The sequence below is a fragment of the Ambystoma mexicanum genome, chromosome 7q (assembly GCF_040938575.1).
Source record: "Ambystoma mexicanum isolate Mex_15411 chromosome 7q, UKY_AmexF1_1, whole genome shotgun sequence".
Taxonomy (NCBI): domain Eukaryota; kingdom Metazoa; phylum Chordata; class Amphibia; order Caudata; family Ambystomatidae; genus Ambystoma; species Ambystoma mexicanum.
In genome coordinates this window covers 500,258,503-500,402,681 of record NC_090941.1, presented here as the reverse complement: position 1 = coordinate 500,402,681, position 144,179 = coordinate 500,258,503, and positions in this window count along the sequence as shown.

Sequence of the window (144,179 nt, the reverse complement as noted above, 5' to 3'; positions counted from 1 at the left end):
CATGGAGATCGTATGCCAAGGTCGTGGAGGTATCGGGAGAGGAAGGAGAAGACCCAAGGGCCGACCCCTGCACGATTTGCCCTGGGCACACACCGCACAGGTATTGACGTAGTCTCGTACGTCACGCTTCATCGTAGGCCACCAGCACCAACGTTTAAGGAGGTCTAAGGTGCGAAGTTGTCCTGGGTGACCGTTGATGGCAGCGTCGTGGGACCAGGTCAGCGCTTGATTCCGGGTAGAAGGAGTTTTCCCCCATGTACGAAAGGCAGCCCATCTTGCAGGACCGGGTCCCATTCCGCCAGTGACTGTGGGTACTGAGAGGCCCATTGGCGGATAGTTGACAACAAGGAGGGGGTCGGCGTGCATAAACAGACTACATGATTTTTTCCCAACAGGGTGTCCGGAAAAGAGGGAAGGGTCTCACCCCCAGGTGAACGGGACAGATCATCGGCTTTACCGTGTCCAACACTGGGCCTGTGTTTGACCACAAAATCATACGCGGCAAAGAAAAGATGCCACCTAACCTGGCGACTGTTTGCGCATTTCAAGGAAGCAAGGTCCTGGAGATTTTTATGATCAGAAAACACTATGGTTTGATATTTGGTACCTAGAAGGTGGTGTCTCCAGGCCTGTAGTGCATCCTTAATAGCCAGCAATTCCTTTTCTGTAACCGTGTAGTGTAGTTCGGTAGTCGTGAACTTGCGGGAGTGGAATGCTACTGGATGCAAACGGTTGGTGGTAGGACAGGACTGGGATAACACCGCACCTAATGCATAGGAAGAGGCATCTGCTTCGAGAATATATGGAAGGTCGGGGTCAGGGTGCTGTAATACCGGAGCAGTGGTGAATAGGGTTTTCAGTGTATCGAAAGCAGATTGCTGAGCCGTGGACCATACATAGGGGACAGAAGGGCTAGTGAGTGCAGTGAGTGGAGCCGCAACCGAAGAAAACCCTGATATGAATCTTCGATAAAAGTTCGCGAATCCTAAGAAGGACTGCAGCTGCTTGAGATTGGTCGGAATCGGCCATTCATTGATCGCCCGAACCTTGGTTTGATTCATAGATAGCCCCTTGGGCGTGATATGGAACCCCAGGAATTCGACTTGATCGGTATGGAACGAACATTTCTCGGGTTTGGCGTAAAGGGCATTGTTTTGTAGTCGCGACAACACTTCCCTGACATGTGTTATGTGTTCATCAAGGGAGGAGGAGAAAACCAGTATGTCGTCTAGGTAAACAACTACATAAGTGTTCAGGATATCGTTGAAAACGTCGTCCATGAAGTGCTGGAAGGTAGCCGGGGCATTACATAGACCAAAAGGCATGACAGTGTACTCGTATAGGCCTTGTCGTGAGCAGAAGGCCGTTTTCCATTCATCACCGTCACGCATGCGAATAAGATTGTATGCCCCGCGGAGGTCGAGTTTGGTGTATATCGTAGCATGGGTGAGTTTGTCCAGCAACAGAGTGATCAGAGGTATGGGGTAGCGATTCTTCACCGTGACGGCATTCAATCGCCTATAGTCGACACAGGGACGGAGGTCCCCTTCTTTCTTCGGAACGAAGAATATAGGGCTTGCAGCCGGAGAGGTCGATGGACGAATATGACCTAGCCGTAAAGCCTGTTGGATATACTCCTGCAAGGTCCGGTCTTCCACCTGAGTCAGGGAGTAGATACGACCCTTCGGAATAGATGCGCCAGGAATTAGGTCGATAGGACAGTCGTAAGGTCGATGCGGGGGTAGGCCCTCTGCAGACCTTTTGTCGAATACCGCCTGGAAATCGTGGTAAACCGCAGGTATCCCACCCGTGACAGCCCCTACTGTGTGTGTATCATGGTGGTCAGCGCTGTCCCCTATGGCCAAGGATATGACGCTACCCAGGATTCCCGCGGGACTGGGGAACTGAGGTGTTGCCAGTAGGCAGTAGTGTTGACATGTTTCGGATTCAAATGAAACCTGACCCATCCCCCAGTTGATGAGGGGATTGTGTAACCTTAGCCAAGGAATGCCCAAGATTACCCCAAACTGAGGGGTGGCAATGAGATCAAATGAGATCGTCTCTTTGTGGTTTTCCTGAATGATTAGCTCTAAGGGAGCTGTCTGTTGCCGGATCGGACCAGAGGCAAGAGAAGTACCATCCACCGCCTGGACCGGTTCGGGACTTTTCTTTGTGACCAAAGGCAGGTCCAGTGAACCGGCCAAGGCTATGTCGATGAAGCAGCCTGTAGCACCTGAGTCTATCACTATTGACACTGCGTGAGAACCAGTTCAGAAAGGCCATGGTTCAGAAAGGCCTGAACTATAATCGGTCGCACAGGACCGAAAGTAGGCTCAGAGGTATTCCGAATAGTACTTGCTCCCACCTCTGATCTTAGGGGCGAGCCTTCTGAAAACCCGGGTTTCTGTTTTTTGGGCGGCGAGGACACTCCTTCACGAAATGCCCGTTGAGACCACAGTAAAAACAGGCATTGTCCGTTCTCCTGCGCTCTCGTTCGACATGTGAGTTAGGCTGCGAATCCTGCCTATCTGCATGGGTTCGGGAGTAGCACTGGCCGTGGATGGGAGTGGGAACGAGGATGGACCTTAGCCCCGTCGCTCCGATCGTCTGGCATCGACTTGTAACGTTAAGTCCACCAAATCAGTATAAACTGTGGGAAGCGTAGGCACTACAGATAAGGCATCTTTCAGGACCCCAGACAAACCCCGGTAATACACCACAGCCTTTTTTATTTTCTGGCCAGGAGGTCTCAGCAGACAACTGATTGAACCTGGTGATGTACTCTATGAGGGATGACTGACCCTGCTTGAGATCAAGGAGCTCCATGTCTCTAGACTGTGCCTTGTGCCGGGTGTCGAATACTTTTGCCATCTCTTGGGTCAGTAACTCAAAATTGTACAACGCAGGGTGGTTGTTTTCCAGCAATGGATTGGCCCATGTGGCGGCTACCCCGGATAGATGGGAGAGAAGAAAGGCTGCTTTTGATATGGAATCGGGGAAAGCCTGAGGACGACACATGAAATGAAGTTTACAGTGATTGATGAAAGTGGGGTATTTCTTTGGGTCGCCCTGGTATCTTTCGGGAGCAGCCAAGGGAAAAGGGTTTTGGATCACCACAGGGGCGGCAGGGGAGGAAGGGGGTATGACAGGAGGAGGGTTTTGGGGAGGAATGGCTTCATCAAACTCAGCTTCTGCGGGTAAGGGATGGCGTGCACTTAGCACCGTGTCGAGGCGGTGGTGTAATGCGGTGGTGGCAGCGGTCATGTCAGCACGTAGGGTTGCAGTAGCGGTTGCCATATCGGCCCTGAGTGCTGTCACTGCCTGCATTAAAACCGTCACGGGGTCCCCGGCCGAGGTGTCCATAGCTGGACGACCAAGAGGCTTCACAGTCTGTCGTGATCTTGGCAATCCGCCTTGATGGTCGTGCAGCTATAAACTACCTCCGTCCCAAAGTACCGCTCGAGCAGAAAAAATAATATACTGCCCTAGCAATCTTTGAGGCCACAGGTGATGAGTGGCATCGTCAGATACCGGGAACACCGGAAGGACCCCTGAGTGCTGTAATGCAAAGGTTAGGATCAGGTACGCTTTGAACAAGAATGGCAGTGCAAGCAGACAAGGAAAAATGACAAAGCTTACCCTGGGGATGATAGAACCGGTGGGAAACCTGAATAGACAACAAGGGAAGACCAACAGCAGGCTGGGATGTGCTGCAGTTCCTCCAACTCACACCTGCAGCCAGAGCGTGACCAGAGAGCAAGTCAATCCAAGGACCAGGTGGTTATTAGCTCGCCAAGACAGAAGGGTAATCCAGAGCAATTCCAGGGCCAGAAAAAGGGGGGGTCAAGAGTTCCAAGGGTCCAGAAGCTACGACGAATCCAAAGGGAAATCCAAGACAAGTCCAAATAACGTTCCGTGGTCGAGTTCCAAACTGTAGCTAGAAGCAAAAGGGTAATGCCGAACAGGTCTCAGGTAGAACAGCTGTGAAGCGCTGAGTGTTTCCTCTCGGCTCCTTTTGAAGGGAAGCTAGATCACGTGACAGGGCACGTGACCGCACAGGAGCGTCACGTGAGGCCGGACGCCATCAGTGATTGGTGTTTGTCCAACGTGGAAGCCGGCGTCGGCTGCAGACGAAGAACCCGTGACTAGTCACGTGATCGTCTGAGCGAGACGCGATCGGGTTCTCCCGTGAGCGGGAGCTGGAGCCGACGACCCCGGAGCTGTCAGGCATGGATAAGACGCCAGGGCAAGCGCCAACACGGAAACGGGCGGAAGGAGGTGGTTCTGACCCCTCTGCCATCCCGCCTGCCGTGTCTTCCCTGTTGGTGTGGGTGGTGGGTATGGGAACGGATGGTGCCGGGTAAGTGTCGGGAGGAGGGCACGATTGAGGACGTGACAGTTCATCTTGCATGCTGTGATGCGCCCCAGCAGTGAGATCTCTTGGGTCTCCCATTGTTTCAAGTCGCCTTCCAGTTCTTTCAATAGCCGGGGGAAGTTGGCTTTGTATGTGTCTCTTGGGTTAGCCGGGATGTGGACCCCTAAGTAGGGGATGGCCTTCTTTACCCATGTCATCGGGCACATTGCAGTCAGTGGCGCCCGTTCTGCTGGGCTGAGGCCGATGCCCATAGCCGAGGATTTGTCGAAGTTTATAGTAAAGCCTGAGACCTCACCATAGGTGGTAAGTTCCAGTATTGCATGTTTCAGGGATGAGTGGGCCTCTGAGATCGTGAGCAGAACATCGTCCACATATAGGGCGATTTTGTGTTGCATGGGGCCACTCTGTAGCCCTTTGATTTGGTTGTTTCCCCTAATCCTTTGGGCAAAAGTCTCCATGGTGAGTGCGAAGAGCAAGGGTGACAGCGGGCAGCCCTGCCGGGTTCCGCATGACAGGGGGATCGGAGCAGAGCTGTGTCCGTTGATTCTCAGGCTAGTGCTTGGGCTATTATAGTTGGCTAGAACCATCGTTTGGAAAGTTGACCCGAAGCCGAAAGGCCTCTAGGGTGTGTTTCATAAATGTCCAATCTACCCGATCAAATGCCTTGGCTGCGTCCAAAGCCACTAAGACTAGTTTCTGGGAGTTCCGGGAGGCAAGGTCCACCAGGTTCAAGGTTCTCCGTATGTTGTCACCTGCTGACGGGTGAAGGATGAAGCCTGCTTGATCAGGGTGGATGATCTTCGGGAGGACGCGATTCAAGCGGTTTGCCAGAATTTTTTAATATATGTTTGCATCGATGTTTAAAAGTGCAATCGGTCTATAGGAGGTCAGACTCCTAGGATCCTTTCCTGGTTTGGGCAGGAGGATGGTGGTTGATTCCTGCATCGATGGGGTGACTGATCCTGTTTCCCTGAAGGAGTTGAACAGGGTCACCAGGTGGGGGGTCAGTTGTGGCCTGAATAGTTTATAGAACCTGGTTGAAAAGCCGTCTGGGCCTGGGGCTCGTGTTTTAAGCGATTTAATGGCCTCCTCAACCTCCTCCCCTGTAATGGGCTCCTCCAATTCGTCTCTCGCTGTATCGGAGAGACGGGGCACTGCTGCCTTCTGCAGATATTCCATCTGTTGCAGTAGGATCTGTGGGGTTGCCTTCATGATTTGGGTCAGGTAGTCTATTGCGAGCCGTTGCTTTTCGGGCTGTGAGTACCATGTGACCCCCTTGGAATCACACAGACCCGCGATCGTGTTGACGCGTCTCCGCTTAGCTAGTTTGGCCACCAGGAACCTGTTTGCCTTGTTGCCCTTCGCGTAGTATGATTGTTTGGCCTTCACCATCAGTAGGGCGGTTTGTTCCGCATGGTGAGCTTCTAGTTTTTTCCTCGCTGTGCGTATCATCCGTTGCGTTTTAGGGGACCAGCCTTTTTCCTTGTGGATTGCCTCGGCCTCTCTTAGCTCATCCTCTAGAGCTATCCGGGTCTGGCGTCTGTTCCGGTGGTAGGCCGCTCCTTGAGCAATCAGGGAACCCCTGATTACTGCCTTCATGGCATCCCAATTATTTGCTAGCAAAGTGTCTGAGGCTGGTTTTTCGTCAAAGAAATTTCTTATCCCCGTTGCGATCTTGTCTCTCGTAGCCATGTCATTGAGGATCGGGTCGTATAAAGACCATTTACGTGGGTTATTGTGGTTGGGGTTCTGAACCCGGAGTTCCAGGATCACTGGAGCGTGGTCAGATATGGCTCTCGTGCCGATGGAAACCTCGTTGACAGAGAGGAAGGTTTGCGGGGAGATCAGGAACAGGTCGATCCTTGAGAAGGTGCGGTGGACGAACGAGTAGAAGGAGTAGTCTATTTCGTCGGGGTGAAACACCCGCCATGAGTCTATTATCTCCAAGGACCTGAACAGCTGGAGGAGGCTGAGTGCCTGGGCGAAAACGCTTGGAGTCGGGGGGTGTGACCTGTCTTTAGTAGGGTTGGGAACCCCATTGAAATCCCCTCCGAGTATCGTTTGGCCCTCCACAAAACTAGCTAGCGTCGTGCCCAAGAAGTCATAGAAGTGTGAGTGTCCAGTGTTAGGGGCATACACCGAGATGAGGGTATATAGATCTCCCATTACGAGGCATTTGACTGCTGTATATCGGCCTTCCGGGCATATTTTCGTTTCCAGAATTTGCGGGTTCAAGTCTTTCCTAAAGAGGATCGCCGTGCCTCCCTTTTTGCTTGTTCCAGAGGCAAAGAATTGAAGCGGGAATAGCCGAGAGCGGAGCCGGATCACGTCCGCCGGCAGCAAGTGAGTCTCTTGGAGAATGGCTATCGCTGCGTCTTCGTCCTGGAGTTTTAATAGAATTGCCTTTCGCTTGTTAGGGGAGTTCAGTCCATTAACATTTAGGGAGAGGATCCGCAGAACGTGGTGGTCCAATGGTGTCCCATTCTCTATCTCTTGGGTTGGTGGGGGTCGGGAGCGGATGATTCAGCTGCCATGTTTGTCGTGAGATCTCATGATACCATCCTGCAGTTGAGGTTTTAACGCGGGACCCCAACGGGGGGCCGCAACTTTAACTGGCGGGTAGACCGACATTGTAAGTACGGGCGTACCCTTGGCCAACAGGGCCAACTGTCCCATCGCGTATTGAGTACTGTGGGTTTCCAAGGAACGAAAGATGGAAAGTATCCTTGGAGTGGGTATGAACCGTGGTTATGGCCCGCCGTCTCCGCCTTCAAAGCTCATCAGTCTAAGCGTAAGGTGGCAGATCTGTATTTAGGTAAGGTCAGAAGAGACCAGGCAAAGATGCTGTTGGAACCTAGGGGCGCGGGAGCGCCATTGTTCATCTCTTTCTGTTGCTCCGCTGAGTTGACGACCATGGCGTACGTTTAGGTTTTGGGGAGGGAAGCGGCCCAGAGTCCTCAGTTCCCTCCGGGTTTGGCGTGGAAGGTTTGTGGGGCGAGGTTGGATGCATGATTCTCTCTGCATCCTCCAAGTGACTAATCCGGCTTAGGGTGCCTTTATATGTGAATTGTAGAGCCGTTGGAAACAGCCATCTGTAGCGGACTCGCTGCTCCTGGAGGAACAATGCCAGGGGTCGGAGTGCTCTTCTTTTCTGAAGGGTGAATGGTGAGAGCTCCTGATAAATTTGAAGTGGAGTGCTCTGGACGGTGATCTCCTCCCTTTGGCGGCTAATCACCGAAATCGCCTCTTTGGTTGTGAAAAAGTGGACCCTGGTGATGACATCTGGCGGGGGGGTCTGAGTCTGCCCCTCGGCGCGGGCAGAGTCTGTGGGTCCGGTCTAGCAAGAGCTGAGATTTATCTAGGTCCGGGAGGAGGGCCTCGAAGAAGCGTCCCACGTAGTCCGCTAGCTTGTTGTCAGGAACAGATGTTGGGACGCCCCGAATACGACGGTTGTTGCGGCGCGCCCTATTTTCAAGGTCCTAATGTTTGAACTCCAGGATCTCGCATTTGTGATTCAGGGTTTCAATGGCTCTTTGCATTTCCCCTAGAGTGGTAGTATGATCCCGGGAGTGGTCTTCGATTTCTCCGAGCCTCTGTTCGACCTCTGTAACCCTTTGGTCTGTCTGTTCGACTTTAGTGGTGAGTTCTGAGAGGCATGAGCGAAACTCCGACTTAATGTCCGCCATGAAGGCTATCAGGTCCCCTTTGGTAGCGAGGGCTCCCCCGTCCTCCTGCGGTTTCTGTGGGGTAAGTTTAGGGGGATCTTACTTCTTGCTTTTATCTAATGCAGTAAGCATGTGGAAATATCTGCGCCCTTGCTAACCTTTGTTTGCCTGGACATGATGATCGTGTTGGGCGGTTGTTAGGGAGAATTCTCTGTTTAGGCTCAATTTCCTAACCTAGTGAGTCCCCCAGCAGCTTTGCTGGATTTTTGGGGTTTATTTTTTTCTCCTGCCAAGAGTGAGACTCTTTTACCATCACCCTTGGGCATGATTTGAGTGTGTTACTTTGAATCTAGATGTGTTTAATGGGCTATGGGGTCTTTTACCATAGTGACCCCCCAGTATAGACTCCATACCCTGGGACTGACTACTGTCTCCCAGGGCATGTAAAGTCACCATTGACTTTACTAGTCTTAAATTCTGAACAGAACCAGTACAAACCATCATATTGTGGACGTACTGACTGGGGAAATTCGATTGCCCCAGGGTCTGTTAGTCGAGGGGGCACGTCTCCGTCCCCCCTGATCGAGTTTTGGCTGGTGGCAGTGGATACTACTTTTTATATTCAACCGCAAATATTTTCCTATGGGATTTCCCATTGTTTTAGGCTACTATCTTTATTTAATTATTTACGGTAGCCTCGAACATACCGCCAATTTATTTAATTAATATTAATTCTCCGGTTGGTACTTTTTGCCAAAACTTGATTCTAAAATGGCGTTTGTGTTCTCTTCTGGGACTCCAACCCAAGTCAAGCCCTTTGTTCCACTTTTTGGCGGGCTTCTCCACAGAAGCCTTGCCCGTGCCAAGCACCCCGGCAACCGGGATACCATGTTTTACCACGACCGCGAAACAAAGGTACCACCTTTAACCGGAAAACTCTGCGGCTGGTTTCTTCCCTGGTAGTGCAACGACCTTCATCTTTCCTCCAAGTCGAGATCTTCTCTTCCCCTGGACGACGACGCAACTTGCACCCACTACCAGGAACAACTGCCACCGCTGGAGGATCTTTCCCACTTAAGGTACCGTGTCCCGCCTGGCTTCCCTTGCTACCGACTGTATGGGGTAGATTTAGCCCCCGGCTTTCGAACCTGGGTTAGCCTGGGACACTCTGGCTAAACTTTATTAAAGCCTCTCTAAACTCTTTTTGAACCCTCTGCAAGACTTTCTAAGCCTAGTGTAACTGTGTGATCTTGGGCGCATTTGTGCTCTGCTCTCTCTAAGAGTGTGCCCAGCCTTTGGTCTTTGGCTCACCAGTGACCTTTTGCTCTCTGCCTTGCTAACAGTGTTCCTGAATCTTAGAGTGGTGTACCTCTTCATATTCTGTCTTTTTCCCTCCCTTTCTCACAAACTTATTAGAGTGCAATCTAGTTAAGCGCTCACCTCTGTATTAAAATAAGTGGTGTTTTACTGTGATTCATCTGATAGGGAAAAAGGGGTGTATATATTACAAAAGTAACTGTGTTTAGAATATTTTACAATAAGAGTGCTGGAGTGTTTCAACTGTGTGTTTTTAAATAAATAATTATATACTTTGATACCAAAGCTCTGGTCAGTGTTTGCTTGTATTATTGTATCTGAGTGCCTAATGAGTATACTTTTCACACTGCCTAACTCTTCTTGAGGGAAGTCTGACTGCTCAGCCACAGCTACCAGGTAAATCTGGGTGGTACAGACTGCTACCAAGTGGGTTTACTGCCAACACCTGTAGTCTTAAATCTTTTGCAGTGGTCCCTAAGGGAACTGCACAGGTGTCTGCCTAACACTGGTGGCAGGGGTGGGATTTGTATTGAGTATACACTTTAGAGTGCTTTAGGATACCTTAGTACAACTAACCACAAAGCTTAGCACTGAGAAAGTAATCTTTCTAACATGTCAACTATGGAAACTTATAGCCAAGAGTCCCTTGCTACAAAAACTGCTGATTGTTTAAGAGTATTATGTAAGCATAAGAACCTCCTGACTAAAGGCAAGAAAATGGAATTAATAGAAAGGTTTTTAGCTAACCAAAGTCTGGATGATGGGTCTGAGGAACCTACCATGCCAGAAAATGTAGATAACAGTATAGAAATTGATATTGATCAAAATGTTGATAATCTTGAGGAAGAGTCAGAAGAGGAGGGTGAGGCTGCTGTGACTGTCCCCCCTAGGCCTCTGTCTGTTCAACCTGCTGTACCTACTGGGCCTTTGCCAAGTCCCACACTAAGTCCTCAATATCTCGAATTAGAGAAAATGAAACTTGAACTAGAGTTCAAGAGACTGAATACTCTGGCTGAACAGAGACATCAGGAAATGAATCAAGAACTAAGGCTAAGGGAAATGGAGCTCGAGCATGAGCTAGAAATGAAGAAATTATCTGTCGAAAATGCTTCTCTCTCTGGCTCCTCTAGAAGTTCCAGTCCTAAAAGACCCGGATGCCTAAAGAATTGGTTGGTATGTATGAGCCTAAGTTGGATGTGTTGGATTGGTTGTCTCTGTTTGAATATAATCATGGGCTCCAGAACATCACAGGAAATGACTTACTCACCTGGTTGTTCTCTAGGCTTCCCCCTGTTGCAACTGATGTGGTAATGGAGTTGGGGGAGGAGGATAGGCAAGAGTATGAATGTGTAAAACTAGCTCTGATAGCTAGGTTTGGGAAGACCCTTTCCCAGTATCTTAAGAGGTTTAGAACCCTCAAAAAGCATGATGGTACCCCTTGGGCTACCTGTGTGAGTGAAGGGTTGAAAAACTTAGAGGGATGGATTAAGGGTTACAAAGTGAACACTTATGAAGGTATGAAGAATCTTTTTATGTTGGAGTCAATTTATGATGCCAGCTCTCCTGAGCTCAGACAGCACTTGTCTGATTCAAAGGAATTAGATTCCCGTAAACTAGCTAAGGCTGCTGACTTGTGGGTTGCCAACAGGGCCACTCACAAGGATTCTGGGGTAACTCAGAAAAAGGATGAGGGGAAACAGCCTAAAAAGGACTCCAAAGAGAATTCTAATACTGCAAATTCCAAAGAGGGCCCCAAACAAAACCAGAAGGGTAAGCCACCAGGGAAACCACAGCAGAATAGTGTCTCCTCTGGTGCCAAACCAGAGGGAGGTCAGAACAAGCCTCCATTCCAGAAGGCATTTGGTAAATGTTTTGTTTGTGGCTCTACTGACTCTGTGAAAGGAGATCCCAGATGCAAGGGTAAACCTTCGGGATCCAACTTGCCTCCTTAGCCTTCGCTCCAGAAGAGGAAGTCCCAATGGCAAGTGGAAACTTTCTACTGCTGGCTGATGAACCCATTGGAGTCTCAGCCAGTGTTTCTTTAGTCTCTCTGGGGTTGTGGGAACAACAGAATTTAGATGTGTATAATCCTATCCCAGATAATACTAAAGAGTATTATAAAGACAGTGTCCAGGTGAATGGTCAGGAGACCCCTGCCATTAGAGACACTGGGGCCAGCATAACTGTGGTGGATGAATCATTTTTCAAGGCAGAGGTCTGGGGGGGCCTCTCTACCGGAACAAACTATATGGGGGAAAAAGCCTGATGGCATAAAAAAACCCCTCTGGGCAGGAGAAGAGGAACTTGGAGGACGCCGCCTTCTAGTTGACAAAGGGCCGGGAGCCAATGCAGGAAGAACCAAAGGCGAGAGGAGGCAGAGAACAACGCTAAGAAAGGGAAATAAAAACGTAAATATATCAGAGAGAGAGAGAGCAGTTTAACAGGGAAAACAAAAGCTGAGGTGGATAAGCGGTCCGAGCGGACGGCGCAAAAGCAAAAGGGCGGAGGAAAGAAAACGAAGAGAGGAACGAAGGGAAAACACCTAACGAAGAGAGGACAGCAAGAAGCGTTTCACCCGGAAGTCTAGCACGAAAGGGTTGCAACGCGCAGTCTTCCGGGTGAAACTGACAGAAAAAGGCTATTGGCTGCACAGCCCGCAGACTAGAATGTCACTGTGCAACGTGGGAGGAACGTGGCGGAAAGCTCAATGGCCGCCTAGGCGCCATTGAGTCCATACACGCCACGGTCTTCGGTGTGTGACACTCGGCGAGAGGATTGTGGGTGCTTGCAGGGCTTGGGGGATACCTAAAAGTAAAATAAAGGTAAAGCTGTTCAGCAGCAACATGCCTCTGCTGGAGGGTAGGCCTTTCTTGCTTTTCATTAGATTCTGCAAAACAGTTGTGCCCTTCTCACGGAAATGTGCAAATTAAATGACAGTGTTGGGAGTCAGTGGCAACAAAGTGGGTTGCGTGAGGCAGAGGGATATGTTGAGGGTACATGAGAGGGTCAAGCAATGAACCCCTATCACAAGTGTGCTGGGTTACGGTGCTTTTCCAAAAGTAATCCCCATAGGTATTTAATTGAGTAACCATACGCAAAGATGTAATATGAAACAATTTTAATACTGTAGCCAACACGTGTTTCAACCTGCCAAGGTCTTTCTCAAGGCTAAGGTAAGCAGTATCTAACAATAAAGTTTGCCAATAGTACATATCACCCGAATTGTGCATCCCAATAAAAAGATTCACAGTTTCAATATGTGACAGGAGACAAGTTCATGTTCCATTAATGGCCATTCATTTGAAAATGGTAGCAATGCACAGCAGTCCAAAAGCGAAATAATAATTTCCAATTAGTCCTTCACAAAGCATTCAAGAATAGCATATAAAGGTTTGCGGAGAAAAATCGATGAAAAGAAGGGGGAGAACCGAGAGAGAAGAGAAAGACATTAGATGAGTACATGCGATATGTTGGCCCGCTTGGGCCTGCTCACAAACAAACCATTGGTAACTTTCTGACCGGAAGGCCTAGGCTTAACCAATCGTAACAATTGCTTGAGTTTCATTCCATTGAGTACACACAGGCTGTCTCACCCTAAAAATAAAACACATGCAGCAGGGAGTTTGCACTATATAACCCATCAGCGCGGTTGATTCCATGTTCGAGTGTCCTACACATGCATTTTGTACATGAGAGGGCGCCCACACCCTTTGCCTCGTAGCTCCACTTCTGGGGCAGATTCCAACACAGGCTACATCAATGAACACAGACAATGTTCCTAACTTCCAGGTTGTCTAGCTCATCTTCCTGTGTGCTAACTGAGCACACATATATTTACTTATCAAAAATCTGACTATCCCTTTCATATAGGTGTGTGTCTGCATTTAATAGGCAAACATGAACACAGAATTCCTCTAAACCTTAAAGTGGAACGTCTGTTGCGATTATTTCACATGCACTGTTAAGCCCCTTTAAAGGAAATAATGAGAACTTCACCCGAAGGTGTGGAATCTCTCTTCCCTTTTTTCCCGTACAACCTTTCTCTTTTGCTTAATCTTTCCTTCTGCCCTGTTCCTTCCTTCTCTCCTCTTCATCATAGCACGTGCCCTGTTATGTGTGGGTCTAGTGTTTGTGCGAGAGAGCGTCATGACATCGTCATGACGCCTCTCTAATAAAAGGGGCTCTGCTGGCACGCACACGGCAGAGCAGCAGAACCCCAGGAAGCGGCAACTCGTGTCTGTGTGGCCTTATTGGTGTGGGGCCTCTGCCACGTGATCGTGGCCTGGGTGAGTTGGCCCGGCCTAGGTGCCCCCTGGCCGAGGCCACCAAGTGCTGGGTGCCCCCAGTGGAAGTGATCTGCCCGGTGATGCGGGCTGAGCAGGGTGATCCCGACCCTGTCCGTGGCCCGCACCGGTGACCGGAGGCGGGCCACCACATGTGCTCGCGTGTGGTCCACTACCCGCGTGCACACTCGTGGCTCCGCAGTGTCCCTTTTACTGTGACATGATCACCCCCTCACAAATGTCCTTTGTACGCCTCAGCATTCTTCTACTAGGTGAAGCAGCCTTATGCTTATCCTCTGGGGTATGCCTCCGTCCCTCTTCTCAGATGTCTTTTCTGGACTTCTTTCCCCTTGCTCATTGGACTTCTCTGTATACCCAATACCCCTATGTGGGTGTCTTGGCATGTCCTCTTCTTCCTCTTCCTGTCTGTCGGCTTCCGATGCGTTGTCCTCTCTTATGACAAATGTTTGAAGTGTGAGGCATTCCTCGTCAGTTCATGACCCACACTCCTTGCAGTCACCATTGACCCTTTGATTGCCACCACCTGAAAAGGGGACGCAGCATATTTTGAGTCTGTCTTCTTCTCTGTCCGTTCTCTTATCAACACTTCTTCTCCTGTGCTGAAATCCTTTGGCCTTGCTCCCCTTCTCTGATCAATATCTTCATTTGTTTGCGTTTGCTTAGCACATCCCTTTCTTTTATTTCTGCATCCTTGTCCTGCCTTCCCTGTTTCATCATAGGGTGTGTTTCTGTAATCGTTAACATTCTGCACAGGGCCTGCTGGATTGACTGGATAGATGTACCCTCAACGATTACTCTCTGGATTGTCTTCTTAATCGAGGACATGAATTTCTCAGCCGCCATCCGATTGGCTTGTGGCAACATTGACGTTATCTTCTGGTGAACAAACCCCATGTTCTGTTATGTTATGTTATGTTATGAACATGTGTAAAGCGCAACATACACCATCAAATGCATTAGGGCGCTAGGCAAAGAAAGTGAAAAAACAGCTACAACCAAAACAAGACACATCAAGAGGAGAAAACGAGAGTTTTTAGCCTGCGTCTGAAAGTAAGATGATCTTGTACCAAGCGTAAAGGAAGAGGAAGAAAATTCCACAACTGAGCTGCACAGACGGAAAAGGAACGGCCACCAACACGTGAGCGCCAGACACGAGGAACAGAGATGAAAAGTGTAGAAGCAGATCGCAGGGAGCGTGAGGGAACATACTGATCAAATATAGCCTGCAGATAGGCTTGACCACCCATGTAAAAAGCCCAGTGAACAATGCACAGGGCTTTAAAGTTTACCCTACTAACATGTGCCTTGCAAACTTTATAAATTCGTATCCATTGAATGGAGGCCCATTATCTGTCTTTATTGTGTGCAGTATACACCATTCACGAAGTACTTCGTCCATAACTCCTGCCACATGAGCAAAAGCTGTTTTACTATTGGAAATCCCAATAACTCATCCGTCATCACTAAGACATTTTCTCCTGACTCCATAGGTCCATACAAATCTACAGCAACGCTGTGCCACGGTTTCTCAGGGATCTCTTTATGTGATCCTCCCGCACTGATCCACCACCAGGGTCTGGATCCAAAGGCGATGGCCGTGCCCATGCCACCTGAGGGACTAGTAGGTGAGACACCCTTTGGTTTCTCACACATGGGAATTCCCTTCTCCTGGATTTCATCAAAAGTAGCAAGCCTTGGTTCCAGGGGGTTTTTCCCTTCCCCTGGATTCTTCCTTAATACTTGTAACAATTAGGTCAACAATGAGGTCTTTATTGGTTCATAATAATACTATTTGGATTCTTCACCACTATGTCCATGATTCTTGGTCTAACAATTCTTTGTGTCTTTCATGTTGTACAACAATCTCTTCTGTTAAAACTCCTTAGCCTTGTAGTTTTGTCTTCCAAAAGTTCCTTCTTTGATTTAACAAACACAGTCCTTTCTTGGAGCTTCCTTTAGATTTGCATCTGCCTGGTATACTCTGCTGCTATGACTTTTTATGCACTTGTGACTGCCTGGTTTACTCCCCTGTCAGGAATTCCAGTGGATTTGTAACGTCCTGGTTTATTCGCCTGCAAGGCCTTCTCACACTCATTGGTATACAATTCCTCTTTTAGTCCCACAATTGTTTGGTTCACTATATCTGGTTGTTTCAACATTTGCTCATGGTTTCCCCCAAAATCTACATTCCATGTTGTCATACATGGCTGCGGCTCATGTTTGCACTATCCCTTCTTGGTTTGCAAACAATCTTTTCAATGCCTCTGTGGATTTAAAGTTTGCAAATGGTGTTTGGCGCAGTCGCCGAAGCGCCCAGGGGTCTCCACTTTGCTTGGGTTGACTTATCGGCTCTGTGTGGTGTCTTCAGTTCCATTCACACTTAAATGGCAAAGCTTTGCCGCCTGTTTTCCACTCTGGACTGCTTCCACGTCATTCTGGTTCCTCTCGCGGCTTCCCGTTAGCATGCCTGCCTTCATTCAGGTCACGGTCAGTGAAGTATTGCTTTCTCCAACTGCCGGACACCCAGGAGTCTTCCCTCTGTTCCAGGCATGTCTGAGGCACCTCCTGCTCACACATTGTTTCTCTTCCTCCTTGCTGGCGGGCTCCTTAGCTCCGCCACATCAGTCTGTGCTCCCAAGGACCATGCGCCTCGCAGAAGGGTATGACTTTTTCCAAACAGCAGCAGTCTCTTGCAACTGGTTTTTCGATCTTTAAATGTCACACGCAAAGGTGCACTGTGAAAACAACTTGCATGCTCATTCAGCTTGAGGCTCTTAGCGCTCTGTATGGCTCCCTTCTTCCTTCTCGTCCCAGTACTTGGGTAATTGCAGGAGATGAAGTCCATTGATATTGAATAATGCAAATTACTTGACAAATTACTTGCAATCTTTCTAAACGATGAGCCAGTTCTACGTGGATGATAATTAGAACTGGAAAAGACAGTCTTGCAGCTTTTATCCTTTTGTCCAGCGATGGAGGTTTGGTTAAAAGGGCTTTGGGAAAAGGTTTCTCAATGTTTCATAAAAGGGGGTATAGAGGCAAGGCAAAAGGCCATTAGGGTATTGGGTATTAAGGGGTCTTCTTTATAGGCAAATGGGGGATGGCATGCCTCACCCAATTAAGCCATGACATCTCCCTGGAGGTTGTCTCCTCCCATGTGATCCTCCCTCATAAAGCCTCCCCCAGGGTCAGTATCAGGTAGCGGCTTCTGTCCCCTGACCAGATGGGAGGAGGTTACCATCAGGGAATCCGTGATGACTCCATTGATTCATTAAATTCCCTAGTCTCTTCAATAAAGCTGGGAAGTTTACCCAGATCATCTTCTTTGATAGCGGTGTGTAGTGTCATTCTGCATATGGTTTCTGCACCGTTCCCCAGTCCCACAGTGCATTGCACAACATTGTTGGCTTGGTAGTGTACATCTATAAGACCTAGTTCTTTGGCCGTCTTGTACCTGAGGAGGCAGCGTCCTCTGTTGGGGCTGCGCACTACATGAATGGTGGCGGTCGTCGATCGGATGCTAGTGTGCGTTGAAATTGGCCGATGGTTTGTAATGGTGTGCTTGCACCACATTGGAAAATCGTCACCATGGATCTGGACAGAATGTGTTTGTCTGCTGTCTGGAGGAATTCCTGTTCGCCCATGATGTTGACAGTGGCTCCTGTATCTATCAGGAAACAGTGCCTGCCGACACCTATGTCTATTGTTACCCTTGGAGCCTCTTCTGAACCCCTGATCCTCATACAGGAAACACACAAGAAAGCCCTTGCCAATTTCAACAATGCATAAAACAAATGAATAAAGCAAGCTGAAGAAAAAGATAAAGACAATAGGGAAAGTAAACCAATGGTTAATGAATAGTGCAAAATAAATTGAAACCCCTTTTTCAACAAAATATGCAATGATAAATAAACGAGAAAAAATAAAAATACTTGTGAGGGTAAAGACCCTCTCTCAATACTGGTATACCCTGCCTAAGTGATCAAATAAAACATCCATCCATCCACAATCATACAACACTCAAACTATAACAAAACCAAAGAAAAATAAAGTGATATCCAGCTAACAAAATTAAGCTGAAAAATGGTAATGAATACCAAAAGACACCATCCTGTTAAATACTGTGTGCCACTACTAATTTTACAACTACATGCAACAACTATGTAACAACAAAAAATGTATTTGATGAGATCATCACTGACAAGACATGCAGTAAATGACAACTCAAGTTTCGGCCTTGTGTCAAATAATTTATCGAAAAGAACCAGCCTTCTTCAGGGCAGGAGCATCAATATGGTAAGGTGAACATATTTGGTCCTCCGACATTGTGCAGATGCGGAAAGAAACATGTGCTGGCGTCGCAGGACAAACATGTGTGCTTCTCATCATGTGTCCTCCATAGTCATACAGAAATGTGAGCATCTCGTTTTGAACAACCTCTGGACAAGGATGTGCTGACACTCACGCCAAGGTAAATAAATACAGCAGCGTGCTGCAGAAACTAAATCAACAGAGAATACCTGGTCAATACACTGTTCCAGAAATACCGACTCTGCAAGGCCTGGCTCGCTGTGTTCAGATATCCCAAAGTTAACTACACTGCTTGCATGTACAGCACTGTGTTTTCACATGCCATCAGGCATGAAAACAACTCTAAAGAGCAGGATGCGCAGGAGACACCCACATTCCCACTGCAAACCGTACCATTACCGAACTGTCACAATAGCGTCACACCTGGGATTTGATCAAGCTTACCTCCATATTTTCTTGTGCAATAGACATAAATACTGCAAACATCCACTGTAAATGGCAAGTATATTATATGGAAATAAAACGGCACAATGTGTGTCAGCTTTTACAGTCGACTAGCTAGCTTGTCTGTTAATCTTGCGCTCTGTGTATTTTTCTTTGTTCAGAGTTTCGGTTTCTATTAATGCCTTTCCACCTCATTGAACGTGCATGCCTCGAGTGTATGAACTTTTTTATAAGTGACCCACGACATTGACAACAGGTATACATCCTCTGCTCGCTCATTTTACTGCCTTTGCTCAACGGATAGTGTTTTTTATACTGATAGTACTTTGTCATGTATTAATATAATCGTTTAACGCACTTTCTCAATCGCTGCATTTTCTCTATCACAGAAAATCAGCCTTTCTTAGTTTAGCATTTTACCATGGATTCCATGTGGCTGCGCGGCCTGGGGAAGCTTCACCTATGCTCACCTGACTCTCAATGTGCACCATCACCTTTGATGCAATAAGAAAGCACAGAGGCCCAAACATACACCACACTCATCCAAAACTCATTTCAGCTCTTTTTCTTCTTTCTATACTCTTGATTGCTTTGCAGTGGCTGATGCAATTTTACTCAGGGGTTTCATAGCAAGCAACTTCGTCTCCTTCTATTTACACACTACGTGTGCAAACTCAGACTGGCACTTGGACAGCCTCGGCGGTAAACATTATGTTTGCCAAGTAAAAGAAAAAGCTTCCTTCATGCAGAACGATCTGCAACACTCAGTGCGCCAGTAAAATAAGTTGACTCCAAATCTATATATGTTTTATGGAAAATGTATGTTGCGTCTCAATTTCAGATAATAATAACAATCAGGTGCGTTCATACAGCATACTGCAAAGGAAACGGTCGGTGACACAGTAAACAAGAAATACTTAGTGCATTACACAGGTCTCAAGGTTCTCAGATTTTGGTGTGTGACATTAAATGCACATGACTTGAAACGTAGGAAGTATTGTATAATACACACTTTCACGCTCTTCTATATAGCAAACAGAACTTAGCACTGCTCGATGTTTGTCTAAAGTGTGAGGATGGAGTTCTACACAAAAACGTTTACACATATGGCATTTTAAAGGAAAATATAGCACTTCTGTATTTATACTGCAAGGGCTCGGTGGCCAAACGGCTCAACATATGAGGAGACTTAATAGTCAGGTTTGGTGCCTGTCAGGGCGTCATCGTGAGTATGGTGAAAACTGTAAAAACGTGGTATTTAAAAAAAATCTCTGATTTGTATTCACAAATCACCTTCAGCTAGAGTTGGCATCAATTGTTAACAATCTGGGAATGGACCTCATTGTGAAATGGCAATTGCAGTAAAGAAGGGGTCGGTAATAGAATTAGCACTGCTCTTACTGCACTGTCAAAATCTGGCATTGGAGGTCATGTGGAGGAAAACCTCTAGCACTTGGCTGGAGGTTTTTTCTCCACTTTACCTCCAGAAAATGAAGGATTTACCAGAGATGGTAAATGCTCCAAATCACAAGCGCAGTCTGGCTTAAAACTGCCAATCCTCCACTTGTTATCTGGCGGAGAGCATGACTGGTGGCCCTTCTGTCGGAAACACCAGCCAAACCGTAATGAGATGCCAGGTCTTGTTGAAGAGGGGAAGGAGAAGGGGCATCACCCTCTCATTTTTACACTCACATTCAAACCCTATCGAAAACTATCAGACGTCATCAAGGAATAAAGGGGGTTACATTCAGTGAGCACAAACATTAAATGACACTTTTCTGCAGAGAACCCTCTGGTGACTTTGGGTCATCCCCTCGCCTCAATAGATACATTTTTGGGTAAAATTAGATTATTATAAGAGAGTTTCGGGATTTCCAGTTAATATGTCAAAGTCTAAAGTACTTAATCACTCAATGTTTTCTGATAAAGTTCACCAACTTCAGCGGAAAGCCCCATTACTATGGGCTTCTAAGCATATCTATCTGTTGGTTCGCCTGACCAATGACATTTACAAAATAGCAAGCATTCCTTTTTCCAGGCTTCTTTTGGATATTACCACAGACCTATATCGTTAGCATAATATCTTTGTGTCATGGATTGGTAGGGTAGAGTATTTTTCCCCAATCTTTTGTAAATGTTCCAGTTCTACTGTTACCCCTAGACTCCTCCTTCTATAAGACATTGAAGAAAGTGATCTTGCGATTCAAAGCTGAAACATGGAGAAAACTGATCAATAAAAGTGAGTTAAGGCTACTCGACTACTTATTGGCAGGGCTGTCAACTTAGAACTACATTTGTATAGTCCAGTAGGGAATCAGATAAATAATTTGTTTTAACTTTTTTTTAAATTTCTTTGCATTTATAAAGTGCAAAGAGCTGCCCTGAGGCATCATGGCGCTGTTACAGAAGGCTTGATCTTAACATATGTATGATGAAACATTCGGTTGCTATAGTAAAACAAGAATAAATGCTTTGAGTGCAGTGGTGAACATAACAGGTGGCGAGAGACCGAGTGGGTCTAAATGCAGAATGATAAGCTTTGCTGCAAGCATAACTATGCATGATGGTTTGAAACATTAGTGGACTAGAAAGGTTTTTAGGTTTTTGCGAAAGGTGGTGTATGATTTTTCATTCGTTAGTGAGGTGGGCAGGACATTCTCGTTCTTGGGTGCGAGGTGTTGGAAGCTAGACCTTCCAGCTTTGGTTCTTTTGAACGTAGGAACATTGATCTGGTTAGCGCGGTGGGCTCTGGTGGGTCCGGTAGAGGAGCTTATGGTGATTCTTTCCGAGAGATAGGGTGGGGCATCTAATGTGAGGCATCTGTGTGTGATGGCCATTGCTTTAAAGAGTATGCGTTCCTTTACCTGTAGCCAATGGGCATCTTTCCTAGCGTGAGATATATGTTCCCTTTTGGGAATGGTCAGTGCTGCCCGGAGCGCGTTGTTTTGCGTGATTTGGAGTTTTTTTAGATTGTTAGCCGAGGTGCCTACGAATGGGGCATTACAGTAGTCCAGTTTGGTACCTATTGTTGCTCTGGCGATGGATAGGCAGTTTTTGGTGGAGAGAAAAGGCTTGATTGCATTGATCACCTTGGCGGTGAGCGCTGAGGAGGATGCTATGGCGTTGACCAGGCGGGACATGGATAGTGAGGCATCTAGGTGAACACCTAGGGTTTTGACAGTCTTGAAGACTGTGATGATGGAATTGTTGATGTTGAAGGATTTATATTGTGGGGGAAGTTTATTGAGAGTTTCGCTGGTCCCTACTAAGAGGATCTCAGTTTTATCCCCGTTTAAGCAAAGGCCGTTGGCATCCATCCAAATTTGGATAGCTGAGTAAATTTTGGTTAGTGCTGTCACATCTTCTTCATAAATCCCAGTTAGTGGGAATAGTAATTGTGTGTCGTCTGTGTAGTTGGTGTACGCTATGTTGCGACAGTCAGGATCATTGAAGAGTGGAAGGGTAAATATATTGTACAGAATGGGAGCGGTGCAGGAGCCCTGAGGGACGCCGCAGTGGATGATAGTAGGGTATGCCGAGGCTGTGTCTGAGAAGACCTTCATGAGTCTTGCATTGAGAAATGAGGGTACCTAAGCAATGGCTTCTGGGGAGAAGTGCGCTTCATTCTTTAGGTGCATGCCTAGGATATCATGGTTGACAAGGTCAAAGGCGGCGGACAGATCCAGTAGAAGGAGTGCCGGTTTGCCTTTGTCCATGATTTCCCCAAGTTGTATTTTTAGGTCGAGTAGGGCTGACTCTGTCCCGTGAAATGGTCGGAAGCCTGACTGTCTTTTACCAAGGATATGGTTGGATTCAAGATATTCCTGGATTTGCGTGTAGGCAACTTTATCCAGGATCTTGAGCAGGAAAGGCACAGTGGTGATGGGCCTATAGTTATTAGCAACGTCTGGGTCGAGAGTAGGTTTTTTTAGAAGGGGGCATACCCATGCTTCTTTTAGACTGTCTGGCACTGTGTTGGTGTTGAAAGAGGCGTTAATGAAGGATTTGAGAAAGGGGGGCGAGTGTTTCAGTGCAGTCTTTAATCAGAGTGGCTGGACAGGGGTCTCCTTTGCAGTTGGATGGTTTAATCTTGTTCAATATCTCACTAACTTCCTGTTCTGTTACTTCCCTGAATTTGAAAGGAGTTATGGGGGCTTTGGTGGAAGAGGGCACTGGGCTGCAGGTGGGCAGGTGGTCAGTGTTGGTGGTTGATAGTATGTGCTGTGATAGGTTTTTGTGGTGCTCCTTGATTTTGGCTTGTAGGAGTTCAATTTTGTTCAATAGGGCAGATTATATGGAGTTGCACCAGGTTTGGTCTTTAACAATATCTTGTGATTTGGTAGCTGGTGTGGTGAGTTCTTTGAAAATGGCGAAGAGTTCTTTGGATGCGGAGCTTGCATTGGCAATTCTTTCATTGTAGGAAGCTGACTTGGCTGTGATTATGGCTTTTTTGTAATAAGAGGTGATTTTATTGTAGGAGGATAGGGTGGCTGGGGAGGGTGATTTTTGCCAGGTGTTCAGTGCATTTCTCTTCTGAGAGCGGAGCTCTTTAAGTTCCGATGAGAACCAAGTGTTTGAGTGTTTCACTGTTTTGGATTTTTTATTCTGTAAAGGGGCAATGGTGTCTATGGCAGTGCTTATGGTGCGCATATAGATATCTGCTAAAACTGACGGGTCGGAGGACTTAAGATCTGTTGTGAGGGTGCTGAAGTGTGGTAAGATCTTATCTTTGGTCAGATTTTTGGCGCATCTCGCCAGAGCAGAGGGGGTTGGGTTGGGCTTTTTGGTTTTAGATGCGGCGGGGATGAAGAAGTGAATGATGTGGTGGTCTGACCAGGGAGTCGGGGTGATGGAGCTAATGTCTATGTGACAGTTGTGGTCGGCTACCCAATCAAGGATACGGCTTTTGTTATGTGTGGGTGAGGTTATTTTTTGGTCAAAGCATAGTTCCTTAAGCGCTATTGAGAGAGTTTTGGCTGGCTTGTCCTTTTTGTCGTTGTATCCTAGGGTGAGGTCAGCTAAAAGGATGCTTTTGGAGGTGAGTTTTAGGTTTTCTGTTAGGCGATGTAGGTGGTTCTCATGGAATTCCGATAGTGGGCCAGGTAGCCGGTAGACTAGGTTGATGGTGATGGTGGAGTTGGGGGAGAGGGCGATTTTTATAGCAAGGGAGTCTATGGTATGACCCAAGTTAGAAGCGATTTGTCTGGCCTGTAGGTGATCTTTCAGGATGAGTGCTACCCCACCCCCTACTGAGGAGAGGCGGTCTTGCCTGATGATGGAGTAGCCCTGTGGGATGGCAAGGTTGAGGGCTGGCCCTGCGGCGCTGTGAAGCCAAGTCTCAGTGATGGCTAGGATGTCGATGTCCAAGTTAATGAGGAGTTTGTGAATTTCAGTGGCATGAGCAGCGATAGATGTAGCGTTGATAAGGGCACACTGTAGGTTGTGTGGGGGCTGGGATGATGAGGGGGTGGCATATTGTGGTGCAGGTGAGGCACCAGTGTTGCGGTGCGCCATGACTGGTGTGGGTAGAGATGGTTTGGCCGTGAAGGTGGACGTTTCAGTGGTTTGAATGGTGGTTTCAATGGAACAGGCGATCATGAAGAAGCTGCTCTGGGACATATAATGGCTAGAAAATGCTGTCAGCATTTCTAAGCACACGTCCCAAGCTGATCCTGGACATCTAGGGTAGAATAGGTATAAGGAGAGGGCTTTGTGTCTTTCTTTCACCCATTCAAACCTCAGTTTGTAGGTACATGGTTCGTTAACACCTAGAGTAAAGAGGATTTCAGATCACTACAAGTCATGTTCTTTGGTCCTGAGATTAAATCTTTCATCCATTGCAAATTCGATTCGGATAGATGAGAACGAAAATCGCATTATTTGCAGTTACGACAATGTCTGTTCCGCCATATCAGTGAGGCAACTCTCATGTCTGCCACAGACTTTGAAACATCTCCTGCATATATTGTGAGGGGTCAGTAAGGTGAGGCTCACAACTGAATTTAGATTTCTCAGAATTGAACATTTTATTGTGTACATAATTAATAAGTAAACCCTTACTAAACCTACTCTAAAAGGGAATTCCGTACCTATTCTACAATCTATGGGAAAACCTCCTAGCATTCACAAAACGTACCCTCACACTAAACAATACAAACATTCAAAACAACATGAAAACAACATAAATAAAAGGTTACCAAACACTCAGCATCTTGGATGACTTCTAGTGATCCTGGGCAGATCCTGCTCCCTCAGGAATGTCCCAAAGTCAATTTCTTTCAAGGAACAAAAAGTCTTAACAAAAGTCTTCAAAAGTTCAATTGAAACAAAAGTTCACACAAATAAAGTTCATTGGCAAAAGTCTCTTTTTTGCTTGGTGAAAAGATTCTCCTTTTACAGTTCCACAAAGAAAACAATAATACCAATGGGGTTTCCCGGATGACTTCCTTCCCAGGAAAGATAGATAAAGTTGAAGACAATTGTATCACTTCTACTTTGACAGCAACTTCTCTGCTTTCAATTTATGTGGCGTCTTTTTCATACAGTTTGTTAGAAAGCTTTAAGGTTTGCTCTCTTCTCAGCAACTTCCATTTTATTATAGCACTGTGAGATCAGACTCCCTTGCCCCACAGTTAGTTTCAGCTTCTACCTCTCATCTTTTATCCTTCTGACAAGAATATGCACAACCACAGCATTACTACTGCTGCTACAAATTCTGAGATTAGGCCACAGTTCTGCTGCTGCTACTACAACTTCTGAAATTAAGTGATTTTGCTGCTACAACTACAACTTCAAATATAGACAATTTAACAAGACTTCTTCGACCTCTACAGGCTGGCAAGGCACACTTCTTTCTATACCTTAAGAAAAAGACTTCCTACTTCTGGGGTTAACTTTCACTCGCTTAGATGGAAGCGCAAGTACAATTAAAGCTGGTTACAGTTACCGGCAAGGTAATTCTGCTGTTCAGGAGCACAGAGCTTCTCTTTCCGACTCCTAATTACAATAATTGCAGGCTGTTGTTGCTTCCCGACTTTGTTTCTTTTGCTGCTACCTCTGCAGGCACTCTTTGGATTCACACCTCTCTGCTGCACGTGTGTCTCTGATCCGGCCTCATTAAGGGAGAGAATCCTACTCTCCAGTTTCCCTCAGCGTGTTCCTGCACACAGGCCTTGGGAACAACTGCAACTTCAGCTCTGCATTCACAGCAATGAGGCACAACTGGAAAGAATGCCTATTGCCTCCAGCCCCTTCCAGTGCTGCCACAGCTATTCAGGGGTTTTGAGCACAGGGCAAACTCAGAGTCTCCAGGTGAAACCTGCCTCCTCTCTAATCTGGCGTCCCTGTTGTGGTCACACTTCCTTGTGAACTGCTGGCTAAGTGCTCCACTTCTTCTGCTCCTGCCCCAGGTTCTTTCTACTGCTCCTCCCTGCTGCAGCCTTTTATGCCCTTCAGATGGGCTAATTGGTTTCAGGCACAGGCCCTTAAGATTAATTACCTGACCTTGTTTAGAACCATTAGGCTTGCCTGCCTGACTTGGACTCCTGTCTGCCTCCTCATCCCTCCTCTTCTTCACAGTCCCTGAGGGATTCTCTGGGACTTGTAGTTTATCTTGGGGAAATTCGATTTCTCTAATTCTATACAAGGTTTTAAGATGGACTTTCTTCCCCAGATATTCTTAAGAGAAGAAGTATACGATGTAGCCCTTTGGGGGCCATAAGGGGAAGAAAAGGTCCTATTTTCACTTTTCTGTTGGAATACCTTGGTTATTGTGGGGTACATGGGAACGTACAGGTACACAAGATTGGTTTCTTTGGTTAAACACGAAGTGGAGTCACTCTCGCAGATTTTACATTTTCATCCTTAATAGAGGTTTGAGATGTATTAAAATGACAATAGGCTGGGATGGGGGCGCTGTTGCGCATATCGAACATGGCTGCCCAGGGGGAGAGCTCAGGCCCGACAGCAACCCTTCTTAAAATAAATCCTTTCAACGCCGTTCCAGACATACAAAAAAGGAAAAATTCTGTCGGAGGGCTAAAGGCATACCCCACCAAAAACCACGCAAATCTGTGGTGGGATTGGCGAGATATTGCCTCCGAAGCTTTAAGCGGCCGAGGGGCTTCTGCACGGCCACCCGGCAGCACCACGAGAACACCAGAAGCAAGGCGTGCTGGGGGGAGGGGCGCCACGTTTCCTGCGACTTCCTAAGGCCGTAAAAGTACGCTGAATGGCCGCCTCTTCCCGGAGCAGCATCAACACCACTTCTCGGGGCCTGTGGCGGGAGACGGGAGCCAGAGAGAATCGCCAGAGAGAATCGAGGGAGAGAACAATAGCCGGAGGCGGTGTGCCGCTCCCGCCGGGCGTGCGGCTGAACGTGCTGTGGCTGCCGCGGGAGACCTGTCCCGTGCCTGCATCTCCAGGCGGCGGCCGCGCACGGCTACGTGGTGAAGGGCGGGCTGGAGCTGGAGATACGCGGGGAGAGTGGACGTCACCCCCCCACACACCAAGTAAGTGCGGCGAGACCCGGGAGGGTGCCCCTGCCACCAGCAAAAAATTTAAAAAAAAGAATAATAAAAAAACGCCCGTGGAAATATACCGCCTGACAAACGACCCAGGGCAGGAGCCACTGTGGGGGGGGGACTAACACCATAAACTGCAGTTGGTATCCCCTGGAACCACAATAAGCTACACCTTGATAACCTCCCGCAGTATCAACAATTGGGTTAATGTAAGGCTTCAAGCCCGGAACAACTGCCCGCAATCCTAGCACGTCCTAAATATAACGGACACAAACAAACAGCCCCTGCAGGCGACACCCCAACTACCCTAAAAGCGCTACCAGGCACCTCAATAAGGCAATAATTCAAGCAGACTGGGGGATAAACCTGGGGGGGATCTGAGTGCTAAAGAAGCGGCAGTTTCACTCCTAGTGCATGTGCAAACATCCGGAGTGAGGGCGGGCGTAAAGGGAAATACCCCCCCATTTTCCCCTGTGCAACATCGCGTTGGTGGTGCTTCGTGGGAGAATACAATCCACCCTCAAATCGTAAGCCGCAACACATGGGCCACAGCGAGAAGAAGGGCACGGGAGGGAAAAAGGCCATCCCGATGGATACCTTCGCCAGTTTGCAGCCGCACGGATCGACCGGGGGGGCGCTGCAGGTGCCTGATAGACAGGAGGGAGATCCATTAGATCGACTGGCAACGATGATGCAGAATGGATTCATGGCGGTGAATGTAAAGTTGGATGATATAGTGGCGACAATCGGATCCCTGAAAGCACGAGTTGAGATAGAAAGTGCACGTATCACGGAAGCAGAGAACAGGATATGCACTAACGAGGATGCGATTTCACAACCTAACCGCGACATCGCCCAACTCAAAACAGAACTGCATAAAACTCAAAATAAGTGTGAAGACCTCGAATCGAGATCTCGGAGGAACAACATCCGGATTGTCGGAGTTTCGGAAACCTTTGGTAAGGGACCCATGGAAAGACAAGTGGAAAACCTGTTAAAAGACATCCTAGGAGCCGACTCCTTCTCAGAACACTTTCTAATCGAGAGGGCCCACCGTACCCTAGCACCACCTCCGAAGCCAGGAGCTCCTCCCTGCACCATAATCGCATGTCTCCTTAACTACAGGGACAGAGATACCATACTTCGATTATCTCGGGAGAAAGGAACTTTACACATGACCAAAACAGAATCCACATATACCCGGACTTCTCAGCCAATATACAAACACAAAGAAGGTTCTAAGAAGTGGTTAAAAACAGCTGTTAATGCGCAACATACCATATGCTCTCATCTTCCCAGTGAAAATGAGAATACAACACGGGGGAAGAGCTCACTTCTTCGAAAACCACGCAGAAGCTATGGCGTATGTGGAAGCTTCCATCCCATTGCCTCCTGGAAATCGAGTGGTCGACCGAAATGCGAGATCACAACCGGGAGATGAGAGACGTGACCCTACAGATTGAAAAAAACACGACACTTTCCCACCGTCACAAGAAAAAAGTTACATTAGCATGGACGGCCTGAACAAAGACTTATGGTTAATCGAGCCGTGAACCTCCACCTGGGGCTAGCCAGATGGCTACAACAGGCGACGCTCAGAAAAGTTCCACCAGGTTGCGGGAATTTCAAAAATGAAATACGCTCTAACATGCATTCCTAGCTCTGCTTCGGTGCTCCGTTCAACTTATAATTGGTGCAGCTGCACTTTTCAGATAAGGGTTTCGACCAGGCCTGCCTGGTTTCTGCCCCTTAATCAAGTTTCTGAAGGCATGATGTCCCTGAACGTCTCAACTTTTAAAATGATCTCATCATTACACACTTTGAGCTCCTCAGTTCTTCTTGTTCAAGCCACATTTTGGTTACATGCATTTTCATTAAAGGCATTTTTAGCCTGAATGATTTTCTGTCCATGTATAGAATATCTCATTGCCCATTCTGTGCTTTACCACCATATTATATCATGGTAATGCCATTTTCGACATTATAAACACAATGCCCTTTGAATACTAGTATATTGCAACATTATAAAAAAACATTTTTGCATAATTGTACACCACATAAGTCCCTTTGAATTTCTCTGGTTGGGTTTAAGTGGGGGGGGGTCTCTACTTCATTCAGCTGTTGATTCAATATATATATATATATATATATATATATATATATAGGTTGGGACCTCCATTACACCAGTGCAGATTTATTCCCACCAGGTCAACAGCACTGAATCTACAAAGGCTGCTCAGAGTTATGGCCCAGATCAAACCCGAGGCCCAGGCAGTGGGCGTATCCTTAGACGCTGAAAAAGTGTTTGATTTGGTGGCATGGATGTACCTGTTTATGGTGCTCGAGAAATTTGGACTAGGCCCATACTTTCTGAAATGCGTAAGGCTATTATATACCAACCCGGGAGCCAGGGTACTCACAAACCGCATCATGTCTGATTGGTTTGGACTGGGAAGGGGTACGAGACAGGGTTGCCTGTTCTCTCCCATACTGTTTGCCCTTACGATGGAACCGGTCGCAGCAGCTATTAGGGAGCACCAAGGACAGAGAGTTGTAAAGATGTCTGGCCTGATCCAGTCAATATCATTGTATATCCGAGAGCCGGACGTACACCTGGAGCCAGCAATGGAAACCATATACGAGTTTGCAGATTACTCGGGATATAGAACCAACTGTAACAAATGCTAAATCTTTCCCCTAACCCCTGCCACTAGGTACCAGAGCAACACACTAGGTTTACAGTGGTCTCCTACTAAAATAAGATACCTCGGTATTATTGTGTCGGGAGACAGGACATCCCTGTACTCTGATAACCATGCCTCATTATTAAATACGATCTCCACCAAACTCCGTCTATGGGCTAGGCTCCCCATTTCTCTTGCCGGCCGGGTTGCTATATTGAAAATGGTTATTTTACCAAAGCTTGTATATATTCACTAATATCCCGATGTGGCCTGGTAAACAGTTCTTCAATACTCTTAGATCCATGGTTGTAGAGTTTGTCTGGTGCGGGGGGGCGGCCAGAATGAAATGGGGGAAAATGGTGGAACCCTACAATAAAGGTGGCATTGCAGCCCCGGACTTCGAATTATATTGCCTGGTGACACAGGCCCAGTTTGTCAGACACTGGTACGATGACCAGGACACTGCACCACACATCTGTTTAGAGAAACACGCAGCACTCCCAACCGACTTGAGGACCGTCATCTTTAAAGACAAACACAAAGATGAATGCCCATTTGACCCAGTCAGTGCTACAGTACACACATGGTCCAAGATCTACCGTAGGCTTGGTTTGGAAACACCATATTATTCGGAGGCCCCGTTCTGGAACTTCCCCGGCATAGCACCCTCATACGATTTAGATGTACAGAAGACATGGGACCCGAAAGGAGAATTTAAAATCAGAGACATTTTTCCCAACGGTAGATTTATAACACTGGGAGAGTTCAAAACGGTGATGGGGAGGGACCAGTTGAAGATTCTACAATATCACAGAATGAGAATGGCCTTCAAGGCTAGATGGCCACTGTTCCCAGACGGGCCCCCACCACACCCATGCCTCATGGCCTTGTCCACACGGTCAGGAACTAGTGTTTCTGGACTTTACACAGCTATACAGGCCAACACTCCATCGGTAAACACAATAAAGGCCTCCTGGGAAACAGACCTAGGTATTACCATAACAGACGAATCCTGGGCGAGATACTGTGAACTGACTAAGAGGGTATCCATGAACGCAGGCCTCCGGTTGATTCAATTTTAGGTTTTACATAAGTTACATTACACCCCTCATAAAACTGCAAAATTTACACCAAATTGCCCCGGTAGGTGCCAAAAGTGCGGGACGTAACAAGCGGACTCATTTCACATGTATTGGAGTTGCCCACATATATACAGATTCTGGGGGGAGGTGGCGAGAATCCTGGAAGAGGTCAAACAGGTCCCGGCGAACCTCATGCCGCAGAAATACCTCTTCGGGGATATAGGTAAGAGCTCTGAGGTGACCAGAAGGCTCTTCAATATTACATGCGCAGTGGCCAGGAAGTGTATTCTGCAGAAGTGGAAGAGTGCACAGGCGCCACACGTAAATCACTTCCTCAAAGAGCTAATGTGCGTTTCATGATTCCTGCCCCTCATGTCCCCAGCCCTCCAAGATGTCAGGCTGGAGCCAGGCCACGATCACCTACATGGCCCTCAAGGGCCTCTCCATCCCTCCAAAGACCCACTTGGAGTCGGACTTGGGGCTTGTGGCATCAGACTCACTCACTTCCATAGGATAACATTGGGGATTGGACTTGTAGTGCTTTGATGGGGACAAGATGGATGCCCCCACATATTTTGGTTCCCAGAACTGCATGTGCAGTCTAGTCTTTTGGGTGTGGTTCAGCCCAGAGACACCTGGGATACCCAGAGACTATTTAAGCCACACCCAGGCTGAGAAACATGCTTTGTGTTTTCTGCACCTGCGCTCAGCTCCTCCAAGAACAAGAACACCGTTAGGAACAGCCTTACCTTGCGGCGCTTCTGCCCATCATTCATCGCTTCTTCTGTTCTGCGGGCATCTTCGGCGGTGTCATTCCCATCCCGGCACGCCGCTAAGAAAAGGGAAAATAACAGAAAAAAGACATTAGTAAGCATTCAGCAAATCTTTGCTTATTTTTAAAGACTGTATGAGCTTCAAACGCTTACCTGAATCCCAGCCGCTCTGGGGGAACTCTGTCTCCGGAACTTCTCATCCATCTGCAAGAGGGAAAAGACACTCCAGGTTAGCGTGGAAACATCTAGAGGCGCCGCATACCGCGCCTACTCACCGCATTTCTTCTTCATAACCGGCATCCATGCTGAAAACGTTGCAGCACCTAAAAGACACAGAAAAAGAACTCAGTTCAATACAAATACGAAAGGGTCGCATCGCGCTCTCACTCACCTTCAGCGCTACTCATCTCAGCAGCACCTCGCCATCCCCGGACGCCGGCCATCATCTAAAGACTCATTATACTTACCTGTCAGACTCTTGCCAGTGAAGTAACTAGGCAGCAACGAGCCTGCATCAATCAACGCGCCCCTCCGCTGAAAGCAGGACGGAGAGCACACTTTCCAAGAAAACAAGGTGATCTGTGGATCAAAGGGAAGGGTTGGACCCCGGGGAAGAAGGGGTTCAAGCACACAGAGACAATAGGGAATTAAACTCTACCAATCCTGTGTTTCAGGCCCAGTCTCCAGTCGAGTAGACTCCAGGGAAGGGTTTGAGGTCGTAAGAGGTCAGAACAGGCTGAGTGACGTCCCCGTGGATACCAGGTGAGCGTTACAGTATGTGAACGAATGTGAGGAGCAGTATGTAATGTCACTCCTGAATACTAGTAAACCGAAGGACATTTGGGCCCCGTTCAGAGCGTATCTTTGTGAATTGGGCTCGGCCAGTAGCAGCCCGACAGGGCCCAGAAATGCGTCAGATCTGTAAATACCGTTTATCATGTTATGAACCTGAACTGAACGTCTCTGTTGTAGATATATATGACATATCATGTTGCTGTAATGTTGTGTACCACAATCAATAAATAAAGTTTTTTTTTTTAAAAATGACAATAGGCCAATTCCTCCTCTATGTCTGGATCAACAGTATTTCTTTCAATGGAAAAATGCTGTGTCCGACCCTGTGCAATCTCCCTACTTCTCGGGGTCTCTCCACCACGATGATCCTCTAGCAGTGCACCACCTCCAGGATTGGGATCAGGAAGCGTCGGCCCTCTCCTGGCCACCTGGGAGGAGACTCTAGGTAGGGTTTTGGTAGGGGATCCGCAGGATTCTCCATAATATCATTTGTTCATACAGGGGTCTGCCAGGGGATCCTGGGGTTACATAATCTGCTGGGAGAAGCAGGAATGGGAGACACTCAGGTTTGACATAACGAAAAGCACTAAATGTGTTATCAGTAAAGACATCCAAAATACAATCATGTAAGGGTGGTACTACACAACAGCAAGATTACAGTGGATATCCGCTAGGGTTCCCTGTGTTGGAGGATGTTTGAAAAGATGGGTGACAAGCTGCAAATGTGGGTGCGATACCTAAAACTAAAACCTAATTGGAAATTTGTTTTGGGTGCAATAAAGCAACTTCTAAATTGGACAATTCCAGAAGATTGCACCTTTGTAATTCTGAGGTTAAGAGAGCGAGCCTAAAATGAATATCCAAATTAGAGAGTGAACTAATGCAGCACTACCTATTGGCAGCCATACTAACTATCACAGCTACTTGGGAGAAAAAGTGTCCCCCTGTGTATAGTATGTGGATTCAGAGACTCTCAGAATGGAACAGATGTCCTACAATTTATGTTCAGATTCCCCCAACTTAATTTACACCTGGAAACCACTGCTAGACTTTCAGGCACACACTGACGTAGAGGTACACGGCCCAGTAAGACTTAAAGCCCTAAACATATTGTATTAGCCTTTGAGTATCTTGGGCCAAATTGCTAGGGGTTATTTTGACCTTAACATGCTCTTCTGAGTTCGGCGAGCCATGTAGAGGTATGGTCAACCCCTGTCAGTAGCCACCTTGACAACCTCTATACGTGAAACAGAGGAAACCCAGGTGGCTATCAAGGATTCGCCAAAGAATCAGGGAGAAAACAACTCACAACATTTGGTGGGAGAAAAACCCAGTAAAGTGTTAAAGCCAGGAAGAAATGCAGGGAGTTTTCAAGGTAGATGGCAGGAACTAGACAGTTTCCAAATGGAACGGAGCAGGAAACAAATTGCTAGGAATGGAAGGACGAGGTACCAATATAGCAGGATACAGAGGCGAGAACGAGAGGAGGAGGGACCAGGACGAAGGCAGAGAGCGTGAAGGAAGGAAGCAAGTTTAAGGGCCTGAAACAGGGAAGGAAGGAAGCATCTAAGACGGAAGAGAGGCTTACCAACATTGTAACACAAATATCCCCTGATCCAGATGTGTTATATGCGCTGAAAGACGGATAGCATCAGAAGCAGCAACCACTAGACGACGTGAGGGCAGCGCCGTGACTAAGCGCGGAAGCACAGGATGTGGCAGGAACAGTCGTTGGGGCCACAATCTGCAGCGTTGACAAATGGAGCAACCTTTGACAGTTATTGCAGGGAGGAGAAAGGAGGGGAGGCGCATGTTTTTCTCAGAGATATTGGAGGTTGCCGGAAGGGGAGGTGTTCTGGGGGTGAAGGGTTATTTGCAAAATATTTTTGTATGTTTTTGTATGTTTTGGGAAACATTGTTTGTAAACAATAAATAACAAAGAGCCTCATCACAAGTCCGGTGGTAACCCTTAAAAGCGACGGTAACGGTAATAGCGCCACCAATACAGCTCTGCCAGATCGTGAGTCAGTGCAAATACTGCTGACTGTAAAAGCAGGCGCGCTATTACAGCAGGTGCAAGTACTGGCGCTATTACAGCCGCCCACACGAAGCGCAAATACAGCTGCATCACAAGTCCATCCTCGGCAGTATTAGCGCCGAAAACCAGCGCAAACACAGCACAGTTACCGCCAGCATGCAGCTGGAGGTAAATAGACACAGAAGGCAGAAACCAAGGCACAGGTGCAATCAATGCACTGCAAATGGCTATATAAGGCACACCCTACCCCAAACATTGCTTTCCACACCATGCTGCCATTAGCCAATGTGAGCTGGGACAAGCAGTTGTTCATGCTGTGTCTGGAAGCAGAGAGGCAGGAGGAGCAGGCCAGGGCACAGGGAGCACGGTTGGGGAGGAGGAGGAGAAGGAGAACAGCACAAGCAATAATGCACCCATCCCCAGAGACAGGCCCTCACCCTGGACCCTCACTGAAGTTGGTGACCCTGTACCGCCTCAACAGGGAGACCATTACTGAACTGCTTAGTACAATACATGAGTACATAGAGAGCAGGATAAACATCCGTACAGCTGTGTCCCCATTGCTCAAGCTAGTGTCAGTATTACAATTTCTAGGTACTGGCACCTTCCAGCACATGTTGCACGGTATGGCACAGCCCACATTCTGTGCAGTCCTTTCCCAGTTGCTGGATGTCCTCCTGTGGCATGGCCAACACCACATCGCGCTGTCCACCACTCCAGCCCTAGTCAATGCCACGAAGGCAACGTTCTATGCCGTAGCCCAATTGCCTAATGTGATTGCAGCCCTGGACTGCACTGTGTTGTGTTGGTGGCTCCCCAGGCCAGGAAGCAGTGTACCAAAATCACAAGCACTACCACTCCCTCAATGTGCAGGTGACCTGCAACTCCAACCTCATCATCACCCACTGCTGTGCCCGTTACTCAGGTTCCACCCACGACTCCATGGTTTTACGGAACAGCATACTGCCAGGATACATGGAGAAGCACAGGGGACAATGGACCGGGATAGTGGGTGAGTCAAACTGCCAAGCACCTATGCACTGTGAAGCACCTGACCAAATTGGGGGGCAGGGTTTGAATAATGACACAAAGCATGACATGACAAGGAAATGCAAAACCTGTGCCCGGCCAGCTCCCACACCAATGACAGGGTGCAGCCTAGGGAGCATGCACATGTTGAACACACCTAGATGGACATGCAGATAAACACATGAAGCAGCAATTCATAACACATACATGACTACAGGTACCACAATACATCATGTATAATCAAAAGCAATAACAAAGTTTTACATTGCAGCACACACCAGCAGTACTGCCAGTGCTGCACCTATTTACCCATGTACACCCACCCGCAATGCTGATCCACTGCCCCCAGAAGCGTAGGGAATGGTGATAGGCAACCCAGCAACCCACATGCACGTGAGAAAAACCCAGCCACAAGACAGCCACCAGGTACACACGTCACTGACCGATAGACACATCACAATACATCTGCTGTGACGTAACAGAGTGCATGTGATGCCAATACAATGCATGATACCAGTGACACAGCATACACATACATTGTACGGGCACATGCCATGGGGGGAAGCCTCATATGCATGCACATGATGACCATTGCCAAGATGCTGTGTAAGTCCACTTCCACACATATCACAGTGACTAATGTCTGTGCTTCTCCCCATGCAGGTGACTCTGGATACCCGCAGCTTCCTTGGCTAATGACCCCTGTGTGTGATCTACAACCACGCACACAGCAGGACCTGTGTCTGCATTGAGCGCACCTTTGGATTCCTGAAGGCATGTTTTTGCTACCTAGATCGTATAGGCGGAGCCCTTATGTGCGCTCCAGAGATAGTCAGAAAAATAGTGCTTTTGTGTGCCACGCTATACAACATCTGCATGAGGACGAATATACCCCTCCCCCTGACGTGGACATGTCACCCACAGAAGATGACGAAATGCCTGAGGCAGGGCCACAGCAGGCAACGTCAGCGATAACGTGAGGGATGGGAGACTGGCTTTCCAGGCATTGATTAACAACTTCTTTTACGTCATTTCACTTGCACAAGTCATGCACCACTGTATGACTGTCAGTTCTGCAAATCATCTCCACAATGACACAATCAGGAATGTCCTTGCATTGATGTAGTCCAACTGTTTTATTCTATGTGCCCTGACTATCCCCTCTCCCCCTCCCACCACCAACTCCCCAGCACACTATCCCCCCTGGCCTCTCCCACCACCAACTCCCTAGCACACTAGGCCCCCTCCCGCCTCCCACCACCAACTCCCCAGCACACTATCCCCCTCCCTCCACCAACTCCCCATTACACAACCCCTCCTCCCCCTTCCACCACCAACTCCCCAGCACACTATCCCCCCTACCCACTCCCACCACCCACTCCCCCTCAATGCCACTCATGGCAGCCAGTGTTCCAGTGTTGTTCACAATCTGGGCCTCCCCCCCACCCTGCCAGCCCCAGGTGATTTCAGGCACAGAAGGCGGTGCGAATCGCGGCATGCCCTGTTGTTACGCCTCCATGGGTGTCGTGGAGGTGGATGGAACGGAGCTGGCCTCAAGGTTCTGCTGAGATTACAGTTCATTGCCTTAACGGATGGCTTCCGCAAGGGCAGAGACACCCTCCGTCAGTTCACGTACAAATTCCGTCAGGGCAGACATGTTGGCATTCGTCTCGGGTCCTGTTGCGCACCATTTCCTGCACTACCTTGCAGATGGTCCCATGGATCCTATCCCTGATGACCTGCAGGTGTGCAGAGTGCGTGTGCTGGATCTGTTCCATCTGGCGCTGCCTGCGCTCCATCTCTTCCAGTCTCTGGAGGATGGTGTTGCTGGGTGGTGTGTGCTGGATGGGAGTGGGGCTGTGGAATGGCTCTGGGCTGAAATCCAGTGTACCATAGGATGGCGTGTCGATGTCCTGCTCCGGTGTCGGGTCACGCCGGCAGCGGTGAGGGGTCTCAGGGGCTTGTGTCTGTTCTCCGGGCTGTGACACTGGGCTGCTGTCCCCCTGTGACTGCACTGTGGCCCTGCCGGCAGGTGTGGCCTCTGTGCGGGACTCTGTATCTGTGGGAGTGGGTGCAGTGGTCCAGGAGGTGCTACTGGTGGCCTGCGGTGTTGCTGTGGCCCTGCGGTGGTACCTGTGGCCTTGGCCTTGCTGGGCAGTGGTGACTTGCGGAGGTCCGAGGCATAGCCGGTGTGCACCTCTGTGGGGTGGTGGTGGTGGTTGCCCTTGAGGGCCTGGGGGCACCACTTCTTGATGGCCCTGCCCCCTCGGCCTCCTCCGATGCCTCTGTTGATGCGTGACTGCCTGTAGGGGACATAGGATATTTCGTCAGGTATGGTTCAACCACATGCATTGGCATGGAAAACACATTTGCAATGGAACAGAGTGGGACCCCACACATTTTGATTGATAGGCATGGTTGGTCTGGATACATTGCTGCAACCATCGCACAACGCTGTGGGGATGGCAGGGTGTCCATGCTGGGGCTGATGATGGGTGCCACGCATGCATGTGGTCATTCATGGCCCCTCATCCCCTCCCCAGGTGGCACACACCTTGTGAGTATGGGTGTGGTGGCTTCGTCCATGGCACTGCCATGGCTCTATGGGGCACTGCTCAGTAGCCAGCAGTGTTGTGCTGTGGGGTACTGTGATTGGCTAGCTGCACCCATGTCGGTGTAGGGGGACATGTACTTCCATGTGGGTCATCTGCCATGCTAACATGGGGCAGGCCAACTGGGCCTGCAGCATGTTGATGTGACTGCTGTACAGTGTTGAGGTTACTCGCTTACTGTACCCTATTCGCTCTGGCACAGGGTGCACCAGCAGGGGTGTGGTGTGCATGGCACTTGGATTGGTCAAGTGTTTTGGCTTTTCCTTAGATGGCCAGAAAACAAGAGTCTTTCCCGTTCACAGCTGTCGGGGAAACTACCAATGTTGTTATGTCTTGCAGCATGTCGGAGAGTGTCTGATGTCAAGGCTCTAGAAATAGATATGAAGGTCTTCTATCCGGAGTGAGTAACTTTTACTATTACTAAAAGAACAAAAACAGAGTCGAGGATTATCTCGTATCCTTACTTCACAGAGAATAGGAAACTATGCGTAGCACAATGTATTAACGTTTATGAAGCAGCGACAGTGCAGCTTGAACCGCAAGGGTTGACCCAACTGCTTATAGCAGTCAGGAAGCCCTATCATGCTGTAGCAGCAGCGACGATTGCAAGGTGGGTGAGAGAAGTAATGCAATGGGCAGGAATAGACTTGTTAGTATTTAGCGTGCATTCTGCTAGGGGTGCGATGGCTTCTAGAGCTTTCGCAGCAGGTGTTTCACTTCAGGACATAATGAAGTCAGCGGATTGGTCCTCTGAATCGACTTTTAAGACATTCTATTTCAAGCCTGTATCAAACATAACAAATAGGGTAGTAGCAAGCTTTGAACAAGCAAAATGAGAGCCTCTTGCCTTGCCATAGAATAAAGATTGCCCACGCGTACAGCTCAGGAAGTCTTCATTCTATTAAAGACAAGGAGGCAAGCATTATATCCCACCCAGAATGGCAAAATCTTGACTGACTTGTGATGTATCTTGTGTTAACCTGTATCACATTCTTCTCCATTTCTCACAGGAGACGACCAGAAGACAGCCAGAAGGTGCTTGATAGATTGAGAATGGAAGTATGAGGTTACAAGTTGTCCTGTTGGACCAGAGAGTTCATTGCTTCTGAGGAGCACTTCATAGGTCCGATCATAAGGATCATTGGGTTTCTAAGGACAGTCGACGTTCAGGGTCAAGGACATTGATGGCAAAGAAAGAGGAATGGACCTGGGGCTATAGGCTCTTATACCCTACTCGAGCTTCTGATAGGTGGATGAGATGAGGTCAGAGCCCAGAGGATCATGGGGTTCCTAGTACTCTGGGATCTTGGATTGAATTTGGGTTTTGAACTTTAAACTTTCTGTTGATTTTGATTTTTCCCAGAAAACAGAGTAAAAACCATAAATGTTCAGTTTAAAAGTTCATATTTTGAAGTGCTGATATGGCAGCCATAAAGATAGTATAGCATAATGCTCTCCTGCTTGTCTTTAACAGAATGAAGACCTCCTGAGCTTTGAGCGTGGACAATCTTTATTAGGTGGTATTTTAAAAATAGGAGTTATTTAAAATACCAAATATTTTACTATTACCAACATACTCGGAATGTAGACATATGAGTGAGTTTATTTTTTTTCATTCACTTGCTTTGGAGAAAGTACAATTTAGGCAGGAGTAAAATAAAAAATATTGTAAAATATCAACCTTTTGGCATGAAATACCATCAGACTACCTGCACAATTGGGAGAGTTGGTCTGTGTGAAGTGTGGCCAATCATGCTTGCTGCTGTTATGTAGCAATGGTTCTATGTCATTGTCATGAAATAAATTACTTCACTGAAATTACTTCGTTGAAATTACTTCGAAATGTTACTTCGATTTTTTTATTGCCCCCCCCAAATCCCCTTCCCTACAATCCTACCCCAATCACCCGCCTTTTTTTTTAAAAAAAAAAACCTTATTTATAAACACATCTGTCCCTGCCGCCTCCATATCCAGTCTCCAGCTGAGATATCTTGGCAGGTGTGTATTTAGCCTCGATGCAAATAGGTCTGTATGTAATGGTCCCCACCTCTGCTGTAATTTGTCGAAGACTGAACTGTGTAGTCTCCAGTCGCTGGAGTCTGTTAGGAATCGGGAGTTCCAGTCTGCTACTGCATTCATCGCTCCTGGAAGATACTCTGCTTTGATGGAGAGCTTCTTTTCTAGGCAAATGTGCCAGAAATCCTTCGCTAGCTCTGCTGGCATCTTGGACTTCGTGCCCCCCTGTTTGTTGACATACCTCACGCCGATATATTGTCCATCCGTAGTAGGATGCAACATTGCGTGCTGTCCTTGGTAAATGCTTTGACGGTGAAGGAGCCTGCAAGAAGCTCCAAGCAATTGATATGGAGAGCTAGCTCTTCCTGAGACCATTTCCCCCCTGTCTGATTGTGGCCCCATCTGACTCCCCAGCCTGACCTGCTGGCATCTGATTCTATAATAAGCTCTGATACGTCTCCGAATATGGCTCGGGCCGTTCCATGCTTCCATATTGTGGAGCAACCAGAGAAGATCCGTCTTGCTGTCTTCATCCAGGGGTAATTGGTGAAGATATTTCCATCCCTTCTAAGTAATTTATCTTGAGCCTCTGAAGAGCTTGACAATGTAATGGGCCGGGGAAGATCACCTGGATAGAGGCTGCGAGTAGTCCAACTATCCTGGCTAGATTCCAAAGCAATATATTCGGTCTCCTGAGCGCTGTTCTCAGATCCTTCTTTATGGACCTTATCTTCGGCGCTGGGAGCTATAGCGTGGCCTTCCTCGTATCTATCGTAAAGCCCAGAAAATCCAACCTCTCGCACGGTGTCAGTGCCAACTTCTCTGTGCTGACCAGAAATCCTAGCCCTGACATCAAGGGTGTCGCCCATTGCACTTGCTTCTGCAACCTTTCCTTGTCTTCTGCCATAAGTAGGATGTCGTCCAGATAGAGGATCATTTGAATTCCCTGATCTCGTAAAGCTGTCGCAAGGGGCCTCATAAGCTTGGTAAAGGCCCATGGTGCTGTGGCCAGCCCGAATGGCAGGGTCTTGAATTGCATGTCTCGTTTCTCCATATGAATCGCAAGAAATGTCGGTACTGAGGTGCTATGGGCCCCGTCAGATATGCGTCTTTCAAATCTAGACCCGCTCGCCAATCGTTCTTTCTGAGTAAGTCTGCTAGCAGATGGATTCCCTCCATCTTGAAATGTCTGTAAACTAACCAGCTGTTTAGTTCCTTTAAATTTATGACTGGTCGTACCTTGCCTTTGCGGTGGACCAGAAACATGTTGCTCAAGAACCCTGGTGTGTGGTTGTGCTCTCTCTATGGCATGTTTGTGGACGAGCGCTTGGATCTCTGTATCTAATAACCTGCGCATGAGCGGCGGAGGGTTTAGCTGTACTGGGGTTTCCAAGAATTCTAGATGGAAACCCTGAGCGGTTTGCAGAACCCACGCATCTGATGATAGCTTGCGCCAATTGTGCATAAAAAGTAAAATTCTCCCTCCTACTGGGGGGTATCTTGATATGCGCTCTCTCACCTGTGGCATTGTTCTGATGTCTGAAGTATCCTCTGCCTCTGCAGCCCCTGAATCCTCTACCTCTTTTTGGAAAGAAGGTGTCTTTCTGATGAGATTCGCAGTATTGGGCTCTCGGGCCCTGGGGCCGTCTGTTTGAGTTGTACCGACCAGTCGAGCGGCCACTGTTTTGACTGACCCCTGCAAAAACCCTTCCAGGGAAGACCTTTCTTATTGATGCCTGCGCCTTCTCCAGGGCGGTATGGGTGCCCACAAATGTGTTAATTTCCTTCAGGAATGTGTCTCCAAAGAGCAAACTTTGTGCCCCCTCCCCCGCTCCATAGGAGGCCAGGTCTCTGAGTTTATTGTCTATTTTTAACAGCATTGACCTGCGTCTCTCAGCTGAAATTGCGCTATTCGCGTTCCCTAACATGCACACGGCCCGCTGGGCCGAGCGTGCCAAAATGAACAGGTCTACTGGCTCTCGCGTGTCCTTGGATCTCTCCGCCAGGTCCATGATTTTTGCAATGGGCCCTGTCAGGTCCAGGATCTTGCCCTGGCAAGATTTCCAGGCACGGTTCCTGCCGTCCTTACTGCCTTCTTTTTCTTTTTTTTTTATTTCACACAGGTACAGCATATAGTAAACCATTATCAAATTACACTTCTTGCATGTTATCAATATGTCTGCCATGAAAGTGAAAGCAATTCACAGTGGTATTACCCCGATGCGTCTTCTTCTTCGGACTTGTCGGCCAGGTATTGTTTAGATCTACCCCAGATATTCCTAGGCCGTTTAGAGGCATGCAACAGTTCTATGTACATTTCTTCATTATCATTCGCCCAAATCATGTCTTTGTCCCAGTCGCTCTTAGTGGGTGGGTGTTTGTTCTTCCACCTCAGGAGTATTGCCCTTTTTGCCAACAGTAAACTCGCATTAAGCAACTTCCGCCATGTAGGATTCATCTTGCCTGTGACTCCTAATAGGCACATCATTGAGGACCATTCAACCGGCTGGTCTGCCATTTCATCCAACACTGTACATATGTCTGCCCAGTATTCCCTGAGGTGAATGCATGACCAAAACATGTGGAGGGTATCGGCCTCCTCGCTTCCACATCTGGGACAAGTCCCTTCTGTTGTTGGGTATATGCATTTTAACTTAGCTGGAGTGTAATGTATCCTATGCATGATCTTATAGTGTATCAATTTGTACCGAGCATTGCATGATATATGCTTGGTCAGGCCACATAATTATATCCACTGTTCATCATTTATCGGGTGTCCCAGATCTAGTTCCCATCGCTCTTTGGCCCCATGAATGATCGGGGTCAGAGTGTTGATGATGAGTTTGTATAGTGTGGAGGCCGTTATTTTACCTTTCCCCGCAGTGAACATGCATCCTAGTCCCAGATGAATCATTGGCTCAGCTGGGAATTCTACCCATACCTTTGCAACAGCAGATCTCATTTGCATGTTTTGCATCTTGTGTTTAGGCGTGTCTCCTATCGTTGCTTTAACGTCTCCCAATCTCCCAATCAGGCAGTACGCGCTGTGACAAGGGGTGAGGTAGTGTTGAGCCTCGCCAATGTCAACTGCTGCAGCACCTCACACGGTGTATCTTCGGCATCTAGGCATGGATCGTAGCCACATTTTTACTGCTCATTCTTCATAGGTTTAGGCATATTCCCCTCGAATTTTGACCAAAACCGGGATCTAATAGCAACCTTACGAATCATACGGCCCAGATCTTCCCAGGAGCTCACATGACAAGAGTAATTCTGCCGTGTGCGCAACAGCACCCCCCGTCCTTACCTGCCTTCTTGACGAAGGTCAGCATTTTAGGGTCGAGTACCGTGGTATCGGATACCTTTCCGGTAAGTTCGGGCCTAGGGTTTCCCTTTCATAGAATTTTCCCTATTTTCTGCGACATGTACAGAGCAACTCTTGGTGACGGGGTCCACTCCGTGGACTTAGGGTGCCTAATAGTATTTGGCTCAAACATATTGGATATGTCATCTTCATCTGGGGTACTCTCCACTATGCAGGCTTTATTCTCGCGGGTTGATTTGCTCTGCAATTTTACGCTCTCTTTACCTCAACTTCTGTCATCCTCCTGCTCTTCTTCCTGATCGAACTCCTCTGAGGATGAAAGAGTTCCCCTATGTTTTGCATCCCTGGGGTAGGAGGTACGAGGCTGGGCACTGCTGATTTTAATAGAAAGGTGTTCTTAAGCCTGTTAAATGCATCAGCTGCCTCATGGGGCTTGTCTTTTTTCCCCATTGATGAGCAGCTGCAGGGTCGTGTGTTTCAAAATTGCTTTATAATTCCTTTTTTTAAAATATTCAATTGGCCTGTATTTTGCTGAAAACGCTGTGTAAATGCTCTATCTGCACTCGCGTGCGGTCCGGAGTTCACAACAGACTCCCGTTCGGATTTCGGAACGTTGGAGAACACAGAGCAGATCGCGCATGCGCACATAGTTAGCTAGTACGTCACCGGCTCTGAAAGGCGAGCGGGCAGCGTAGGGGAAAACATGATCTATGGTGATATGAAACGCTAACGAAACAATGACCAGAGCCCAATGCGAGAGAGATCGCTCGTGGCTCGTTCTTTGAAGAAGAAAGCCTGATATTTGTTTAGAAACTTGACGAAATACCAACGCAGGCTTTTTTTATATACTAATTACGATGCGTGTTCTTAACCTTACATTTTCGCTGCTTTAACATTACCATAGTGGGCGCTGGGCACATTCTCTAAGACAATAAACGTGTTGGACATCAATAATGGCAAAAGCCACCAAAGGGTACTTAGCTTGTTGGATAACAGCAAAAAAGAAGAGGAAGGGACCTAGAGCAGCAAGGATTTGTACCAGCAGGGGAGCTCTCATTGGGCAGCAGGACTGAGGCTCAGGACTACTATGCTGCTAGGTCTCATGGGGCTGTAGGTTGGACACCCTTTCATAGCATGTTTCTTTTTTTGTTATGGATTTGTTTTTATGCCTGTTTGGCACTTTCAAACTGTAAAAAAAATGAAAGATTTAAAAAGCTGTTGGAAGCAGTAATAAAGGAGATAAAGCATAATGCTCGCTTCTGGTCTTGTCATAGAATTCAGTACATGATATTTGCTCATGTTCTCCTCAAGTTGAGTTCTCAAGCTTAACAGTCAATACAAATTAAGAGGCCCTTAATAAGGCTGCATGTCATCAGTGAAAAAGAGTCCATTTTGCGTGATAGAAACAAAAAAGCCCATAGTAATACTAATACTAATAATAATCCCCCACCACTCCCAACAAACTCCCTTTCCCTAAACCAACAAGTATGGCGTGAGTACAGATCTCAGGGATCAAAAATAACGATCACATCACACTATCCTCTTGCAATACCCCCATTTCCATTTATAACACATTGACATTTTTAAGCAAGGCCGGCTTATAAAAGTGTTGTTCTTCATCTTTAACAAAATCATGAAAGGAAGCCAAACCTTCAGAAACTTTTGATATGTCCCAGCTGTCAATGCAAACACCTTTTCCATGGCCAGTACGCCCCAGATTTTAAAACACCACCAGGTCAGGACTGGTCCCTCTACTGTTTTCCTGCCCAGGTCCAGGGTCATTCTGGCCGGTGTCAGTAGGTGCATGATGAGGGTGGCAGTGGCCCCACTCGCGGCATACACCTCCTCTACTTCTGCCCCCAGCAAGATCACCAGTGGGGAGTCAGGTAATTGCACTCATGTGATCTCTTTTATATGACCCAGGATCTCTTTCCAATAGAATTTGGACTTAGGGATAACCACCACATGTGACATAGTTCTCCCATTTCCCCACACTGCCTCCAACATAGGGGGGACATTTTGCGTTTATCCCATCTTAGCGTTGGGGGGTCAGATACCACCTATAACAAATTTGATATTCTGATTCCTTAATAGTCGTGCATTTAGATGCCTTATGAGCCCTTCTCCAGATTTGACCCCATTCTTCCACCAAAATAGGAACACCAAAATCCCTTTCCCATCTAGACATATAGGGGAGCTTGTCTCCAGGTTGTGCCCTATCCAGTGATCTGTATAGCCTCGGGATTCCTTTAGCTGCCAGCCCCTCCCTCAAGGTTAATTTGAGTCCCAATGGTGTCCTTGTGCCTGCTTGTCGTACCTCCCTCTGAGATAGCCACGCCTGATCTGTATGTACCAATATCATTCTCCCTCTCCTATGTGAAATTTCTGCTTGCATTCTTCGAAAAGTAGTGGGTTCCCATTGTGAAAGAAGTCCCCCAACTTCAAGGTCGCCCGTCCTCCCCGGCCTTCCCAGAAAGCTGTGTTCCACCCTGGGGTAAAATCAGCATTGTAACCCATTGGACTATAAGGCCCTAAGCTCGGGGTTGCTTTTTTCCAGTTTAATGCCTGATCCTAACAACAAAGTGAAAGTTTAGTTGCCTTTGGTAGCTGGCCACCCGCTCCCCGAGCTCCATTTCTCATGGAATGTAGAGCCCCCAGTGGGATGTATGTAACTCCCTGTTCAATTTTGCACCAGCCCTTTTGTTTTTCGGGTCCTGACCACCTTAACATTGGCGCTATTTGAGCTGCTCATATGTACCGTTTCACATCTGGGACTCTCGATCCCCCCATCAATGGTGAACAGAGTAGGACTGCCCTATGAATCCTTGGTTTTTTCTTATGTTATGTTATGTTACTTTGCATTGTTAGGGAGAATTCTCATTTATGGCTAATTTCCCTTACCTAGAGAGTCCCTCAGCAGCTTTGCTGGATTTCTGGGGTTTATTTTTTTCCACCTGGTAAGAGTGTGAACCTTTTTCCGACTCTTACATGTGTTTTGCCATGTGTATTTCTACTGTTTGTGTGATCTTGGGCTCTGGAGCCTCACCACTCCATCAACCCAACTTTTTGTATGTGTTACACAGCACCTTCAGTGCAGTGACAAAGGGTTGTCTCTAAGACTTCGCACTGACTCGCTTTTTCTGAGGCTGACTACTGTCCCCCAGAAACAGGTAAAGTTGCCATTTACTTTATGTAGTCATTTAAACTGCAGACCCAGTACACCCCATCTTACATGGAGTATTGGAACGGGTTAATTCCTACTCCTTTTTGTCTGCGCCACTTGGAGATTTGTTTCGCTCCCTTAACCCTAAGACTTGGCTGGTGGCAGTGGAACCTACCCTATATTTTCTACCGCACTTACAGTATATAAACGTGGTACCGTTTTTCGGCTATTGTATTAGCCTCGAAACTAAACCCGGTTGACCAAATACTTTTTATTTTGGCTCCGGTCGGGTTTTATCGCCATTTCTTTTTGTTAAAGTCCTTCTTGTGTTTTACTTTTCGCCCCAAACCAGGCTTGCCTTCTTTGTTCACCGATCTTTGGCGGGCTTCTGTCCAGAAGCCCTCCTTTGGCGTCTGGGTGTCTAGGTGGGCTGAATGCGAGGGAGGGGTTTAGTCACCCCCTGCACAGCGTCTCCTTGGAGACCCAAGTCGCACTTTGTGTCAATTGGCTGAGGTGGTTGTCTGGGCCGGACAACCCCCCTGTTGAGTGATTGACAGCCAGGCTGTGTGAATGGGGGATTTTGGCATAAAAGGCAGGACTCTTGGGCTAGAAGTCAGAGTCACCACTGGAACTGCAAAGAACCGAAGAGCAGCGGAGAAGAAGATGGCTGCTGCAACTCCCGAGTCCCGGTGAAGCCCTGCTGCAGTCCTGAGCTATCTACCCTTCAACGACAGAGAAGATCCAGTCCGGAGTCTTCTTCCCTTGAGCCTGGTGGGATCAACCAGCTCACCTTCACAGCCAGAGGACCCTCTTCTTGGTCGAAATCGCTGCACACAGCTGTAGTGGTCCGGATAGCCATCTGAAGAGCCTCTCCTGTTTTAAAGGAGCGCTCCTTTTATTCACCGTTGCTTCGCTGCTGCTGCCCTTATCCCTGGGTAGTGCAGATAGCTCCAGACGTCCTCCTTCTTGTCCCCACGACTGAAGCTCCAGGAACCGCGAGTCTGCAGGAACTACCAGGAACAACTGCCATAGCACCAGCTTTTCTTCAAACGAATAAGGTACTGTGTCCAACTTCAAGGAATTGGGGTGAACCCTTTTTTCCTCACCAAAGGCTCATCCTGGTCTTCCTTCCCTTTTGTAACTTTTGCTTCCCGTTTGACAATATCCAAGTACTCCTGGGAATCTCGAATTGTGAACTGTTCTAACCTTGTGATCCTCGACAACAGGACCCCTGTTCCATTTGACACTGGCGCAGGCCTATTGACTTTTATCTACGTTTTAGAAAGTATCCTCTGATTCTATTTGCCTTGACAAAAGAATTGCCTATGATTTTTATCCCCTATTCTCTTGGGTTAATTCATGCGCTAAGTGTGTTTGACACCGGTAACATTTCTTCTCGCTGGTACGCCTTTCTTTCGTAAGACCGAACTATCATTACTGTCAAAAAGTGATTGCGTATTAACCCACAGTAACGTCTTTGTTCCACAACACTGGTCTGTAAAATCCCAATGTACTTACCTTGAATTGATCTGCACAAGTGGAATTGGTTGTGTGTAGTATATTTGGAGTGTGGTTTTAATTTAATAGAAGTGAAGTGTTTTGTGAAAAGATGGTTTAAAAATAAATGTACTTATACTTTTTAACCAGAAACCTTGAGTCAGTGTTTGCTTGAGTCACAGTAATTGTAGTCCTTTGTGTAATCTCTACTACTGGTCATTTGCTCTTGAGATAAGTCTGGCTGCTCAGCCATTGCTACCACTTTTTATGTGTAGTACAGGCTTGTACCAAAGGTGATATTGTACTACCACTTGTAGTCTTAATTGTTTGTAGTGGTCCCTAAGGGCACTGCACAGGATTCTGCCTAACATGCATTTATATAGCGCCTTATGTATCATTGGTATGATCTCAAAGCGCTGTTAGGTTGAACGCCCTCGGAAACCGTAGTTCAAGTCAGTTGAGAGAGAGATGGTCATAAGGTGCGTGGGTGCGCAGGATATGTGTGCAGCCGGTGTGGCAGTTGCGTGGTAGCTGCTTCATAGCGGTAGGTGTGGTGGTTGGGAGGTCAGGTATATGTGTTCATTCTGGGGGGTTGACACCCAGACTGATTTCTGGCAGCGTTAGGCCTGAGGAGAACGCTTAAGCTGGCTGTGTGTGCTCAGCTTGCTGTGTTTAATTAGGATGATGAGGAGTATGATGCGGGTGTTAGTATGAGAACAGCTATACCGAAAGTGTTATAGTATTGCTGTGTTCTATTTGAGTGGTGGTGTGTAGGAGAGAGTACGCGTGGTATTGAGATATAGTGGTTATGGTGGTGATATGGTGGTTCCATCCACTCATCCGCTCCATACATTTGATCCGCTCCATCCGCTCATCCACTCTTTCTGTTCCTTCCACTCCTTCCGTTCCATCCAACTCCATCTGTTCAATCCACTTCATCCGTTCCATCCACTCCATTCGTCCCATCCGCTCCATCCGTTCTGCCTACCCCATCCGTTCTATCTACTCCTTTCGTTCCATCTGCTCCTTCCGTACTGTTCATTCCTTCCATTCCATTCACTCCTTTCATTCCATCCAGTCCTTCTGTTCCAACTAGTCCGTCTGTTCTATCCATTTCACCCATTTCACCCGTTCCATCCACTCCATCCGCTCCATCCGTTCCATCCACTCGATCAGTTCCATCCACTCCATCTTTTCCATCATCTGTTCCATCCACTCCATTCGTTTGATCCACTCCATCCGTTCCATCCACTCCATCCGTTCCATCCACTCCATCCGTTTGATCCTTTCCATCCTTTCCATCCACTCCATATGTTCCATCCGCTCCGTTCAATTCACTCCATTCGTTCAATCCACTCTACGTGTTTCATCCATTCTATCTGTTTTATCTACTGTATCCATTCAATCCACTACGTCTATTCCATCCATTTTATCCATACCATTCATTTCACCCGTTCAGTCACTCCATCATTTATATCCACTTCAATGCCACATGAAGGAGATCATTTCTGCCTGTTGGATTTTAATCATCCGAACTGGTATCTCAATAGGGAGAGAGCTCACCACATACAGTAGTCGTGGAAATGTCGTCATTTTAACCGCCGCTATCCGGGCAAACCAAGAGATTTCCTGCATATTGCACTTATGGAGATCCTCCAACAGAGGGAGGGGGTATATTTGCTCCATAAAGACCCCTATATCCTCTCGCTAAGGTTATACCCAAATACTCTATACCCGTGTCTTCTCAGATCAGTGGATGGCCTTTACTCAGTTCCAATATTTCATTTGGGTCATCAGTTATATTAAGGGCTTTAGATTTGCTGCAATTAATAGTGAAGCCTGAGATGGCCTAAAATTCCGTAGTCTTTCCATCACTCTCGGTAATGTATGTTTCATATCTCTCAGGAATAATAGCACGTCATCTGCATATAACGCTATTTTGTGTGTCCTATCTGCACTCTCAACTCCCATGATGATCTGATCTTGTCTGATTATGGCCGCCAGTGGTTCCATGGCCATAGCGAACATTAATGGTGATAACGGGCATCCCTGGCATGTATCTCGCAGGATCTTGACCTGTGCCGTAAGTTGCCTATTAACCAGGAATCTCATTGAGGGTTAGCAAGTACCATCTGCGTGAATGTCAGGCCACATCCAAACGCTATCAGAATGCGCACTAGAAACCCCCAATCTAGACTATCAAAGGCTTGCTGCGTATCCAGGGCCGCTATAGAGAATGTCTGCCCTGTTCTAGTTCCCAAGTATATAATGTCTATCGCCCGTCTTATCTTATCTTGCGTGGGTCTCTCAATTATGAAACCAGCTTGATCCTCATGGATTATCCCCAGTAGGACTCTCACTAATCTCCCTGCTAGAACCGCGGCATAGATTTTAGCGTCACTATTAAGCAAGGAGATAGGGCGATAGTTGGCACAATCGGTCAGGTCTTTTCCTGGTTTAGGGATCAATGCTGTGATGGATTTACCCATATGGTCTGTGATCACTACTCCCTCTTCTCTAAATTCTGTTTAAAAGACGTGTCATAGGAGTTATTAGGTGGGGTCTAAAAGTTTTATAATATCCATTCCCGAAGCCATCGGGTCCGGGCGTTTTATTACCCAGTAGGGATGTTATGGCGTTGTTTACTTCCGATGCCGTGATGGGCCTCTTTAAGATTTCCCTATCTTCACTAGGCATCCGAGCCAATCCTAGCTTCTCAATATAGGTTGCTTGGATGTTCGAATCTATCTCTTCTTGCTTCAGCAAGCCTACATGAAAGGACTCCATAACCCTTAATTTGTCAGCGTCCGCAGTTTCTAGCATGCCCCGATCGTCTCGTAGTTGTGTGATATAATTACGAGTTCTCTGCTTACGTAGTTTGGCTGTTAAAAGGCGGTTAGCCTTGCCCCCTTGAACATAGTATGTTTGGTTAGTGTTCAACAAGGTTTGAGCTGCACCATCTGCCACATGTGGCTCCAACTGTGCCCTGACCTTCCACAATGCCTGTAGTGTTTTGTGCCATTGCTTAATTTATTGCTGTAGTTCAACTGCTTTAACCTCCCTTTCCAGGTCCTTCCATTGTGCTTCCTTCTCTCTTATATATGCCACAACCTCAGAGATAAACTCTCCCTGAACCACCACTTTACCTGATTCCCAAACTCCCAAATCATATGGCAGTCCACTTCCAAACTGTCATTCTCTTTAAAATAATCAGTGATTACTTTCTCCATATGTCTCTAAGGATCAGTTTGTTCAGTCTCCATTGCTTCCGGTTCTCAGTTTTACCCTTAAGCATCTCAATTTGTAATATCACCTGAGCGTGATCCGTAAGATACTTGACCCCAATTTCTATTGCCGTCAACTGGGGGATTAACGCTGCTGAGACTAGGACCATATCTATTCTCGAGTATCCCTTGTGCACTGCCGAGTAATGTGTGTAATCCCTTTCAGTACATGGAAAAAAACTCCAGGCTTCTATCACTTCCAAATCTCGAAAGAGTTTCCCCAAGGCCTGCGATTTCTATTGTCAGTAGATGTGGGGGGCAACGTTTTATCTAGTGTGGGGTCCATAACACAATTGAAGTCACCTTTGATAACCATTTGACCCTCACACCAAGACCCTATTTTCTGGAGCAAAGTAGCCAGAAAATGGTCTTGCCGTTCATTCGGAGCACAAACTGCAATTAATGTGTATGTCTGGTCCCCCAATGTGCCTTTAAGTACCAAAACCCTCCTCTCAGGGTTCCCATATAGAAACTGCTTCCAAAATGCCAGTGTGGCTATCAGGATCGCAACCCCCTTTGTTTTCGTCCCACTTGATGCAAAATATTGTTTAGGGAAGACTCGATGTGCCATCCTCCCTTCATCTCTGGAGAGGAGATGTGTCTGCTGAAGGAACACCACTGATGCCTGATGTTCTGACAACCGCCTCAGTATAGAGCACTGTTTCATCAGTGAATTTAAGCCCTACACATTCAGGGTCACTATATTCACTTCAGCCATTCTCAAAGGGTTGCAACGCTTCCATTGATATTGTTCTTCTGTTTCATTTCCAATCCCCAATATTATCTGAGCCATACAACAATCCCACAAGAACAGTAAGTAATTCAACCAAATCCCTCCTCCCCGAACACCCCTAACTTAATATACTTTTTCATTCTCCACCAGGTTTTAAAACTCATTCTGGTAGGTGAACCAAATCGGGGTCTCTATCCTCCCCCACGCCCTCCACCTCCTCCCCCCCCAGCAACCAATGAAACCCCACGTCATTCCTACCCGGAACCCATCTTTAACGCTTCCTCCTTCGACCCCCTAAATCGCTGTTATGACTAAGCAGACCCTTTACCCCACATTAAGCCCCATTCAGGTGCCATCATTAAGCCTTGAGCCCCTCCCTCTAGGATAAGGCCCCCCCCTGTCGCCATCCTTCCTTCTTAGCCGTGCACCCATGGTGTTTTTCGGTCTCTTGCTCCGGCGAGGGTTCCTTCAATCGTGAGGTATCGTCTTTGCCCATCAAATCCGCCATTTCTTCTTCCTTCATTACGTGGAATGTTTTGCCCTGGTATTCAAATCGAAGTCCACACGGGAATGTAACGTACCCGTTTATCTTGTAACCAACTTGTGACTACCCACAGCCGTTTACGTCTCATCAACGTTGCTTGTGCCATATCCCGTTAGAGGGTAATGGGGAAATCCTGGAATGTGATCGGTTCTAGCCATCGTGCAGCCCTCATGATCTGTTCTTTCGTCCGGAAGAAATGCACCCTTGTGAGGACATCCGGCACCAGATTTCTCTTTTGTTGATACTGATATTGCAGTATAGACTCTATGTGTTCTGTCCAGCACCACTTTATCGCCTGCGGAATCGCCTAACACCTGTTGGAATAGCGCTTGGACATAGTCATGGAGCTCGACATCCGGGACTGCTGTAGCCTTATGGTATTCCTCTGAGATCTGTTTTCACTGTCCTTTTGCCTAGCCACCACCCATTGCATTTGCTGTTCGAAAGAGTCCATTTGTTTGCCCAATTCCTCCTGTTCATAGCCTTGCTCACACAGTGTCGTCTCAGTCTCTTCCACCCTATTCTCTATTGCCAGCACTTGTTTGTTCAAGTCTGTGATGGACTTGGTGAAGTTGATTACACAATGCTTTATTTCATTCTTAATTTCAGCTAGCATTTCTTGCAGATACGACCGTCTCGTTTGGGGGTCCTCCCTTTCTAAACTCACCCTGGGACTCATAGGCGAATGGATTTGTGCTGCTGTCTGTTGCGGTGTCGTCACAGGCTCTTGATACTGCATCATGGCCTTGATATCTCCCAAAGGGGGGCCTTTTAGTTTGTTCAAGTCTCAACTTCACAGATCTACGCAACCTCCTTCAGAGAAGTCTCCACCACCCCTTCTTTTCTTGGCAGCTAGATCAGCACGTACCCCTTCTCGGCGAGGGAACCACTCCAGGTAGGACTTTCAGTTCTTATTTTCCTCCAGCTGGTTTGTGCCTGAGCCCCAAGTATCCGCCATCCAGCCTGGCTGGTTACACCCAAGATGGACTCCCTCACACGATGCACGTAACACCAGGAGTCTCTTTAGGGGGTTTTGCACAATTTTTTCGGGTCCCAAGTATCTGTCAGTCTTTCTCACCCTTGTGTATTGTTCTCTCCCTCTGGACTTCTCAGTCGCTGCACAGTCTCACTGTGTGTTTCTGCAGCAGTGCGCAGGCTCTTGCAGTGTCTCCAGGCTGCCTCCATTTTCTGCCGCTCCATCCGTGGGCTCCCTCACCCCCTTGCCTGTCAGGTTGCTCGATAGGGTTTTCGTGCCTGATGGTTCGTGCCTCAAGCTGCGTCCATCTCTTCCATGCACCATGGGGCAGTTCTGACACGGAACCCGGAGAGGGGATCATGCCTTTGCAATTCATCGCTGGCGACCACTCACCTCTTCAGGTGTCTCCAAGCTCAGCTGTATGGACCCAATGTCTCTGCGCATCCCCAGCTCAGCACTCCGGGAAGCATTTAATTTCTTTCTGTGTTCTCGCTTTTGCTACTGCAGGGTGGTTGCCCGTTTTAGCATCTCGTTGTTGGCGATGCTGATGGGGCAAGGCTCGCCATCGAGACAGCATAGCTGCGAGACACCGTTGTATGTGTGCCCGCCTTTTTGAGCGTGCACCACATGAACCTTTCGGTCGCTGCTACCTCAGGCGTCCTGATTCCGATACGATTCCGAACGCCGGAGGGTTGCTGCCAGGGGGTTCCAACCGTTATTTCATGGATCTGGTGGTCGAATGGTCACATCCAGGGGGTTTCTGGGCCCCAGAGAAGGCGCGGGTCAGAGCGCTCCCTGAAGAAGCATATGACTCGGTCCTCAGCTGGCCACACCACCCTCCGCACCCCCATTTTACCCCTTAACCCACAAATACATACATAATTTCAAACAAATGACCTAGTGGAAACAACGGGAGACAGTAGCAATACTGTGCAAACAATCATGTGCCTGATGGTGAAAGGAAAGAAGTTATTGTGAAATTATCCTAAGCATTAACTAATGGGTGACCATTATTTAAGCATTACTACCAGGGGCGGGGGGCCGTACCAGCTGATACTGGTCGTCTTGCCCAAGTTAATAGCAATGGCCTTTAAGGAGGGCAGCAGAACCATCCCCAGCTGGTATGGCATGGCTCCCCATGACCTAACACGGTTAACACTTGTGTTCCTGACTGGGCGTGGCTTGGAGCCGTGGTGCACAACATGGCTTTCTGAGAGCTCCCGGCCCGATCCCTACCACCTAGAGAATAACAGCAGTAAAAATGCGCGATTCAAGTTGAACGTTAAAGAAGAATGCAGCATGGAGCACAATGTGACGGAGTATAAGCTAGCATGGTATCCCCGTTTGGGCACACCAATCTGCGACAAGCTGCATCCGCTAGAGCAGCCAGAACGGTGGACGGGGCCCGACTCGCCGAAGCTCCACAACGGTGGGAGTCCACTAAATGGTGACGACCGCCTAATGCAGCCCGGTACAGTCACAGTTACTGCTTCCTTCGCCTCACAGGCAGCACCATCCCTCAGTCGCCAATCACCTCAATGGAGGAAGCAGACCAGCCCTGCAGCAAGTACTGCAAGGGAGAGGCATTCCCCATGCAGCCCGCACAGCCGCAAAGCAACAATAAGGCAGCGACGAGCCTACCGAAGTGAGCCGGTCCCGCAGACAGAAGCAGAACCCCAAAGGACAACAGCGGACCCCCACGGTTCACTGCACCCCTAACGGCACCGGCTCCTGCGCCGCTTCAGAGCCCCGGAGGCGGAGCGCCGACATAAGCAGTGGCAGAGACAGCCATCTTCCCTGGCGAGAGAGAAACAACCAGTAGCGCTTGGGTGGCGCTGATCGGGCTACCCAGATAGACCCATCGGGGGGGGGAGGCCCCCTGGGCGGAGGTGGCACTCCACGTAACATCGTTGGACCCCTGCACCTGTAACCCCCCTCAATACCCCAGGCCTCGGGCCATACAAAGTACGGCACGATGGAGGGCCTGTGGGGTTAGGCGCAGGGTGGGGGAAAAACAGCGGTAAACCACAAGGGGAGGGGCGGCCACAAGGGAATAACAAAGGGGCGGGGGGGTATAAGTAGTCCCCCCGAGAGAAGGGGAAAAGCACAACCCAGGCAAGGGGCTCACCTCATTCGGGTAAGCTCCTAGGGCCTGGAAAAGGGGGATAAGAAACATTTTTCTGTCCACAGCTGATCGAGCGGCCAAACTTGCGTTAGCCGTCAGAAGAAGCAACCTGGGAAGATCGCTGGAGGACTGCGTGACAAGTTGCTGAAGGTCTTCGCAGAGTGGGAGCAGAGCGGTTGTCGGGAGCCAAGAGCCGGAGGAATGCCGTGCCAGCATTGGAGGACACAGGGTCGCATCCAGGAGAAGAATCAGGCCGCGTCGGAAGGCCAGCAGAGGGACCGCCGAGGGATCTGCCAGCCGAACAGAAGAATCACTGGTGGAAGTCAGGCGAGCAGCAGAGCCGGCAGGAGCCAGAGGAGCAGCAGAGCCGCAGCGGAGACCCAGGGTGAAGAGCGGAACTCTCAACACCCGCAGCAGAAGGCAAGACGTGGCAGAGAAGGGCCAGGAGGAGCAGCGGGCCCAAAACATTTGTGCGGCCGGGACTAGGGAGTTCGCACAAGAAGCGCAGGAAGAGGAGCTGGTCCAAACCGGCGAGTGAAGCCCGCGAACATTAACTAAACAACAGGAAGGAGCGGCAAAGAGGGGGCGGGGCTTGTGCAGGCCATAAGGATTCTGAAGGGCCTGGCTGGGGAGGAACAACAGAATCTTAAAGGGACAGGTACTTTAAGCACAGCAGGCCCGGCTGGCAAGGAAGAAAATAATCTTAAAAGGACAGGCACGCAAATCCAGCAGGCCCGGCTGGTGAGGGGCAATAAGAGTTTGGTAAAAGGGACACCAACTTGTTTAACCAACGGTAACATAAAGAACAGGAACAGAGGAACAGAGCATACAGAAAACATGTTTTATCTGAAAAAGGGCAAAACAGAAGCAGATGAGAGCTGGAAAAACGTAGAAGAGGCAAAATACACCAAAAAGGAGGAATACAGACAAGAAGCATGAAAGAGCCAAGAGAGCACTGGAATTCAGTGAATGGGCCAGGAAAGCAGAGAAGGCGTATGGAGCCAAATGGGTCCTGGACATCATGCAAAAGGAGGAGAGGGCAAAGGAAATGTCGCCTTTGCTAATCGACGAGTCCAGCGACAGCGAAGCAGAGGATGCAGTACGACAAGGACAGAAGAGGGGGAGAGATGAGCCAAGAAGGACCCACGAGCACACGGAAGCACCCAGGAAGGAGAAAAGGAAGGAAAAAAATAAAGGTACTGTGAAAAGTGATAACAAAATTGGGAGAAAAATTGTTAATATGTTGAAAACCTGCATCACCGGTACAGGTGAGTCGCCCAGGACCAGTGACAGGAGGGGAAGAAAGCATAAACGTGCAGAGAGGAGCAGGGGGATTCTACAACGGGAATAGAAAGCAGTGACGATGAAGAAAGGGATCACCTGAAGGCATGGGTGAAATTAAAAGGTGTAGTAAGCAAGGAGAAGCAGTGGGGCTCTGGGCTAGAGGGAACAGGAAATGGCACAGGAGGGAAGGGGACAGAACAACCACTCCCAACGGGACCCAGTCCACAGGAGGTCCCGCCTGGACCCAGTCCCCAGGGGATTGCACACAGCCCGCCTGTGGCATCCGCAGGAACCACGGCAATACCGGTGGCAGGGAACCCCCTGCAGGGGGTGGAAACACCAGGTGTAGTGGCCACAGTCACAGCAGGCAAGGAAGGGGGACCAGCTATGACCAAGTATGGCAGGCCAACAATGGGAAAAGATGCACAGGGCCGGTCCATGAAGGCAATGGCATGGTATATAAATGACAAAGTTAAAGAGAAAATCTGGAGAAAGGAGTTCATAGACATCTTTTCACTACTAGAATGTCAAAAGAGAGGAATGAACGTATCCATAGAAGACATAAAAGAGGATGAGAAAGGCTTTCTAAGGAGGGTGACAGTAGTGAAGAGTTTTGTTAACTGGGTAGCAACTTTCCAGATAATGTCCACTATATTATTACAGAAATACCCAGAGGACGGGGTAGCATTAGTCGCATATCAGCAGAGGGTTTTTAAAAGTGTACAAAGCTTTTGGGGGGATGCATGGAAAGAATACGACCACGAGTTTAGAAAAGAAATGGATTGCTTCCTGGATATGGGGTGGGACGAGGAAAACTTTAACCTATACATATTTAACGTATTGAAAGAAAAATGGGACTCCAGGGAGCAGAATTCAGGAGGGCAGCAGAGAAGGAGCATTGACAGAACAATTATAGAAGTGATTACAGGTATAATAACAGAAGGTACGAAAGTAGCTATGACAGACCAAGGGAGCAGAATTTTCGGTATAGACAATATAGTTCACAGAGAGGTTGGCAGAGCAGCATACCACCAACAGCCCAGGGTGGCGGCAGGGGGGATTCCTGGGCACCACGAGCAGAGTCAACACAATGCCGAAATTTCGAAAATGGGGTAACATGCAGCTGGGGCAGGAAATGCAAATTCAGCCACAAGTGCGAGAAATGTAGGGCAGACCATAGCAGCGCCAAGTGCACCAGGGCAACAGCAAACAGCAACAGAGGCAATGAGAAGCAGAACTAGGAGCTGGGGGGAGAATGGGGCCACACCAGTAAAAATTGAAAAAATGGAAAAGTGGCTCCAAGCATTCCCAGACCAAGAGGCTGTCAACTTGATCAGAAGGGGTTTTCAGGAAGGTTACAACATTCCGTTTTCAGGACAAGGATCGCAGAACATCCCAAAATATTTGAAGTTGGCTATGGAAAACAGAGGGATAGTAAGCACAAAAATCAGGAAAGAGGTGGAACTGGGCAGGATAGGGGACCCCTACACATCCCTGCCATTCAGAGATTACATATGCTCACCATTGGGACTAGTCCCAAAGAAGGAAAAAGGGGAATACAGACTTATTCACCATCTCTCATATCCCCCCGGGGCATCAGTAAATGATGGCATCCCACAAAATGAAGCAACAGTAAATTACTCAGAGTTCCAAGAAGCTGTGGAAGTAGTCAGAAAGGCAAGCAGGGGGGCATGGATGGTGAAGGCGGATATAAAGTCAGCCTTCCGACTGCTACCAGTCAATAGTGAGTCACAGAAATAGCTATGTATGCAATAGGAGGGAAAATATTTCATTGACAAATGCCTCCCCATGGGATGTGCCATCTCCTGTGCATATTTTGAAAGAGTGAGCTCATTCCTGCAATGGGAAATCACAAAAGAATTGGAGGAGGCCAGGGTGGTCCATTACCTGGACGATTTTCTATTTGTAGGACCCCAAGGGTCAAAACTGTGCAAGGCCACTTAGAACAAATTTGTAGAGATAACAAACAAATGGGGTTTCCTGCTGGCAGAGGAAAAGACGATGGGCCCAACACAGATAATTCAGTTTTTGGGGATAGAAATTGACTCAAGGCAGGGGGTATGCCAGATCCCAGACGATAAAGTGGCAGACCTGCTGGAAACAATTAATAACCTAAAAGGGAGAAACAAGGCCACTGTAAGAGAATTACAAGCATTGGCAAGAAAGCTAAACTTTGCGGGAAGTGTCATACCACAAGGAAAGATTTTTCAAAGAAGCATTGAGCTAAGAACAAGAGGGGCCAAGATGGGGCACCACAGAGTCAGGATAGGAGGGGGAATCAAGAAAGACATGGAAGTTTGGGGAGAATTCTTGAGGTCATTTAATGGGTCAGTCATATGGCGCTCGCCCATCAACGAAGAGGAGAAAAGAGTATTGTTCACGGACGCAGCCGGAGGCTTTGGTTTTGGGGCAATACTAGGGAGAAGGTGGTACGCAGAGACATGGCCAAGGTCTTGGCAGGTGGCAGCATGGACAAGGAATATCACGCTGCAGGAGCTTTTTCCAATCTGGGTAGCATTGTGTGCATGGGAAACAGAGCTAAATAGCAAAGAAATGGCGGTTTGGTCAGATAACATGGTGGTGGTACACATGTTAAATAAAGGGAGTGCATCATGCCCAGTGGTATTGGAATTGATGAGAGCCATCACACAAGAATGTTGGAAAAATAATGTATGCATAAAAGCAAGGCACATCTCTGGAGAAACAAACGTGGTGGCTGACGCCTTGTCTCGTTTTCAGTGGGACAGGTTCAGGGAGCAGAAGCCGGACGTCAAAAGGGAAAAAACGCCCACACCAAAAAAGGCCTGGGTCCCACTAAAAGCGCTGGAGGAGAAGGAACGGTTGACTACAAGGTTAACTCAAAGGAAAAGGAAAAGCCACAGGAACCAGGATGGGTCATAGAAAAACTGGCCAGGAACTCCCTAACGTACAAAACGGTAAGCAGTATGGAAAACATGTGAATAATGTATCGGTGGAAACAGGAGTGCAAAATGTGGGCGAAGTTTCAACAGAAAAAATGTTTGAATTTTTGGAAGGGGCATTTGCCAAAGGGAAAAAAAAAAGCTGGGCGGCAGCACACTTAGCCGCAGTTGCATACACCTCAAAGGTAGCCGGTGTAACGGACCCAACAAACAGCCTGCTGATAAAGTATGCAATGAAGGGTTGGGCAAAGTTGGAAGGAAAGAAACCGGATAGCAGGAGGCCTCTGAATTTTGGGAAGCTGGTGGTTATGCTGAAAGTATTACAAAGCACATGTAGCAGCGTATACGAGACAGCTATGTTCAGGCCAGCATTTGCCTTAGCATACTATGGGGCTTTCAGGGTAGGAGATCTAGTAGCCTGGAATACGATAGCAGGGGATGGCCTGGCTAGAAGCGATGTTAGCATAGGGTCCAAGGGTATGTCCATACTGTTGAGGAAATCCAAAACTGACCAAGCGGGAAAGGGGAGAGCAATAGACCTCAACTGCATCAGAGAGAAGGACCACTGTCCCAGATGCATCACCCAAGCATTTCTAGAGATCCGACCGGAGGTCAGCGGGCAATTGCTTATACAAAGGGACGGCAGCGCACTCAGCAGGTACCAGTTCCAGGCGCTATTAAAGAAAACAGTAGCCAAAGCAGGGTGGGATCCAGATGAATTTGGGACTCACTCATTTAGAATAGGAGCAGCCACGTCAGCATGTGCGGGGGGCCTGGGTGCAAAGGGTGTGAAGAAGATTGGGGGGTGGAGGTCTCAATGTTTAAAAAAATATGTAAGGGAGGAACTGATATGAACCTCTCTCCCCCCCTCCGCTCCAACAGATACAGGCCCCTACAAGTCGGCATGGATCGTCGGGCATTCCTTCGTGACCCGGGCAGGCAGGTGGATTGAGGAGGTCAAGCAAGGACTCCACTTCAAGAAGACAATCACGTACTGGTGGGGTCTCCCGGGGATGCACTGGGAGGACATTCACGATAGGTTGTCTGACTTGATCGGCTTCAGAGACCCGCCCGAAAACCTGGTAATAGACCTCAGGGGCAACTATCTGGTCACCACAAATAGGGGACAATTACAGAGGAATATTTGCGAGTCTCTGCATAGCATAGCACATTGCTGCTGGAAAACTGAAATTTTCATGTCAGAAATGATAACACGTAGAATCTGGTATGGGGCACATTGGAGGCAGGCCATCGAAATAGCAAGGAGAAAACGGAATAAAACAGTGGAAACATACTGCAAGGGGACAGGCCTCCATTTTATACAACACAGTCTTTCCCAAAATAATCCAGAGATGTTTCATTAGGACGGGGTGCACCTGTCTAGTAAGGGAATGGGGGTTTTCTCAGACAATATTTTGAGAGCGCTGGAGGAGCAGGGATGCAGATATAGGCGCTTTTGGGGTGAACTTGAGTTGCCGAGGCAAACGCCCACTCAGGTGTGGCGGCACGTGTCCAAGAACCGATGACCAAGGGTAACAAAGACTTGCTGAGGGGAAGGTTGGGCATCTCCAAACCTGGACACGAAGTGCCCAAAAGCACATTATTATTATATATCTTGTTTGTATATTTCCGGTAGAAAATAAATGCCTACGGCCGATAATTTTTTCCACAACATAAGCTGTCTGTAAGTCATTTTCAGTAGTTTGGGGGATAGGAGACATGAGCAAAGCGGAGCCCACACTACTCAGCCTATGCCCCAGGCTCCGGGCCGTACAAAGTACGGCACGATGGAGGGCCTGGGGGGTTAGGCGTAGGGTGGGGGAAAAACAGCGCAAAACCACAAGGGGAGGGGCGGCCAGGCGGCACCCCTACCCCTGCATTACTAAGGTAACAGCCACAATACCAGGAAAGGTGTGAGAGGGAAACAACAGGGGGGCCACGGGAAGTCCGGCCCCCCAAGGGAATAACAAAGGGCCAGTGGGGTATAAGTAGTTCCCCGAGAGAAGGGGAAAAGCACAACCAAGTAAGGAGCTCACCTCATTCGGGTAAGCTCCTAGGGCCTGGAAAAGGGGGATAAGAAACGTTTTCCACCCAACCCATCCAGCAAAAAAGCAAAAGAAGACGAACCAAAGAGGAGCCGGACCGCCGAGCACTTTCTTCGGTACACGGTAGAAGAAAGTCATAGGTGGCACGTGTCCAGGAACGGATGCCCAAGGGTAACAAAGACTTGCTGAGGGGAAGGTTGGGCATATCCAAACCTGGACACGAAGTGCCCAAAAGCACATTATTGTTATATATCTTGTTTGTGTATTTTCGGTAGAAAATAAATGCCTACGGCCGATAATTTTTTCTTTCCACAAAAGAAGCTGTCTGTAAGTCATTTTCAGTAGTTTGGGGGGATAGGAGACATGAGCAAAGGGGAGCCCACACTACTCAGCCTACTGCGTCAACCCCTTGCCGCTCCGGAGTCCCCGGGTGGGAGAGACAGAGCGGAGCAGCGGTAAACCGCGGGTGGAGGCAGTTTTATCTCCTGGAGGTCCCAGCCTTCACCCAGAGTCCCGGCGCTGCGATAGCTCCGGGAACACTCCCCCACCTTTGCGCCAAGCTCTATGGCACCCTCGGATGCAGCTTAAAGTCAGGGGCAAGAAGCAAATTAGCATAGCCCTCAACTAAGTAAGCTTTGGGATGGAAGGCAGCGACCAGGGGGGAAGCAGCGACCAGGGGGGAAGCACTCTCCCCAGCCCTTCATCCCCCCCAGCCACACTGGAGAAAATATAAAGTCAGGGCCATAGATTTTCTGAGATAATAAAACAAGGCTGCATGGAGGACACAAGAGCACTGACCTGGAAGCACTACAGTGGGGGTGAAAGCACACAAGGCACCCCAGGCTCAGCAACAGCTGTGACACCGCTTACTGAGCATCCACCACAGAACGGCACAGGATCCACACACAACTCCCTGATCGCAATCCACGCAAGTCCGCCTCAAAGGGGTAAAGCCCGAAAGGGAGGGAAGTAGCATCGGAGCCCGCTAAGAACACGAACCCAGGCAAACAAAGATCCCACGTAGGAAGAAGGCTGCAACACGCACACAGTTAGGAACAGTAGCAGCACACCACGACACAGGACTTCCTGCAGAAAGGCCTGTCTGGATACTCCTCCGCAAACTACAACAACGAAGGGCAAATTCTAACCAGAGGGCTAAGCCTGCAGAACCCGAGAGGAAAAATGGTAAAAATCCCAAAGCACAAAGCAGATGTACATTTCCACTCTATTGGCAGCACGCGCCATGGAGAAAGTGAAAAGGGGAGAACGGACGGAGACAATGACCCACGGAGGAGATCCGGAACCCACCAACAACTCTCCTGCACAAGCGATAACCAAGACTGACCTCCAGGACCTGCTGGCAGCCATAACTAAAGAATACCAAAAAGGCATGACGAAGTAATGAGGAAAATCACCAGCCTGGACAAGCGCATGGACAAGATGGAAAGCAGAACCGCAGAAATTGAGACCACACTATGCGATCAAACATACGAAATCGGGGAAGGAGCAGAGAGGATCACAGCACTGGAAGCTAGATGCGAGTCCCTAGAGCTTAAGCAAGAAGACTCAGAGAATCACTCCCAATGCAATAAAATCCACCTGCGGGGCATCCCAAACTCAATCACAGACACAGAACTAGGAGACTTCATGCGGGACCTCTTCTGTTTTATTGTGACGCTGCTCGATAGCGCCCCACTGGAACTCGATAGAAGCACAGGGCCAGATCAAAACTAAGTTTCACTACTCCATCCCCCCTCTCCCCCCCGGACGTCTTGGCAAGAGTGCACTTCTGCAGGGTCAAGGAAGAGATAATGCAAGAAGCCAGAAACACCACGCGCATCCAGTTCAGAGACGCATCCATTATGCTGTATCAAGACCTAGCAGCAGCTATGCTACTGAAGAGGAAAGCCCTAAAACCGCTAACAGAATGGCTGCGGGAAAAGAAGGTGCTGTACCAATGAGGTTTCTCCACTGCATTGAACTTTAACATGAGATGAAGACCACAGCTTGATAGACGAAAGGAGTGTGGGTGAAGAAGTACAGAGACAAACAGCATGTTCAGAAGGGAGTACCATACCTGCTTAACAAAGTAGGAGTTCCTCCCCAGAAATACGGGACAATGAATCTGCTTTACGGTGTCATCCTGCAGGATGGTGTTTAATGGAAAAGTCGAAGGCAGAAAAGAACAGATGCAAACAAGCCTGCCTACGGTTCGACACATTTCAGAGATGTAAGATCTTGTATGTTCCGTTGATCCGTATAGCCATAGTGGAAAATTTAGCACCCATTAGGTAGTGTCGGCAGGCTTGGAAAGCACCCTTAATGGCCAAAAGTTATGTTTCTGTCACGGTGTAATTCAGCTCAGCAGGAGTGAATTTGCAAGAGTGAAAGGCCACTGGATGGAGCACCCTGATAGTCATGCATTCTTGAGACAAGATGGCACCCAGAGCGAAAGACGAGGTCCGCCTCCAAGATATATGGTAGATCAGGGTTGGGATGCTGCAGGACTGGCACCAAAGTGAATGCATTCTTTAGGGTGTCAAAGGTAGGTTGTGCTTCGGAAGATCTGACATAAGGCACTGTCAGACTGGTAAGCTGTGTTATAGGAGCTACAATAGCAGAAAAAACCTTGAATGAGGCATCAGTAAAAATTTGAAAAGCCCAAAAAGGTTTATAAAGCTTTCAATGTTGTAGGAGCGGGCCAATGCAAGATCGCGTTCACTTAAGTAGTACTCATGGTGGAAAGAAGACAGCCAAGAAACTCTAATTCTTGCACATGAAACAGGCATGTTTTCGGGTTTAGCATACAGCGCATGCTGGCGCAGTCGATGCAATACTTCAGACACTGTTGAACATGACTGGAATAGGACGCGGACTAAATCAATATATCGTTGAGATAAATTATTACAAACACATCCAGGATATCATGGAATATTTCATTCAGAAATCTTTGAAAGGTTGCAAGGGCATTACAAAGGCCGAAAGGCATCACTCGGTATTCATACAAGCCATATCAAGTACAGAAAGCGGTCTTCCACTCATTCCCAAATTGCATGCAGACCTAGTTATATGCCTTTCTGAGGTTCAGTTTAGTGAAAACAACTGCCTGACGCAACTGGTCCAACATCACTAAGACAAGAGGTATCGGGTAACGCTTTTTTACCGTAATTTGGTTGACCTGTCTATAATCCACACAAGGCCTCAGATCACCGTCCCATTTTGGTATGAAAAATATGGGAGTAGCAGCAGGGGAGCAAGAAGGCCTGAAATGGCCGTTCTGTAAAGAAGTAGTGATATATTCTTTCAAAATCTGGTCTTCTTTCGGTGTTAATGAATAGACCTTCCCTGACAGAATGCTGGCTTTGGGTATAAAATTGATTGGACAATCATGTGTCTGGTGTGGTGGCAGATGTCCTGCCTGTTGTTTGTCAAAAACATCAAGATAATCAATGCATTCCGCCGGAATACTGGTAATTGTAGCCCCTATTTATTTTATTTGATTTATTTTTTACATTTATAAAGCACACAAACAGATTAGGGGCATCAAGGTGCTGTTACAAGGAAACACCTTAGTTACATGGAGCATACATAGAGGTGTAACATTTGGAAAACATTATACAAATTACATACATACAGCTCAGTATTAACGTGTGGAGAATTACATGGCATGGTGTACGTTTAGCTCTAACAGCTTTTGAGGTCAAGCAAATAGCAGAGTTTTGATGGTTTTACGGAAGGCTACGCGGGAGGTTTCAGCTCTCAGGTGGACTGGAAGGGAGTTCCATTGCATGGCAGCGATGAATGGGATGCTAGAGCCACCTGCTCTGGCTCTTTGGATTTTGGGCACTGTGAGCAGATTAGCATATGGTGTTCTGGTTGGTCTGGAGGATGCTAATCTGTGTATTCTTTGTGTTAGGTATTGAGGGGCTGTGTGGTTGATGCATTTATGGGTTAGGGCCAAGGTTTTGAAGAGGACCCGCTCTTTGATGGGTAGCCAGTGGGCCTGTCTCCTGGCAGCAAATATATGGTTCCTTCTAGGAAAGCCAATGGCGGTATAGAGCACAATATTTTGGATGAATTGGAGCTTCTGCACATTTTTTACTGACGTGCCAGCAAAGGGTACGTTGCAGTAGTCAAGTCGGGATCCCGTTATAGCTCTAGCTATGGTGAGGCAGTTATACCTAGACAGGAAGGGTCTGGCTGCATTGAGGAGTTTAGCGTGATAAGCAGCGGAGGACGCAATGGCGTTCACTTGCCTGGACATGTAAAGGTTTGAGTCTAGGTAAACTAGAAGGGTTTTTACCGCTTGAGATACTGTGATTTTGATGTTGTTAATCGTGAAGTAAAGGAGTTGGTTGTCCAGTTTCTTTAAACTTTCAGTGGATCCAATCAGGAGAATTTCCGTCTTGTCCCAGTTCAAGCACAACCCATTCTTAGCCATCCAGGCTTGGATGGTGGAGTAGGCGGCGTTGAGGGTCTTGGCGTCAGACTCATAGTCAGCAGATAGTGGGAGGAGGACTTGTGTGTCGTCAGAATAGTTGGTATATGTGATGCCTAACGAGTACATAATGTTGAAGAGTGGTCTGGTGAAGATGTTTTATTGTGTGGGGATATGCATGAGCCTTGTGGGACTCCGCACTGGATGATGTCGGGGGTAGCAGAGGCTTGGTCTGAGAAGATTCTCATGGCCCTTGCTTGCAGGAATGAGGGGATCCAGGCTGTAGCATTGGGTGAGAAGTGAGCTGTAGCTGACAGGTGGTGGCAACGGATTTTATGGTCCACAAGGTCAAAAGCTGCTCACAGGCCCAAAAGGAAGAGTAGGGCAAGTTTGCCTGCATCCTGAACGTCGTCCATTTGGTTTTTTAGGCCGGCTAAGGCTGTTTCGGTTCCGTGGGCGGGGCAAAAACCAAACTGACAGAGTCCAGGGAGGCTGTTAACTTGCTTGTTATCTATATGGCCAATAGATACCAGAGCCTGACGGGGTGTTTCTACCGAGGTATATCCTATTCCACAATGTTGTTGACAGAAGGAGGAATGGAAATGGATTGTACGTTGAGTCCAATCGATGGAAGGGTTGTGTAGAGACAACCACGGTATACCAAGTATTATGCCGAAATGAGGTGCTGCAATAAGGTCGAAAATAATGTGCTCTTGATGGTCCGACTGTATAAGAAGGGACAATTCCTTGGTTTGTTGACGGATAGGACCTGAAGTCAATGCAGTACCATCGACAGCACAAACAGGTTTGAGTTTTGATTTGTCCCGGAGTGGTAAGTTCAGAGCATGTGCCAAGGTGATATCGATGTAATTGCCTGTTGCACCGGAATCAATCAGGATCATACCAGAGCGTACATTCCATCCGGGTACAGTGAGGCAAGCAGAGACAGAAAAATGCGTTTTCTCAGCAGGAATGCTTTTAAGGGGCAATTAATGTAACAGGTTCATCCAGATCGCTCGATTTATGGATGAGCCCCCCAAAAAGCTGCCGACTTGTTCAGTCTTTTGGGACAATCCTTGATGAAATGCCCTATTTGTCCGCAGTAAAGGCATGCATTAGTGGCACAATGCCATTCCCTTTCAGCAACTGTTAGCGGGCCATGAACCCCACCTATTTGCATAGGTTCAGGTGTGGAGTCTGAGGTAACAGGGGGATTCGACCCAGAGTTCCATCCGATGGGAATCAACCTGCAATACTAGGTCTACTAAATCAGGGTACAAGACTGGTAGAGTAGATACCACCGCCAATGCACCTTTCAGTGAATCGTTCAATCCCCTGTAGAAAATAGCCGCCTTATTATTGTCTGGCCAAGCAGTTTCGGCCGCTAGCTGATTGAAGCAAGCAATGTACTCTAATACTCCGGACTTCAAGGTCACAGGCTTGGGCTTTGAGTCTAGTGTCAAACACTTTAGACATTTCCGCTACAAGATGGTCTAAATCATATAACCCTCTAATATAGGGTTAGCCCAAGTAGCGGTTATGCCAACCAAATGGGACAGCATGAAAGCTGCCCTTGTGTTAGAATTAGGGAAAGCCGTGGGTCTACTAAAAAAATGCAGTTTGCATTGGTTCAAGAAGGTACAGTACTTCCTTGGATCCCCCATAAAACATTCTGGGGCAGCCAAAGGAAACAGGGTCGTAACATACATAGGTGCGCCTAGTATTGCCGCAGGCAGAGCAGCAGCGGCCTACCACAGGAAATCATCATCTGGTGGGAGAGGCCATTGAGCACTTTGTAATAGGTCAAGGCGTTGGTGTATGGTTACACTGGCGGCCATCATATCGACCCTCAATGCTGTGATAGCCTGTGCTAGTGCTGCAAAGGGTACCGGGACACCCTCCATCAGTGCACCCAGTATGGGGCTTCCCAATCTGTCAGGGTCCGAGTCCTATACAGTCAGGACCGAGATTCCAGATGCGCTGATGCCCTTCAGTGCAATCAGACAGCCAGAGAATATAAAATGAATCTCTACTGGCTAAGTAATTGCAGAGAAAGAAGAAAGAAAGCAAGAAGCGCCTTCAAATACCCTGTATCTGTAAATGGAGAGAGAAGCAGGCTATTAGTATGCTAGAGTGACAGATCCAGTAGAGTAACTTTGCTGAAAATGTTGGGGGGGGGACATGAACTCTGAAGAAAAGGTGCCCCAGCCAAATGAATGGGGACAAAATCGTGTGCCATTAAAGTTGGGGGGGACAAACACCCCCGTACCCCCCTAAAATTACGCCCATGGACAGATCCTATACCTAACCCTTATTTTCAGTGTAAATACCTGAGGGCATCAACTGAGACGGCTGATCACTCGATGGGATGGTAGCTTGAGGAAGCAGCAGTTGCATGGTGTGCAATATGGGATGTAAATAGTAGAATACTTCCAAAGGAAAGCCCAAAAGAAAAAAGAAAAAAAAAAGCCATCCACAGTGACGTTTTGCACCAAAGAAATAACAACAAAAACAAAGTATGCAGCAATAATCAAAAAACGTTTTCCAAGGAAAATCCAGACAGCAGCTAGGTTTAATAATCCAGGAAAGCAGTCCAAGTGTTCACCAAAACCAAGGAGGAAATCCAAAAAAAAGAGTCTGTTAAGCAAAGCCAAAGTTCGCAGTACAGAGGCAAGCCGGAGAACAGGAGAACCGAATACAAACCAGTGTTGCATGTCACCCCTCCTGGGAGCATAGTAGCTCCCAGGATTTGTGCTTGGGTAAAGGGACGAGCTATTTCCGTCTCGTCAGTCGATTCGAAGCTGACTCCTGCATCCTTTGTCCCTGTGCACCATGCTGGTGCGGCGCCGCGTGCTGAGGCCCTGTTGGCGTGGGCCAGTATTGAGACGGTGCCCCTGCTGGGCAACACCGTCCCCACAAACTGTCTCTGCAGTGTGACCACGGCAATATGTGTGCAACCCTGGCCTGGGTGTCCCCAGAGCCAGGGCTGCAGTGTGCTGGGTGCCCCCAGCCAGGGCACGTGGCTGCGGTGCTCCGGAAGCCGTACGGTGCCCCCTGCGGTCTGCCACCAATGATATGTTTAATCCGGTGTTACGGATGCTGTAGGGTGCCCCCTACAGTCCGCCCACCCTGCATGATTTCAGATTGCAGCTCCTTCTTCCAACGCCTAGATCAGTTGAGAAGTAGCGTTCCATGGAAAACATCAAGCTTTATACGCCCAACATTTGTCTTTTGGTCATGGGGAATCTTGTCATAACTAAAGAGGCGTTTGGGCATAGCCTGCTGGGAGCTGTAGTTCTTTGCCTATGTGCTCTGTCCTGTAATCTCCAAGGCAGTTTCCAGCGGCAGGTTGTTGTAGAGACAATACCACCACTGGGACGGACAGATGCCTTACGGTTCAGTATGGGAATCCTGACAGCATGTTCAGGCTAGAACAGGAAGAAAAAAGAAAAGCAAGAATAGAAGATTCTAAGTGCAAGGGTACAGTTGACTGGAACTGCAGACTATAAACTAAGGATTGGAATTATGGAACAGCGGACTGAACTATAGACCAGGAAAAAGAAAATTAAGGACCAAAACTCTGGACTAGGATAGCAAAGACTGGACTGCAGACTGGTAACAATGAACTGTAACTATGGACCGGAATAACAAGTGCAGGACTGCAGCAGGACTGCAGACAGATAACAAGCAAACTCAGGACTGAAATCTAGGAAGCTCAAGCCAGTTAACACAGACTATGGGCATAGAACAAAGAACTGCAGGCAGGGAACAAGATAATTGGTGTTACGGAGCAAGGGGCTACAGACAGGAAACAGAGGGGACTGCATGCAGGGCTGCAGTTCAGGAAGCACAGATGTGCAGGGCATAAGGCAGGGAGTGCAGGCAGAGTGCACAGGGCATTGGAACAGAAGCAGGTTCTGGAAAGACACAGTAGAAATCCGAGAATCAAAGCACAAGTGGCTGGGAGCAAACTCAATTCAACAACCCTGTGCTCCTGCAGGCAGCTGCTTAAATACTGACCTGCCCGGTGCTGAAGCAGGCTCGTTAGCAGCACCTGGAGCAGCACACCTGAAGGTAATCTGCCTCCTCCCTATCTGGTCCTCGTAAAGTGAAAGCAGCACTGATCTCTAAGGTTTTTGGGGATTGTAGTTCTAAGACTGCTGCATAGGAATAGACAGAGAATCAGAACTGACACACAGCGCATTATGGGATATGTAGTTTGTGAAATTAAATAAGGACGTTCCAAAGTCTTGCAAACAGAAAGTAAAGACAAAAATATGAAAAGGTATTGTCAGGGGGTATTATGGTGATGAATGAATCCCAGATATTCCACAATGGGTGCCAATTGGTGTTCCAGTGGCACAGTCGTGATACCATGGCTAGTGGTCCTTGAATAAACTATGATATAACAAAACCTTTGAAATAACTTTAGTTAAGGGACAGTTAAGGTGATCAAATTTAAGGCAACAAAACCCTTGAAATTCTTGCTAGTGAGCCCTGAAGAAACCACCTCCCTGGCAGCACTTATGAATTCCTTTGCACTCGCCCCTCCCCCTCACCCCCTAGTACTTCTCCCCCTCCCCTCGCACTTGCACGATCTGAATGACACAAGGCCTAGTAAGATCATTGTTTTGTCCTGTTTGTCTTCCCTTCCCTGTCTTGTCAAGCCTAGAAACACTTGTGTAGAGGCGCTTTATAAAAGACATATCATATCATATCGGTGCAACACATGCTAGTGGCCCTTCAATAAACTATGGTATAAAAAAAAACTTGAAATTCAATGAAAAAACTTTAGTTATGAGACAGTTAAGGTGATCTGATTTAATGTAACAAAACCATTGAAATTCAGCGGTTGTGGGAAGTAACAATCCATTGTCTATATTCCCCCAATATTTCGGGCCCACCTGCCAGGGCCAGGCCCACTCTATATTTGAAATCTGTACCGGGCCATTAGCCATGGCCACTTTCCAACCCCCAAGCAGTCAGGCAGGGATTTTTTAACATTTAATTGAGCCTGGTCTGATTGTGCGTTGGCCATCCTAATATTCTGTCAATTAAAAATATACACAAACACCCCCTGGGCCCAGTTGGCCCACAAAAATGCAATATAGGTATATAAAAATGCCTTAGCCTTCTCGATGTATCCGAAGTGATTAGAGGGATATCAGCAGCAAACAGCTTTGTCCCAAATAGTGGAAAGGATATGAACAACAAGTGGTCGACCGGTTTCAGTGACAGTATAAGACTTATGTCACCTTCATCAGGACCAGGACACTCATGCTATCATCATGTTAGAAATCAGTTTATCAACTTCTCACTAGTTGATCATGTCTGTCAATGACCTATAATCTGCATCAAAGACAAAAAGAGACAGCTAACCTTGTCACCTTCTGCGAGTAACACCATTATTACACACAACTATTCAGACTTCAACCAAGGCACAAGCTAGAAACACAGAACACACACGTTTCTGGGAAGGCCATCCCGTTGGTATCAATTATGATACCACAGGACTGTTTACTGTTAGGAAACAGCCATGCACTATAGTCACAGGTCAACACCCTGAATTAAAACGACTACTCATGAATGTAGCTAGTATAGACCTGAGCTCCTGTTGTCCATATCTCGCCTAGATGGGAAGACGAAAACAGTCAAGAGCGAAAGCTTACAGGTCAATTGAGCCAAGAAACAGGAAATCCAAAGCCTGAATATGTCTACCATACATCATGTCACAACAGCAGTGCATACTTACCGAACAGTAGGAGAATGGAGGGGATATCTGTGTCTTGCATCCCTGTGTATAATTGTCCACTCGAATAGCTATCATCAGTGGACTAGGAGATGGGTAAAGTGCCAGCCTGTGGAGGGAGTAAACCATGAGAGGACAAAGTATGAATGAACTCTTAAGTGGGCTGCAGTATCTGACTAGACTGTCAGCTGCTAATACAGCAGTCAAATGCTTCTGATAAATCAAGGGGTGGGAGTGGGGGTCCGTCAGTACAAATTTGTCATTCAGATTTCAGCTAAATCCGTCATACGAGTCAAAGGTTATTAGCAATTAATTTTTTCGATTTCCTATGTATCTCATTACACAACTTAACTATAGTGTGGTGCCTATAATATATATATATATATATATATATATATATATATATATATATATATATATATGTAAACAGCACTGGATGAAAGGGAGAGAGGGGAGAAGTTTAAGGAACTCATGGTGGCAACAGTAAAGACAAACACAAGTGATCAAAGTTCAAAGGTGTCTAAATCTAACATGGGAGAAAGCTTCGGCCATCAAATGAAAAATAAGGCAGACCTTGTGGCGTCTTGTCAAAGTATACTAAAAGAAAATCGATTACCAAATCCTTGCAGCTAATTACAGAAAGTGTGTGGGATAGGATTTTCAATAAAGAAAGAAGTATTCACAAATAATAAGTCAGCGTGTGATTGCCAGGGGTCTCCCTTCCCCACGTTTTGAGCACGGGACAAAGTGGATTTCCTGAGCACTGTACACACTCGAGCTTTCCCAGCACGAGCCGACAGTTCCGTTCCAGTTATCAGGTTCTTGGATGGTTGTCTTTTTTCAATAAAAGTCTCTTGCCTTCGAGGTCCTGATGTATTCAACAAAACAAACAAACAAAAAGTCCCTTTCCAAATGAACGTTGGGGTGATGACTTTCCACCCCCTGGATCTCCTTCGTTCGGGCTCGGATCCTTACGCCAAGGGGGAAAATCCACTTCCCCCGGTCTTACAATCCTTCTTGCAAGCGTTCAACAAAACAAACAGAAAGTTCCTTTCCAATGGACTTTTGGGTGATATCGTTTCACCCCTGGATCTCCCTCGGTCAGGCTCAGATCCAAATGCCAAGGGGGAAAATCCACTTCCCTATGTCTTACAATACTTCTTGCATTTACAAGTCTTGATGTCTTTTTAAACAGCTCCTCAGCCTTCGTCCCTTTTTGTCGGCCTCCCTCTGCCGGGTTCACTCTTGCCAACATTTGAATGAACTGTGGGTGATGCCTTTTCACCCGTGGATCTCCCTCGGTCGGGCTCAGATCCGGTTAATATACTGTTCATGGGACTTCAGGCTTCATCCCGTCGTGTTAGCATCCCTACCCCGGGTTCACTCTTGCTAACCTTTGCAACACACTGTTCATGCACTAATTTCTCCAAGCAGGATTCATTTGCCTTATCTTCACACTCATCTGTCGGTCAAAGTCTTTCGAGTGTACAGAGGATTTTACAAGACCCATGTATGACAACTTCAACCTCCTTTTGCCTTTTCCCAAGGCCTTCTGGTTACGGTGGTTTCTACCATCGGGTAATCGCCCAGAGCTTCCTACGTGAGCACCCACGAGTGCTGGACTCCTCTGTTGCTGGTTTTCCCCTTTTCTATTAATAGGTCTTTAAGCCTTTCACAGTTAAAATTAGCCGTTTGCTACTTTTCATTCTACACAGCTCGGTTTCGCATCGACTCTCTCCTCGACTCACTGATTGTGATGAACTGCTTGGCTGTCCTTCTTCACGGAGTCAATGTTGGTACCACAGAGACAAGCGTCTCTCCCTAGATTGGTAATCAGCTAAGGAGGTTCTCGTGCACCGCCACCTTCTGCTGCAAAACACGTTGGTCATTGTTTGCGGTCTTATGCTTCCTTCTGCAGAGGTTTCACGCACCCTTGGTCGGAAAGGGCAAGGTCGCTTCTCTCCTTGCCACCCTCTCGGTATGCGCCGTCTTTCTTCTCCTCTTGAACTGCCGTGCTGGGTTAGCCCTCACGTCGTGCGGTCTGCCTTGCTCTCCCTGTGCTCTAGTGCGCCACCTTTATCCCTGTGGGGAAAGGAAAGGACTGTCAGGTGTGTGTGGTTTTGGTCAATTGCCTGACTTTGCCTGACCCTTTAATTGAAACATGTCAGGTTAACGGCTCGGATATTAGTCCGTTGTCTGTGGTGTGCAAAAGTGTTCGTGTTGGAAGGGGGGGTAGGAGTGTTAGAATATCCTACAGGATATAGAGCGAAAATGTGTTGTATGGGATTATAACCCTTGTACTAGAGGAGTTTGTGGTGATCTCGGGAGGGAGGTTTTTGTAGGGTTTGTGCAATGAGTAAGAGGGTTTGGGGGACTGTAGTTGTTGGTCACATTCGACTGGGAAGTCGGAAAATGGCAATCAGAGGGATGTGATTGGTAGGGTTTATGAAGCAAACAGGGATAGCCGGGATCGTGAACTGAACAGAGGGGATTATGGGAACGGTGGTGTTTTGTTAAGGTAGATTGGATGCTCTGGAATTAATTATCAGAGGGACGTGAAGAAGAAATATTGAGAATATCCGAGTAAAAGACAGGATGGCAGGGATTCTGGGAGTTGTGGTCTTTGATGGATTTACCAACTGCAGAGGGTTTCTTGGCTTTGGCTAAGGGAGATTCATATAGAGGACGGGGTTAGATCTGGAGCAGCCTACATAAGCTTAATGGATTTCACCCTCCTTACCTTCTTGTCTGGTATAATACAGCGTCTCCCCTCTGTTATTCTGCAAAGCCCACCCGTGGGTTCCCTTACCCAGGAGATCCTCCCCTTTTCATCTACCCCTCGGGTTAGGATCTGAGAAGGTCATTTCTTTGTTGACCACCTGAATAAGGAACTCTCGGCGTCTACCTGGGAGAATACCCTCAGGTTTCCCACATACCCTTCCCCTATGCTGGTTGGACTAGGTTGTTTCACTAAGAGAATTCTTTGTGTAACATCTAGGTTGCAGTTCCAAGCTTTCCAGCATATAACTCGGGTTGTTCTTCCCCTCGAGTCTATAAAAATGTTTATTGCTGGGGCTTTCCACCTTTGTCTGGTCATTCAGGACTTGCGGAGGAGATGTTTTAAAAGTTCTTTCCTTTCTCTTTCTTGTCCTTCCGCTAACTCCTCTTCTTTCTTTTCAGGGCAAACCTCTGTAATATGTCCCATCTCTCCACAAAAAAGCATTGTTCTAACAGAGAGTTTTCCGAGCCCTCCAAAAATGTATCGGATATGGATCCTCTCATATCCTTATTCAGGGGGCTAAAAAAGAAATCTCGGACATAACTGTTCTTTCGTTTTTGTTCCTCTTCTCTCACTTGTTTGTCCCCCATTTGTCCCTTTGAATAATAAGGATGGGGTTCTGGGATGTTATCTTCTGTAGAAGGGCCGAAGGTCATGACTAGTGGCCTGTTACTAATTTAAAATATACAGTGTCCATAACTATTAGCGCCAAAATAAACACAGTGAGCCGGCCATTTGTGATGTCATATTTGATGTCCTGGGTGTTAGTCTTAGCAGTGCACGGTGGTGGCGTGAGTTATGGTTGCTTAACTCACCATAACTTGCGAATTTCATGGGTTTTTCGGTTTTACTTGGAACCATAATGTCCGTTTAACAAAGTTTTTTCTTTGAATTTCATGTTTTTATTAGTCCAACTTAACCATAACATCCCTTTAACAAAGTTTTTTCAGTGAATTTCAAAGGTTTTTATTAGTGCAACTTAACCATAACGTCCCTTTAATAAAGTTTTTTCATTTAATTTGATAGGTTTTTATTAGTGCAACTTAACCATAACGTCCCTTTAACAAAGTGTTTTCATTGAATTTCATAAGTTTTTACCAGTGCATGCTATTTTCCTACAATTTACTAATATCATACTTACCCAATATAGCAATATTTGTGTCCAATTTCCAAAGTTTCACCTTAAAACTCTGCCATTTCCCACCATCTGGAATAATTTTTAACACTTCTATACACTTCTTGCAACTATTTCAACTAGTTTAGCATCCGTAGATGTCTACGAACATCTGACTACATAGTAGACCTTCTGGACAGTGCCACATGACCATACGATGGCGCGCAGCATGATGACGTGTCTGAGAACCTGTCCGCACTTCACGATAACATCTCTGCTTGGCGGACAGTTCGGAACTGCATTTTCTACTGATCTAGGAACTTCCAACTTCAAAATTTCCTTTGCACAGCTCCAACACCTATTCCTACTCATTATCTATTAACAATCTAGTACACAGTACATACTTTTAGCAAAACTGCTATTTATCTTAAAATGGTATTAGCTAATGCCATCCCTCCTCCCCAAGAGCCACCACCACTGCTGTAATCAAGGAGCATGAGAAACAGTGCCCCCTAACTTAGAAATGACACACACGGGCAACATTTTCCCTTGTCCACCTACCCCTCCATATTAGTGTTTGGTTGCTCTTCCCTCATTTCCCTCCCCACCTTTCGTTCTCAGCTCTCCTGCCAAAAAAAATACATTGAAAAACAACAAACGACATATTCCTTCAGGAACCACCTTTCACAGTTAAAAAATACAACAAAAAAACTCCATCTACTTTATATTTCTCAGTAAAGTACATAGACTAAATAAGATTTTCCAACATTTCCATTTGCATTTTGTGTTATGCTAATGGGAATATTGTGGCGTTCATCCTCTGTTCCAGGGATTGGAACGGTGGATACCGGCCCAGCAGCCCAAGTTATCAGCCCAAGCGAATCGGGAGTGGATAACGAGGTCTCTGGACCATTATCCCCCCATTCCAGCCACTGAAATGGGGGATGAAGGCCATTAGCACCCTAGGTTCCCAAAGCGGGAACCCGGGGTGCTAAAAAATAGGATTTTTCTTCCAACACCGGGACGCCCCCAGCGTACCGGTGTAGGAAGGAAAATCCTTTTCCAGGATGGCCACCATGGAAAGGGAAGGTGAGGGTTCCATACAGGGCCCCTCTTCGCTTTCCATAGCAGCCTGCAGAAGGCAAAAAGAGAGCCCTATGACCATATTATCACAAACACATTTTTCTTCCCTTTCAAATCTATCCTAATTTCCAATAACTTTACCACAAAGCTAGTCCCGGGTGGACATGGCCACTTAAATCCTATGTGTTGTCCCTTGTGGTCTTGGCCAGTAGCCAGATTATCCGGATCATGACCTTATTCCATGACCCGGACAATCTGGCCACTGCCCATGGCCACAGGCTACCCCTCAGTCAATAAAGGTATACCACTATTTTTTGTAGCTACATTATGACACTTGTCAAATAATAAAACACTGGCACATTTGCAAAACCATACTTTAAGGTCCTTGCCAATGCTCCTTACGCAAGTTTGCTGGAAATCCACCCATGTTTTATTTTTCAAAAGTGTCAAATGTATGCACATACAATCGTCATATATCCTAGCCCCCACTTGACAAAATCCATTCAGACTTTACGAAAACATCTAAATCTAGATCTATAATCTTTTTGCAAACCTTTGTGTAGATTTGTCAAATGGCACCACATTTATAATCCTTTACAATATTTTGGGACCCCCACTGTAATTTTGCTCCCTCTCGACAGAATCCCACCAAATTTTGCATAAACATGTACATTTTGATCTATTATCAGTTTGCCAAATGAAGTGTAGATTTGTCAAACGGCACCTCATTTATAAGCCTTTACATTATTTTGGGACCACCCTCTAATTTTGCCCCCTCTTCACAAAATCCTACCAAATTTTGGAAAAACATTCATATCTAAATGTATTATCAGTTTCCCAAATTAAGTGAGGATTCGTCAAATGGCACCTCATTTATAAGCCTTTACATTATTTTGGGACCCCCGTCTAATTTTGCCCCCTCATGACAGAATCCCACCAAACTTTCCATACTCACTCGGAATCATCCCAGGAATATACATGCAAAATTTCATGCAGTTCCATTAAGTGGCGCCAATGTATAAGCCATCCAAGAATTGCATTTCACCAACCCTGTAATGCTAAGTGGAATGCTGTGTTTTTTCATATGTTTTTACCGCGATGTCCGCGGACATCGGCCGCTTTCTGCGAATCCAAGATGGCAGGCATTTCCAAAAATCTGACGCACTTCACGCTCCTCACCATCCAATCAGCAAACACGCCGCAAGCCGATTATCCAATCAGGACACTGTCCGCGGAGCGAACAGGGAAGTGTGTCCGCGGACCGGACATAGATATCACACATTTTTTGTGACCTACTTTTTTGTCATTTTTTAAAAAACTACTGGACGGATTATCACCAAATTTACAAAAGCACGCTTTCGGGACCAAGCTGCTGCTCCTGCCGCAGATTTGGTGAAAATCCATCCAGCGCTTTGTGCTGTAGGCGTGAGCAAAGTTTTTACCCCATTCAGTCTATGGGAAAAAAATACATTTTGGGACCCCCCTATAACTTTGCCCCCCCTGGTCCAAACCTCACCAACCTTTGCAAAGTGGGCCATATACTTTTTTTACAAAGTTTGGTGAGGATTCGTCCAGGGAGAGCGAAGTTATAAGCCGCCCAAGAAGTGCTCTTCCTATGGGATTAGCAACTTAACCATAACTACACGGCCACTGCTGTGCCCGTGTAATATATATATTTATATATATATTCAGTAAAAAAAAAACTTTGTTAAAGGGACGTTATGGTTAAGTTGCGCTACTAAAAACCTATGAAATTCAGTGAAAAAACTTTGTTAAAGGGACGTTATGGTTCCAAGTAAAACCGAAAAACCCCTGAAATTAGCCAGTTATGGTAAACTAAGCAATCATAACTCGCACCACCACCATGAACTGCTAAGACTAACACCCACATCAAAGATGACATCACAAATTTAACAAAGTTTTTTCACTCAATTTCATAGGTTTTTAGAAGGGAAACGTACTCATAACATCCCGTTAACAACGTTTTTTGTAACTGAATGTACACTTTCATCATGTGATTTTCGGAGATATGCACTATAATTTCTTTACTTTATATACATGTAACATAAAACATACTGAACCCCCTCGCTAATAATATTTGAAAGGCACGGACTGAGTGCCTGTCTGCAGAAGGGCACGGACGAAATCAACACTACCCAAACAGTCAGGGGGTATCTGAAATTGTACTATTGTGTTATATGAAAAATGCACAACTTTGAAAAAGAACACATAAAGACATTATAAGTACTAATAAATAACCAATTAAACCTAAACTTCTGAAACATTATACATGCATTTAATGACCATGTAGAATGAAATGGATTATACCATAACAAAAAAAGATATGCCACCAACGTAATTACCTCAATGAAACTGTGCATCCAGGAGCGACAGTAGACAAACACAGAACAACGAAGACAAATTACAACAAAATAGTAAGTGACCTTCATTTGGCGTATATGTGTGTGTACTTTTTTGTATGAGGGGCAGAAAAAATAATGTATTTCTGTTGTTCGACACAGAAATGTGCAGTACTTTGGAGTGGCTGGAGGAGAATTTTCCGATTGGGGAAATGTCGGAAGATAGCGATAATAATGGTACACAGTGCTCTGCATATGCAAATTAATGGTCAGTATTTTATGGGTCTTTAACATAGATATATTTATTTTTAACAGACCAGGTAAAAAAAGAAGAAACTCCAACAAAGGACACAGAGCAAGGCAAGCTGAAAAGGATAGAAGTGAATATGGACATACTAAATGACAATTTTAACAGTTTAAGGCAATTTGTGGAGGAATATGTGAGAGGAAAAATACGGTATCACTGTCCGACCTGTAGCTGTCCCCCTTCTCCATTTCCTAGTGAAGCACCCCCAAACCTTCAAGAAGAAAATAAACGTTTTGATGAAACATCCATCCCTTCATCCCCTCACAATTCATCCCCTCACAACCAGCCCGTGTTAAACCCTAATTCCCCTATATTCGTTTCAGTATCTGCTTCCCCCTGTATTTCTCTTCATTGATGTGTGTGTGTGTATTGAAAATTTTTGTATGTTAGTTGTAGTGGAATGGTTTGAGGCAAAATTTTTTGAAAAAGAGTTAAAATGTCTGCGGACAGCACGCCTGTTCGGGCTGGCCGTAATCAATATAGTATGAATGTTCTAGGGGCAATACACCTACCCGTACCAATCGCAATCAATTTGGAACTAATGTTATAACGCACCAGGTGTCTAAGTTGTCCATAATTGGACAGAATGGGGACGTCCTAAGGACATTAGACATTAGATCTCTCTGTACTGGTCCCAACCAACATAAAACATGTTCTTAGAACACACCAGGTGTCCGAGATGTCTGTAAATGAACAAAATGGGAGTGTTCCGAGGACAGAATACCTATCCGTACCGTCCGCAGCCAAGATGGAACTGTCCGTAGAACAGGCCCGGTGACCGGCATGTCCGTAGTCAAACAAAATGGAGGTGTCCTAAGGACACAGCACCTGGCCGTGCAGTCAGCAGAACATTTACGCACATGCGCACCACCCCCATAACTACTGCGAACATCGCGCCTGTCCCTAACTGTCCATCTCACTTGTGTCGCACTTTTAATTAGTTTCAGGACCCGAACACTGTCCGTAGAACTCCCGTGCGCATGCGCACGTCCGTTACACTGCATTTGGTGTCCAGGGGGCAGCCATTTCCTTCGCGGATGTGTTCACGACGCCATCATGTGACCGCACCCACGCTGAGCGTGTGGTCTAATTTGCGCAGTTTGACTGCTTCCGCAACATTTCAAAAGAACTTATACAAGCATGGGAAATTATTTTATAGTATAAAATCACCATTTCACATGTTCCATACAATGGGCCAACCTTTCAAAGTATTGTTTAGAATTTTTACAACGCTTTTGAGTGATCGAACCGCACCCCTCCACCCCTATAAATGGCCACACCCCGAGCTCATCTTCATTGTGCTTCTGGCTATAGCAGATTGAGTTGTGCTGCCTTTACTGCTGTAGCGAACATTAGCCGACTAATCCTTATGGCATCCATGGCTGCTGTTGCTTCATTAGGCTCAGCACCACCCCCAAACCCTCCACCGCCACCACCTCCCCAAGGGCCTACAGAGGGAAATACGGGTGAGGATGTAGAGAGCGAGGAAGAAGAGGAGGAAGAGAATGAGGTGGAGGAACTCTACACTACAAGCACTCGCCGGGAGTCGTGGGTGTCGCGGTTGTTTACCGTTTTTGGGAACGTACCAAAAGCACGTGCAAACCAGGTCATGTGTAAGCAGTGCAATTTGGTGCTGAGTCGCGGGAGACCTGGTGCGTACAGCTTTGGTACAACAACCATGAAGCAACACCTGACTTCGTTCCATAGTGCAGACATTCGCAAGGTGGTGCCATGTGAAGAATGTAGTAGATTGAGTTCCTCCACAGCATCCTCTGTGTCCGATCCTCTCACCACAAGAGACACTCCTGTGGGGGAGCGCATCCCTCCAGCTGCCTCACAGGCCATTCGCGATGCTGTTGACCCTTACCTTTCGAGGGTCACAATATTGTGCATGTACTGCGACGCAGTACTCTCCCGGGGGGGAGTCTTCGAAGTGCTTTTGAGACTACGGTCACGTAGCACCAGAAGAGCTGCCCCCTACCTAAGTAAAGGCCACCCTACATCTTTCTCTCTCCACCTGCCCTTTCTTATCCCTGTGGTTGGTGTCCCTTTCTTACCCTCCTTTGCCCTCCTCTCCTAGTGTGTCGTGTGCTAAAAAGCAACAAACTGGAAAACAACAAAAATTACAAAAGGCTCTTTTCAGAGCCGCCTTTCTCAGTTTAACAATAGAACTATCAAGTGACAGGTGAACGCCCCGCGCATTTTTCAAAAAGTCAGCGGACAGTCGTAGGACTCACAAAAATGGAGGGTGCAAGCGGAGAAAAACCAATTGCACTACTTCTTACTGTCTCCCACATGTACGTAACAACCCTCCCTATTTAGCGTGAAACACGATTTTCCATTAGAAAATGTCACAATTTTTTACTGTGTACCGCCTACATTAATGCTACTTCCAATGCGATTGTATGAGAAAAATAAACGCTCCCGATTGCTGTGGTGACATCTCCCTCTGTGGGTCTCCCAATTTTTCGCATTCGTATTTATAATAGGAAAGTAGTGACATTTTTCCCATCTACTATAATGACCTATGACTTACAAACCTCTCTGCTATGGACAACATAGCTTAAAAAAAAACAAGGCATTTTCATAAAGTAAAAATTGTACTCATTTGCGAATCAGGTTCAACTAACATACTGCAAATAACATACAAAGGCAGCACATAGTGAAGTGAAATGCACACATGCACTGTGTTGAGATATCAAAGGAGAATACTCCGACGAAAGAGGCAAAATTAAGGTGTACAGTAACATCACTGCTTTAAACACACAAAGTTACTAACGTCTTCTTTTTACAATTGCAGTCAAGACTACTCTCCTGAAAATCAATAGCATCTACACTGCAAATGACATATCCGAAGAAACCTGGTCATTCTGCAAAAAAAGTACAGTACTACCTTTATATTCTTACTGTTCCTCAAAGAGACTGTGGCCCTCATTACGACCCTGGCGGAGTACCATGGTGCAATTTGCACCATGGTCCATGGCGCTAAGCTGCCAACTCCGCCATGGTGGTTGGCGGACTTACCGCCCCATTCCGACCTTGGCGGGGCGGTAAGTCCCCAATCCCCATTTACCCTTCCCCATTCCCATTTTTGCCCCATAGGGTATAATGGGAGTGGGGAAGGCGTTAATTAGCGCCATGGATTTTTCCGCCTGGAAAAAGCAGGCGAAAATAGCACCATGGCGCTACGGGAACTCGTAGTCAGGCGGAAAGGTACGCCATGCTTTACGCCGGCGTAAACCCCTTTCCGCCAGGGTCGTAATGAGGGCCTGTGTGTTTTATTTATTTAATTTGCACACCAATACAAACATTGATTTCTGAACCATTCTACCCCCATTTATTAAAGAAAGAATAACAGGCAGAATGGCTCATAAATCCCTGTGTTTTTGGAAATCAAATAACATACAGAAGCATACAAACGACATCAAACAAACAAAACTGCCATCCACAGCAGTGGACAAGGGAATGAAAAAATCAATAATACCATCATGGAACAAGAAACACTGCTTACAAAAGTATCCCCTGAAAACTCAGAATTACCTCTCCATTCGACTGAACCAGACCGCCCAGTATACAAATGGCTGTGGACGTCAATGTGTGACATTCCTAACAAATCTTTCAAATCTTTACGTCAGTTCCTCAATCAGTGTGTGAAAGGTAAAGACAAAAGTAAAATGAAAGTGCTGCAAAATATGGATATCTTTCCAGTGCGCAAATACACAGGACTACAAGGACATTCATTAGCCTGCATTTCAGGACCTATTTGCAAAAGCACCTTCCATGATATCAAAAGGATATCAATATATCATTCAGATGTACGAAATATAGTGTATAAACTGTACTATGCTAAAAGTCAAGCTTTAGAATTTAAATAACACTCTTCTACATGGCACACCCAAATACCTACAAGAAGAAACCAACCGTATCCAGAGAAAATATTTTGGAAGTGAAAGCCACTTACAAAATGCAATAGTTTTAGAACAGACTAGCAACAGTTCTGCACATAGCAACCTTCTATTTGACACATACAAAAAAGAAATGCTAACATTTAAAAGTTCATCAGCTGAAGTACCAAACCATGTGTGTTTGTGTTGCCGCAGAACATTTTACAAAAGGAACAAAAAAACTATAGACATAACATACAAAATAGAAGACAATGAAGATTCCAAATGGTTTGAATTAGCTCTCTACCTTTTAGCAGAAAACAAATACCAAATAAGTGAAACCCTAATATGTTGCAGTTACTGCACTACAAAACTGGACAACAACCAAACTCCTTCACATGCTATCACAAATAATTTGGAATTGTCCCCACTACCAAAACCCCTCCAACAACTCAATTTGTATGAGAGCATCAAAATTCAAACAGTTTGCCAATTTCAAGCAATGATACGCCTTCAAACAAAAACAGCAAAATTACCTCCCTCTGAATTGGTGAAAGGCATTCGTGGCAAAGTAGTTTATTTTCCATTAGATCTGACAGAAAATGTACACACTCTAGGAGTGCAACGTCCAATAGAGCATTCTTTAATTGTCTTGGTAAATGGTGTACCAACAAAAGACAAAAAAATTTGGCAACAACTGGTGCATTTACATAAAGTTAGACAAGCCTTGCAATATCTGAAAGACAATAACGAATACTACAAAGAAATAAATATTGAAGAAAGCTTAAGGGAAACAACTGAAATAATTCAAGAGTCATCAGAAACTGGTCAATTTGAACTTCTGGATCCTGCTGCAGTATCCACTCTTTTAGACCATTACACAATTCATCCATTGCATTCCAATGAAAGCATAGATGATGCACTAGAAACTTACCAAATGCGACAAACCAAAGGGTCACCAATGAGCATAGGGGAAAAAAAGTATAGAAGCACATGCTTTTCCACTGCTATTTCCTACTGGCAAAGGCGGAAGATACGATGATAGACCCACTCAGATTACGGCATCAGAATACCACTCAATACAAATGTATTCTCAAGATCCCAGATTTAGACAAAATGTCCAATACATATTCCACCTACTCTTTGAAAGTGAACTAGCAACCCTATGTTACGGAGTTGCACACATTTTGAAATCTGGAACCCACTTTCAAAATATGTCAGCTACGCAATTAATACAAATGTACAAGAAAAAGATGAGGTTTTACAATCAAGTATAACAAATCTGTTTGCAAACATGCATGGTACAAAAGAATACTGGTTCCGACGGCACAGAGACGTACGTTGTATGATCAGAAACCTTGAACCACCGACTTGGTTTGTTACACTAAGTTGTGCAGAGTATGCATGGGAAGATTTACATGAGTTCCTACGCATATCAAACAACAATAAAACCAACATAGATATATTAACACCTGGAGAACTTTGCTCTCTAGATCCAGTTAATGTGTCAAGATATTTCCTTCATCGTTTCATTGCTATGCTAGACTTTATTTGTAATAAAACTGTTCCTCCCCTCAGAGAAGTGCAACACTTCTTTTGGAGAAAAGAATACCAAGCGAGAGGAGCACCACATATTCACATGCTTTTTATGGATCAAGTGAACAACTTCATGTCTTCAGTTCGACATAGTGTTAAAGGTAAATCACCTAAGAACACATATTACCTAAAAAGAACAGAAGAATCAAAATATATCAATGATTACAATGCAATCATTGCCCTCTTATGGAATGCAAACATAGATGTGCAGTACATTGCAGACGATTGCACTGCAGTTGCACAATATGTTACAGCCTACTTAACAAAAGCAGAAAAAACAGAGCTTCAAGACCTCTGGAATGACCTATCATCAGACAAAACACTATCTCAGAAATTGTACAGCCTAAGCATACAAATGCTCTCTCATAGAGAATGTGGCGCCTATGAAGCGGCAGATAGTTTAACCGGTACTGCTTTGTATGGAAAATCAGACAACATAGTATGGCTAAGTCTTGGTCCTGCTAAATCTAGAAAAAGAGTTCTGAAATCATATGAGGACATAGAAACAATTGCCAGAAATGATCCCATCAGCCAAGACATTTTAAAAAACAATTTACTGGACACATACTATCCGAACAGGAGTAGTACTTTGGAAAGCATGTGTCTATACCACATAGCTCAAAATGTTGCATACAAAAATAATATAAAACCCGATGAAAGCAAAGGTAGATATAGAGTGACAGATTGTGAAGGCAGTTTAGTGAAACTTACCAAACGAAGCTTAATTAATCATGTCAAATTGTCATTAAAAACTCCTCAACAGAAAGAACTATATTACATGTCTCTGCTACAACTTTTTAAACCTTGGAGAAAAGAGGAAGAGATACTAGGTAACTATGACTGCTATGAAGATGCTTTCAAAGTAAATGAAAGCGTTATCACCGATGTGAACTTTAGGCAGTACAAAACAATGTTGCACAATGAACAGCAACACGAAGAAGAACTTCAGGCCCAACTAGATAAGGACACTTCCGACAGTAGTCAACCTTCTGTAACAGGAAGCCAAGAACCACTAGGACAGCTACTAATAGCAAATGAGGCAGAATTAGCTATGACAGAAGTGGAAAACACCATGTGTCACTATGAAGAAGATATAGAAGACCTAAGTGTACTACAAGCAAAACTTAACAAAGATCAGCGCACTATTTTTGAAGAAGTAACAAAACAAATTGCACATTGTGTACAACACGAAAATAAAGAATATATCTGCCAAAATTACAAACCTATTCTGCTGTACGTCAGTGGCGAAGCTGGGTCAGGAAAAACATTCTTAATCAAAATCATCAGCAAGTTCCTTCAACAATTGACAAACAACAAACTGTCAGCTGTTGTAACTGCCCTCACAGGTTTAGCTGCCTACATCATAGGTGGTGTCACTTTACACCGATTACTACTCCTTCCAGTAGAACACCAAAACAAATTAGACTATTACAAACTTTCTGCAGAAGCTGCAATGGAACTATGCAGAGTATTAAAACAAATGAAAATGCTACTAATAGATGAAGTGAGCATGGTCTCCAACCTAATGTTGGCTTTGATTCACCTCAGATTGCAAGAAGTACTTAAAACAAACTGCGAAGAACTCTTTGCAGGGAAACACATTATTGTTTTCGGAGACCTTCTACAATTGACACCAGTGAAAGGTGAACCTATTTTTAAAACCTTAGGACACAAACTCTGCCGTAAAACTGTTGGCAGCATAGGAAATGTCAACCTTTGGCAACATTTCCAATACAGAGAATTAACAGAAAACATGCAGCAATCTGCAGATCTCACTTACGCCAGCATTTTAAAAAGTATTAGAGTTGGTGTACTATCTCAAGAATCACAAGCAATATTGAAAAACCGGCACATTCATGCACTTTATGGCAATAACGCATCATGTGCTACTGATGTTATGGAACAATTAGCGCACAGAAATGTCAATTGTATGGTCTTAATGCCAACTCTTGCAAGCTGTTTCAAATTCAATGAAACAATGTTAAAAAAAGAAATGCAACCAACAAAGAATTCAGTCCAACAAAGTAAACAAAATATACGAAAGACCAGATTATACACCGCTGTTAGCCCCGTACAAAAATCACGAAAAATAACCCTGGCTCCTGGGACCTACCCTAAACACGCATTCAACAAAGAGGTGGTTGAACAGAGGAAAACGGGACGACGCTTAAAGAAAATAGCCAAAAAAACAAACACCAGCGAGGATTGGGCAAAATGGCACCAGGAGACAAAAAGGTACCGCAACTGGTTAAAACGACAAAGGGCAACACAATACCAACTGGACGCAGAGGAGATGATGAAGAGATTATCGTCTAAAAAATCTAGCGAATTCTGGTCACTAATAAAAACAGCATCTGCAATCCAGAACACGCATCTGATCAACGCAGTTGCAGAACAAAAATGGATAGAGTACCTCTCGAAAGAATTTGAAGACCTGAAAACAGCAAAAAGCGCGAAGGAGGACAATCCGACCTCGACCTGGGTAAATCTCTCTAACCCAGAAGACATCGCAGATAAAATTAAGAAACTAAAAACATCTAGAGCACCCGGACCCGATGGCCTGACTAACATGGAACTCAAAAAATTTCAGAATGAGTGGTCGAACGTTATTGGTGGAATCTTTGCAGAATGTGAGGCCAAACAACAGATCCCCGAGTCGTGGCTGAAAGCGGTGATTGTACAATATACAAAAAAGGAGGGCGCGAACAGCCAGAAAATTATAGACCAATTGCCTTGCTGGACATCATAGGCAAACTATACGCATCCCTACTGTTGGACCACCTCAGAGAATGGGAGAAAAATGGACCTACAAACAGGTTTCCAAAAAAATGGAAGTACTACAATCAACATAATGATATTAAATATCTTAAAAGCAAAGGTGAAAGAAGGGGCACCAAAGATACATCTAGCCTTTGTTGATTTATCTAAAGCCTTTGACAAAATGGACAGCAACAGGCTCTGGGAGAAACTTCAACTTTGGAACTGCCCTCAATCGATACTCGAGCCTATTAAAGCATTACACACGAACAACACCATAAGAGTGAAACTAAGTCAAGAAGGAACACTCTCTGAAGAGATCAAGATCTGTAGAGGGGTCAAACAAGGATGCCCCTTAGCGCCAGCTTTGTTTACAGCCTTCCTGAGCGATCTGCAAGACTCAGAAGCCGAAATAAGGAGCTTCCCGCCAAAACTGGGCAAAACCTTCATACCCAGATTACTATATGCAGACGACGTGATCTTGATAGATCAAACTAAAGTCGGACTCCAGCGCAACATGTCAAACTTAGCTGAATACATCAAGGCCAACGACCTAGAAATCAACAAAAACAAATAAAAAGTTTTGTCAATCGAAAAAGCAACAAACAAGAAAACTAAAAAATTGGCTTGGTTCCTCGAAAAAGAGAAAATTGAAACGGTTGAAAACATCAAATACCTAGGGGTCGAAATAGACAGTTCAAGAACAGACATAACCATGCAAAAGGCGCTGTGGGAAGAGGCTAAAAGACTCACATCACAAATGAAAGCGATCGATAGAAAGTACGGCAAGTTCTCCCTAAAGCCTGCTATAAACTTCTACAAAGGAAAAGCTGTCCCAGTTCTAGCATATGGAACAGAAGTCTCACTGAACATTCCTGCAGCAATTTGGACCAAACTAGAAGGACAGATATGGAAGGCAGTGCTGGGACTCCCGAAATCCACAGCTATGCCGGCGAACCGAAGAGAGCTGGGTCTTGTATCCCTGACATCCATGATAGAGCAAAGCGCTATGAGCTTTTTCCGAAAAATCATTCTGCCCGATTCGCTACTAGCCCTCAAATTCATAAAGGATGAAATAGAAAGCGGCAAATGTCGAGCACTGAAAAGATGGGTTGAAAAGAGAAACGAAAAGCTGGAGGAAATAACTTGTACAGAAAAAGAACTGATTGACAACCCGGATCGAATAAAGCGAAAAATTATTACCATGGACTGGATTAACACACTAGAGGCAGCAGCAGAAAATAAACTCCTTTCACATCTCCCGGCCACCTTCAATAAAGTCAAATCTCCGCTAAAATATTGCGTTAAATTTCCTGATAAAAGGAAAAGAACTATGTTTATGAAAGCTAGACTAAATCTGCTCCGAACTCAAGAAATTTTGTTCATCAGAGGTGTGTACGGGAATAAAGGATGCCGTTTGTGCAAATCAACGGAGGTGACAGAAACCCTGAAACACCTCATAATAAACTGCCCTAAAACCAGGAAACACAGACTAGTGCACCTATGACCCCTGATTGAAAATCCATGGATGATATGTGAAAATAATCTATGGAATCATTTAATATCCGGCGAAACTACAAGATGGACGATAGCGTTGGTAAACCTTATAGACGCAAATTTTCAACAAATTAAAGAGGAAAACCCATCGGCCTAAAGGATAAGCCCGGAGTTAAACACGTGACTGCAACCTTCAAAGGCGACTCCTCACTTAGGAAACTTCTGAAAACACACAATAACAAGAAGGGATTGGAAACAACGAAAGCCAGTCATTTTGATACATTTTCTTAGGATTCTCCAAAAGAAAAACAGTAAAAAAAAAAAAAAATGCAACCAATAATGAAAATGTGTGCCACAGAAAAACTAGACATACATGGTATGACACTACCTATGTGTGAGCAAGCCACAACAAGCCTAAATACCTTAGAAAATTCAATCTCCAACGCAGCTGGGTTGGAAAAAATATTAAAATTATCCTTAAATTGTAGAGTAATGCTTAAACGTAACCTTGACGTGTAGCAATGGCTAGTTAATGGGGCACTGGGTACAGTTGTTGGCTTTCAACAATACCCACGTGACAACAACATTCGGTTTGTCAATATTCGCTTTGACAAACTTTCAGAAGTGAGAAGGATTGGGCGCTCAACTGCTCGATTCCTTCTCTTCAAAGACATGTATGTACGTAGTGAACAATTTTCTCTAACTCTTGCATATGCAGTCACCATTCATAAATCCCAAGGTCTTACCCTAGACAAAGCATTGATAGATATAGGAAACACAGTTTTTAAAGAAGGCATGAGCTACGTAGCACTATCACGCTTACGTACACTTGACGGTCTATTTGTAACCAACTTTGATGCAAGTAAACTGAACGCTGATATTCCTTCCATTTTAGAATACAATAGACTGCGTTCACTGTACACCCCCCATCTCAAATCATATCCTGTTCCAGAAAAAGTAAAACGTGGTAAAAGAAAACTAATTCAAACAGAAATGCAACAGAATCTGACGGCAAAACCTTCAAAGAAAAGAAAAGAAGCTAAAACTTCATCAATTACCAAAAGCAAAGAAGAACCTAATAGGGAAGGTAAATCAGGTACTTCTTCAAAGAAGGAACAGAAAAAAAGCACTCAGAGACAGAACTAGCTGGTCCATTCAAATTTTCAAATGAAACTGGTGTAAGTTGCTAGAAAATGTAGCAATGAATATTCTATTTTGCTGGAATGGTCAGATTCACTATAAACTCACAAGAAGATCCACAAGACTTTCTAATGTACTTACTACAAGTACTGGAAAACAAAAACATACCTATAAATGAAATCTTGCAGATTTCATACATGTGGAAACATACATGCACTCTCTGTAACAATGTGATACAGGAACAAATCCCAAATGACCGATTTGTGTATGTATCCATACCTAATTGTGAATCCATTCCATTTCAGCAACTTGTACAGAATGCAAACCATGGCAGATTATGTACTATGTGCAATTCAGATAATCGCTCAACCTTACTGATACAAACACATAGTAACTACATAATACTTATGCTTCTACATTACAATGCAGATGGTACCAAAAACAACTGCAAGCTGACTGGATTCACACACAGTCAAGTGTCACTTGGGAAGAAAACCTTTACAACAATAGGTATAATCTACCACGCAGGAGCTACAACCAATGCAGGTCACTACACTGCATACATTAAGAAAAAATGTGGATGGTTCGAATGTAATGATAGCACCATTACTCTAAAGCAGAAATTGCCAGCTAATCTTACAAATGCGTATTTAATCTTCTTAAAGCCAAAATTTAATAACTAATCTGTACTTCAACATGAACAAAAATTCAATTAAAAGACTATAAACAGTTAGAATACGCCAACAGGTATCTAACTGCCCAAGAGTGTATAACAACCACACAGATAAATGAATACCACAGATCCGTAACAGAAAATGCACAGTTAGAATACGCCAACAGGTATCTAACTGTTTTTAAAAATCTGCAACAAGCCAACAGACATAGCATTAATCAGGAACAACAAGTAAACACTCAAAGAAAACAAAGAAATAGTTTGTAGCACAGCAAAGAAAGTTTTTTTTTAATCCGACAAGGATTTTTTTTCCCCCAGACCCAAGGATTTGAAAAACAAATACAGAAACTGAGCAAAATGCACAGTACACTAGTTTGTAAACTAAATATGAGGGTAAAAAAAAGCTAAAATGTCTACTGTACAATGTAATAAGTATTTATAAAATACAAACAGTAACATGCTCTTTTCTTTTATCACAGAAATTTAAAAAGGATATTTCCGCCAAGTACTAAAGTCATGTAAGAAATATATGGATTCTGAACAAAGTAACAGTAAGTATAATTTCACACATGTCATACATATTCGAATCTATACGTCTAATCTATGGCAGTTATATGGGGCAGTGGCTGTACACAGGGCCTAGCGTCTTGGATGTATAACATACCACTTACAACCTGCGACCAAGCAACCAAGACTATAGGGCCTACCCACAACCATCGCAGCATATGAAAACCATAGTGCTTATAATTTCACTACTTATAAGTTTACTCTTGGGTGCATGGTCTGCAGCCATGCACCTAAAACTGTAGGTTGTGCACACAACCACCGCACCACAGCACACCCATACTGACTTATAACCTCACTCCTTTTGACTTCAGTCTTCAGCCATGCACCCAAGACTCTCAGTTCTGGCCAGAACCACCACAGCATATCGCACCCATTGTGGCTTCTAACTTCACTACGTATAAATTTGGTTTTGGGTGCATGGCCTTCGGCGTGTAGTTATGGTTAAATTACTAAACTCATAGAAAGAGCACTTTTTCAGCAGCTTATAACTTCGCTCCCCCTGGATGAATCCTCACCAAACTTTTCCAAAAAAGTATATGGGCAGCTCTGAATTTTTTCGCCAAGGTGGGCGAGACTTCGTTCGGGAGGGGGGTGGGGGGAGTCATAGGGGGGTCCCAAAAAAATGTGTTTACCCATAGACTGAATGGGGAAAAACTTTGCGCATGGCTACAGGTCGAATCGCTGGACGGATATTCATCAAGGAGCAGGGGCAGGGGCTTGGGCCAGAAAGCGTGCTTTTGTGTGTTCGGTGGAATTCGGACAGGTAAATTTGTTACAAAACACTAAAATGTACGTCCCAAACAATTTGTGATATCTAGGTCTGCTCTACGGACCGATTTCCTTGTTTGCTCCGCGGACAGAAGTGTCATTGGATCGCGGTACAGCGTGGTGTCAGAGAACTTTGGGCGCGGCCCGTGGTTGGCTGGAGGGAAGCGTGCTGCGCATCAACATTTTTTCAGAAAGCCACCATGGTATATCAGAGGACAGTGTGGCGGCGGCAGGTTCTGGAAAATGTACGGTACGCATTGCGTTGGCGGCCATAAAGGAAGGAATGGCTGGGGGAGTGAGAAGTGGTTCATATGTGGCATATGTAGCTTAGTATTTTCTGTGGTGATTGGAGGCAGCTGTGTTAACGGTCCCTTAGCTTCTGCCGTGACCTGTTTGCGGCAAACTCTTTTCGTGGTGAGTGGTGGCAGGTCATTTGCAGATGGGGAGTGAATTGAACATGAGATAGGTTGGGTGGGGGCGCAGGTGGCGGTGCGCTGCGGATGGAATACGGTAGTTGGGCACATGGAGGCATGCATGGGCGAATGAAGGTGCGGTGGGTCTATGCAAGGATTACACTATTGGGTGCATGGCCAAAGCCTGTGGCCCGTAGGTTGTAGGGCATGCACTGAGGTGCATAGGGCTGCAACATACACACCGCAGGAAGGCATGTTTCAGTCTGCATCCAGTACAGGGTGGTGCTTGCATAGTGTGGTGTGTGCCTATTGGTTGCAGTAGTGTTAGTGCTGCAAACTGAATGTGGGTAGGTTGTCAGTGACACAGTACTTTGTGAATGGGAGTGGGTACGCCTATAGTATGTGAATGAGAGTGTATAGGGGTGCAGGAGAGAGTGTTTTCTTTCCACATTGTGTTACCTGTTGCAATTTGTTGCTGCATAGCTTCATGGTGATGCGCAGGTTGGGTAAGACTGCTGGTGGCAGTGATGTGTATGTCGAGGGTCATAGTTGGTGAAATGCATGGCGGTATTAAGTTGCTGTAGGTGTGTTGAAGGCCTATGCTGTGTGCATAATTGTTGAAGTAGGCCAAATGTTGTGAAAATGTTGTGGTTAATGACACAATACTTTGTGAATGGCTGTGGGTAGAGGTGGTGGAGGATGTGGTATGTTTGTGCATTCTGGTAATTGTGACCTGTGTTCGTGATTGGGTGTTTTATGGTGTGGGGGAGTTGGGGTGAAGTGCTGCTACCTACGTGTGGCACGTTTATGCAAAATGGTAGCTGCCCACATAGCCATTATGTTAACTGTTGCCATTTGTTGCTGCGTAGCACCCTCGCAGTGTACAGGTTGGGTAGGAGTGTTGGTGGCAGTGGTGTTTATGCGGATTGTCACAGATGCTGATATTGAGACATGCATGATGGCATTACGTTGATGTGAGTGTGTTCAAGGCCTAGGCTCTTGGATGCATGGCCTTAGGCCATGCATTCAAGAGCCTAGGCCTTTTGACACGCACACCAGTAATGCATTTTTCAATGTGCATGGGTTAGAGGGTTGTGACATGTAAGGAATGGGGGTGGAGCCCATTTAAGCCGTTATAGGCCACTGTTGCAAATAGATTGTGGGTAGGTTAGCAGTACCACAAAACTTTGTGAATGGTAATGGGTACGCCCACAGTATGTGATTGAAAGTGCACAGGGATGCAGGAGAGAGGGTCTTATTTGCACATTATGGTAACTGTAGCAATTTGTGACTGCATACCTCCATGGCGGTGCTCTGTGGAGATGCTGCAGTGAAAAGTCACGCTGTGTGGGTACTGGGCGCAATGCTTGTATACTGTCAGTATGTTACAGGGTATGATTGAAGAGCAGTTTATATGTGCTTGGATAGTGTGCTGTGTGCACAATGCTTGCAGTATGGGCAATGTTCTAAACATGTTGTGTTTACGTTGCCAGCGAAACAATCCTTTCTGAGGTGGCAGTGGGTAAGAGAATAGTATGTGAATGAAAGGGCGTAGGGGTTCCGGAGACAGTGTAATGTTTTAACATTAAGGTAACAGCTATACGTAATGATGTGTATGTCCATTGCAGTATTGAGGTTGGTTAGGAGTGCAGGTGCCAGTGGTGCATATGTGCACAGTGGCAGTTGGTGATATGCTGACATGTATTGTTCAATTACGGTGGGGGGAATGTGTGCAAGGAGCAGACCCACTGGAGCAATGCAGGTTTGGCAGTGTATGCGGCACAGGGTTGTGATATTTGGAGAATGCATGTGGAGCACATTGTTGATGTGCTACAGCAGGACAAGTGAATTGCGAAGCGTGTATTGTGCATTCTATGGTTATGGGGATAGCTGGAACATGCCACTGTATTTGGTGTGTGGCAGGAGATGGTGCAGTGAGAAGTTGGGTAGTGTGGCCAGAGGGTGCAGTGCGTACGTAATGTGAGTATGGAAGTGGGTATGGTTGAAGGGCAGTTTATATGTGGTTGGTTACTCTCCTGTGTGCACATTTATTGAAGCAGGGCCAATGTTGTGAAGGTGGTGTGCATAGGTTGGCAGTGACACAATAGCGTGCGTAGGGGTGGTGCAGGCTGTGCTATGTTTGTGGCTTCTGCTAAGTGTGACACGTTTTCGTGAATGGGTGTTTCATGGTTTGGGGGAGATGGGTAGAACTGACGCTACGTATGTAACGTTTGTGCATAACGTTAGGTGCCCACATGGTCGCTTGCTTGGATGTGTAGTGTTGCGGTGGGTGTGGAAAGGGTTGCAATGTTGTGTGCATACCTAAAGGTGTGCTGGGGGCGTGTTAGGATGTTTGTGGATGCTGCAATAGGGCCTCCTTTAGCAGAAATATCTGGCAGAGGGGCTTTGCAATCAAACGGAACGTGTACTGAGAGTGTTTAATGGTAAAAAAGGAGTGGTGTATAGAAATGACAGTATGCAATGCAGAGGTTTTGTATGCGATTGGTGCATGCATGCTTTGAAATGTGACAGCACCCAATTTGGGGAGTGCTGCAAAAAGTAACCTTGCAAAGGGAGGAAGTATTGTCAGAGCTTTACTGGGCCATGGCCCTCACTGTAGATGGGAAACCGCACGTGCACATCCTCCCATTATGAGCAGGGTAGAAAATGGAAATGGAATTGTGGGAAATAGGCAGTTAGGAGTTTAGGGTGTGGTTCATAGGAAGGGGCGTTACCATTTCGTCACAATACTGTGTCGTGAGGGAGGTCGACATGGAGAAACGTACAGTGCTAATCGTCGGTGATACCTTTGTGCGCCATCTGCACAGGTGTTGCGTGCAAAGATGCGTTGCCGGTAATTTCAGGTTGGAAAGGGTGGACGCTTTCTGGACCTGTCCGGGTGACTGCAGTTTCGGCGGGATGGTTCGCCTTTGCAGATATGTGGCGTCCGTCATGAATGTGGACTGTGTCGTGGTGCACTATGCAAGTGCACATTTGGGTTACATGTCGTGTGGACGATTAATCCTTCTACTGATGATTTTGGTGACCGCAGTGATGCATATTTTCACTACTGCCAAGGTGGTTTTCTCATGCATAACACCAAGAGCAGTGTGGGTCCATGACAGTGTAATTTGTTCCCAGCCAGCAATCGGAAGGTGTGTTATAAACAGATTTGTGTGTCAGTTTATGCACACTGCTGGCATGTTCTCCACCCATTATGAGATCATGAGGTCGCAAAAAATGCAGTAGTTTCGTAGAAATGGAATTTATTTGAGCGCCATTGGCAATGCCGTTTTCTTTCACACTGTGCAAGAAGCATTGACGAGAATGTTGTAAAAAATGTGAGGACAGGCAAACAGAAACACATATAAAGAGAAAATACAAAAATGTGCTCGCACGCACATAAAGAAATGAAATAAAAACACTTTATACATAGACGCTGGAAGACTGAATCCCCTGCCTAGTTTCCTATTGTTTACCACCCACCCTACCCCCCCACATTAACTATAACAAAAAGGTAGTAGATTACGCTGTTCTTTCAGGTTGGCACGTGCCACATCCTGGGTGGCTATGTGGATGGAAAAATTGTGCATACTTTCATTGAACTTTGTAGTGGATGTGCTTTGGAATGGCACGACATTTGTACTGTAAATATGTAAGGGTACATTTCAAGTGTTGCACAGCAGTGACAGTGTTCGATGATGGCGGCTTTAATGTGATTGGTGGATGCATGTGTGCCTATTTACCAGTAACCTAATGAAGTAGAGCTGCAGAGAAGATAGTGCAAAGGGAAGAAGGACTGTTCTAGTTTTACAGGGGTGCGGCCCACACGCTACTTTGGGAGGCGCACGTGGCAAAATCTTGCCTTTACACCACCTTGCCCGATTGCCACGGCAGTGTGGGGATTAGCCAATCAGGTAGAGTGGGTGTAGTTAACAGGAAGGGGAGGTGAAACGGCTGCACATTATACTCTGCATACCGAGGGTGGCTGACATGGCGAAACGTATTGTGTTGCCTGTAGGTGATCCCTTTGTAATAGATGTGCACAACTGTGCTCTGCAAAGAAACTTTGCCGGCCATTTTGGTTTGGAAGGAGTGGGTGGAACGCTGTGCATGAGTGCCATTTCGTCGGTATGCATGCACTTTGCAAAGACCAGTAGTAGATGTTATCGGAATCTATTACGGCGGCATGCATATGGGATACCCGCCTTGCTTACATTTGTCCCGTAGATTGAGGAGGTTGCCGGATGTCATGAGGACGCGTTTTCCCATTGCCAAGGTGCTTTTCTCATCTATTACATCGCAAATAGTATGGCCTACTGCTCATGGATGTTGTTCCGTGCCAGACGAAGGAAGGTGTCTCATCAACAGAAGCATGTACCAGCACGGTTACCGCCGGACTCGTAATGAGCCCCATATTGTTTTCTGGTCATTATGGGAAAATTAGGTTTAACATATCCCATGTATACTGAGGGGGTGTTGGGAAGTAGGGGGAATACTCTGTCTCTCGCAAGGGCATTCCTCCTGCAGTCCCCAAGGACCCACTGTCCAGGTGATCCTCCCGCAGTCGTCCACCCCCAGGGTCTGGTTCCACAGGTGATGGCCGTGCCCTGGCCACCTGAACTAAAGATCCTCGGGGACTACCCCTGAAAACACCCTCTGGTTTCTAACAGGGGGTTCTGGGTGAGTTTTTTTTTATTTCAACATGTATTGTATGTACTTGTCATATGGTTTCATTATATTGTGGAGGTTGTGGCCACATACACTATAGTAATATGTGTAGAGTAATTGACAGTGACAGTGTTCGATGATGGCGGCTTTAATGTGATTGGTGGATGCATGTGTGCCTATTTACCAGTAACCTAATGAAGTAGAGCTGCAGAGAAGATAGTGCAAAGGGAAGAAGGACTGTTCTAGTTTTACAGGGGTGCGGCCCACACGCTACTTTGGGAGGCGCACGTGGCAAAATCTTGCCTTTACACCACCTTGCCCGATTGCCACGGCAGTGTGGGGATTAGCCAATCAGGTAGAGTGGGTGTAGTTAACAGGAAGGGGAGGTGAAACGGCTGCACATTATACTCTGCATACCGAGGGTGGCTGACATGGCGAAACGTATTGTGTTGCCTGTAGGTGATCCCTTTGTAATAGATGTGCACAACTGTGCTCTGCAAAGAAACTTTGCCGGCCATTTTGGTTTGGAAGGAGTGGACGCATTGTGGAACGCTGTGCATGAGTGCCATTTCGTCGGTATGCATGCACTTTGCAAAGACCAGTAGTAGATGTTATCGGAATCTATTACGGCGGCATGCATATGGGATACCCGCCTTGCTTACATTTGTCCCGTAGATTGAGGAGGTTGCCGGATGTCATGAGGACGCGTTTTCCCATTGCCAAGGTGCTTTTCTCATCTATTACATCGCAAATAGTATGGCCTACTGCTCATGGATGTTGTTCCGTGCCAGACGAAGGAAGGTGTCTCATCAACAGAAGCATGTACCAGCACGGTTACCGCCGGACTCGTAATGAGCCCCATATTGTTTTCTGGTCATTATGGGAAAATTAGGTTTAACATATCCCATGTATACTGAGGGGGTGTTGGGAAGTAGGGGGAATACTCTGTCTCTCGCAAGGGCATTCCTCCTGCAGTCCCCAAGGACCCACTGTCCAGGTGATCCTCCCGCAGTCGTCCACCCCCAGGGTCTGGTTCCACAGGTGATGGCCGTGCCCTGGCCACCTGAACTAAAGATCCTCGGGGACTACCCCTGAAAACACCCTCTGGTTTCTAACAGGGGGTTCTGGGTGAGTTTTTTTTATTTCAACATGTATTGTATGTACTTGTCATATGGTTTCATTATATTGTGGAGGTTGTGGCCACATACACTATAGTAATATGTGTAGAGTAATTGACAGTGACAGTGTTCGATGATGGCGGCTTTAATGTGATTGGTGGATGCATGTGTGCCTATTTACCAGTAACCTAATGAAGTAGAGCTGCAGAGAAGATAGTGCAAAGGGAAGAAGGACTGTTCTAGTTTTACAGGGGTGCGGCCCACACGCTACTTTGGGAGGCGCACGTGGCAAAATCTTGCCTTTACACCACCTTGCCCGATTGCCACGGCCATGTGGGGATTAGCCAATCAGGTAGAGTGGGTGTAGTTAACAGGAAGGGGAGGTGAAACGGCTGCACATTATACTCTGCATACCGAGGGTGGCTGACATGGCGAAACGTATTGTGTTGCCTGTAGGTGATCCCTTTGTAATAGATGTGCACAACTGTGCTCTGCAAAGAAACTTTGCCGGCCATTTTGGTTTGGAAGGAGTGGACGCATTGTGGAACGCTGTGCATGAGTGCCATTTCGTCGGTATGCATGCACTTTGCAAAGACCAGTAGTAGATGTTATCGGAATCTATTACGGCGGCATGCATATGGGATACCCGCCTTGCTTACATTTGTCCCGTAGACTGAGGAGGTTGCTGGATGTCATGAGGACGCGTTTTCCCATTGCCAAGGTGCTTTTCTCATCTATTACATCGCAAATAGTATGGCCTACTGCTCATGGATGTTGTTCCGTGCCAGACGAAGGAAGGTGTCTCATCAACAGAAGCATGTACCAGCACGGTTACCGCCGGACTCGTAATGAGCCCCATATTGTTTTCTGGTCATTATGGGAAAATTAGGTTTACCATATCCCATGTATACTGAGGGGGTGTTGGGAAGTAGGGGGAATACTCTGTCTCTCGCAAGGGCATTCCTCCTGCAGTCCCCAAGGACCCACTGTCCAGGTGATCCTCCCGCAGTCGTCCACCCCCAGGGTCTGGTTCCACAGGTGATGGCCGTGCCCTGGCCACCTGAACTAAAGATCCTCGGGGACTACCCCTGAAAACACCCTCTGGTTTCTAACAGGGGGTTCTGGGTGAGTTTTTTTTATTTCAACATGTATTGTATGTACTTGTCATATGGTTTCATTATATTGTGGAGGTTGTGGCCACATACACTATAGTAATATGTGTAGAGTAATTATGGGTTCTGTAGGGGGAGTATACAGTACAGTATACAGTATTTGTAGTACAGTGGAATCATATAATTGAAGTGTAACAAGTATTTATGGTTAATAGTAATATGTGTATAGTAATTATGGGCACTGTAGCAGAGTATACAGTATTAGTACGGTGGAATAATATAATTGAAGTGTAAATAGCATTTATGATTGTAGTCAAATAGAAAATTGAAGGTAGTGTTTATTAGATTTGTACATGTTTTAATAAAGATGTATCTGCTTTTTTGATGAATGGTGCTGGCATGGTATCTTTTGAAAATGCAAACATCACGTTGGATGGTGCAAGCAATTTTCAGAGTGATGGAGTGCATTTTATTGATTTTGGGAATCAGATGTTTCCTGTAAATTTTCAAAATGCACTGAGAAAGTGTACGTGAAAAAGATGTACAGAGCATATGAAAACAGGAGTCTGGTTCCACAGGCGATGGCAGCGCCCTGGCCAACTAAACAAAAAATCCTCAGGGTCTCTCTGTGAGAACACCCTTGGGTTTCTCACAGGGGGTTCTGGGTGAGTTTTGTTATCTCAACATGTATTGCATGTACTTGTTATATGGTTTCATTATATTGTGGTGATTGTGGCCCCTGGCCACATACACTATAGTAATATGTGTATAGTAATTACGGGTACTGTATGGGGAGTATACAGTATTTGTAGTATGGTAGAGTAATATAATTGAAGTGTAAATTGTATTTATGATTGCAGTACAATTGAAATTTGAAGGTAGTGTTTATTGAATTTATATTTCTTTTAATAAAGGTGTATCTGCTTTTTTAATGGTGTTGGCATGGTATCTTTTGAAAATGAAAACATCAAATTGAATGGTGCAAACAATTTCCGGAGTGATGGAGTCCATTTTACTGATTTGGGAATCATCAGATGTTTCTTGTAAATATTCAAAATGCACTGAGAAAGTTTATGTGAAAAAGATGTACAGTGCATATGAAAACATGTTAAGTAGTTCTAGGAAATAAAAATCATAAAAGCAAAAAATTAAAATTGAAAACTGAAAAAAAAAACAAAAATCAAAGAACAGCTTTTTTAAGAGCCACCATTGTACAATGAATTGCTTAAATTAAGTGTAAACCTCCCCCAAACCCCCAAAATTGGACTGTTAGTCCATGAATGCGGCGGTATTCCGCAGACGACACGTACCACATCCGGGTCTTTGAGGATGCCTGACATGGAAATGGCACTGCAGCGACCGCAGACCATTGTGGTGTCCGCAGACATCGGGGGATCAGCCAATCAGGTTTCTTGGGTGTGGTGTACAGGAAGAGAGGATGGCAGGAGTTTTGTTTGGTGAGAGCACTGAAGAAGATGGCTATGACTGTGGATTTGAGAAATCCGAGTGTCTGGATTTTGGGAGATTCTTTGATCCAGTCATTGAAGGTGTATACTGAAAATCATGGTATCTGTGGAAGTATAGGATTGTAAGAAGTGGAAGTTTTGTGGCATGCAGTTTGTGGGTTAAACTGGGCAGCTTGCTGTCATTTTGTCAGAGTATGGCACACTTTAAATGTCCAGACATTATAGTTGTGCATTGTGGAGGGAACAGTTTGGGGTATGTGACTGCAATGTATTGCAGTTTGCCCTGAAGCATATTTTCAGAGGCCTAATGGAACTGTTCACTGCTGCAAAGATATTTTTTTCTGAAATAAATCAGAGAAAAACATGGAGATGTACAAACATTGATAGTGTACAAATGGAAGAATCGTGGCAGCTTGTGAATACATTTTTGTATTTTTATTTATAGTTGTTATAGCTGATTAATCAACTTTACAACAATTTAAAAGGAACATAGAATTCCTACTAAAAACGTCTGGGTACAATACCAGCATTTGAAAATAATGAAACCAACCAAAAAACATATCATATGAGACCAAATAGATCACTATTAAATTAGTTACAATTTAAAAGGAAATTGACTCTCCATACACGTGCTTGCAAAACGTAACTAACATATAGACTTTGCCAAACCCTTCAGCAGAATCAAATCATCGCATGTTTCAAGCGTCTTGACTCATAACTCATTCTGTTTCATATTCATATTCACTATATGACAGTGTTTTCCATTTAACATATATAAAATAGTGTCATATTCAGAGCACTGACTCCAAAAACCCCTTAATGGCGATATACACTGACATTCGATTTGTTGAAAATAATAGATTCCACCTATCTTCCTGATTGAAAATTCTAAAATGCCCACAGTGATTATATACATGCAATTCTATTTCCCTCATTACACCAGGGCAGTCCAGAACAATATGCCACAGTGTTTCGTTCTGTTCTACATTTCTACAGAATCACCAAAATTCTAGCAATTTGCTGATTAGCTTTCGCTTTACCATTATCGCTCTAGTTGGACATAGGTTGTATCTAAAGCATAAAATGGCAGGGCGAAGCGCCACAGAAGGGTACCGGATCAAGTAAGGTTCACATACACCAAATTTCTTTCTTGCAAATTAGTTGTCTCTAAAATCCTTACATAAGCAACATTGCTCTCGAGTCTTTATCCAATCATAAAGATATAATTTCTTTTTGCTCTATCAGGATTCTCTAATAAGGTTTGCAATGAGACGTCTGCAACATCAATTGTGTCAAACAGCAATACGCCAGTTAGTAGCAAACCCATGTGTCGATTTCAGCATGTAGGAAGCAAGAGACAGGAGTAAAGTATTTGGAGTATTTGCCAGAACACATTTTCTCAACAGAGCACACTGCCGCCACTGGTATTTAATGGTCAATGAAAGTAAGCCAATCTTGTGCCGTATGAATGCAATTGGTGTGCACTGGGGTAGATTCAAGACTGCCCTCCAGCATCTACCTTCGAATTTCTGCCAAATAGTTTTTCCTAGTTTTGGCCATGTTTCCAGACCATACAGAAGAACTGATGTAGTCTTCTGATCATAATAAGTGACTACCGACTTTATTGAAAATGTACCATATTTATGTAATATCAATTTGGGCTGTGACATGGCAGTTATCAGTCATGTTTCCAGTGTTTCCAAATGTGCTCTATTGGCTTGCGAATCGTCGATTTGCATCCCCAAATTAGTATACTGGCTCACTACCTATATCTCTGGCCCTTGCAAGACCCAATTGTATCTATTCAATCTTTTTTCACAAGCATTGCAAATCATGACTTTAGTATTCTTGACACTCACTGTAAGCTGGTTAGCGTTTATGTAAGAAGATAGTGAGTGCAAAGAATTTTGTAGTCCAATAAGGCTTTTTGAAATTTTCTCCTGTCCTAAGCTTGAAGAATCCAATTTTACATTCTCAAAGATCTCCGGCATATAGTGAATGAAAAAATTGAAGAGGGCCGAGGCAAGGATACATCCCTGTATTAGCCCTCTTCAAATCCACAGTGGTGCTAAAAGCAACCCCTCAGTGTTCAATCTAACCTGAAGTGAGGTCTCAGTGTGCAGTTCATGTAAAATGTCTGTGATGGTGTCTCGGCATTTCGCTTTTTGTAATTTATGGATCAACAGCTCACGGGACACAGAGTCAAATGCTGCATGAAAGTCAATGTATGCAAGATACAATGGTTGCCTTAAAGTATGGGAGTGATGTTTGATGGCATAGAGTGACATTATATTGATACAAGTTCCCATTCCTGGGACAAAACCAGTTTGATGCAGGTCTTGCTTGTGATGTTGACTGGTCCATAGATTGAGGTCTCGTAGCACAAAACGTGCAAAGACTTTCCCCGCGACATCAAGCAACGATATCGGTCTATAGTTTTGTGCCGACAAGTGATCGCCGCTTTTATAAATCGGTACTACTACCGCCTTGCGCCAGGATTTGGGAATTGTTTTTTTTCAGAATGTTGGAGAAGATGTTATGTAATATCACCGCCCAACTATGAGGATGGGCGTTTAACATAGCATTGCTTAAACCATCTGGGCCTGGTGCCCGCAAATCGGATGATTTTATGATAAAATCTTCAATGTCCTCTATAGAGATACACAGCCGCCAGAAGGTGCATGAAGTAACCGGAGTTTGTACAGTGTTCCATTCAGTTATGTTGTATAGCTTATAGAAATGCTGTAGCCACTGCTCCTCTGTGACTCCATTGATGTGGGCCGATAGCTGGTTCTTACCTAAGGCTTTGTTGAGAATTGACCAAATGTAGTAGCAGGCTGTGTTTTTTGATGTCACATTCGCAGCATGGTCTCACCATCTCGTTGATATTTCATAGCACTTCTCTCCCGGGCCCAAGTTCTATTGCGACACTTGATGGATCGGAATGCAGCTGATCTGTCAGCTTCAGGTAGTAGTCTGGTCGCTTGTTTGTCTCTTCTCCTTTCAGCCTTCTTGTTCTTTTGGTCCAAGTGAAAACAATGGCCTTTCTGCAGTTTTTTGTCAGCAGTTCCGGTACTGGACCCAAATGGAAGAAGGGCAGTTGTGTAGAAGGTATTCTCATGAGTCAGTAAATTCTGTAATAGTATATTATTTAGTTGCAGTAATTTAGACTCATTCCATCAAAACTGGATGTTTGCGTTGTTGACATCTGGGTCATATGCATATCGTTCTCTCACTGCTGGTAAGTTCTTCAGATTCCAGCTCCATTACAACGTTAGCATTTTATGATCACTATGCGTTTGATCAACCACTTCAAACCTGTCAGCCTGATTGTATAAGGATCTATCTGTATATATAAAATCAATTGTACTCTCTGACTGGCACGTGGACCATGTGGCTCGTGGTGGTAAATCTCCAGGGAGCGCTCCATTGATCATTACAAGTTCTCTCTCAGCCATCAAGGCAATCCATTTGGACACATCTGTTGTTCTTTATGATGTCTCATTAAGGCAACGTAAATTTGGATCCCCCACCAGAATAGTATTGGTGACTTGTGTGTCAAGCGCGATTACATCGAACGTGTTTATTAGATCTTGGTAAAACTTAGAATCAGAGATGCCAGCTGGGTTTCTGTAAATGTTTATCAATGCTAACACATGTTATGGTGGAAAATCTTAACCAACTGTATAAAATTGTTTGGTGTCGCCCATGCCTGCAAAATGCAACCACCGCTCATTTTTGTCGCCACCATTAGACCTGATGTTGGCCAGCCTTTTGTAGCAGGAATTGCTGGGAGTAAGACAATATTATGGTCATTCCACACGGGAGTACTTAACAACCAAGTTTCCTGGAATGCGAGTATGTCACATTCACTGAGTCGATTGTCCAGCGAACTCATAAGGTGGAAATGTCTCCAAGTATTCCAACTAGCAAGACTAGTTGCTCTTGTTATACAAGTATTGTCTCGTTCGATCCAGTTTCCAGGATGAAGTTATGCCTGATGTGTCTGACCCTGTGAGTATAACGGTAAGCATCGGCCAGCACTGACATATTTTTCTACTGACGGCCTTATGGTATTTGAAGATTCATTAGACAGGTGGTCCTGTAGAATTATAAAGCCTAAGTTGAACAGCTCTGCTTTCGCACTCCAATTCGTGTGAGCTACTATTCCTGATGGAATCCACAATCTGACAGCCTCTGGTTCATTTAGGTTAGGAAATTCAACCTGCGCGATATCAACCGTAGTAATGTTGCCCAACACAGGAGTATCTTTAAAGATGTTCAAAATGTTTGCGCGACAGAGAGTAAACTGTTTGTATGGAGCTGGGCGATATTTAATGATCAGCGTGTGTTGAGCAGTTTTAGGTTTAAAATTGCTGTGGTTTCCACTTCTGCTGTTTCCAGCAGGGGTGTTCATGGTTTCTTGTTTTTTACTATACTGGTTCAGAGGGACTGTTGGTGGTATAGTGTCTCTGAATCCCTGATGCAACTGGCTGCATGGATGGTTTGGCTGTGGTTGAAGGTTGCAAAGTGATTTCCGTGATCTGTTGAATGGTGTGTTTTTCCCTGTTTCTTCCCTTCTGAGTCATTCTCCTCAGATGTAAGCTGTGTTCTGCTTCTAATTACTTTAGAAGTTCCACCCTTTTGTTTTGCTATTTCAGCAATCAGCTCATCTAGCAGTGGATGGGTTGGAACAAGGGGCAGAACACCATCACCAGAATCTGTCGTCTTATTACCTTTTCGCATACTTTTGTATTTATTTAGTACGGCCAGACTAGCATTTTGCTTTTGTGATGATAGAATTTTCTTAATAAACTGTCTCAAAGAGGATTTGACGTCAGTGTGTGTGTTCTTTATATTCTTGGTCTTCTTCGTTTTGTTGAGTTCTAACTTCCTCACCCTCCTCTTGTGATGAACTTTGGATGGTTGTTTTGGTTGGTAATCCACTTGACAAATGTCATAGGTTTTTTGACTTGTTTCAGTTTCAGTCAGAGAAGTGAGGGTTTTTATGGGAACTACGATTTGGGTGTTCTCATCTTTGATGGGGCAAATCACTTTTTCAAATGTCAGTACAACTGGAACTAAATTTATCTCATTGTTCGGAATTTGAGATGGCGCACATTGAATGACTTCATCAGGAAAGCTGTTTCCTTTTAGTATATCTCGTGGTCCATGTTTTGGGCATTCTTCACTTTGGATCCAGTCATTGATTTGCTTTATTTGAATGGATTGTTGAGTGATTTTATAGTCCAAGGTTTCAAATAACCGCCCCAGACTGGTTAAAGCCATGTTAATCGCTGTGAGTGTAATTTCCAGCAGAGGGTATTGTTTATTGTCCTCTTTAAAAGGTGGCAGTAAAATTGGACGTCTTGGAGTAGGCGCAACAAATGAAACTGACACTGAGGGGGATTTATATTCTTCCTGCTTGGAAATAAGCGATGAGCTTAGTAGATTCTGTGTGTGTAATGGCTGAGAGAAACTTGCATGCGGCGATAGATCAGAGACTGAGGTATGCGCTAAATCTATCGTAACAGGCACGCTAGTAGTCATTGGCATAGAGAAGTCTGTGCTTTCACTAACTGCACAAGATTTGTTCAAAGAAATAATAGAACTATCCATTAGTTGTCTTTTGTGTTTTTCTCCTTATTCTTGGTTAAATCGTAGGAGTTTTTTGAGTTCTTAGTTCTATATAATATTTTTCCACGTTTTGCGCACAATTGAATTGCAGAATTTCCGCCTGATTTTGGCATGAGGTTGTGCCTGAGCCTGTAGATGTACGATCTTCAACACTGTCTTCAGGAAATCTACTGTGTAAATGAGCTGTCCTTGTAACAACTTCCAGGGTTGTTAATGGGGCCATTTTGCTCGGGCTGCGTGTCACACAATATCCCCGAATGTAGGCCGTAGCCGGGGATCTGTCATTCACGGGTGTTAGCGTGATAGCTGTCTTAGAGACTCGCCTTAGGGTGTGGGGACTATGTCGAGTAATAGCGCCGAACAAAGCTACCAGTGGCGGCATGTTGGTTTTGAGTGTATATAGCACGTTGGGCATATAAATCACAGACACCCAAATTCACACAAACGCGCTGCGTTAAGCAAGTTAATGATACGGTCACACCCAAATTATTCACAACAATTAGCAAGCAAGAGAAGCCCAATACAAAATAACACTTGGTACTCGTGTGAAAAACTCAGAGGGCTATCAACGGCTGGCGTAGAATTTAACCCTTGGAGAGGGTCAACCGTTAGTCTTTTCAAACAAAGTTTAAAGTATACTCACAGTTTTACAGTTGGCTTTCTCCAAGGGGGACCCCCACCACCCCAGCCAACCGTTGACAGCTGTGGACAGCCCTTACAAACAGCGCTTCCACAAAAAAAGCACACGCATAAAGCACAACTTTCCCCGTCTATGTGGATTCTGGGCAATGTAGGAGGAGACAAAGGGACTTTGAAAAAGTTATGGGTTTTCTCTCAATAGTCCACTGCAGAAGTCTGGTAATGCGAGTAAGGAGGAACGGTCAGCGTTGACAGCCGTGGACAGCCCTTACAAACAGTACTTCCACAAATAAAGCTGTATCTGCTTTTTTATATGCTGCAGGAATGTCATCTTTTAAAAATTACAATTTAAGGTGGTGTGAATTCTTTTGGTGAAGATGGACTTCACTTCACAAATGTCAGAAATGCAATTTTTCTTTACAATGTTAGAAATGCTTTAAAGCAGTTCCTGTAAACAAAAGAATTGGAAACAAAGATGTACAGGGTACAGTACTACTGTATATAGAAAAGGAATAAAAAGGGGTTTGTTCACAAGCCCCCACTCCCCCAAAAAAGGTTCCTTTCAGAGCCAAAACTAAAGACTAAGCTCCTGATTCATGGAATCGGATGCCGACATGGCACAAGGGCCGTATGCCGAGAAGGGCCCAGCACGAGCCATGGCGCAGATAGAAACATGCGCAGCATGCGTATTCATGGATTTGAAGAGGCATTAGTAGCCATCACGCAAATAACAACAAAATGTGCGAGGAACGCCCCCAACACACCTCCACGCACACCAAAAAGTAAGTAAAAGGACTAACACGGCAAAAGCCTCAGCGCCATCCCTGGCACAGCACCCCAGCAAAATCGCGCGACAACACCTCGCAATCCCCAGCCGCACCCCAGAGAAAACACGTGCCCTCCCACACAAGCCCAGGCCGTACCCCAGCGAAATTGCATGAATACACCTCGCAATCCCCGGCCGCACCCCAGAGAAAACACGTGCCCTCCCATGCGAGCCCAGGCCGTACCCCGGCGAAATGGCGCACATCCTCTTAAGTGTAGGCTACACCCGTTACAAAAACATGAGTCCACTCCTACACCCTTGGCACCCTCCCTGTTCACATACCCCCCTAATGCACATGAAGCACTGTAGTACACACACCACACCCAGGCCCCCTCACCTGTGAGAACCCCTGCAGGCAGCACCCTCCAGAAGAGACACTACCCCCAGGCAGCCCCGCTCAGTTCGCCATAATCGGAGATTCAGAAGTACGCATATCAGACCATACAAACGATTGGGAGTTGACGGACAAGTGGATTATTGCGATTTTTGTGGTGCCACGCAATTCCTTCACTTCTGGGACAGTGCAAACTTCTTATTTTGGTGGGAGATTTGCCTCTGCGCATATGCGTGTCTACCTTTCTTTTTTTCAGAGGCTACCAGTGAGTCGCATAGGCATTTTTCATACTGTGGGTGTCCCTGTATTTCGCATACCTCCATTCTTACCATTACAGTAGCTTTCCGGGTTGCATCGCCTAGTGCTTACCTGACTTAACTTATTAGCACTGCTGATTTGTGCCTCTAGACCATCCAGGATACTTCACTACTATGGCGTCCTCATATGTATGATGCGGATAGCCACCTTTGTGCCAATTATGTTATGTGATGCTATACAGAGTCTACTGCCAAACAGACTTGCGCCTTTGTCATGAATTCTTGCTGCTCTCCACTGATTGTAAGATTTGAACCCTGCAACATCTGAATTATGTAGATATTCTCCGCCATTTCTCCCAACATTTATGCTCCACAGTGCTGTTACTACAATTCCACTGTCCAACGCTAGCATGTTTTATGTATGCTTTCAGGTTTTTGCTGTTACAATATCGTATGGTTCACTAGCTAGCAGACCAGAAGTGTGTGCACCAGCCCCAAACAACTGTGACTACCTTAGGGCTGCTTGGACTAGTAAGGTTATCCAGCTCTTTACAGTAACTATACCTACCAGTCTGTAGCCTCAGCTCAAAGGTGTCCATCCACCCCTAACCATCCAATGTTTCTATGCCCCACCATTTCTGACCCACACTACCCAGTCAGGACACGCCAACAGTATGGGTTTTATTCACACGCAGCCCTCCTAACTTAACACCTATCCCACTAATCAAACTAATTTACCATGCTCTCCCTCAGTCAGAATTTCTAGACTCCAGGCCAGACTAACTAAGCTCCACGAACCACCCTTCAATTCCATCATCAAAACTAACCCCATCCTCAATGGTAACAACATCATAACCAAAACTCACGTCAGAAACAAAAAATCTGACCCACCTTCCCCTTCAGCAGAGGCGTTGCTAGGGGGGGCTAAGGGGGCTATAGCCCCTGGTCTTTTGGTTGTAGCGCCGGATAGAAGCTCAGGGACTACAACCAGAAGGCTATAGCTAGCCCCGAATCCCACCAGTCCTGCATTAGTTAGCCCCTGATCTTTTCCAGACCTAGCAACACCCCTGCCCTTCAGGCTCAATTCTCAAAACATGCCATGGTAAATCGTATGCTATAATCAACAACACCATCCACCCTCATTCCAAAACATGCCGGAACAAACTGTAGGAAGCAACAAAGGACAACCCGCATATCAAGGGCGCCCTAATCAATGCCAGATCCCTAGTGGCGGATCCGACAGAAATAGCAGATTTGATCACTGCTGAGAAATATTACTTGCTTGCTATAACGGAATCATGGCTTCACGCTGCCGCTGGCCCTGCCCTCCTTCTAACTATACCTGATAACTATGAAATTATAAGAGCAGACAGAGCCGACTCTTGACCTGGAGGCATTGCTCTCATTGCCAAATCTGACCTGGCTATGAGAATCGCCCCCTCTCCTGCCATTACCTCTTGTGAACTACTCATAGCTAAAGTACCAATCTCCAACTCTGACACCTTAACAATATATTTAATACATAGACCACCAGGACCGATTGGGTCATTCGAAGAAGACCTCTCTGTAATTCTCACCGAGAATACCAAACTGACCTCACAAATTCTCCTTTTAGGAGATTTTAACCTAGGACTCAATGATCCCAATGATCACAGCGCTCTAGCAATCTCCAATGCACTACCATAACTGGGGTTTAACCAAAGAGTGATCCAAGCCACCCACCAAAAAGGGAGAACCCTTGACTGGGTAGCAGACCACAACTGTGCAACATCTATCACATCGATAACACCTCAGTCCTGGACAGATCACTGTTTGCTATCATTGACCTTGCCAGCTAATATCTGCAAGTCCAAGATCATTCCAATTGCACCATCTCTCCCTACGAGGAACAAAAAGAATATTACTGCAGATAAGCTCATTCCGCTCATCAAGCCTACTCTTAACCTACTTCCAAATGCAACGAGTCCAGATAACCTAGTAGATGCCTATAATGCTACCATGACAAAAGCTCTCAATGTTATTGCTCCACTTAAGATGCAGAAAAGCAAACCAAAAGCACATCTGAACTCATGGTTCACCCTCTATTTAAAAACTCTGAGAACGAAGAAAAGAAAGCTTGAATCACTGTGGAAACTCTTCGACACTGAGGAAAACAAAACCAACTTGATCAACCTAGCAGCCTTTTACAAAAATGAAATATTACGTACCATACAAGAATCCTATAATGAGAGGATCACTAAAGCCAGCTCAAGGTCTAAGGAACTGTTTACCATTCTAAGGGAAATGGAAGCTCCCAACCCTCAGAAAGATGAATGTCTCAAGGATAAACCCTGGTGCACAAGGCTCCAGAACGCCTTACAGAACAAAATCTCCTTACTCCAAAGTAAGATTGGCAATAGAAAAGCTAACCTACCCATCTTAGATAAGCACAGTACAGCTATCACCTCTACCAGCAAACCTCCAAACCAGTTCAGCTTCTCCCAAGTCTCGACACATGAGGTTGAAAAAGTCATCCTCTCACTCAAACCGTCTAAGTGCCAAGGAGGCAGCTGCCCAGCACAGATAATCAAGGACGCCGCTAGAGACCTGCCGCCTTTCATAACTAAATTAATCAATTCCTCGTTCACCGCTGGTATTGTCCCTTGCAATTTAAAGGAGTCATGGGTCTTACGCCTCCTGAAAAAACTGTCTCTGGATCCCTCAATCCAGACCAACTACAGGCCAATCACCACTGTACCATTTTTACTCAAGATCCTTGACAAAATGGCGTACATCCAAATTCAGGAGCACCTTGAGTCGAATCACCTCCTTAGAGCTCGACAATCGGGCTTTAGAGCTCGTCATGGCACCTAGACAGCTCTAATAGACTTAAAAACACAGATAGATTAACTGAAGGATAAAGGAAAAATAGCCCTGCTGCTACTTCTCAATCTCTCGGCCGCCTTTGATTTAGTGGACCACCAAGTTCTCTGTAAACACTTGGCCTTGGCGGCGCACTTTTCACAAGGCGCCATTACCTGGAATAAATAATTCCTGAACAACAGGACCATGAGAGTCTTCTCGCCACTTGCAGCGGCCGTCCCGATAACCTGTGGTGTGCCACAGGTTCCTGCGTCTCTTCCACATCGTATAATATATTCACAAAGCCATTGTTCGACCTAGACCATCTGGGTGTCACCTACACTAACTATGCAGATGACACCCAGATCCTCATACCACTCTCGGGCAAGTATGACAAGGACCATGCTTTTGAGAATAAAATATAACTTATCATCCAGGCTTGGATGGCCGCACACAGTTTATGCCTGAATGATGATAAGACCGAGCTTCTAATACTCAGCTCCACAACTAACCTCAACAAACTAGGCTCGAATTACACCACCTTCAATATAGATGGCAACGCCATTAAAGTGGCAAAAGAAGTAAAAACCTTACGTTTTTACCTCGACTCCACCTTCACACTTAACAAACAAGTCAGCGCCATGGCATCTTCCACAGCCTACACGTGCAAGCTGATCAGAGCCTACAGACCATTCCTGTCCAAAGAAAGCTGCCCAATCCTATCGTCTCCAAGCTAGATTACTGCAATGTTCTGTACCTGGGGGCAAACAAACACATCATCAACAATATCCACATTCTGCAAAACAACGCTCTTAGAGCAGCTCATGGCATACCAAGGAGAGAACACATTTCACACCTGAGCAGACAGATCAAATGGTTCTCTACCAAGGACAAAATTATGCTTAAAACCCTATCACTAACATATAAATGCCTCAATAATGCAGCTCCTATTTACCTCTCTGAGAGAATTACTAAAAAAACCAGCACACGTCCCACTAGGACAATCAATTCAGCATGCCTGGTTGTGCCCAGATTTGAGCTAAAAAAGGCAGGGGGAACTAGCTTCTCTGTCATGGCAGCTCAAGCATGGAAAGCCCTACCCCCCTCACTGAGATCCAACCAACCCTTCTTCATGTTCAGGAGTAACACCATAAAGTGACTTGTCACAAATAATACTAACTGTCAGCCCTAGTCCTGCACATACAAGGATGTCTAACTATGCCATCCGCTTTGACTCCGCCTAGTAACCTCTTCAGACCACTAAGTAATTTGCCTATTCCTGTACATCTGTATATATATATTCTTTACGCCTGCATACTTTGCATATCTCACTGTATCCATTGTTTCATTGTATCTATTGTAGCCACTGTATCTATTGTAACTAAGCTTAAAGTATACTTGTATAACTCTTGTGCAAAAGGCGCCCAAATAACCCCGGGTTGGGTGTGCCACACAAATAAATAAACAAACAAACAAACAAACAGGGTGCTCCCTATGAGATTTTGGCTGAGGGCATGGATAGGGTGGCCATTTCCATGATCCCACCAGCAACACAGGTGGAGAACCTGCTGCAGCCATTGTGGTCCACATGCCGCTCACACAGGCTGCACATGGAGGCCAACAGCAGGAGTCGACGGGCAATCTGAGGTCTCTGCAGGCATCCCTGCTTGCAGGTGGTCAGGCCCACAGGGAAGCCCTGAGGCAAGAGTTGTTGGGCCTCAGAGCTTCAACCGAAGAGGAAGAGGCAGCCCTCAGGATACTGTACCAATAGGAGATGCAACTATTGAGGCAGACCATCTCGGAGGAACTCAGAGCATTCTGCGAGGTTATGCATGGTGACCTCGAAAACCTCATGGTGATGGTGCATTCATCAGTGTCACGCCTGGCCGGTGCCACTGAGGACCAGGCCAGGGCACTGCGTGGTGAGCCTCCGGCACCACTACCACCTTCTGATTCTACCCAGGAAGGTGGTGCCAGCAATGACATGCCTCCCGGTCCAACATAGCCGTGCGGTCCATGAGCACATGGAGGGTTTTTCTTTTTTCAACCTCCACCCATGTGGGAGATGACAAGCACCCTCCCCTCCCCCTTCTGGCTGTACTCCCCCCCGGTTCATGATGAACATTTTTTTATTTTTGTATTAATTTTATTATTCTTTTTCACCCCCAGGCCCGGATTTTGGCATTGTATATTTTGATTAGCCCTTTACTGGTAAATTTTTGTTCATTTTTTACTTTATTTGATTTGAGGTGTGACATTAACATCTCAAGGCCAAGACGTGTGCAGTGGTATCCATGCAGGTATGTATAGTGAAGTCAACTAGTATGTTTTCATGGTGGTGCACAGGATGGCATGTGCAGGTAATTATGGGTTTGGTGTTCCATTGCACGTGTGTGCTGTGTCAATGGTACTTCACAAGGGTTGTTTTAATGTCTTCTCCCATGTTGTTTCAGTAATCCCTGATGTGGCAGTGACTGCTGTCCCGGGGAGACACCCTGCACCCTTTCGCGTCCATGCTCCCCATGCCCTCCACCAGGCACTGTCCTGCCTGTACCTGATTAGGAAACATAGTTCTAGGTGAAGGTGATGCGGGATTGACACCATGCCAGCACAGTCAGCGGGTAAGCTTTAGCACTGTCTTGCATGTTCAGCATGCGTCTTTGTTGTGCATGTTTGCTGCATGTCTTGTTTATCTTATATGCCCTTTGCATGCTGACATGCTGGTATGGTAATTTAAGTGGTGCTCATGACACTGTGTTACCTACCTATATGTATTCCTCTATGGACGCACCTACTGTCCTGTACAGCATGTCATTGTACATCAGATAACCAGGCAGTGTACGCCTTGATCTGCCATTTCCTTGGGATTCCCTCTCTGTGTCACTCTCTCTCCCTCTCTCTGTTGTGCTACACTGTACTACTGGGATAATCACCATCTATTCCCATTCACCCTGTGGCACCTTGTGTTGCTCCTGCAGTGCGTGTTGTCTGCATATTTTCTTAAGGTAATCATGTGTTGTCATGTATGTGCATGTTGTTCCAGCTGTTACTATGCATAGTATTCAATTTAGGGGAAGCATCTCCCGATGGTGTGCATCGTATCCAAGGCAGGTTGGTTCCTGGACAGGTAAGTGAATGGCATTTGCTGACACTTGTGTTGTGTTTGCATGGGAGTGTGGCACAGTGTGTGTTCACTTTGTATTGATTTAGCTTGTGGTCCAACACTACTTCTTAAGGGGGGCATGTTTCACAGGGGGTGCTTCTAATGATGGGTATGGCCCTGTTCTTCAGATGCATTGGTGGGGAAACTGTTCACTGAATATGAAAACTGTGCATTCTAACTGTGTGGACCTTTCATGGTTGTTTGGGAGTGGGTAGCATGGTCAACTGTTTGCGGCATGTCCCAGGTTCTGATGGTTGGGCTGATGTGTGTTTCATGGAACTTGTATCATGTGTAATGAGTGATACTTCAGATCCCTAGCAGGGTTTGTGGGATTATGGCTGTATGTCACATTTGGCCTGTCTAGATTATGGATCAACTATTACGGTGTGCAGCAGCAGTTTAAAGCCACAAACATGTTGCTATGTATGATTTTTTTTAGGGATATCTTGTGTACCAGCACATTAGGGTTAGTGGTGTTTGTGCTTTTTCATGGATTTCACATGCATGCTGCACCATGGTTTTTGCAGCTTCTAGTGCAACGCAGCTGGGTGCATGGTACTGCTGCATTTAAATAAATGCAGTCTTTGACCATTGGTATGCTGTGACAATGTAGTCTGCATTGACAATGGTCTAGTGGTTAACAGTGTACTTTTAGCATGATTTTATCGTTGATTGATCTATCACATTGCTTTGTGTTGACTGCTTATGTCTTCCATTGTGGCTCCCTCGGTGTGCAGCAGTACATTGTGACATCAAGCATTGTTTTGGCGGAGGTGCAAGAGGTGAGTATTTCATACGTTGCCAACCCATCCACTGTATATTCTGCAACAGCTCCTTCACAGTACCTTTGAAATGCACTTGCATCCCTATGTTTTACAAATACACATGCCTGACTAAACCTACTTGTGACCGGCTCTTCAAACACAACCCTCCGCACCTCTGCCCTCCTACCACTCACTGTCATCATTCCTCATTCTCCTCATGCACTCACGTTTCCCCTGAAGTTGTCACCAGAGTTGACAACTCCATGAAGTTGTCATTCCAACTGGTGTGCCGGTGTTCCTACAGAACCATCAATGGCAACATCTCCTCTCTGGCAACTGCTCTGGCTGATTTCTGCAACCACTTCTTTCCTGCTGTTTAGTTTCCATCTTCCATCAGGCACTCCCTTGTGCGCACCATCCTTACTATGCCATATGCAGAGCCTTCTGGACCAGCAAACTACCGGCACATTTCTTTCAACACCTTCCTGGGAAATTGCTTGACAAGTTTGACCTCCCACAAATCGACACCCATGAGGTTGTTGTTGGGGATGTCCATGGACACCAGTGTGGATGGAAATGGTCCGGAGCCACAGACACTGCTCTCCAGGACACACATTAATAAATGATAGCATCCCTCAATTCATTATCCCCTGCTGCCTCATCCGCCTTGATATTTCATCTGCTTTTCACACAGTGAAGCATTCCATCCTCATTAAGATGCTCCATGAACGGCCAGTGAACTTGCTTAGCTCATTTCTGAACAACCATTCCAAATACACCATTCTGTGTCCTTTCTTCTACCCTATTTCAGCCTCCACCTGTGGCATCACACAGGTGTCCATTCTTTTGCCATGCATCTTTGACATATACGTTTTCCTGCTGCAACGCTTCTTTGAATCGTTGTACAACAAATTTATGGGCTATGCTGATGACACACTATGCTTCAGCAATGTTCCTACTGACACACTTGCACCCTCAGTCACCATGACTGCCTTTCAGCCATCCTGACCTGGTGCACTGCAAATGACCTTGCCTTGTGCGCCATTCACAAATTACAGTGTCCCAATTGGCTCCACTGTAGCCTACTTCTGGCATTGACTCTGTCCTTCCTACATGAGCTCACTCCCTGCCCCCTCATCCCAAGGCAGGAATCGTGGATTAATCTTCGACTACCCCCTTCCCTTCATGTCTCATATTTGTGAGATTGTCAAGAAGTCCGACATTCAGCACTTGATGCTAAAAGTTACTGAACCCTTCTACACCATCACACAGAGGGCAATGTTACACGTGCTGTGGTACTCTCCAGGCTACACTACTGCAACAGCCTACTCCTAAGTGTTCCTTGGTCCACCCTGCGACCCCTACAGCTTACCCAGATTAGGTCTGGAAGACTCGTCATTTGACTCAGGGCCAATGACTACATCTCTCCTGCAATATAAAGGCTTCAGAGTCTCACAGACTCAGCACAGATTACATTGTAGTCCCTGTATATCATCCACAGGGTTGTCTGGATCCCTGTACCATCTTCAATGCTTCCTGATGAAATACTCCCTTTCTATACTCCTGCAGTCCTCTTGGCAACTACTTCCTGTGTGTGAAGGACTTCGGTATTGAAAGGGCTGGTGGTGGATCCATTGTCTATGCATGATGCCTTCTATGTAATACACTCACTCCCCCTATGCGTCTTGAGCATGAACTCCTTAAATTCACATTTATCATCAAGTCCTTTCTCTTCTCCACTTCCTTCTCCCACTCTCTTCCGTGCTATTGATGCAGTAGCGTGCCTCATCTTCATTGCCCTTATGTGTCCTTGGTGCCCTGACCCCCCACATGTATCATGTAATGTACTGTGTATATACTGAACTTGCTCACGATCAATCAGCATCACCGCGTGACTTAGCACTTCTGTTTGTATATTATTTTCTGCCCTTTTCACCACAAGATGTTCTCCATGCACTAATCCGAACCTTTTCCCTTAACAACATCACCTGTACACTTGCACGCAGTGAACACTCAGAAGGCATTGTGGGCTTGTCTCCCCTCCCAGTTATTGTCATGATTTCTTGGTAGTAGTGATTGTATGATTGATCTCTGTTAGTAAATCATTGTCTACATTCACCTGTCCCCAACCTGTTGCCCTGTGTGCACTTGGCAACGTTTGGGGTTATTGGATGAATGCCTAAGCAATGAACAACCCATGTGTTTATTGATAATGTGTTTCCATGACTGTGTGCAATGCACTGTCCATATACTACGCATGCGATGGCCAGCTTTATCATGACATTGGAAGTCTTACAAGGGTGGGCCATGTTTTGGTTGGGATAAATTATACGTATATGTGCTGTCTTCACAGTTTCATGCAGCATGGGGAGTGAAGTTGTGCATTGTGTATGTGACATTGTGTAATGAATGTGGATGTGTTGCATGCACATTTGCTGCATGTCATTTAGGGTGATAGACAGTGTGGGTGATGTTGAGTGTGAGTGTGTGTGTATTGGGTGTTTCAATTGCATACAGTGTGCAGGTGTTTCTGCATGTGTGCAGAGACACATGTTGATGGCTGTATTGGGACTTGTGCTTTGCATGTGTTTGATTTCACTTAGGGGTGCCCGTGGCTCTTCAACTTTTTTTTATGCATTTCTGTGGTACATGAACTATGTTTCATGTTTTTCCTTCTCTGCAGATCCTTATGTCAGGTAATGATGGCTATTTCATGTAATAAAATTTGAGTGGCAACTGCATGGCAAGAGGACAGGTAAGATCTTCTTTTATATTGATAGTTATGTAATGTTACACATTTGACCAGTATGTTAGTAATTCACATCCACTACTGCAGAATGGGTTCACTACAGTGGGTATGATGCAAAGGGTTAACTGATCAGGCTATGGCGTGGTTAACTTCCTTTCTTTCTGACCACCCGTCCCAGGTGAAACTCGAAGCATTTCCTTCTTCTATGGCTCTTTCAAACTGTGGCGTTCCACAGGGATGTTTGCTATCCCCCTGGTTCTTCTATGTGTACATGGCTGATTTTGCACGTGTGATTAGCACTTTCACCTCTGAATTGCAGTTATGTGGATGACACTGTACTTTCTTACAGGCTACCTTCAGCCGCCTCCTATTTATCACTCATATTCTGACTGTGTGTGCACGATTCAGTCATGGTGTGCTGCAAAGAACCTCTGCCTTAACGCCAGCAGGACTGAGTTCATTAGCATTGAGAACCCTGCTCCAGCTTTCCCACTTTATGTCTGGACAGACTCCCTTGGCCCTGCAGCCGCAACCACCTGCACGGATATTAATCTTTGGGGTCATCTTCGCCTCCACTCTCTCCTTCTCATGTCACATTTCAGTCATCTCTAGAAAGTACAACTATCAACTACACCACCTCAGAGGTACTGTACCTTTTCTCACTTTACCCCAGCATGTCACTGTCTCCACAGCCCTGGTTTTCTGCAGGCTGGACTACTGCAACTGCCTCTTTCTCAACCTCTGTGCTTCTAATCCGCACCCTCTATGACTCATGCAGAACATGACTGCAAGAATTATCCTTGGCCTCAAGACCAGGAACCGCATATGTCTGGCACTGATATCCCTCCACTGGCTACCTGTTGCTGCAAAGGTCAAAATTGAGAAACTATGCATTGCACACAAGGCTTTGTGGGGCCTGTGAACTACCTATCTGCAACTATTCATAACTCAATACTCTCCCTCCCGTGCCCTCTCCTCATGTACCTCCAACCTTCTTCGAGTGAGCCAGTTCTCTGGTGAAGAGATTTGGAGAATGATCTTTATCATCAGCAGGGGCCTCCCTCTGGAATAGCCTCCCTGCCCTCCGTATGGAGCCTCATGTCCTTAAGTTCCTGGAACTCATCAGGAGTTTCCTCTTTAACTCTTCCTTCTCTCTCCCTCTTCCCAGCTAACCTATCCCTCTGCTCTCTCCCTCTCTCCATACTTTTTTCCTTACAGCTCGATGACTGGCCGCCTGATGTTACTCAGGGTCTAACAGCCCCATGGCACCCCAGGCATTGTTTTGCACACTTGCCTCCGGGACCTGCACTAGGCTCATCAGCACTGCACTTGGTGAATGACCCTAGAGAGTTGCATCTCTCTGCACTTACCACCGCCTCCATTGACTGGATGGACTTCGACCACCCCCGAACTTGTTCCCACCCTCCACCTACCACTCCCCTGTAAACGTCTGTGCACTTGCTCGTTCTGATTGTACCATGCCTGTCTGTTCGACCCTGTCCTCGATCCTTGCATGATGGCACATTCATGCACTTGATAAAACTATAGATTCATCGGCAAACCTATTCACTGTTACCTCAACTATTAATTGTATAGTATGCACTGACTCTGCCGGTACTGACTATGATGGTTTCAGTGATTCTAGGGCTCTGTACAAGTGCTCTTTTTCCCCTTGTTCCATCCATCCTTGAGCGCTTTGAGACACTTGCCTTGTCTATCAGGCATTTCGGGATATACTTTTGCATAACATGCCATACCATGACCCAGTCTAATTATCATTTTACATGACATATGGTATTGTTTGGGTGATACAGAGGGGATTTCATTAAATGGTTGCCATGGTGGTAGTGGTGTCATTGTGTTCCTTTTGGAAACACAAAGAGAAATGTCTTTTAAGTTCTAAGGGATGCACACACTTTTGCACTTCCAAGCGCACATGCTCAGGGTGGTTTTGTGGGCACAGGGGATTGGCCCATTGTCATCATCGAATGGCACCTGGAATGTAGCGGACTCGTGTACACTCCACAGGGGGAGGGGGTTAGGTGAAATATGTTGCCACAAGCTGGGTATGTGCAGCCTCTCCATGTGCCCTTTGCCCAACCATACATATGCGGCGGGCCTGTGGGTGTGGATGGGGTGCCACCACCATGTCCACTGGGACGCCACGTCGTGTTGCAACATTGTGCAGGACACATGGTGCCACTATGATCCTGCAGACTAGTGGTGGTGCATATAGCAACACGCCACCAGAGTGGTCAAGGGAGCAGAAACGTGATTTCAGCACTCCGAATGTGCGCTCCACTATGGCCCGAGTTGCAATATGGGCAGTGGTGTATGTTACCTGGGCAGGTGTGTTGGGGTTGCGTATTGGCGTCATCATGTATGTGCTAAGAGGGTAGGCACTGTCCCCTGTAGAGGTGAGAATGTTTGCCATTTCTTGACACTGTATATTTGTAGGTGTGCAACATGCATGCATGTGCATGGACATTCCTACTCACCAATGAGCCATGTGTTGCCATGCTTCCCAACTTCCAGGGCCCCGTGCAAGAGGGACATCCTGAAGATGTAACTATCATGGGTCCTGCCATGATAGTTGGCATAGACAGAAGTAATGATGCCCTTGGCATCACACACAACCTGCTGCACCTTGATGGAGTGCCAGTGTTTTCGGTTGCGGTATATTTGCTCTGTTGCTCGAGGTGGACGTAGAGCAACATGGGTGAAATCAATGGCACTGAGCACTTTTGGGAAGTGCGCCACCCCCATAAAAATCCTGCACCACTGCCTGCTTTCTGCAGGTGTTCTGGGCATATATATATGCTGGCGGACAGAAGGACGTGCAGTTATTATTGCCCACATCTGGTGTAGGCAGTGTGACTGAGTGGGCTGTGAAATCCCCCAACTATGGCGGTGGTCCGCTGGAATGAGCCAGTGGCCAGAAAATGCAGTACAGTGACCACCTTTTGCAAGGGCTCAGTGCTTGGGAGCACAGGGTGGGTGATGTGAGGTCATCTTCCCTCTCCGTGACCAGGTCTAAGATGATATGAGGGGGGAACATATACCTGGCATAGACCTGGTCATCAGGCATCCCAAAAAGGGTGGTAGATCTGGGCCCTGGCCATCCTCCTCCTCCTGCGGTGTCCCACGATCACAGCTGAAACAAATGGTACATTCATCATAACTGTATACGTGCGTTTGTTCATCGCTCTTGCTTTTTATGCATTTGTTTGTGTGCGCTTTGACGTTTACACATGCGATCGTGTGGCATAGGTGTTTCAGGATTAGCGTGTATTTTTTCGCGCGCCAGCGAGCCCTGTTCAATTCCATGAATACAGCTGTTTTGCGCGCATATTGACAGTGCAATTGTATGAATGTGGAAAGTCCCTCGGAACACCCACATTTTCACTTGTTCTTCCCCATTCCACGTGTTCCGCCCCCTTTTTCGGTAGCTGCGCTGACCTGGCCGGCCCTTCGCTGGGAGTCTCGTGCAAGGCGGTTGTGGTGTCGCAGTGCCGTGTTGGACTGGCGCAGATTCCTCGCAAGTCCCAGGTAAGCCCCATGCATTGTGTTCCATGAATCGATGAACGGGGACTTGCGTGCGATTTCGTACGCAAGTCCCTGATTTTTACGCAAATGATTCCATGAATCAGGCCCTAAATAAATGAAATTGAGTTAAAACTGCCCACTGCTTTGATTGGCCGCAGGGTCCGTGGTCTACGTGGTAGTCCACGGACATTGGGGGGAGTCAGTCAATCAGGGAAGGGTAGCAGGAGTTTTGGAACTTTGAAAAAATATTTTTTGGAAAGGGAATGTAAGGTGGGGTAAGGAAGGCAAGGAAGGGCCACCAACCACAGAGATAGAGGGGCAGGTGGACAAAGGGAGATGTTGGTAAAGGGAGAAGTAGGCGGATCTTAGACCGATCCGCAAGAGCACCAAGAAAGCACGCAGGTGGCAACAGATGTGTGTCTGAACTCTGAAGCGGCACTGTTTTCTTCGTGCTGCCCTTTTGAACTTCACTTCTGTTCCCGGCACTGCGAGCAAAGGAGTGAAGCTCTTGCCGGGAACTGCATTGCCGCGATCCGCTTCCTGGAGGAGGCGGAGTTACAGCCGCCCACGTGCGTGGTAACGTGAGCAAACCAAGCCCTCATCCCTGCACCAGAGTCACCCTTGCGGCGTAAAGCCCGTCGGGGAAAAGGGCGCTGGCTGTTGTGCGGCTGTTTGGCGTTGATCAAACGGGAGACTGCGGAGGTGTGCCCTCTTTGATCCCGTTTCCGTCAAAAAGGTAAATTTTGCGTATTGGTGACCTCACGCCCAATTGACACACAGCTTTGTTGCACAATCAAAATGTCTTTAACTCCGCAAAGACGCAAAACCAGCGTGCCTTCCCCTGCGGTGGCCTCCAATACACCAATGGAGGTTGTCGCAAACAGGTCTAAAAGTAACTTGAAAAAAATCACATCATCCACATCAATAACTTTGATTACGCGTGCAGAAACACGCCTAAAAACACAACTCGCAAGCAAAGATATTAGGCAGTTTTGCCCGGTATTAAATAATCCTACCCTACTTTGTACAACGCCCGCTTCCCAACAAGAAGACCTCAATGCAGAAGGTATATCTAAACAAGCGAATGAGGCACAAATGGAGATCCCTATAAGCCCCTCTATGAGGTGCAATGAAGAACAAATTGGATCAAACCTAAATATACCAAATGTAACATCAGATCTAAAGCAAGTGGAATCATTAAAGCAGGCTGTTATGTCGAATATTGTAGAGTCTGAAGTTCTAGACAACATGCCAATTTCTGATAACACCATGCTTCAATCTACAAATCAAATTGAACAAAAGAAAGATCCAAAACTGCAATTGGATAAAATAACAGAAATACAAGAGGATGAACTTAATGAATCGAATGAGAAGGTCTTCTTGGAAGAAGTCAAACAAATGACGCCTAGAAGTGTGATTACATCTCTCATTAGGTCACCTATGGACTATCACCAACGATGCTCAATGGACTCTACCATTTCGGATGCTGCGTCCTACATACTTCCAACGCCAAGACATCGTGAATCATCACGTGAAAAAGAAAAGGCTCCTGCTAATGCAGGGCTTTTGGAAGTCACTCTTATGGCAGTAAATACAACAATCAAGAGTTTGTTCAAGTTATTTGAAACTCTTGAATGTAAGATCGATTTACAATCCGCTAAGATTGATCATATAACCTCATGGATCCAAACACAAGCGATCCAAATGGAGAAATGTTGTCGAGCTGAAGAACCACATAATGATCTATCCAAAAGTATTGAAATTGTGACCGTTCCCACCACATATTCTGCCAGTCTTCCAACATTTGAGCATGTCATTTGCCCAATTGAAGCGGATCCGCAAGTAATTACGCAGCAAAATACATCATGGATAAGTGTTGAGAATTTGCCTAAAATAGTGAAGCAACCAGCAAATAGAGCTCAATATGATCTTTTTAACAAACAATCACGGAATAAAGGTCGTGCAAGACATCTTATCACTAAACCGTTCCAATCTATGAAACGAAATAACAAAATAACTAATCGAATATTCAGTGCACAAACAGTGGACCTGACTGCTCCTGCAAAGGCTAGTGTTGGCCAATCAATTAATGATGACATGTCAGGTCAAAAGGTTCCTGTTGTACTTACGTCGTCGAACCATCATATACCATAAATCAATGAGTCTCCATTAAGCCAACTGGTCTCGTCTTTGTAAACAGCAATTCCAAACGAGCCCGCATTAACAAAGAATCTATTGACGCAGGAAACCTATTCAAAGGCTCAATCAATTGATATAACCGAAAGAATAATGCAAGAAATCTTGCCAACAACGGAGAGGCCACAAATTGAACAACTCAAAGCTGCGGAAGATGCATACATTCTCCAGCGTACATCTGAGATAAAGGACCTGGCCGCAAAAAAAATTTCACAAATCACTGTGGCGAAATGCTCTGTGGACACTGTACAGCATAGTAAAGCGCTCGCTGAAACTCAGTGTGTAAAAGACAGAGAAAACAGAAGACATTCTACACTCAATGTCTGGAACGTTCCAGAGGTAGTAAGCAAATACCATGGTGATGAGACATGGCACGATCAAAATGAGAAAATTAAATCAGTAATCGAATCTTATTTGGATACTTGTTTAGGATCGTTCCTCACGCCAAGATGCTTAACAGAGAAACCGAATAAAGTCACGTTTTCTGATGAACAAAGACCTGACAGTGACCTTGACCTATGTCAAAAGACTAAACAAGTGACCAGTGAATCGAACTGTAAACAATTCTCCAAAACTCAAGAACCTGTAACAAAACAACAAAAACAGGACCTAAAAAGAAAACAAAAATTTGCAAACCATCACACATTAATCTTAAAATGTTGTGCGGCTCCTCATCCTCAATATGATCTGTCTCGCACAAGTGTACTTAACATCTTTAGTGATGTGCCAGAACTAGGAGACTGTAACGCTCACATGACTCCCACGGAGGCGCTGGTCTAGTCTGGGTTGCTGTGGCCTCCTCGAGCGTGATGCGCAGAACTCAGAACACCGACTGAACAGGACCCTCAATTCTTGCTTGTCTGGCCCGTAGGAATATCCTTCTGCAGATGAGAAAGGGGATTAACAGTCTGCAGAATAGTGTGCTTGCTCCCTCCTTCCCCCCTTAGTTCTTCTCTAACTTCCTCCGAAATCCCCGGTTGAAGCTCACCTTATGGTTTGAAAGGATGAACTCTCCATCCTGCTTCTGGTGCAGGGGCGCGTGTTTGACCAGTTACTTCACTGGTTTTCAGAATGGCGCTGGCAAAATCCACTTGACCTTTCCGAGCGGAACGCCGCAAGTATGAAGATTACAAAAGTTCAAGTGTTGAGCCTCCTTTTCTGTTGCCCTTCTAACCTGTGATCTATCCTTTATTTCAGGTGCAGAATGAAGGCGATGCGTTGAGGGATTGAATTGCCGATGGTAAACTCAGGTGAGTTAGCGATGGGGGCGACCCCTCTTAATGTCTTTATATTCCTCCAGTAATGTCTTTTGTCCTTTCCCCATAGGGGCCGGGGTGCGGTACCTGCCAACGAAGCTGCGCCGACCCGAAATGAGGAATGGTCCACCAACAGAAGACCGGTAAGTGTTATGGCGGAAAATTAGGCTTTCCTCATATGTTCCTTCTGCTCACCTTTTGTCTCTTCTTCTCTCCGCTAGGCGCAGAGATGTGGTGACCGGAGCAGACAGTCGCGGTGGAGCCAGAAGAACTCCCGAGGACAGGTGAGTGAAGCGTGGCGCTGCAGCGAGCAACGCGGTGCTTTTAAATGAAAGTCTTTTCTCAGGAACGCTGGCGTGAAGGTTCCGGATGCAGGTAAGAAGTTTGATAAAATTCTTGGTTTTCACCTTTCTCTTCTCTTCTTTCCTTACAGGTGTTCCAGGATCGAGGCGGGTGTGGCTGGAGACCAGATGCAGGAGCAGACACGGTGAGCGTTCAGCTGCTTGGATGCAGTACAACGCGAAGAGTGAGCTACTGTCTGGGCGTGGCTTAAATAGCCCCCAAAGTAGTTCCAGGTAAGTATCCTTCCCTGGCCACGCCCGAGTGGCAAAATAGTCCCAATGAAAAAATAGTCCCTTTCAGGTCTCAGGGAGGCCTGAATCTTGCAGCATGGTCTGCATCAGGTAAGTGCACAAAACACCTTCCTTTATGAGCCTGGGGCCTATGGTGCCAGGACTGATGTCCAACATGAGCCTGGCGCCAACGGCGCCAGGACAGAGTCCAAAGAGCCCCTATAAGGGGCCGCTGGGCTTTTACCCGGGGGCATGTGACCTGCTCCCGGGGGTGCTGGGCCTGGCCTGGTGCTCCGGGGGTAGGCATCATGACAGCACTCCCAAGGTCGTTCCCTCTGGAGGTTTCGGTTTGTTTGGGAAATTCCGATGGAACCTTTTTACCAGCCGAGGTGCATGTACGTGGTCGCTGGGTTCCCAAGACCTTTCCTGAGGCCCATACCCTTCCCAATCAATTAGATAGAAAAGTTTTGATTTTGAGATCTTAGAATCCAAAATGTTCTTCACCTCGAATTCAGGCTCTCCATCTATCTGGATTGCTTCTGGTGGCTTTATTAATCTGGTTCCTGGTTGCACTGGTTTCAAAAGTGACACATGAAAAACGGGGTGAATCCGCATGTTAGCTGGTAGATCGAGCTTGACTGCCACTGGGTTAATTATAGCTTTGATCGAGTAAGGGCCCAAATACCTTGGATTAAAAGTTCGAGGTCCCTTGAGCAATAAGTGTTTGGTAGCCAACCATACTTGATCCCCTATTTGGTATGGAGGCGCCTCACTCCGATGCAGATCCGCATTCTTTTTGTATTTCCCTTTCGCTTGTTGCAAATGTGCAGTTGCATCCTTGAAGGCTTGAGTTATCGTGGAATGCAAATGGTCCACTGAGGGCATTTCAAGGCTCAGAGGTGAGTCCAGGTCTGAAGTACGAGGGTGATGTCCATATAGGGTATAAAAGGGGCTTTGTCCAGTTCCAGAGTGTACCAAGTTATTGTATGCATATTCGGCCACCCATAAAATATCCTTCCAATTACCCTCCGATTGGTGCAACATACATCGTAGGTATTGTTCAAGGGTCTGGTTCGTTCTCTCCGTCTGACCATCGTCTGACCATCGGTCTGTGGGTGGTGGCTGGTTCAGAGTCTTACGTCGATTTGTGCCAGTTGACAACACTTTCTCCAAAAATGAGAAATAAACTGGCTTCCTCGGTCGGAGACTAGTATGGACGGGAATCCATGCAAACAGATGATATTTTCGAGGAATTCCTTGGCTAGGACAGAAGCTGAAGGTAATCCTTTCAACGGAATAAAATGGGCCATCTTGGAAAATAAATCCACCACAACCAGAATAGTATTGTATCCATTACAAGGGGGCAGGTCTGTGATAAAATCTAGTGACAAGGTGTGCCAAGGTGCTGGTGGAATGTCTAAAGGCTGAAGAAGACCGGCGGGTTTTGTCTTTTGGCCTTTGTTTTGGGCGCAAACTCCACAGGACATCACGAAAGATTTAATATCCTTTCGCCAGGAAGGCCACCAGAATTGTCGTTTAATTTTTTCCTCAGTTTTGGCAATGCCAGGATGTCCATCCATCAGGGTATCATGATGACGGGAAATAACCAGTTCTTGCAATTCCTTTTCTGGCAGAAATAAGCGTCCTTGGAAGTAAGGTAGGCCATTGTTGACCGAAAAGTAAGACCCCCTTTGGATCCAATCCTGCAAGGCTGTAGAGTCCAGGAGTTGTTTTACCCGTGCTTGAATGTCTTCAAGGGTTTGTAAAGAGGTTATCCCCAAAATTCTTTGTTCGGGAATTATTGGCACAGGTTCTGAGTTTGTGTCTATTTCTCCCATTCCTATTCGAGATAGCGCGTCCGCTTTGCCATTCTTACAGCCGGGGCGGTAAGTGATTACAAAATCGAACTCAGCAAAGAACAAAGCCCATCGGAGCTGACGTGACGATTGAGCCTTGGCAGTTTTTAAATATTGTAAGTTTCAGTGATCAGTGATCACAGTGATGGTATGCCTGGCGCCAAGAAGATAATGCCGCCAAGCCTTAAAGGCGGACTTAATGGCTAATAATTCCTTGTCGGTGATTGCATAATTTACCTCAGGCGGCAAGAACTTTCTGGACCAAAATGCTACGGGGTGCAGTTGGTTGGTTTCAGGGTCTCTCTGAGACAGGACAGCTCCCATGGCTAAGCTGGACGCGTCGGTTTCGACTATATAAGGGAGATCGGGACGCGGGTGCTTCAAAATAGGTGCAGACGTGAATTTAGCTTTCAATTCCTGAAAGGCTTGTTCGGCTTCCTCGGTCCATTCGAAGCGTTTATTTTTTTGCAAGAGTGCAGTGATGGGTTGTACCACACGTGAAAATTACGGGATAAATCTGCGATAAAAATTAGCAAAACCAAGCATGCTTTGGACACCTTTCACCGAACTAGGTGATGATGGCATCCACTTTTCGTGAGTCCATTCGGACCCCTTTAGGTGTCAGGATGAATCCAAGAAACTCAACCTCGGTGGTATGGAAAACGCACTTTTCCAGCTTTGCAAACAGTTTGTGCTGGCTCAATTTCTCAAGGACGGCCCTGACATGCTTTCTGTGATCAGATTCCGAAGAGGAGTACACAAGAATGTCATCGATATATACGACAACACAAACATCGATGAGTTCCCGAAGGACATCGTTCATGAAGAATTGGAAGGCAGCAGGCGCGTTGCACAACCCGAAAGGCATCACCTGGTATTCGAATAATCCATATTTTGTACGGAAGTCCGTTTTCCATTCGTTGCCTTCTTTTACTCGCACCAGATGATAAGCCCCTCGGAGATCTAACTTGGTGTATACGCAAGCGTCCTTCACCTGGTCAAGGAGTTCAGGGATCAGAGGCAGAGGGTAACGGTTTTTAACAGTTATCTGGTTCAATGCGCGGTAGTCGATACAAGTTCTAAGGTTGCCTTCTTTTTTGGGCACGAAGAACAAAGCCGAGGATGCCGGAGACTTTGACGGGCGAATGAAACCATTGGCTAGGTATTGATCTAAATATTGTCTCAAATGCAGATTCTCAGGTTCAGTAAGGGCATAAATCCTGCTACAAGGGGGTTGTGCACCGGGCACCAGATCGATTTGGCAATCGTACGATCTGTGGGGAGTAAACGTGTTTGCCTGTTCATTTTGGAAGACGTCCTGATAGTCTTGGTATTCCGGAGGTAGTTGCATGGAGACAGAGGTTACAGACGCTAGACTAATCTTCAGATTTTCTGGGTAGCAGGTTTGTGCACAATCCGGGAAGGTTATTCTCTTCGCTCGCCAATCAATTCGAGGATTATGTGTCTCTAACCAAGGGATTCCAAGAATAACCTGAAACTGTGGAGCCTTGATTACATCAAACACAACTGTCTCCCGATGGCCGTCCAGACCTATAAGTGTCACCTCAGCAGTGCAATGTGTTACCGGTCCAGAGGCAATTTCGGTTCCATCGACTGTGGTGATGACATCTTTGCTGGTTTTAGGACGCAGAGGGAGGTTAATCCTAGAGACCAATTCACGATCCACATAATTTCCTATAGCCTCACTATCGATGTATGCCTTTATTGCATGCAAGCGCTTAGGCTGTTCCGGATCTACGAGGACCATTGGCACAATGAAATGCGAGGTCTGAGAGTTAGTTTTCAAGCTCGGCAAGCGGACCCCTACGCTTGTCGGGCGTGGTCGTTTCCCGAAACAGAGTCTTCATGGTTTTTATCAGCGGCTCCTACCACCTTCTTGGGCGGTTTTGCCGGGCAATCTCGTAGAAAGTGTCCAGAGGACCCACAATAAAGACATAATTGCATCTGCCGTCTTCTTTCACGTTCTTTTTGAGTTAAAGGTCCTTCAACCCCTCCAATTTGCATAGGCTCAGAGACATCAGCACCCTTGGGGTTAGCGTGGGTCTTGACCAACACCCGGGTCTCAAACTTGGACCGATCTGCTTTTCTGTTTTGAAGTCTGTGATCCAATTGGACCACTAAGTCTATATATTTTGTGCATTCTTGGGGCGGATTTACAACTTGGGCCAGGACATCTTTAAGTTCTCCGCGTAGACCGCGATAAAATAACGTGATTCTTTTATCCTCTGGCCACCCAGTTTCCACAATTAGTCTATTAAAGGTTGCAATGTAAGATAGGAGGTCCTGATTGCCCTGTCGCAGGGATAGGAGTTCGTCATCCAGAGCCTGCCCATGAGAGTGTCGAGCAAATAACCTTTCCATGCTTGCTTGAAATCCTTGAAAATCACGGAGAATGGGGTCATCTTGAGTAACCAGTGGAACTGACCAATCAACAGCAGCACAGCCGCTGAGATATTACAATACAAAGGATACCTTGGTCTGGTCATTAGGGAAGGCCCCAGGTCTGCACAGGAAGTGCAAACGACACTGATTCCTGAATACGGCGAATCGTTTGGGGTCCCCAGCAAAGCGTTCGGGTGGGGCCAACGGCATGTCTCCAGGTAGATTAATCTGCACAGGGTTACTGGGAACCACAGGAGCGGGGTTCCCCCCGGAACCGGGTAGAGGACTGTGTCCAGCTTGACCTTGCAAAAACTGTCTAGCCAGGTCATCAGTTCTTTCCTTTGATACAATCACTTCCCTCCTGAGAGCATTAGTCTCTTGACGAGCGGCGTGTACTTCGACCCGTAATTCCCCCAGTAGTTGGGCCAACTGATCAGTCTCAGAGGTTTCCATAGCGCCTGGGTGGGAATTTGTAGGAAGGCTTCGCATTCTGTAACGCTCACCTGACTCCCACGGAGGCGCTGGTCTAGTCTGGGTTGCTGTGGCCTTCTCGAACGTGATGCGCAGAACTCGGAACACCGACTGAACAGGACCCTCAAATCTTGCTTGTCTGGCCCGTAGGAATATCCTTCTGCAGATGAGAAAGGGGATTAACAGTCTGCAGAATAGTGTGCTTGCTCCCCCCTTCCCCCTTTAGTTCTTCTCTAACTTCCTCCGAAATCCCCGGTTGAAGCTCACCTTATGGTTTGAAAGGATGAACTCTCCATCCTGCTTCTGGTGCAGGGGCGCGTGTTAGTCCAGTTACTTCACTGGTTTTCAGAATGGCGCTGGCAAAATCCACTTGACTTTTCCGAGCGGAGCGCCGTAAGTATGAACATTACAAAAGTTCAAGTGTTGAGCCTCCTTTTCTGTTGCCCTCCTAACCTGTGATCTGTCCTTTATTTCAGGTGCAGAATGAAGGCGATGCGTTGAGGGATTGAATTGCCGATGGTAAACTCAGGTGAGTTAGCGATGGGGGCGACCCCTCTTAATGTCTTTATATTCCTCCAGTAATGTCTTTTGTCCTTTCCCCATAGGGGCCGGGGTGCGGTACCTGCCAACGAAGCGGCGCCGACCCGAAATGAGGAATGGTCCACCAACAGAAGACCGGTAAGTGTTATGGCGGAAAATTAGGCTTTCCTCATATGTTCCTTCTGCTCACCTTTTGTCTCTTCTTCTCTCCCCTAGGCGCAGAGATGTGGCGACCGGAGCAGACAGTCGCGGTGGAGCCAGAAGAACTCCCGAGGACAGGTGAGTGAAGCGTGGCGCTGCAGCGAGCAACGCGGTGCTTTTAAATGAAAGTCTTTTCTCAGGAACGCTGGCGTGAAGGTTCCGGATGCAGGTAAGAAGTTTGATAAAATTCTTGGTTTTCACCTTTCTCTTCTCTTCTTTCCTTACAGGTGTTCCAGGATCGAGGCGGGTGTGGCTGGAAACCAGATGCATGAGCAGACACGGTGAGCGTTCAGCTGCTTGGATGCAGTACAACGCGAAGAGTGAGCTACTGTCTGGGTGTGGCTTAAATAGCCCCCAAAGTAGTTCCAGGTAAGTATCCTTCCCTGGCCACGCCCGAGTGGCAAAATAGTCCCAATGAAAAAATAGTCCCTTTCAGGTCTCAGGGAGGCCTGAATCTTGCAGCATGGTCTGCATCAGGTAAGTGCACAAAACACCTTCCTTTATGAGCCTGGGGCCTATGGTGCCAGGACTGGTGTCCAACATGAGCCTGGCGCCAACGGCGCCAGGACAGAGTCCAAAGAGCCCCTATAAGGGGCTGCTGGGCTTTTACCCGGGGGCATGTGACCTGCTCCCGGGGGTGGTGGGCCTGGCCTGGTGCTCCGGGGGTAGGCATCATGACAGCACTCCCAAGGTCGTTCCCTCTGGAGGTTTCGGTTTGTTTGGGAAATTCCGATGGAACCTTTTTACCAGCCGAGGTGCATGTACGTGGTCGCTGGGTTCCCAAGACCTTTCCTGAGGCCCATACCCTTTCCAATCAATTAGATAGAAAAGTTTTGATTTTGAGATCTTAGAATCCAAAATGTTCTTCACCTCGAATTCAGGCTCTCCATCTATCTGGATTGCTTCTGGTGGCTTTATTAATCTGGTTCCTGGTTGCACTGGTTTCAAAAGTGACACATGAAAAACGGGGTGAATCCGCATGTTAGCTGGTAGATCGAGCTTGACTGCCACTGGGTTAATTATAGCTTTGATCGAGTAAGGGCCCAAATACCTTGGATTAAAAGTTCGAGGTCCCTTGAGCAATAAGTGTTTGGTAGCCAACCATACTTGATCCCCTATTTGGTATGGAGGCGCCTCACTCCGATGCAGATCCGCATTCTTTTTGTATTTCCCTTTCGCTTGTTGCAAATGTGCAGTTGCATCCTTGAAGGCTTGAGTTATCGTGGAATGCAAATGGTCCACTGAGGGCATTTCAAGGCTCAGAGGTGAGTCCAGGTCTGAAGTACGAGGGTGATGCCCATATAGGGTATAAAAGGGGCTTTGTCCAGTTCCAGAGTGTACCAAGTTATTGTATGCATATTCGGCCACCCATAAAATATCCTTCCAATTACCCTCCGATTGGTGCAACATACATCGTAGGTATTGTTCAAGGGTCTGGTTCGTTCTCTCCGTCTGACCATCGTCTGACCATCGGTCTGTGGGTGGTGGCTGGTTCAGAGTCTTACGTCGATTTGTGCCAGTTGACAACACTTTCTCCAAAAATGAGAAATAAACTGGCTTCCTCGGTCGGAGACTAGTATGGACGGGAATCCATGCAAACAGATGATATTTTCGAGGAATTCCTTGGCTAGGACAGAAGCTGAAGGTAATCCTTTCAACGGAATAAAATGGGCCATCTTGGAAAATAAATCCACCACAACCAGAATAGTATTGTATCCATTACAAGGGGGCAGGTCTGTGATAAAATCTAGTGACAAGGTGTGCCAAGGTGCTGGTGGAATGTCTAAAGGCTGAAGAAGACCGGCGGGTTTTGTCTTTTGGCCTTTGTTTTGGGCGCAAACTCCACAGGACATCACGAAAGATTTAATATCCTTTCGCCAGGAAGGCCACCAGAATTGTCGTTTAATTTTTTCCTCAGTTTTGGCAATGCCAGGATGTCCATCCATCAGGGTATCATGATGACGGGAAATAACCAGTTCTTGCAATTCCTTTTCTGGCAGAAATAAGCGTCCTTGGAAGTAAGGTAGGCCATTGTTGACCGAAAAGTAAGACCCCCTTTGGATCCAATCCTGCAAGGCTGTAGAGTCCAGGAGTTGTTTTACCCGTGCTTGAATGTCTTCAAGGGTTTGTAAAGAGGTTATCCCCAAAATTCTTTGTTCGGGAATTATTGGCACAGGTTCTGAGTTTGTGTCTATTTCTCCCATTCCTATTCGAGATAGCGCGTCCGCTTTGCCATTCTTACAGCCGGGGCGGTAAGTGATTACAAAATCGAACTCAGCAAAGAACAAAGCCCATCGGAGCTGACGTGACGATTGAGCCTTGGCAGTTTTTAAATATTGTAAGTTTCAGTGATCAGTGATCACAGTGATGGTATGCCTGGCGCCAAGAAGATAATGCCGCCAAGCCTTAAAGGCGGACTTAATGGCTAATAATTCCTTGTCAGTGATTGCATAATTTACCTCAGGCGGCAAGAACTTTCTGGACCAAAATGCTACGGGGTGCAGTTGGTTGGTTTCAGGGTCTCTCTGAGACAGGACAGCTCCCATGGCTAAGCTGGACGCGTCGGTTTCGACTATATAAGGGAGATCGGGACGCGGGTGCTTCAAAATAGGTGCAGACGTGAATTTAGCTTTCAATTCCTGAAAGGCTTGTTCGGCTTCCTCGGTCCATTCGAAGCGTTTATTTTTTTGCAAGAGTGCAGTGATGGGTTGTACCACACGTGAAAATTCCGGGATAAATCTGCGATAAAAATTAGCAAAACCAAGCATGCTTTGGACACCTTTCACCGAACTAGGTGATGATGGCATCCACTTTTCGTGAGTCCATTCGGACCCCTTTAGGTGCCAGGATGAATCCAAGAAACTCAACCTCGGTGGTATGGAAAACGCACTTTTCCAGCTTTGCAAACAGTTTGTGCTGGCTCAATTTCTCAAGGACGGCCCTGACATGCTTTCTGTGATCAGATTCCGAAGAGGAGTACACAAGAATGTCATCGATATATACGACAACACAAACATCGATGAGTTCCCGAAGGACATCGTTCATGAAGAATTGGAAGGCAGCAGGCGCCTTGCACAACCCGAAAGGCATCACCTGGTATTCGAATAATCCATATTTTGTACGGAAGTCCGTTTTCCATTCGTTGTCTTCTTTTACTCGCACCAGATGATAAGCCCCTCGGAGATCTAACTTGGTGTATACGCAAGCGTCCTTCACCTGGTCAAGGAGTTCAGGGATCAGAGGCAGAGGGTAACGGTTTTTAACAGTTATCTGGTTCAATGCGCGGTAGTCGATACAAGTTCTAAGGTTGCCTTCTTTTTTGGGCACGAAGAACAAAGCCGAGGATGCCGGAGACTTTGACGGGCGAATGAAACCATTGGCTAGGTATTGATCTAAATATTGTCTCAAATGCAGATTCTCAGGTTCAGTAAGGGCATAAATCCTGCTACAAGGGGGTTGTGCACCGGGCACCAGATCGATTTGGCAATCGTACGATCTGTGGGGAGTAAACGTGTTTGCCTGTTCATTTTGGAAGACGTCCTGATAGTCTTGGTATTCCGGAGGTAGTTGCATGGAGACAGAGGTTACAGACGCTAGACTAATCTTCAGATTTTCTGGGTAGCAGGTTTGTGCACAATCCGGGAAGGTTATTCTCTTCGCTCGCCAATCAATTCGAGGATTATGTGTCTCTAACCAAGGGATTCCAAGAATAACCTGAAACTGTGGAGCCTTGATTACATCAAACACAACTGCCTCCCGATGGCCATCCAGACCTATAAGTGTCACCTCAGCAGTGCAATGTGTTACCGGTCCAGAGGCAATTTCGGTTCCATCGACTGTGGTGATGACATCTTTGCTGGTTTTAGGACGCAGAGGGAGGTTAATCCTAGAGACCAATTCACGATCCACATAATTTCCTATAGCCTCACTATCGATGTATGCCTTTATTGCATGCAAGCGCTTAGGCTGTTCCGGATCTACGAGGACCATTGGCACAATGAAATGCGAGGTCTGAGAGTTAGTTTTCAAGCTCGGCAAGCGGACCCCTACGCTTGTCGGGCGTGGTCGTTTCCCGAAACAGAGTCTTCATGGTTTTTATCAGCGGCTCCTACCACCTTCTTGGGCGGTTTTGCCGGGCAATCTCGTAGAAAGTGTCCAGAGGACCCACAATAAAGACATAATTGCATCTGCCGTCTTCTTTCACGTTCTTTTTGAGTTAAAGGTCCTTCAACCTCTCCAATTTGCATAGGCTCAGAGACATCAGCACCCTTGGGGTTAGCATGGGTCTTGACCAACACCCGGGTCTCAAACTTGGACCGATCTGCTTTTCTGTTTTGAAGTCTGTGATCCAATTGGACCACTAAGTCTATATATTTTGTGCATTCTTGGGGCGGATTTACAACTTGGGCCAGGACATCTTTAAGTTCTCCGCGTAGACCGCGATAAAATAACGTGATTCTTTTATCCTCTGGCCACCCAGTTTCCACAATTAGTCTATTAAAGGTTGCAATGTAAGATAGGAGGTCCTGATTGCCCTGTCGCAGGGATAGGAGTTCGTCATCCAGAGCCTGCCCATGAGAGTGTCGAGCAAATAACCTTTCCATGCTTGCTTGAAATCCTTGAAAATCACGGAGAATGGGGTCATCTTGAGTAACCAGTGGAACTGACCAATCAACAGCAGCACAGCCGCTGAGATATTACAATACAAAGGATACCTTGGTCTGGTCATTAGGGAAGGCCCCAGGTCTGCACAGGAAGTGCAAACGACACTGATTCCTGAATACGGCGAATCGTTTGGGGTCCCCAGCAAAGCGTTCGGGTGGGGCCAACGGCATGTCTCCAGGTAGATTAATCTGCACAGGGTTACTGGGAACCACAGGAGCGGGGTTCCCCCCGGAACCGGGTAGAGGACTGTGTCCAGCTTGACCTTGCAAAAACTGTCTAGCCAGGTCATCAGTTCTTTCCTTTGATACAATCACTTCCCTCCTGAGAGCATTAGTCTCTTGACGAGCGGCGTGTACTTCGACCCGTAATTCCCCCAGTAGTTGGGCCAACTGATCAGTCTCAGAGGTTTCCATAGCGCCTGGGTGGGAATTTGTAGGAAGGCTTCGCGTTCTGCAACGCTCACCAGAACTCGGAACACCGACTGAACAGGACCCTCAAATCTTGCTTGTCTGGCCCGTAGGAATATCCTTCTGCAGATGAGAAAGGGGATTAACAGTCTGCAGAATAGTGTGCTTGCTCCCCCCTTCCCCCTTTAGTTCTTCTCTAACTTCCTCCGAAATCCCCGGTTGAAGCTCACCTTATGGTTTGAAAGGATGAACTCTCCATCCTGCTTCTGGTGCAGGGGCGCGTGTTAGTCCAGTTACTTCACTGGTTTTCCAAATGGCGCTGGCAAAATCCACTTGACTTTTCCGAGCGGAACGCCGTAAGTATGAACATTACAAAAGTTCAAGTGTTGAGCCTCCTTTTCTGTTGCCCTCCTAACCTGTGATCTGTCCTTTATTTCAGGTGCAGAATGAAGGCGATGCGTTGAGGGATTGAATTGCCGATGGTAAACTCAGGTGAGTTAGCGATGGGGGCGACCCCTCTTAATGTCTTTATATTCCTCCAGTAATGTCTTTTGTCCTTTCCCCATAGGGGCCGGGGTGCAGTACCTGCCAACGAAGCGGCGCCGACCCGAAATGAGGAATGGTCCACCAACAGAAGACCGGTAAGTGTTATGGCGGAAAATTAGGCTTTCCTCATATGTTCCTTCTGCTCACCTTTTGTCTCTTCTTCTCTCCTCTAGGCGCAGAGATGTGGCGACCATAGCAGACAGTCGCGGTGGAGCCATAAGAACTCCCGAGGACAGGTGAGTGAAGCGTGGCGCTGCAGCGAGCAGCGCGGTGCTTTTAAATGAAAGTCTTTTCTCAGGAACACTGGCGTGAAGGTTCCGGATGCAGGTAAGAAGTTTGATAAAATTCTTGGTTTTCACCTTTCTCTTCTCTTCTTTCCTTACAGGTGTTCCAGGATCGAGGCGGGCGTGGCTGGAGACCAGATGCAGGAGCAGACACGGTGAGCATTCAGCTGCTTGGATGCAGAACAACGCGAAGGGTGAGCTACTGTCTGGGCGTGGCTTAAATAGCCCCCAAAGGAGTTCCAGGTAAGTATCCTTCCCTGGCCACGCCCGAGTGGCAAAACAGTCCCCATGAAAAAATAGTCCCTTTCAGGTCTCAGGGAGGCCTGAATCTTGCAGCATGGTCTGCATCAGGTAAGTGCACAAAACACCTTCCTTTACGAGCCTGGCGCCTATGGCGCCAGGACTGATGTCCAACATGAGCCTGGCACCAACGGCGCCAGTACAGAGTCCAAAGAGCCCCTATAAGGGGCCACTGGGCTTTTACCCTGGGGCATGATGCCTGCTCCCGGGGGTGCTGGGCCTGGCCTGGTGCTCCGGGGGTAGGCATCATGACAGGGACCTCACCTCTTTTGACATTAACCAAGTGGAATTTATTTGTGATACCAATTTGGGGATTGTGCGTTTATGGATGAAATCCGGGCTAGTCATGAATTCCCTATGGCAGGCACGAATGAAACTCTGTGCAATGGGTTTTCTGCTTGCTCAAGATCCGGAAAGAAAAAATAGCGAAATAACCCCGGAGGAACAAGTAATGGCTATATCTACAAGTGTTTGTCAGTGCTTTAAATGCAATGCTGTTGATTCTGTATTTCTTAATGCCCGTCACCCTCAGTCATAACCACCATCGACTCAAGAATTCAATGGGCAAAAAGTGGACTTCGCCACACTTGTAAGCTGGAATACAAGGGGTTACTCCCATCTTTTAACTAACCCTTACTCCCTCTTGAATGACGCAGACATCATAGTCCTTCAAGAAACATGGCTAAGTGATGCACCACTATGGGATAACCATGTCATCGTAATTAACCCTGCAATTATAGCTCAAAAAGGTTGCCCGATGGCAGGGCTTCTGGTACCCGTTAAAATGGGAACTAAAATACAATTACAAGCATGGGAAAACCCCAATAAGTTCATACAGTTGGTAAAAATCTCGATGCAGTCCAAAAGGCTTGCATTAATAAACGTTTACAGAAACCCAGCCGCGATTACGGACCTCTGTTTTTATAAAGATCTGTCCAAAATGTTTGATATAATTGCACAATCTAAAGAAATAACTGATGTTATTCTAACGGGGGACCTCAATATTGATGCTTTCAAATGTGAATTTGGGAAAAGAACACAGGATTATAAAAAGTGGAGTTCTCTCATGAAGCTATTTGACATGAGAATGGCTAATGGATCACTACCGGGAGATATTCCGCAACATGCTATGTGGCAAAGAGGAACATCGACAAGCACTATAGACTATATATACCTCTCAGCGGGCCTTTTTATGTCATCCATTGAATTTAGGATAATCAAGCAATCGAGTAGCGACCATCATATGCTATCTCTATTGTGGCCAAGAGACACACAGGAGGAACGTATTAAATCTCAATGGATGCCGCAAAAACTGGCAATCAATAATGCAAAATCACGATTTAAGTGGACACCGTCTAAACTGATAAGCTTAAATGCAAATTTAATGTTACAAAATGACTCACGGAATACTCATACATATGTGGAAGCACTTGCCACCTACAAAACCCTTTTTATTCCTTCGGGACGCTCTCATCTTCATATATATGATCAGTTACTATCTCAAAAAAAAAAGGAACATCGCAAGGAGCTGAGATTAGCCAGACATCTTCCATGGCCTGAAAATCAAGAATTATGTAAAATTCTAAAAACTCGTTATAGATCCTGGATACGGGCTCATAAAGGACAGTTATTTCAACAGGATGGAGAAGCCTTTTTGAAAGCTACAATAAGTAAGAATTCTGCACAAATATGGCAATTACTCAATCAAAAACTAAACCCAAACATTCAGCAATCACAACTAAATGGAGTTACCGAAAGTCAATGGGTAGCACATTTCTCACAACTGTACACAGACAAAGCCTTTCAGTATGATCCTAAATGTTACTCAGCAGTGACCTGGAACATTGAATGTTCAGAAGAAATAATTGAGACGCTCATAACTAAATCTTCATCTTAGCAAGCAGCAGGCCCAGATGGCATAACTAATTATATGCTGAAACAACATCCACAACTTTGGGCCAAGATTCTGAACAACATTTTCCAGCACATATTAAAGACACAGAGGATTCCAGACTCATGGCGTACGTCTGTCATTGTGCCAATTTTTAAAAAAGGGGACCGTAGCATACCAGCTAATTACCGCCCAATAGCGCTATTGGATTCAACAGGTAAAATATTCAATAGATTAGTCTTAACGGCCTTCAATACTTGGACACTTGAAAACAAAATCAGAGACCGTAATCAAACAGGCTTTCTTCGCGGATTGGGGACGTCTGTAAATCTAATGATCCTCAATGCATTAAAAGCTCGAGCACAACAAACAAAAACAGCATTATTGTCATGATCTCTGCTTCCAAAAGGTCAGGGTTTTCCCAACTCCCTTGGAAGCAGATCCATAACCCAGGTTCCGAGTGCCAACCAGTCCCAATTGGGACCTTTTGGACCCAGTCCTGGCGCCAGTGGCACCAGGCTCATAAATATGCCCAGTCCCAGCGCTGGAAGCGCCGGGCTCATAATGCTTGGGTGGACTTACCTGCAGCAGACCATGCTGCTTACTTGCCTGCCAGTTGAGCCTCTGATCCTCTTCTGTTTGGAACTACTTTTCCTGTTGGGTGGGGCTGGAGCCACTCCCTAGATTCAGAACACTGGAACTCTTCTGGAAGGCAGGAACTCTTTTTTTACCAGGAACTCTTTTCTTACTTAGGCGTGGCTGTGGAAGGAAACACCTAAGCACTACAGGAGGCTATTTAAACCACACCCGGTGGATGAATCTTGCTTTGCGTTATTCTGCACCCTCTGCAGCAGAACGCTCATCGTGTCTTCTGCATCCGGTCCTGGGCCTAAGGAAAAAGGCTTACCATCCTGAATCCAGTCTTCAGCAACACCTATAAAGACAAGAAAGAACAGGTTAGCATTCCGGCATCTGAAAGGCAAAGGCTTACCTACTCTTTGTGCGCTCCGGAGGTCTTCACACTGCATTCCGGCATCTGAAAGACAAAAGCTTACCAACTCTTCGCACGCTCCGGAGGCCGTCGGGGCTGCATCCCGCATCTGAAAGACAAAACAAGGTGCATTTAAAGACATTGGGGAACTTTAATACTCACGTGCCATTACTCCTTTCCACATCTAACCCAGTGGGTATCCCGGCACCCTGCAGCCGCTCCGAACTTGTACCTGCAAAATAAAAAGACAGTTAGAGCGCTTCGTGAAGCTGGCAACAAGCGCTTAATTACGTGCTTCCAGGCGCTTCTATTCATCACACGGGCTCCATCTTCAACTCACTTCAGCCCGTCATCCGCCATCGCCGGAACCCTGCAAAACAAGAGACATCATTATTAAAGACTTTAAAGACATTTGAGTTACTCGAAACTTACCGTTCGTGCAGTAAACGACGGACAGCAGTCCTCTGAAGTCAAGAGGCCTGCGCTACCTATCCAGTGAAGAAACTGGTTACAGCACCCTGCCCCAAGGCAGATGGAGAGCTCGGCATTCACTTACCTAAGGTGAGAGCGTTAACCTGTGGGGGTCTACAGGAGAGGAGAAGAGGAAAGAGATAGGGACACCCCAATAACCCCAGTTCATTAACCCCGTATTTTCTATCTGCAGACATCTTACTCTGCACGTCAGGCATACAGGGCACAGAGGTCCAGCCCAAAGAGCCAACCGGGTGCTGCACATCACCTTTGAAGATACGGTAGTCGCCCAGTCAAGACCGGCGCCTCTGCGAGAATCAGGTGAGCGTTACAGAACGCAAAGCCTACCGCAAAACTCTCGCCCAGGCGCTATGGAAACCTCGGATACTGACCACCTAGCCCGGTTACTTGGGGAACTAAGGGCAGAAGTGCATGCAGCTCGTCAGGAAACGAACGCTCTAAGAAGGGAACTAATTATTTCCAAGGAGAGAACGGATGATCTTGCTAGACAATTGCTACAGTCACAAGCCGGACAGACCCCGCTACCCGCATCAGGGGCAAATCTTCCTTCAACATCCTCTATGAATCCAGTGCAGATCAACCTACCTGGGAATGTACCTCTGGCTCCGCCCGAACGATTTTCTGGTGACCCAAAGAGGTTTGCGGTATTTATCAATCAGTGCCGGTTGCACTTCTTATGCCGGCCAGCAGCCTTTCCAACTGATCAAGCTAAAGTAGCTTTTGTACTTTCGTACCTTAGTGGCAATGCGGCAGACTGGTCGATCCCTCTAGTTAATCAAGATGATCCGGTTCTCCATGATTTTCAAGCCTTTCAGCTTAGTATGGAAAAACTGTTCGCAAGACATGCACATGGGCAGGCCTTGGACAATGAGCTTCTTTCGTTGCGACAGGGTAATCAAGACCTTTTGGCTTATATTGCATCTTTCAATAGACTAATAGTGGAAACTCAATGGCCTGAGGACAAAAGGATTACGCTGTTTTATAGAGGTCTACGTGGAGAGCTCAAAGACGTTTTAGCCCAAGTAGTGAATCCCCCACAAGACTGTTCGGATTATATAGACTTGGTCGTTCAAATAGATCACAGACTGCAGAACAGGAAGGCCGATCGTTCCAAGTTTGATGCTCGAGTATTTTCCAAACCGCCAACTCCTTCCAAAGGAGTAGACTCCGGGGAACCCATGCAAATAGGGGGTCTGAAAGGTCCTCTAACACAAAGGGAGCGGGAAAGGTGAAAACAGTTGCAATTATGCCTATATTGCGGAAACTCAGGGCACTTTCTTCGAGACTGTCCGGTGAAACCTGCCAAGAAGGCAGTAGGAGCAGCAGTTACCACAGTTACAAACTCTGAGCAGGGAAACGACCTCGCCCGACAAGAATAGAGGTCCTCTTGCCGAGCGTGAAAACCAGTTCGGTGACCTCGCATTTCGTGATACCTATGGTCCTCATTAGCCCTGATAATCCGAGTCGATTACATGCAATTGAAGCTTACGTCGACAGCGGTGCCATCGGCAATTATGTGGATCATGAAATGATTTTGAGGATGAATCTAACTCTTTGTCCCAAGGCTGTAAAGGACGTCATTACTACGGTGGATGGTACGGAGATAGCCTCCGGGCCAGTAACGCATACCACTCAAGAGGTGACGCTAGTAAGTCAAGATGGACACCATGAGAAGATCGTGTTCGATGTGATCAAGGCCCCTCAGTTCCAGATTATTCTAGGAATACCTTGGTTAGAGAAACACAATCCTCTGATCGATTGGCGAGCAAGAACGGTCCAGTTTCCAGAATGTGTCTCTACGTGTCACCCTCCACCTGGTGTTGCACTGGCAGCAATTTCTTCAGAGACTCCCCAGTTACCTCCCGAATACCTAGAATACCAAGATGTTTTCCGGAAGGAGCAGGCTAACTCTCTACCTCCTCATAGGTCTTATGACTGCCAGATAGACCTGATGCCTGGATCTACTCCTCCTTGTAGTAGAATTTATGCCCTCACCGAGCCTGAGAACCTTCACCTTCGACAATACCTGGATCAATACCTGGCAAATGGGTTTATTCGTCCCTCCAAGTCCCCTGCCTCTTCAGCTTTGTTCTTCGTTCCAAAAAAGGAAGGAGACCTTAGAACTTGTATCGATTATCGCTCCCTGAACCAGATCACCGTTAAGAATAGATATCCGTTACCTTTGATCCCTGAACTCCTGGACCAAGTCAGAAAAGCATGCATATATACAAAGCTGGATCTTAGAGGAGCTTACCACTTGGTACGAGTAAAAGAGGGCGATGAATGGAAGACGGCCTTCCACACCAAGTATGGGCTATTTGAATATCAGGTCATGCCCTTCGGACTTTGCAATGCCCTGGCCGCCTTTCAATATTTTATGAACGATGTCCTCAGAGAGCTCATAGATGTGTGTGTTGTTGTTTACATCGACGACATTCTCGTTTATTCGTCATCGGAATCTGAACATCGGAAACACGTGAAAATGGTCCTCGAAAGATTGCGTCAACACAAACTTTTCGCTAAGTTGGAAAAATGTGTTTTCAACGTGACTGAAGTTGAATTCTTGGGATTCATATTATCACCTGGCGGAGTGCGTATGGATTCAAAGAAGGTCGATGCAGTTCTCAAATGGCCATCACCATCCTCCGTAAAAGGTGTGCAAAGCATGTTAGGCTTCGCTAACTTTTACCGCAGGTTTATCCCCGAGTTCTCTCGAATAGTCCAGCCCATCACTGCCTTGTTAAAGAAAAACAAACGTTTTGAATGGTCTAGCGAGGCGGGAACAAGCTTTCCAGGATTTGAAGACTAAATTTATCTCTGCACCAATCTTAAAACACCCTCGCCCCGAACTCCCCTACATCGTGGAAACTGATGCTTCAAGCCTTGCCATGGGGGCAGTTCTATCACAAAAGGACCCGGTAACCAATCAGTTGCATCCCGTGGCATTTTGGTCCCGCAAATTCTCGCCTCCTGAA